General features: G+C 34.3%; 2 protein-coding genes across 2 annotated transcripts; both read left to right on the forward strand.

The window, feature by feature from the left end:
• Positions 1 to 35259: 35259 nt before the first annotated feature.
• LOC145247831 (uncharacterized) lies at positions 35260 to 35661 on the forward strand. The gene has a single exon (XM_080109458.1). It carries the CDS (start codon positions 35260 to 35262, stop codon positions 35659 to 35661), a length of 402 nt encoding a protein of 133 aa, XP_079965584.1.
• Positions 35662 to 46141: 10480 nt separating this feature from the next.
• On the forward strand, positions 46142 to 106136 carry LOC145248072 (mitochondrial-processing peptidase subunit alpha-like). The gene is made up of 12 exons (XM_080109845.1): positions 46142 to 46294; positions 52434 to 52636; positions 63015 to 63094; positions 69659 to 69741; positions 77656 to 77758; positions 81684 to 81776; positions 84235 to 84513; positions 88366 to 88577; positions 99106 to 99196; positions 99819 to 99881; positions 100455 to 100599; positions 105776 to 106136. Exons 1-12 carry the CDS (start codon positions 46230 to 46232, stop codon positions 105943 to 105945), a joined length of 1587 nt encoding a protein of 528 aa, XP_079965971.1. The 5' UTR covers positions 46142 to 46229; the 3' UTR covers positions 105946 to 106136.
• The last annotated feature ends 38043 nt before the right edge of the window (positions 106137 to 144179 follow it).

Below are 144179 nucleotides of genomic sequence, written 5' to 3' on the forward strand. Positions count from 1 at the left end.
AGGTCATAAGCAATGGCAAAATCATGACAGAACCTCCCCTCATCGTCTGTCTTATTTGAGTGGGTCAGCCATTCCACGTTATGGACGTTGAAGTCACCACAGATGTAAATGTTAGCCGAGAGATGTGCAGACAGGATGTGGTCTATTTTCTCAGATATACTCTTAAAGATAATAACTCCGCTGTTATTGGGCCGATAGAGGGTAAATATAAATGCAGTGGTGTTAGCAAGTGCCACCCGGAAGCACATATAAAGTAAATTAGGATCTCTCTAGAGATATCCCTACCACATGGAAAGCCATCTTTGATGTAGGCACATATTCCATGGCCATGGCGGTCTTGGGGTCAGATTTAGATGTTAAGTTAGAGTATCCTTTAATTATGAATTCATCTAGGGAAGTGGTCGGCCCTATTCCAGTTTCGCTTAGAAAGAATATGTCCGATTTCGTCTCCTGTAATTGGGTTTCAACCTCTGGAAGGTGGAACGTAGACTCCTGATGTTGGAGAAGGAAACATGGTAGTAGGAGTCTACGTTGGAAGATGGGGTTCTAGGTTTATTCGAGTTTTTTTCTTCTGGAGATATTTCATGTTGACGTTTGGGATTTGTGGAACAGGTCGACATACTTGGTTAGAGCAGGATAGAGAGGGAAAGTAAGAGAGAAGGGGACAGGAAATTTTTATGTAGCACATGATAAGGTAAAGCCGTAACAATTACCCACTAGTATGGCATCGAGAGGCCCCACCAAAGGCTACTGCATGGTCCATAATCCATTCACCAAATGGCAATACAGCAGCCCTAGTACTTTGCACCTGCTGATAGGACAGCCTCCTTAGTGATTAATCTAAGGTTCAGGTCCTTGACTATCAGGCAGATAACTTCAGCCCAGACGAAACGTCTACCTCCAGCACCCTTACTAGTGACATGGCCACAAGGATAGACATAGAGACAGAAAAATTTCCGACATCTCAGACTACTGTTCACCAAGTACTACCGACCTGGAAAGCAGTTTTTTCTTCACCCTTTGTCAGAAAAATCACTATTTGAATGAGGATTGTGGGACAAAAATGGAGAAGCGAGAGTTACTGCAGCTGTCGATAACATATCCACTGCATTATCTACTCTCCATTAAAAATTTTAAAAAAAAGGAAATAGGTACGAGGGACTTATTAATATTTACTTTCGGTGCTCAATTATCAATTCAGGACGCTGTTTGAAGATAATCTCCCCTCCCATATTAATGTGGGGATGTTTTGGCGTTATCTATCTCGAGTATATATATATATAGACGTTCACCAGAGATCCCCTTGTCTGAAAGCTAAGCTTTTGTGAACCGAGAAGCATGCCTTGGGGCATTGTCTTGTTGGATAATTAGATTCTGGTTGAGAGCATCATTTTGTGAATTCAACCAGGGCAATAAATTTGCTTCCAAAAACGTGCAGTAGTTCACAGAATTCATTTTGACACAGTCAGGGACAAGAAAAGGACCAACAATCTGACTTCCAATAATACCAGCCAAAATCACCACTCCTCCTCCTCCTCCCTGTTGACGTCTGAATCGCAAGCATGAGCTATTGCCTTTAAGAAGCCATCCCTTGGCCCAACCGTCGGGGCCGTTGAGGGTTGCTCAGGCTACGTCAGTCCAGAGAACATTTTGAAAATTGGTTTTCAAATATTTAGTGGCCCATGCTAGTCGCTTCTGACAGTTTATATTACTCAAAGGAGGATATTTTGTCTGTGTTCTCTGGTCGGCTATCTGTTTCAAAATCCAATTTCGGGTCCTTTTAGAGATGTCAGACACTCCTGCATGGTCGAAAATAGTTTTGCTTGTGCTGTGTGGACAAACTCCTCTTGATTTTTCTAATATCTGGTGGTGAAACACCTTTGGTCTGTCACTTTTATGCTTTTTTCTTCCATCTTTGCCGTCAATGACGAAACGTGTCACAGTTCGATGATCTCGTTTCAAAATGTTCAAAACGTTCAAAAATAGACTTCTTTGTAGCAAGAAATGTAACAATTTCACCCTTCTCCTTATCTGTCAACATCTTTCCTTTAGCCATTATCAATAAATTAAGATTACCTGCATAAATTTTGGCTCACCTGAAAAGTGGAAAATGTTGAACTATTATTAAATTCTGGCTTTTATCGTAAAATAGAGTAATGGAACGAACCAGAATGGCAACCAGCAAATGATGGAAGAGTCCAAAATGAAAAATAAAGCAAAATTAATAAAGAAATTGAGAAAAAATAGGTCTTCAAACTCTTTTAACCCTCACTGTATATATATGCTTATATAAAAACAAATGAAAAGTGTGTGCATATATATATATATATATATATATATATACATACATATATATATATATATATATATATATATATATATATATATATATATATATATATATATATATAACACATAAAAATGTTTATAGAAAGCAAACCGGTTTTTTAATAGGTTACTTGTTAGTCATGCTTACTAGTCAAGATGAAAAAGAAAAAAGTCCTTGAAAACTGCAATTCCAGACACTTCGAAAAAATCTCATCAAAACGAGTTCATCGATAAATTTTATGGACTTTATTATTATTAAATGATTGTAAACATTATGATATGCCTATTCCAATGTACGATGAACTTGATACTCCTAAGATGGAATACTGCTGCCAGATATGAGGAGTTACCACACAGAGTACTCTCTCCGGCCTACATAGACTACAAAATTGACTCCGAAATCTGCTGTAAAAATGATAATTTCTTTTCTCTACAGCCCCTTATTTACAAATGAGACGTTGCTAGTCTCTCTCTACTTTATTATTATTTTCATTGAAATCTTCTTTCTACCACAATGAAAATAAAACGATCCTTTCAAGTGCCTAGCGTAAAGCGAAACATCCATAGACAGATTTTTTTTCTTCTTTGTTGCAAAATTTTCATTACTCTGAAACACATTACCGCGGGAATGTTTCCCGGTTGTTTATAACTTCGTCATCTTTAAATTCAATGTAAACAAATTGTTATCATAATCTTAACCAAATTTAGTTTATGCCAGTTTGCTATTCTAATAGTGTTCCACATCTTTCTACTGAAAATCGTTCTGTCTCATTAGGCTTTATCCTTGAGTGATTTTCGGCCTTGATAAAACGACAAATGGTAAAATAATGCAGTTTAATGAAAAATTAGTGTGATACATCTATGAACTGTCCGACTGACGCACAAATCGTCTCATGTACCGCCAGTATTAGGTACGTGCAAAATGAATATGTATATATATATATATATATATATATATATATATATATATATATATATATATATATATATATATTAGGTACGTGCAAAATGAATGCCGATGCTCAAAATGTATAAACATTTTGACCCCTCCCTTTACTTAAAAAATCACCAAAAATAAGGAAATTAACCAATTTTAATAAAATTTACAGTATTTATCAAATAATGATCGCGAAATATAATGAACTAATTATTTTTATTTAAATCTTAGTGGATATGTATTATTTTGTTTAAACAAAAGATACCTTTACTAAAGTTATGGTTTTCAGTAGTAAAGAAAAACGCAAGAATTTATTTTTTTCTTTTTATATATGAATAAAGCATCGTAATTTGTAACAATAAAAATAAAATAAAATAATTTTTACAGGCACATTACGAAAAAAAAAAGCTCCTAAAGTTCGTATTAACGAAATCGATATAACTCGAAGAAAAATGAATTACTCGAACTATCGATACCATTGAATAAAGCATTGTTTATTCAATATTTTCACACAAAAAAATTATAATTGCAAAAAATATTTCTACTTTTTTTTATTAAATTACAGGTTTCGCATAATTTTTATATGCAAGATTTTAATAATTTCTTTGCTCGCAAGAACGTGAAACTTTCGGCGTAACATATTTTTTTATACAATATTGGACAATACTAAAAAAAAAATTAATTTATAAACAGGACATAGAAAATAATTAAATTAAAAAATGGAAAAATTCATACAAACGTTCAGAATAGGAATGTATAGATGAACTTCTGGGAAAAAAGAAAAATATCACACCCCTTCCTTCCTTTTAATTACATGACGTCATGTTCACAGTCTTTCGACTGTCTGAAATTTTGGGCCTTCGTATATTCCGTGTATACAAAATTTTAGTTTGTTGCGTTTTGCGAACAGCAGAATCACTTGGTTTGGGGGCTAATTAATTTATGTATTGTACAAACAAGGTGTTTTTTTTTTAATTCAATATCTTAGGACTTTACTTTACTGATTATCTTTGAAATAGACCCAGAAAACTAATATTTATCTTTTAAAGGGTTTTACAATGAATTCATTTAACTTCAAAATGTAGCTGAATTGTCCGCCCATTTTTGCCCGTACCTTGCCAGTATTAAATTACCGATCAAGGGGGATAACTCTGAATGTTACATAGTTATTTGCCCTTATCGTCTGCTCTGCTTTCCTTCTATTTATTACGTTTGTTTGTGTTTGTACACTCGGGAATAAAGTCTCTTCGTGTCTTCGAGCGGTTATTCGTTATTTACAGGCGTGCGAAGAAAAATCGAAAAATGTTATTTCGCACGTTAGCATGACAGGCAGATTAAAATGCTATTTAAGTTTTAAGCCTTGCATATGGATGAAGAGACCATCTTACATGTGGGGACGGCGAAAAAAATGTTATTACGAACATAAGTATGATGACAGACCTATAATCAGTCAGACGGTCTTATATGCGAGTACAGATCTAAAATTGTTATTTCCTTCTTCAGTTTGATAGACAGATGAAAATGCTATTTAAACTTCAGCGTGACAGACAAAATAACGAACCTCCTAATACACAGATCGTTTTATATGCGAAAGCAAATCTAAAATTGGTTATTCGGATTTAAGTTAGACACAAACAAAAATGTTATTTAAGGCTTGGGCATGACGAACAAGAAAACGGGTTGCCGGATGAACAAATCGTCTTTTATGTGAGAACAAAGCTCAAATTTATATCCGAACTTAATATCGAAAGAGGGATGGAAATGCTATTAAAGTCTTAATCCTGAGAGGTGGATGAAGAAACCATCTCATATGGGTGGAGAGCGATAAAGATGGTAATACAAAGATAAGCATTACAGACCTACAAAGAGTAAGATCGGTTGTATGCGAGTACGGGTGTAAACATATTACTTATCCATTCAGCTTGATAGACATACGAAAATACTGTTTAAAACTTAACCCTAGAAGATCAAAGAACGGATCGACTGATTAACAGATCATCTTATATGCGAGAACAAATTTAAGAAAATGATGTAAGAGTTACGAAGAGTTACGATAAATAGGTCGCCTTATATGCAACAACAAAGCTGAAAATGTTTAACCCAAATACTAATTACATTTAAAAGCTGCAGGTAAAAGAACGGATCGACTAATGAGTAGGTGGTTTTATAGGCTACAAACCAATCATAAAAACGTATTATTTGAATTCATCGGACTACTGTTCTCATCTTGAGTGTAATTTTCACAACGTTTCGGGTGGTGTAACCTCCGACCTTCTTCATGTGTATCTTGTCGATTTCGGGAATGTTCCTGTCGAAGTCGGGAATTTGGACGAAATTTCGAGCGGAATCCTTTATTTACTTCACGGGTGTAGCGTGCTCTTGTTCCGTCAGCTATGACTTGATGGAGGTGCTAAGTAATTCACAATTGTATTTTTTGGTCGCCTTTTAAACCTTCAGGAGAATATCACTTAAGAATATACTCTAACCCTTGCGCCACGGGTCATTGCGGACAATTCTTATACGGATTTTAGAAGCCTTAAACCTATTTTTATTCTATTTTAAGTGTCAGCATTTATTACTAATAATTTAAATTTTGAAGTCTATGGGGAGCAGCGAAATGAAAACAAAACAGAACCGAAACTAAAAGTCGCTGAGCGGCGCTAGGGGTCTCAAATAGTTTGATTTGGGGGGGCTACTTTTATGGGTCTTTAGCCACTTAAAATAATTTTAAGGGTTTAAAAATAGGTCAAAATTGAAAAGGTCGTTATACATTTTGTACATTCATCTTAGTTTCTTTGCTTAATTTTTAACTTTTAATCAATTGATATGCGTGCCACGTTGATACAGTGGTAACGCTACCCGTTTTGCTTTCGGTTTCGATTCTAGCTGATTCTACCCAGATACTTTTTTTATTACTTTTGAAATCATGACTATATCATAACATATACGAAATCTGGACACATTAAAATATCATATTTAAGCGTATTTTACGCACGGGCAAAGCAGAGCGCACCCTCCCTACTAGTATTAATAAGAAGAACTAGGGGACTCATTCATGTGTAATATGATGATGTTGGCATTCTGTAGATGTTTAGCGTAAATAGAGACGCCCTGGTATTATTGTAGCTCGTTTGTTAAAACTGCAAAAGTATTTATCTAAGCTAGGAGGGACGCCCGGCGTAGCCGGTCGTAAAGTAAGCTTAAATAATTGCAGATTCCGTATATATCTTGCAGATTTCGTATATATTATTATAGAGTTAATGTTCTATCGATTCTTATCTCCATATATAATATTTTGATTGCAGAAATTCCCCTTTGGACCAAAGTACGGTATGTTTGCAACAACAGATGTCACATACAAATTTATTATGTCTAGACTATCACTATCTTATGTAACTTTAGAACGACATTATAAACACATTTATTCGTTATAATAAAATCCTACATTTCATCCTGGTAGCAGCATCACAATCGTACCATCTTTAGACGAAGTAGTTCCTATTTTCCCCTCTAAATCTAAATTCCTCCTACCGCCCCTAGTCATCACCAGGAAGAAATATACACATTAACCTATATTGGCACTCTTCGTAACTGGATCATACACTCATAAATAGACCGTTGCCTTTCCATTTCCCGATTCAAAAATAATAATTTCTCCCTTCTAAAATTCCGGCATTTCTAATAGGCTAATGAGCTGACAAATCGATTATTCTGGAATACACATGTAATTACAAAAATGAACGCGCCAGATCTTTACAAATATGACAGCTCTGTCTACACGTTGCAATCATTAAAATAAAAATTAAACGAAATACAACCATAATAATCGATCATAATTAAAAATTTAAGTACTGATACACTTACAATTACCTATAAACACATTAACACCATAAAACTACCCTCCATGAAAAGAAAAACAACCCTGAAACAAAAAACATAACATTTACGGGTATCAGTGTTTACTTTTTCGCATTCATAGCGGATTATTTGATAATTGTACACTTTTGAAACCATGCTGAAATAATAACGTTATTATTTCGAAAGCCATTCTTAATATAGGGAGGGTGTTTTGTAACTATTCTGTGCTTTAACATCGTATATACGATTATTTACACTCGTGTTTCCGTTTTCGCGCGTGTGTCTGTGTGTGTTTGTGCGCGCGCATTTATTGCTATTTTTACAAGCAAATTTTACTTTTTTTGATAAAATACTGTACTTTCACCTAACAATTAACGGTTTGAATACATATTATTCATCTTTTATTATATATTAAAAAAAATATGTTTACACTAGAAAAAAAAACGTTTACGTTTTTCATAACTACCATTCATCCTTTCGTATCAAAACATATTTTGAATAGACAAAACGAGAACATAACTCGTTTACGGTTTACAGAAATATCATTCATGTTTTATTATGAAAAAAATGATTTACAATAGAAAAAAATTACTGCCAATTTTCTTTATTAAAACTACAAACAGATTTTAATTTGTCTTGACAAAATATTTTACTTTCACCTAAAACTTTATGGTTTTCACAAAAATCATTCATCTTATACTAGAAAAAAACTCTGTTTGCTGCCATTTTTCTTTAATAATGGTAAAAACATAATAATGTTAAAAACATAATAATGATAAAAACAAATTTCAATTATTCTTTAACTAATTATTCTTGAGTAAATATTGTAATTACACTTAACACTTTACGATTACAAAAAAAAAGAAGTTCAGCTTTCATTGAAAAACAAAACAAAAACCGTTTTATACCAGTATCCAGAGTAGTATAAACATCCTCAAAATACCCACAACATCCCCATGTTACGAACGGCTTTCGGAAATAAAAAACAACCCCAACTTAACCATGTTAAGAACGGCTTTCGAGATTGGGGTTATTTATTCCAAAATCAGTTCTTACCATGGGGATGTTGAAGGTAACTTTTCTTGACATAAGAATACAATATATATATATATATATATATATATATATATATATATATATATATATATATATATATATATATATATATATATATATATATATATATATATATATTCAGTAAATTTACGGTACATTTTTTGTTACTTGTGCACGTTCGCCACGGTGCTAAAATAATAACGTAATTATTTTGAAAACCATTCTTAATATGGGGAGGGGTGTTTTGCAACTATTTTGTTCTTTCACCAAACAATTTAATAAAAAAAAAAGATATCGTGAAGTTTAAATTTAACCTGGAAAAAAAAACTATTTAAAAGTAGCGCGGTGGCAAAAAGTGCACAAGCAATGATTTTATTTTTAATAATGTATTTATATACATATACTTTTTTCTGGTTTGTTTGTTTGTTTGTTTGAAAATTGGTCTGCGTCTGTTACTTTGGTCGGTTTTATCCGGTGACTGTCGGTCGATACCGAACGGTTTACGTAAATATCATTAATTTTTCATTTATAATATAAATCTCACCTGTCTGTTTAAATGTATGTATGTGTGTGTATATGTGTATGTGTGTATGTCTTCCTAAAACCTTCCAAAGCGGCGACAGATTTTCACGAGATTAGTATCGACACTTCGGACGACAAATATCGCAAAATTTGGCCAAAAACATTAATTCATTCACCCTCAACTGGGCACTTTTCTACAGGGAGGGGTCGCTTTTTTCGCTGATATTTTCGAAAGTTATCGCCTGTTTTCGATTGTCTAGCCTAAATTTTAACCTATGTCACTTCCGGTTTGGCGATGAGCGCAACAGCAAACACGTCACTTTTTTCATTTACTTTTCCTCCTTCGCGGTATGGGTTCGAGGCTGCTTACGACTCCTATTTCTTTTTATTTTTATTTATTTTTATTATTATTTATTTATTTATTTATTTATTTATTTTTGTCCAACAAACCCCCTTGCACACACCTCCACTTTTTTTTCCGCCTTCGCGTCACGGGTTCGAGCCTGCCTACTACAACTTTATTTATTTTTTTTTTTTTTTGCTCAACACGCACCTACAAACACCCGGGCAACGTCGTTGCGCACCCCTGCTAGTCTATAATATAAAGGGCAAAAATCTGTTTAAATGTATACATGTTTGTATCTCTGCCTAAAACTTTCCACAGAAGCGACGAGTTTTCACGACATGGGTATCATTTTGAAGCCCGATCTTTCAGACGATAAATATCGAAAAAATTGGCTAAAAACATTATTCCTTCACTCTCAACTGGGCACTTTTCTACAGGGAGGGGTAGGAAAACTCGTTCTTTCATGACAATTTAGCCAAACACGCATGCGCAAAATACGTTCTTTCTTGAATTAGTTTAAATATAAAAAAAACACTTAACTTCATTCACGCGACCATAGACCAGTCGTTATAGTGGCAGCGTCGTTATCTTAAGTTTCCACGTTCGGGCCTAGATAGCAGGTATAGATTTTTCGATTTTTAAAGTTTGAATATTGAAACAGGACTATTTATGTCATTTTTATGTTCGTTTTATTTTTCATTGCGTTCGCTGTTTTTTGTTTTGTTTTTCCGATTTTTTAAAGAAGTTTTTATATTTAAACAGTGTATTTCTTTTTTGTTCACTTATTCTTTATTTTGCATCAGGTTCCCTGTTTTGGGGGGGTGTTTTTTTTGGTTTTTTGTTTTTCAATTTAAAAAAATCATAATATTAAAACAGGGTTCTTACGTTCGCTTATTCTTTATTTTCCATTTTGTTTTGATTTACCCCACCCCCAAAAACCTCACCACATCCGGGAAAAGCCGTGTATCCCCGCTCGTTTGCAATAGAAACATAAAGCGTTTATTGCCATTTTTCTTCAATAAAACTAAAAACAGATTTACTTTCACCTAACAATTTACGGTTTTCATAAATATTTTCATCTTTTATTATATAAAAAAAAAGTTACAATAGAAAAAAACGTTTACACTTTTCATAAATATCATTTATCTTTTATTTAAAAAAAACAAATATGTCTAAAATAGAAATAAAACGTTTACTGACATTTTTCTTTAATAAAACTAAAAACCGATTTCATTTATTCTTGATTAAATACTGTGATTTCAACTAACAAATTACGATTAAAAAGCAAACGTTCATCTTGTATTGAATAACATTAAACAGTACTCGGCGTAGTATAAACACCCCTAAAACACCCCTAACAGCCTCATGTTACAAATATCTTCCGGGGGAAAACATAACCGAAACCTACACATGTTAAGAACGGCTTTCGAGTGTTTTTTTGTTTTTGTTTTTTTTTAAAGCCGCTCTTACAATGGAGATTTAACAGCTAAATTTGACACCCAAGATCGGCATGGAATATGTGCCTACATTAAGGATGGCTTTCTGTGTGTCAGGGATATATCTAGAGAAGACCCTAATTTACCCTATATGTGCTTCAGGGTTGCACTTGCTAACACCACTGCATTTATATTTGCCCTCTATAGGCCCCACAACAGCGGAGTTACTATCTTTAAGAGCATATCTGAGAAAATAGACAACATACTGTCTTCACATCCCTCGGCTAACATCCTCATCTGTGGTGACTTCAACGTCCATAACGTGGAATGGTCGACCCATTCAAATAAGACAGATGATGAGGGGAGGTTTTGTCATGATTTTGCCATTGCTTATGACCTCACTCAGATTGTTCGCGAACCCACCCGTGTGCCCGATACACCCGGTCAATATGCAAGCCTCCTAGACCTTTTTCTCTCAACTTCCCCTGAGCCATGTTCATGTTCCGTTCATTCTCCTCTAGGATCTTCCGACCACTCCGTCGTATCAGTTACGATAAAAATGAAATGTAAGAAGCCCCCAGACGTACCCCTCCACCGTACTGTATACCGATACTCTATGGCTGACTGGGATAGCTTCCGTACATTCATATCTGATTTACCTCTACACACCATGTTTAAAAAGAATGTGTCCTCTATAGTATCAGATGGTTAATTGTAGGCATAGACCAATTCATACCATCTAAAAAATTCCAACAAAAACCTAACAGCCAGCCATGGTTCTCCCCAGAATGTGCTGCTGCTATCGCGCACAGAAATCACTTTTTCCATAGCTACCAACGTAATAGATGCACTGAGACTAAAGCTGCTTTCATGAACGCCAGCAATCACTGTGAAAGAGTAATAAAAAATGCAAGAGAGCTATATGCCCAGTCTGTTAAATCCAAGGTAGCTGATCAGCGACTGGGTTCCCACCAGTTTTGGCAAATAATAAATAGGATCCTGAAGAGAAGTGTGCGTTCTATCCCAACCATTATCAATGGACCAGAGGTCATCTCGTCAGCGTCAGACAAGGCCAAACTATTTGCAAAGAACTTTGCAGCTAATTCTACGCTATGCGATGAAGGCCATCAACTCCCCATATTTCCTCCTATAACACACAACACGCTAGGTAACATACAAATATCCGTGCATGAGGTCGCCAAGCTAATCAAGAACCTAGATTCCAGTAAAGCAACTGGCCCTGATGGCATCCCAATTATAGTGTAAAAAAGCTTCAACCAGAACTTGCTCCAATACTTACGAAACTATTTAAGCGCTGCCTTAAGGAGAAGTGCTTTCCGACTCCCTGGAAGACCTCATCAGTTTGCCCTGTATTTAAAAATTCAGATGATAAGTCATCTCCCTCTCAGTACAGACCAATAAGTCTCCTGTGTGTTATGAGTAAGTTGCTGGAATCCATATTAAATAGAGAAATAGTCAACCACCTCAGCAGAAATAACCTTCTTAGTGACACGCAATATGGTTTCCGGTCTGCAAGATCTATCGCAGATGTGCTAACGGTTATATCTCATAGGATTAGCGAATATCTTAACAAAGGCTTCTTTTCTAGAACAAATGCTCTTGACATATTACAGGCCTTCGACAAGGTATGGCATAAAGGCCTACTTCACAAGATTTCCAGCTACGGTATAACTGGAAATGTTTTCTCTATCATTAAATCATTTCTCTCTGATAGGTTCATAAGAGTAGTGGTCGATGGACAAAAATCAGAGGCCTGCAGTATTAATGCTGGAGTTCCTCAGGGGTCCATTCTGGGCCCAACTCTCTTCCTGATCTACATCAATGATCTCCCTAAACACATACTTAAATTTGTTGACATCTATGCTGATGACACGACCATCTACGGCAACACATTAAAGGCTCTAAATGACAAAGTTCTCTCTGATTCTCTCTCCTCTGATCTCGAGCGCGTAGTTCAGTGGGGGAAGATGTGGCTGGTTACCTTTAATGCATCCAAAACCAAATTCCTATCCTTACATCATCAACGCTCTGATCCCCAGCTGGCATCAATTGTGATGGATGGCTCCCGTCTGGGTGAGGCCCCGTGTTTTGACAAGCTTCTGGGCTTGACCTTTACTCCTGATCTGAAATGGAACACGTACATCAAGTCTGTTGCCAAGGTCGCTGGAAAGATGGTGGGATCCTTATACCGCTCCAGAAGATATCTCACTACTGATGCAATTCTCTATCTATATAAAAGCCAAGTACGTCCAAGGATGGAATACTGTTGCCATATCTGGGCAGGAGCAGCCAAAAACAGCCTATCATGCCTTGACAGAGTACAAAATAGACTTCGTGGTTTAGTGGGGGATGCCCTTTTCTCTACCCTGCAACCACTCTCTCACAGAAGAGACGTTGCGAGCCTATCCTTGTTTTATCGTTATTTTCATGGCAGGTGCTCGTCTGAACTCCAATCTGTGCCCCCCCTCGCCAATCTTTCACGAAAAACACCCGTCTAGCTGAATCCACTGTGAAAAATTTCCCCCACTCTATATCTGTGCCTAAATCAAAACGTGGATTCCATGAACAAAGCTTCTTTCTTAGAACTGCACGCCTGTGGAACTCTGTTCCGTCTGCCTGCTTCCCTCCAGACTACAACTTGGATGTCTTCAAGTCCAATGTTAACAAATTCCTAATGAACCGCCCGCTTAATTAAACACTTTATCAAATCTCCACACTAACGTAATGTACTTGCAATAACCTTATCCCTGAGTGGCTTCCGGGCCTTGATAAGTGGTGATCACTGTGTAAAAAAAAAAAAAGATATTGGAGGGGGTAACTTTTCTTGACCTAACAAAAAATATACAGATTCAGTAAATTTACAGTAGATTTTTTTACATTTTTTTTATTGTATTTATACATTTTTTTATTATATTTATACTTTTTGAGGAAAAACTTGCACTGTTTTACGGTTGTTTTACAAATGGAACGGAAATTTAATTTTCTTTCTGTTTTAATCTTTTTTAATTGCACATCCGCCCCAAACAATCGAAAGTAATCAAAAGAATAACATTCAACAATCGTATTTTTTATATTAAAAAAATTTATCAACAAAAACGAAATAATTTCATTTTTAAACAGAAAAAATCAATTTGGTTTACCTTTTTGGCATTTTTTTTTTTTTTTTTTACATCAATCCAAGTCACTGTTCACATTGGAAATGTCGACTTTTATAGGTTTGCGGGTATGCTTAGAACGACTAAACACCCCAACCTCCCCATGTTAATCATGGCTTTCGGAATAGACACCCCCAACCTCCCCATGTTAAGAACGGATTTCGGAATAGACATCCCCAACCTCTCCATATTAAGAACGGCTTTCGGAATTTGACACTTCAGACATATGACCGTTTTAGACAATACACCGCAGAAACCTCTTACTTAAATATTGTTCCCAAAATTTTACTATTGCATAAAAATTCTTATATTTGCAAATTGTGTACATATCGATGGTCGTGCTATCAAATTTATTAACTTTTTTATTTTATCAATTACTTTCGATTTCTTGGAGCGTATGCGCAATTTAAAAAAAAAATTTAAACGGAACGAACTTTAAATTTCCTTCCATTTTTAAAACAACCGTAAAACAGAGTGTTCTCCGCAAGTTTTACCCTTTTTTTCCGACTGTCGATCGATACCGAACCATAATTGATGGAAAAACCTGATAATCTGGGTCAAATCCTGCTAGAGTTCCAAATTTTCCTTTTAACTAACATGAAACTAAAAATTGCTTGGTAACATGATTTTTTTTTTTTTTTTTTTTTTTTTTACAAATGGTACAGACAAAATCCGATAGATATCAGAGACGATAGTAGAAAATAAAAATCACATTTTTTAGAACACAGTTTCCCAAACTTCAGGACATGAACCATCCTGAAACTTTGAAACTTTTCATCTGTAGTTATGAATCATATCTCTTTCTGGCACAAAAAGATCAATAATTAAATGCCTGCAGTCATTAATTATTTCATCTAAAACATTTGGTTCTCTTTACGAAAGGGCTTCCGGACCCCTCAGTCTCACTCACGGAAACTTTTGGAAACCCTGCTATAGAACAAGGAAGTACAAACATATAAACTCGTACAAGCATGGTGACCGGGTTATCATAATAAGTATTAATAAGAAGAAGAAAAAGGTCCCAAATGACAGAACACGCGGTAAAGATCATAGCGAGAAACAAAACGGAGCTTTTCAGATATTTCAAAGGAATATGGCACATGAAGAAAGTCAATATAATAACAAAATAATCATAGGAACACCAGGAATAGTTGCTAAAAATATGGGAACAAAACTAGAAGTAAATAAAAATCAAAATGAAGATTGATACTTTACAACAGACGACAATAATGAAAATAGTTTAAATCTTAAGGAAAATAATCAAATGTGGAGATTATTCCGCATAAAATATGAATGCTAAACAATCAGATGAAAGGGCAATGGAATAAACCAAAAACAAAACAAAAAACGTCATGGGAACTGTAATGTGTAATTTTTTTAATATTATTATTGTTATTATTATTACTATTATTATTATTATTATTATTATTATTATTATTATTATTATTATTATCGTTATTGTTATTATTATTGTTATTATTATTATTATCACAATTGTTATTATCATTATTATTATTGTTATTATTATTATCATCATTATTGTTATTATCATTGTTATCATTATTGTTATTATTATTATTATCATTATTATTATTGTTATTATTATTATTATTATCATAATTGTTGTTGTTATAATCATTACTATTATTATTGTTATTATTATTGTTGTTATTATCATTATTGTTATTATTATTGTTATTATTATAATTATTATCATTATTGTTATTATTATTATCGTTATTGTTATTATTATTGTTATTATTATTATTATTATTTTATTATCATTATTATTATTATTATCATTATTATTATTGTTATTATCATTATTATCATTATTGTTATTATCATTATTATTATTATTGTTATTATTATTATCGTTATTGTCATTATTATTGTTATTATTATTATTGTTATTATTATTATTAGTAGTAGTAGTAGTAGTATCATAATTGTTGTTGTCATAATTATTACTATTATTATTGTTATTATTATTATTGTTGTTATTATCATTATTGTTATTATTATTGTTATTATTATTATAATTATTATCATTATTGTTATTATTATTATAATTATTATCATTATTGTTATTATCATTATTGCTATTATTATTATCGTTATTGTTATTATTATTATTGTTATTATTATTATTATTATTATCATTATTATTATTATTATTATTATCATTATTATTATTATTATCATTATTATTATTATTATTATTATTGGCTCACAAGAAGCTTTCACACAGGTCATAGCGATTTCTCTTTGAGAACAACTTGTGATGTTCCCAGGAAGTTGAGTGGCAACAAGTCTCCCCAGGTTTCCAGTACTCTCCACCTCTTTCGATAACATTTGCAAATGAATTTGCATTAACGCAACAGCCGCTTACCATTGATTTCTCGCTTGCAGTTGCCATTAGTCTCCACTGGAGTTTGAGTGGCAATAAGCCTCCCCAAGGTACCAGTTCTCTTGGCATTTGTTCAGCGGAGGTCTGGTCAGCGCTCTCTCCTCAGTCTTTCCATCCTCCTTGAGCCTTCTCGACTATTTGGCATCATTCTTTGGGGGCGGTGATTGGGTAAGGAGAATGGGGATAGAGAATTTATAGATATGCAACTTCAATGTTCTTGGTTCCGTGTAACGTTTTGTGTTTTGTCTCTGCAGTAGCTCGTCTGACCCGCGCATGTGGCTCATGTATTAGTTTCCGTACTCCAGGATTTTCCTTAATATTTCAGCTGTTTTCATTATTGCTATTCGTTGTATCTTTCCTGACATTCCTTTGCCTGCCATCCTGCATCCTGCCATCCTGCATCCTGCCTGCCATCCTGCCTGCCTTCCTTCCTTCCTTCCTTCCTTCCTTCCTTCCTTACTTACTTACTTACTTACTTACTTCCTTCCTTCCTTCCTTCCTTCCTTCCTTACTTACTTACTTACTTACTTACTTCCCTCTCCCCAAAGTAAAAAGACATCAGTCTCGGCTGTTGCTATGTGCTATGGCTCGCAAGTAGCCACAAAGAAGAACAGAGCAATGGAGAATAGTTAAAACATGTATTACATGAACAACTGAAAGGTTACAAACGAAAGATTACAAACGAAAGGTTATAAACGAAAAGTGCAGGTAATTCACCGAGCATGCGAGAGTCGCTCTGGAATTAAATCCCCGTCTGGGATCGTCATGCGTAAAGTTTATATAGACGATGGATTAGTCCATTTGGAGGGTGATTCCTCACAACACTATGTAAGATCAAGGAAGATGGAAGGGCCGAGGAGTGAGCATTAATCAAATCTTCACTGGAAGATTGGGGAGATTACTTGAACTATGGGAAAGCTTATAGCTACACAAATCCTAGTGAAGACCAATGGCTGTTGCCAACGGTGAACGGCTGTTCCAATAATGGAAAGTCATTTGCAAAGAGTACTGAAAATCTTGGAAGACGTGTTGTCACTCAGACCCAAGGGAATATCATCAGTTTTTATCATTATCCAATAATGATCTGTATGAGAACTGCTAGTGAATACACGCATTGCTACTACTACTACTACTACTACTACTATTATTATTATTATTATTATTATTATTATTGCTACTACAACTACTTTTTATCGGAAACTACTGAATAAATTTGGCTGAGATTTTCTATGGACATTTGTCATGATAAGGTGCAGTGAACCAAGTATTATGGTATTCGCTCGATGCACAGTTAGAGATTCATATGGACTAGTATTTACTGCAAAGGTTAGCACACATTTAATCATATTTGGCTAACAATTTGGCAGAAAGCACTCATTCTAAGTCAACGGACTATAATACAAATTAAGGTTATGAATTCAGGTTTGTTTTTGCACATTTTTATTTAATTCTAATTTATTCTAATTTTTTAGGTAATTCTAATTTATTTATTTTTTATTTCATTCTAATTTAATTTATATTTATTTAATTCTAATTTATTTATTTTTTATTTCATTCTAATTTAATTTATATTTATTTAATTCTAATTTATTCTATTTTTTTATTTAATTCTAAGTTATTTAATTTTTTATTTAATTCTAATTTAATTTATTTTTTATTTAATTTTCATTTATTCTAATTTTTTATTTAATTCTTATTTATTTAATTTTTGTTTAATTCTAATTTAATTTATTTTTTATTTAATTCATATTTATTATAATTTTTATTTAATTCTAATTTATTTAATTTTTTTATTATTGTTTCAGATTTTCACACAAAAAAAAAACAGTGAAATCCCTCATGGCGAAGTATTTTTTCTGGCTCTCTCTTTTTCTTGAAGTTCTTTCCAATCATCCAATAAAATTGCAAGTTTTCGAACATGCTAAATGTGTCGTCACAGTTCCAGAAACTACCAAACAACGTTTTCATAAGTTGCTGGCAGATGAGAAGAAAGTGTTCTACTTTAAAGTTTATTACACCTCGCAACTAGCCATGAATTTAACACGACCAATACCAGACGACTATTTTGCAAATCCCAACAAATTCATGTGGCTCTACGATGGTGAAAACGGTTTGCCAATTTTTATGAACGCGCCGTACGATTTTGACTTGTTTTCATTTTTTATTTTGCACACATACACAACAACGATAAAAGTTCACATGGATGTATCCGAATCATGTAAAGAGAGTAACGTGTCACGAGCGCAGTTCCTTCGACTCGTCTTCCAACAACTCATCCAAATTGTAGCTGAAGCACCTCTTCCAGACAAGAAATCATCCGCCTATATTTGCTATGATATAAACAAGAGTAAAAAACTATCGAATCGTTCCGTGCTTACTTATAGACATTTGGGTTTAAGCCGCGAGATTTTAACCCGCTTTTGTTGTCAGATGCAAAACATCCAAACGAAGATTCACAATGAATACGAATTATGCTTAGGGGATGAGAGGAATTCATCGAATACTCTTGACCTTCAGAATTACGCTGGAGCCTTATTGTTTGCTTTCCTGCCCTTGTTACTCGGTTTCATTGCCGATGCCAAAATGCCTTGGACTCATTCTAGCTTCTCTTACATCCGTTCGATCTCTGAGAGTTTTGACAAAAGCGAGCAATTTGTGCTGCCTTTCGGAACTGAAGCATCCTGGATAAGCGAATATAATAATTCCTATAAAATCAGCTCTTTCGTCAAGTGGGTGTTTCTCTTTCATAACCCAACGTTTAAAGCCTCAAGAATACGAAGATCTATGGCTGTCCTCTCTTCTCTTTCAATCCTCGTTATAACGCTGATAGCATATTTTTATAATTTCAAAGAACAACTGAAAACTTATCTAGACGACAAAATTCCTCTAGGATATATATCACTAATTTTCGGTTTTAATGCCAGTATCGAAAACACGGACAATTGTTTAGGCGGCCCTGTGGTTTGGTTTTCTGGTTTTGTAATCTTAGGACTGGTTCTTATAAATATCCCTGACCGACTCTCTGAAACCATAGCATATAGCTTCTTACACCAACCACGAACTTGCACGTTTCTCATCCAAGATATTAATTTATTAAAAAGTTATGGCAGTTTAAATGAGCCCCATTTACGTGACTATGAATTATTATATGCTATTCTGAAGGCCAGTCTATTGACGTCTTTGAATCCCTCGTTTTGGTACGCTATCATAAACCAGTGGTTTCACCGTTGCAAAAAGGTTTATAATTGTTTTGATAACGACCAAGTCTTTTACCAAGCGATAGGTGTATGTGTTATAATTCCTTGTGTTGTTATAAGTGGTTGCCTTTGTGTCACTGAATTGCTGCTCTGTATCATTTTTTATGGCTGTCCCATGCTTTTAATTTTGAAGGCTATTCCTCATAGCTATATTTGGCGTTTTATTTGGCCATTTTTCAAAAAGACAAACTTTGTTCAACAGATTTTAGGCTTTCTGCTTTTGTCCTTCTTTTTACCCGCCTTTCTCAGCTTATTTATTTTCAGCCTTTACATCTTTCTGGTAAGTTTCCTCTTGTTAAACTCTTACATAATGTACACCATGATTGCCCTGATTGCAAAACCAGACGCCATTGGTTACATACTTTTGACTTTAGTGTTTTTACGCTTGATAATCGCAATTATTCAGTCGATATCCGAAACCTATCAATCCCTATTGAAGGTTTCCATCACATTGACTGAAAATGTTTGTGAGAAGTTCGTTTACACAAGGTTAGGCGAACGTTTCATTTATGCTGACTTATTTGAACATATCGTCGAACAGCATCATCCAGTAAGATACGAAATCGCTAAAGCTTTAATCAAATTGCTTTTAGCGCTTTATGCTTACGTTTCTTGCTATTACTCTTTTCAAAATATTGAGCTGAATCTATCGACCTATATTAAATTCGCTCTCATTATCTTAACGACTGTATTCCCAATGGTCACAACTGTTATCAATAACACAGTTGTGGATTCGCGATGGAAAACTGCAATCTTATTAGAGAACATTCACTACTATAAACGGATGCATGATCGTCGTCTTGATAGCAATGACTTTTTAAATTGATAAAATCCAAGTTCTCATATCTGTTGTTATTTTCTTTGAATCCCTCGTTTTGGTACGCTATCATAAACCAGTGGTTTCACCGTTGCAAAAAGGTTTATAATTGTTTTGATAACGACCAAGTCTTTTACCAAGCGATAGGTGTATGTGTTATAATTCCTTGTGTTGTTATAAGTGGTTGCCTTTGTGTCACTGAATTGCTGCTCTGTATCATTTTTTATGGCTGTCCCATGCTTTTAATTTTGAAGGCTATTCCTCATAGCTATATTTGGCGTTTTATTTGGCCATTTTTCAAAAAGACAAACTTTGTTCAACAGATTTTAGGCTTTCTGCTTTTGTCCTTCTTTTTACCCGCCTTTCTCAGCTTATTTATTTTCAGCCTTTACATCTTTCTGGTAAGTTTCCTCTTGTTAAACTCTTACATAATGTACACCATGATTGCCCTGATTGCAAAACCAGACGCCATTGGTTACATACTTTTGACTTTAGTGTTTTTACGCTTGATAATCGCAATTATTCAGTCGATATCCGAAACCTATCAATCCCTATTGAAGGTTTCCATCACATTGACTGAAAATGTTTGTGAGAAGTTCGTTTACACAAGGTTAGGCGAACGTTTCATTTATGCTGACTTATTTGAACATATCGTCGAACAGCATCATCCAGTAAGATACGAAATCGCTAAAGCTTTAATCAAATTGCTTTTAGCGCTTTATGCTTACGTTTCTTGCTATTACTCTTTTCAAAATATTGAGCTGAATCTATCGACCTATATTAAATTCGCTCTCATTATCTTAACGACTGTATTCCCAATGGTCACAACTGTTATCAATAACACAGTTGTGGATTCGCGATGGAAAACTGCAATCTTATTAGAGAACATTCACTACTATAAACGGATGCATGATCGTCGTCTTGATAGCAATGACTTTTTAAATTGATAAAATCCAAGTTCTCATATCTGTTGTTATTTTCACAATGTTTCGGTCGATATAAGTGCCGACATTTTTCGGGAGCATTTTTTTTAAAGTTGGGGATTTTTATGTTTCATTTGGAGAGAAGCTGCTAAGAACACCCCTTTTATGTCTTAAATGAGTTCGGAATCTAATGGGATGCCCATTTCTCCTCCCTACCCCCTCTTTCTCACAGAAGAGATTTTGCGAGTCGGTCTCTGCTCTCCCCGTAGAACATTCAAAATAAACACTCGTCTAGCCGCAAAAACTGTCAATAATTTCCCTTAATCTTTATCTATGCCGAAAACTAAACGAAAATTACACGAGCAAAGTTTATTTCCTAGAGCCACCCGTCTATGATTATAAACGAGTGTTTAATTGTCCTCTTGTTAGCAGTGAATTTGAAATTTATAGAATTGTAACCTATGCATACTGGATAGACTCAGTCCAACCAACACAATCTCGGGATCAAGTTGTTCTCATGTATAAGGTCAAAAATAGGGGAAAACTGTTTTTAATTTTTTAAAGAAAAAAATGTTATCCTGCAATGAAGTTACTTAAAAAATACTAATTTGTTCTGCTTATAAAAAAACATGGCATTTGAATGTTCCTAAATATAGTTCCATTCAGATATCTTGAAATTTTGTACCGTTGTCCGGGAACGAACAGACGTTGTGTCCAGTTTTAATCGCAAATGAGACCAAGACAAAGAATAGGAAATAACTCCAACTGACTTGTTCTTTGTAGAAACAACATTTATTTCTTCATTCTCTCTTTGCTGCTGTGGCGACCCTCACGTAATCGTCTTTTTAGGCGTCATTCGCGCCTCGCACGTGATCACGAACGTTATCCACGTCTCTCTTTCTCTTTTTTATATTCTTTTTTCTTTCCCGGTGACATCATTTCTTAAGCATTTACATCCGCGCATCCGCGCTATGTTATAGTCTTACCTGAACCCTAATCCCTTTTAATGATGCTCTTAGACTTTTCATCTATGGAACCGAACATTAACCTTTTTCTCTTTCCTTTCTCATTCCTTTTCAGCATATTTAGTTACATAGACACAGCTGGTAGCATCATCCATAACTTTTCTATATCACATTCCTTGACACAGGCTGGAGCGTTTCCGAACCGTCTCCCAGATCGGCAGGACCAACAAGCCTCATTTCTGGACCTATTTCTGACAACAGTTCCTGAGGATTGTGTAACAAATGCCCATTGCCCAATGGGGAATGCTGATCATGCTGTGATAATGATAGACATCACTCTAAACTTTCTAACTTCAAGTTGAAGAACCATTGCTCAAAACAAGGTACTACAATAAGGCTGACAGGGACGCCATCAGAGATCACATCAGAGATAACTCATGAGAAAATATATTTTCTCTTCCTGCAGAACAGTGCGCAAATGAGACCACTGAATGTTTCAAAATGGTTCCACATGGAAGCAAACCCCTACTTTCCCCAATTATTTACGTCTACTTGTAAAGTTACCATTGCTCACAGGCAACATGCAAATCGCAGATTTATCCAGCATAAGTCCAGTACAAACAGACAAAGGTTTAAAGAAGTTAGAAGTAATTGTAAGAAAGAAATAGCGGCAGCTAAGAGCGAATATACCGAAACCAAAAGAAAACGCATTGAAGCACAGAAATTAGGAACTCGTGATTTCTGGAAAATCTACAACAGTAAATAATGGGCAATCAATAATTCCCTCACTATCCAACAATCATGAGGTTGTTTGCACGGCAACCGAGAAAACTAACATGCTTGCCCGTCAGTTTGCCTCAAACTCTACTTTGAGTCCACCAAACCACTTCCTCCCTGATTTTCCTTTGCGGACAGAAACCGCACTAGATGAGCTGAAAATCACCCCTTTTCAAGTGCATGATACCATTAAAAAAAATCTTGACACCTTAAAAGCATGTGGTCCTGATCTCATCCTGGCTATACTATTTGAAAAAATGCTCTGCTGAAGTTACTCTAGTTCTCTCCAAACTTTTCAACAAATTTCTTAATGAATCTTGCTTCCCTGACTGCTGGAAAACTGCTTCTGTGGTACTAGTTTACAAGAATTCTGTCGAAAGAACTGACCCATTAAATTATCATCTCCATTAGCCTCCTCCCACTTTTCGCCAAAGTCCATAATTAATTAAGCTCTAATTCGCCATCTTACAGTTGCTAAAACAACATGGATTTAGACAAGCCCTTTCTACTGCAGATATCCTAACTGTAATCTCTGAACGTATATCCCATGCATTGGATAAGACAGAAGAGAGGAGAGTAGTAGCCTTAGATATATCTAAGGCTATTGACGAGGTATGGCACGATGGTCTTTTTATGAAAATCAGATCATATGATATTATTGGACGAAGACAAACATAATTAAACCTTTTTTAAATAAGAGAAGTATCCAGGTTTTCCTCGATGGTCGTACATCTAAACAATATGATATAAAAGCAGGTGTACCTTAGGGGTCTATCCTTGGATGTTTATTATTCCTAATATTCATAAATGATCTTCCTGATAAAATTGTCTTTGAGATGGGCATATTTGTTGACGACACAACGCTCTATAACAGGCACTGTGTTTTGTTTGGGGTGAAAATGCAATAAAAATTTTAAAATAAAAAAATCCCGCTAAAATTTACTTTCAAAATCCAAGTAGGATTTGGCTGCAGTATCTAGGGAACATTTATCATATTCATGAGTGCCCATGTCTTATGAAAATCGTTCTCATGTAAAAACAATCTGGATTCTTAATCTCTTGAGTATAGTCATTTTTTAATAGAAATATATAGTTTCAAGAAAAAAAAATTGGCAGCATCATTCAAGTTAGAGAAGCTTTTTTTTTTCAGGCAAAGAATTAACCACAGCCATAATCATCAGAAACATAATCTATTCGTATTTAGATGGAAGCGTTGTGTTAGATTAAAAACATCCAGATGAGATTCGAACGAATGCTAAAACGCAAATGTTCTAATTGCTTATCCTCTTTCTTTCTCCAGCTGGTTTTGATACGCTTTCTTCGTCACTTCCTAAAGCAGACAACTTTTAACATGAAGGTGTTAATTCAAAGAATTTTCAACGGATGGAAACCTTTTCACTCCCCCCTCCAAAGTAACACCTATACGTAAATGAAGTAAGCTATCGTGAATTAGAAATTCCTATAAAACCTGGTCAATAGAATCAGTTTTATTGAGACTTCACCCGTCTACCAAACGAAAGGAACTCAAGAACTGATTCTCTACAAACTATCCCGTGCCCTTAGAGGCTTGAGTGGCAAAGGGAAGTAAATGGACTCACTCGCGACACACTAGCAAGAGTCAGGTGAAAAGAAATGAACTCCTCGCACATATGTATACACGCACTACAAAGAAAAAGGTAAACGCACATACATACATAATGCCACGCTGCCAAATACTTACATGCACATATTATTTACTCTATGAACATACTGACTTGTTCTACTATTTGCGCAACTTCTTTACCCAAACTATGAACATTTGCTAAGATGAAAATATCGTTATATTCTAATTTCGTTATAAATTTTATTTTTCTCGATTTTTTTATTTGCAAAAGTCTGTTTATGGTTTAGTTAGTGTTGCTATCAGGGGATTTTTTTCTTATTACAAGGTTTCATTCTATTTTCATATGTAAATGCATTTTCCATATATACACATTTTTACGCTCTTCCTTCATTAAAACATAATTTTTATGCCACAATTCATATTAAATGTCGGTGTGGTTGTTATTATGCACACACCCGCTCTAAGATGGCCTCTAGTAAAGCTAGGGCCAATGCCACAAGATATCACGGAATATTTTAAAATATGTTTTATAAAGCGGTTCTGGCATCTGATGTGTTCGTTCTTATCACAGATGGTTATAAATAGAATCATCCAAATCTTTGTTGTCATACTCTCTTTGGTATATCCTTTCCTATCGTTTTTTTTTTTATTGTTTTTTTTTTTTTTTTTTTTTTTTTTACTAATTTTTTCTGATTTAATTTGTAACAGATATCTTCATTTGCAGGAGATACGTATCTCCTTTCAAAGTTTCCGTAAGAAATGTTTGTTACATAAAGCGCTAGAAGCCGTATCACCTTTTCGACTGGCAAATCGGTATATCTGCCACAGTTTAATAATAGGGTGAGGGTTACTAACCAATTGTTTCGTATTGTAAATATCTATTTTTTTTTTTTACATTATTTTTTTTTTATTTCCCTACCTACTTTCTTTGAATATTGTTTAAAATATGGGTTTTGAGTAGGATAATCATGGTATGAGTTTATGGTGATCGATGAAGGATGTATACGGTGATGAATATATTGTGTAAGTGTGGTATTGTGGTGAAAGAAGAGTAAAAGTAGGAACTAATTAGGTTAACATAGTTAGCACTAGGTTGTCAAGACGGGCATTTATCACCATTTTTTACTTTGTGTCATTTTTTTTTTCAATTAAAACGCTGTTGTACTATTAAAGAAAATAAATACCTGTCGGCCTTAGTTTGCCAAAAAGTTATCACTATTATCGTATGAATTTTAATAAGCCCGTATATTGAGGCCAGCAACCATACTAACCCCTACATCGTTCTTGAAAAATTGTGCAAGTCCACAATTCAACCTAAATAAAGCAAAATACAGAATATACATTTTTAATTCTTTATGATATACGTACTCGTCACGAAACGAAGATGCCATATTCCAAAAAAATCATGAAAGTAATCAAGTAGTTTTATTTTCAACTAAGAAAATACCATTTAATGAGTAAGAAAATACGGAACCGTTCCGTGTCGTCATTTTGAAAAAACAAGGACAGATAACTCTACAATAGCTAGAACTTGCGAACTCAGCTTTATTATGGGAGGCAGTCTCGTACAGGCCCGCCATCCGTTTATGTTTTTTAAACATAAAAAATATATTTTTAAAAAATATATTGTTAATGATCGTTTTGGTAGAAAAATAAAAGTCAATTGATGTCGACCCGCTTCTACGAATTCGGAATAGGGGCATGTGAGTGCAAAAAAGCGAAAGTAGCTCTGGGAGACGTCTTCTACAGGAGAACCAGAACTTTAGACTATAATCTTTCAAGCACAATCAAAAGTAATCGAAAAAATTTTTAAAATATTATGATCAGCCTGCTTTCAAAACCATGCCTCCTACCGAGTCAGCCATTAAAATGCACGTACCTATAGAAACCACCCAATGATTTTAGGCCAAATTTCGTGAATTTGGGCTTTTTTTTAATAGTTTTTAGCCTTTTATAGAATTTCGCTTTTTAAAATAATCTTATAAATGGCGAAACTACTTTTAAAAAAACTTTAGCCGTTTTTTAATTTCACTTTTTAAATAATCTTTTGTTAAAACGGCTAAACTACTTTGAAAAAATCTAAATTCGCCAAATTTGGCCTAAAAACGACGAGGTGTCCTAAAATCGGTGATCGATTTACATTGTGTTAGAAACAGACCACCTCCTACAAATATTCACTGGAAATGTTTTCTCAATTATTAAATCATTTCTCTCCGATAGGTTCATAAGAGTAGTGGTTGATGGACAAAAATCAGAGGCCCAGAGTATTAATGCTGGAGTCCCTCAGGGGTCCATCCTGGGCCCAGGTCTCTTCCTGATCTACATCAATGATCTCCCAAAACACATACTTAAATCATTCGTTGACATCTATGCTGATGACACGACCATCTATGGCAACACATCAAAGGCCGTAAATGACAAAGTTCTCTTTGATTCTCCCTCCTCTGATCTTGAGCGCATGGTGCAGTGGGGGAAGAGGTGGCTGGTTACTTTTAATGTATCCAAAACCAAGCTTCTATCTTTACATCATCAATGCTCTGATCCCCATATGGCATCAATTGAAATGGATGGCTCTCGTCTTGGAGAGGCTCCATGTTTTGACAAGCTTCTTGGTTTGACCTTTACTCCTGATCTGAAATGGAACACGTACATCAGGTCTTTTGCCAAGGACGCTGGGAAAATTGTGGGATCCTTCTACCGCTTCAGAAGATATCTCACTACTGATGCAATTCTCTATCTGTATAAAAGCCAAGTACGTCCAATGATGGAATACTGTTGCCACATCTGGACAGGAGCTGCTAAAAGCAACCTATCCTGCCTTGACAGAGTACAAAATAGACTTCGTGGCTTCGTGGCTTTTCCCTTCTCTGCAGCCTCTCTCCCACAGAAGAGACATTGCGAACCTGTCTTTGTTTTATCGTTATTTCCATGGCAAGTGCTCGTCTGAGCTCCAATCTCTGGTCCTCCCTCGCCAATCTTTCACGAAAAACATGAGTCTAGCTGAAACTACTGTCATTAATTTTCCCCACTCTTTATCTGTGCCTTAATCGAAACGAAGATTCCATGAGCAGAGCTTATTTCTTAGAAGTTGAACTCTCTTCCGTTTGCCTGTTTCCCACCTGACTACAACTTGGATGTCTTCAAGTCCAACATAAACAAATTCCTGACAAATCGCTCTCTTAAGTAAGACACCCTATCAAATCTCCAATACTAATGATTACTACAATACTATCTCATTGATTACTGTACACGAAATAACCCTTATCCCCGAGTGACTTCCGGACCTTGATAAGTGGTGACCTCCATGTAAAAAAAAATTAAATATAGACTTTTTTACATTTTTTGTTTAATAATCTGGTAGAATAGTGTTCATTCGATAGTAATCGCTTTAAAAATTGAAAAAAGAATAGAGAGGGGGGGACATATTCTTCACGCCTGCCGTTTTCATATTTTTGTTGTTGTTGTTGTTGTTGTTATTGGTGTTATTGTAGTCTTTAAAATAAATATTTGAAAATAAATGTTTGCTTATAAATTATTCCGTGTCATGTCTGCTTTTCGTTGATTTGCTTATGCCTCTGATCACTTTGAGTGAATTTTGAGGAGGGATTCAATTTTTTTTTTTTCAGGACTTTCCGAATCTGTTGTTCGCTTAAACGCTGTCAAAAAATCATAACACTGCTGGTAATTGGACTATTCGGACTACTATCCTCATGCTCGTTTTTTTTTTGTTTTTTTTGTTTTTGTTTTTTGGTTTTTGTTTTGTTTTACTCTTATTATCTGCAAATAAGGCACAATGCCACTTGAACGTAAAGGGCTACTATGTAAGACGTTGAGCAGTGAGATAAAAAAGGAGCTTTCATTAAAACAAAAATATCTAATAATCTAATATCGGATACAGGAATAAACGATACTTTCGATATAAATGTTTTAATTATAAATTTATAATTTTTTAATTATAATTTATATCAAGAGGGTCGTTTTGTCTTTGTTTATTCCTGCACCCGATATTAGATAATGCAGCAATAGGTGTATCAGAATTTTGGGGCAAGTTGTCATTGCAAACATTTGATTAAATAGATTCTCCATGTCTACAAGCTTACAACAATATGAAAATGTCATTTCAAACCCTAATTTTTATTTCAATAAAATGAGCAAAGACCAAATTTTAAAATCATAAAAGTTTTGATGGAAAAATATACAATATTTTTTTCATCGATTTTCTTTAAAAAAGATTCTACGAAAATCAACAAATTTAACTTAATCGAAATCTAATAAATATATATAACTGTCAAAAAATCACTTACCTGTCCAAAATTACTAAGCTATGGGTGCTTCTATTCTTCATGTATAAGAGTTTGTCTATATTTATATATTATATTCTATGTATATTTTAAATAAAAGGATTTTTTTAAAAAAGAGCCCCGGAAAACCGTCTTTTCAAGAATTGTTATCCGCCATTAGCGAAACCGGATGTTCGTCGATCTGTCGATTTGTTATATACGAAAGCATCAAAGTGACAAAAATATTTATTTATGCCATGCAGCCTTATCTCACTTTTGTATTTTTGACATATTTCATTTCAACTACAAAGTGGTCAGTATGTGCTACCATATTTGCAAAATAATAACATTTCGTTCATGGATTTTAGCTGGTTACTATAAATTCGCTCTACCAAATTTCCATTGTTTTTTATTCTCTTAAAGAAATACATGAATTTTTAATTTAATATATTTTAATTCTTCTTTATCGAGAGATTTTTTTTTATATTTAAAAAAAAGAAAACATTGAATGAAATAGAAAAAATTGCCGTCAGCGTCTAATATTTACTTGACAATCTAAGCATAGCATAAGCTTCCACTTAAAAAAAATCAACGTGTTTTTTTTTTAAAAATGATGTTACACTTTGGACTTAACATGTAAATTTAAAAACAAACACTTCCTTTTTGTTTTTAATTAGAATATTTTATTTATTGATCTTTTATCTTCAATTTGTGATATATAAAACTTTTGTGAGTAAATTAATTATTTTCATTTTAATAGGCATTTCAAAATGGGGGGGTGAATTTAAAAAACGTTTGTCTAAAATATTATATTTGGTTTATTGGAAAGAGTATAAAATTTTACATTGACCCTGAAAATATCTTAAAAATTGAACCAATAGAAAAATTTTGATAGATTTTTAAAGTTTAAAAATTGAAAAAATTTAACTCGTAAAATTCAATTGATTTCATTACGTAAAAAAATGGCTGCATGGACGCGCGCAGGCACTTTGTAAGCACTGTTTTTTTTTAAATAAAAAAATAATATTTCTATTATTTTTTAAACAACTTTAATAGTTTATTTTGGAAGTATATTCCATAAAGAAAATAAACAACCCACTTTAAAAAGAGAAATTACGAGGGGTTTTTTATATTTTATTCGCAGTTTTGTGTTAGGAGTGTCAAAAATTCCCCAAAAATTCCGATACACCTAATATTGCAGAGAGTCGGGAGGCGGTAACACATCGCGATAATAGTTTTATTTTAATTAAAGCTCCTTTGTTTTTATTTGATTGTGAGTGGAATATATATTTTAGATCCATCTTACCCTCAATTTCTATATGCCTGGAGCTAACGAAACGGATCTGTAACATATATTCTTATGAGAAAATAAAAGAACGTACTTTCAAAAATTGTGAACTGAATTTTAATATATATATATATATATATATATATATATATATATATATATATATATATATATATATATATATATATATATATATATTGTTGGAGAGTTGCGTAAGTCTCCCGAAAAAAAAAAAATAAATACACTACGAAATAATGTAAAATTAACTTTTGTTTATTTTCGTTAAAAGAAAAGAAATTTCTGTATGAAAAAAGGAAGGGAGGAAGAAAGTGAAGACCTGAGAGCGTGAGAGAACGAGTTCGATTACGTGTTGTAGCGAAGTGAGAGAAAGAAAGAGTTAAGCAATGTTCCTTGGCGTGCGAGAAAAGCTGTCATTTCAGCTACTGAATTCACTTGGCGAGCGTTCCTGTTGGTGTCTGTTGTCTCTCTCTGACGAGAGAAGTTCTTCTTGCCTTTTTTTATATTTTTAGAGGCTCCCAGAAGCTTGCAAAAATTTAAATCGAGCCCTGATTGGTCAAAAATTCATATTTTTGACGAAGAGGTTTGGTGTGAGTGAGTGCTGTAATGCCCGCCTTAATGAATTTATAAATTTTAATGTGTGTGTGTGTGTGTGCCTTAGAAAAATAAAATAAGAAACAAAACAAATATCCCCCTAGATTGGAAATAATATGGAAGATGTATATATATTTAATATGTAATGTATTCTTTAAAATTGTTCGGCTAGTGGACTCTTCTGTCGGTTTTTGTCGTAGATGTTATGTCAGTATTTTGGTTTTCAGCTTCTTCATGTTCTGTATGAATTTGTTCTTGTGGAGGAATTGCATGAGGATGTTCCTCAATATACGCAGGTTTAATGCGATCAATAGTGATATTATCTTTCTGTTCTTTCCTCAAGATAGTAAAATATTTTTGATGCCTTTCCAAAACTAGGCACTGTCCTGAATAATTTGGACAGAGTGACTTTTTAACTGCATCGTTCCTGATAAATATATATTTGCAGGTGTACAGATCGTTTGGGATATAAGTTTGTTTATTTGCGTTCCTGATTGATGTAAAGTTGACAATAGACATTTTATGTTTCAATTTTGTCACAAACGATCTTGTAAGTGAAATGTCTGTCTTGGAATTGAAATGCTGTCCATATAGAGTCAATGCTTATCCGAAAACTACCTCTGCAGATGTGCTCTGTAAGTCTTCTTTCACCGTGTTTCTTATCTCTCGGAGAATTAATGGCAAATTATCTGCCCAGTCCGCATTGTTTAAATACATAGCCAAGGAGCTTTCAGGTGTCTATGGAATCGTCCCACCATCCCCTTGGCATAAGGGTGATATGCAGTTGTCTTAATATGATTCGTTCCTAATAATGGATTAAATTCGGCAAAAAGAGTTGATTGGAACTCTGAGCCCCTGTCTGTTATAATTACTGAAGGTACTCCAAAAATTGCTATCCAATCCTGCAGTATAACTCTGGCTATTGTTGTGGCTGAAGTGTCTTTCACTGCTATGGCTTTAGGCCATCTACTAAATCTATCAACTATAGTAAGAATGTGTGTATGTCGTTTTGGGGTGGGTAAGGGTCCTACTAAATTTATTTGAACATTGGTGAATCTAGCGTCAGGTGTGCTAAAAGGGCCAAGTGATGATTTTGTGTGTCTGTGAATTTTATTCTTTTGGCAAGGTATACAAGTTTTAGTCCAATTGCGAATATCCATGTTCATATTGGGCCAAACAAAGCATTCTGCTATTAATTTCACAGTTGCTCTTTTTCCTGGATGAGATAAGTTATAAATATGTTGAAAAACTTGTATCCTGATGTTAAGTGGTATATATGGGCGTGGGTGTGTTTTTGGTACATCACAATAAAATTTCGTTGTACCAAATGGTATAGGCATTTCTTTTAGTTGTAAGGGTGTTTTTTTTTTGTTTTTGTTTTTTTTTTTTTTGTTTTTTTGTTTGTTTTTGTTTTTGTTTTTTTGTTTTTTGTATAGCTGGAAGTGGTTTATCTCTTTCCTGTTCTTGTGCGATTAATTCCATATTTAAGGAACTGGAATTTAAAGAAGTAATTGTAGCTCGAGATAGCGCGTCCGCTATAATGTTCTCTTGTCCCTTAACATATCGGATGTCTGTAGAGAATTGAGCTATATAATCGAGATGTCTAATTTCTTGTGGACCGTATTTATCTACGTGTATATATAGAGCATATGTTAATGGTTTATGATCGGTGAAAATGCAAAAATTCCTTCCTTCCAGCAAGTGTTTAAAATGCTTAATTGCAAGGTAAATTGCTAGTAGTTCTCTTGAAAAAAGTACTGTATTTTGCTTGCGTCTTGCTTAAGTTAGAAGAAAAAACTAATATAGGAGTCATTGTGTTGTTGACCAGTTGCTCCTACAGCTGATGCATCTGTGGTAAGTGTAATTTTTGTGTTCTTGCAGTCTTTTATGTAATTAAATTTTGTAAAGTTGGCCAAAGCAGATTTAGTTTGTTTGATTTTTTTTTTTAACAGACTTGTCAACTGTACAAGTATTGTAGAACAGCTATGTAAGAATCGTCTGTAGTAGTTAATTACTAGTCCTGCCTATTACAAGAATTGTACAAATTGTGGAAAGAAGGGATATTTTGCTCGGATGTGCCGAACGAAAAAGAAAAAAATTGTACAATGTCGGAAAAACTGATGATTCAGACCACTTGGAGTCACTACAATACAATATGGACGCCATATTGAAAAAGAAAAATACATGTGTAACGGACAGATAAATATAAAATAAAATCTATGTATCTATAAAAGTGAAAATATCCGTGTGTGTGTGTGTGTGTGTATGTGTGTGTGTCTGTCTGTCTGTCTATACATTTCCCTACGCCATAACTCTCTAAATTTTTAGTCTACAGACTCGAAATTTGATATACAAGGTATGGAAATTTGTGAAAATCTTTGTAATCCGTTTTCGGCCAGAAATTTGGCTGTTATGGGCCAAAGTTCAACGATTTGACCTTTGAGAACTCTACCAAACTTCTCCGCCACTTTTGGGTTTAAACAATTGAAATTTTAGATATAGGTTCCTTGGACATGGATCTAACTTAATAACTTGATTTGAGCCCAAAACAATAAATGTTAGGGGGTCATAATAAGGGTCAAAGTTTTAAAATATTGACCTCTGCGGTCTCTATCAAATTACTCAGACAATTTCTGGTCTAAACATTTGAAATTTTACATAAAGGGTATTCAGAGATAGGACAAGCTTTTTAATTTGTTTGAGTCGAAAATTTGAGCTACTAATATATAAATGTATGTATGTATGTTTGCATGTTTGCCTAAAACTTTCGACAGAGGCGACGGATTTTCACAAGATCGGTATCGTTTTGAAGCTCGACCCTTCAGACGACAAATACCGAAAAATTGGCTAAAAACATTAATTTCTTCACCCTCAACTGGTCACTTTTCTATAGGGAGGGGTCGCTTTTTACGCCGATATTTTCGAAAGTTATCCCCTCTTTTCGATTGTCTAGCCTTAATTTAAACCTACGTCACCTCCGGTTTGACGGTGGACGTAATAGCAAAGACGTCAGGGTTTTTTTATTCCCGTTCTTTTCCTACTTCAAGGTACGGGTTCAAGCCTGCCTTCCTACTACCACTTTTATTTATTTATTTATATATTTTTTTTTTTTTGCTCAACACACACCTCCAAACACTCGGGCAACGCCGGGCACTCATGCTAGTTACAAATAAACGAAACATCAGTAGACTTTAAATTTGACACCGGGACGGAAATAAATGTATTACCAGTGAAAATATATAACAATATAAAGTCCAAGCCGAAATTAAGAAAGACACCAGTCACTGGACAAAGCGGTGAGGGTAGGCTTTTGACAGGGTATGGCATGAGGGTCTTCTCAAGAAAATCAGATCATACGGCATAACTGGAAGAATACATAACATAATTAGATCCTTCTTGGATAAGAGAAAAATCCAGGTTGCCCTTGACGGTCGTACATCTAAACAATAGGGTATAAATGCGGGAGTGCCTCAGAGGTCTATCCTTGGACCTCTTCTATTCTTAATATTCATAAATAACCTCCCTGACAAAATTGTCTGTGAGATGGGTATGTATGCTGACGACACCACGCTCTATAACAGACACGACAGGAAAACAAATGAACACATATCCATTTATTTAATAAATGGCAGAAACACTAGAGGATGACCTCCGATCCGTAGTGGAATAGGGACAAAAATGGATGGTCACCTTCGATGCTGTCAAGACTAAACTTGTTTCCTTCGATAATTATAAGAACCCTTCCCTACCGCCAATAGCAATGGGCAATGACTTTTTATCTGAAAGTACATCTTTTAAACTCCTTGGCCTAACGTTCACAGGAAACATGAGTTGGACCAATTACATTGAGAAAATTGCCAGGGCCGCTGCGAAGAAGGCAGGTTCTCTCTACCCTGCTAGAAAGCTACTAACGCCTGAAAGTATCCTATACCTCTATAAAGCAATCATTTGCCCATGTATAGAGTATTGTTGTCATATTTGGGCTGGTGCATCTGCCTCTAGACAAGGTTCAAAAGAGAGTCGCCAATCTGATAGGTCCTGAACTGTCATCTTCAGCCTCTGTCCCATCGACGAAATGTTGCATCCCTCTGCCTGTTCTACAAGTACTTTAACGGAGAATGCTCTGACGAACTGCAAGCACTTGTGCCCCCACGACGTAAATACCCCCGACAAACCCGACAATCAGCTAAATCCCACTCCTTCACAGTAGAGATCTCTAGATGCAAGAGAGCCTTCTATTCCAGTAGTTTCTTCCCCAGAACTGCTAGACTTTGGAATTCCCTTCCGGGTCCCTGCTTCCCCGACTGCACTGACATGCAAAAGTTCAAGTGCAACGTGGACCGACATCTTTCTGCCCAACTTCCTACACAGTACCCCTGATGCTTATGTCCCCAATAGTAGCCCCCTACAACAAAGTGGCAATGTGCCTTGTTTGGGGTGAAAATGTGATAAAAAAAAAATTTTTAATAAAATAAAAAATCACTAACTGCATATAATAGTACGAAAATTCCAGTAACTGGCATCTGCATCGTAAAATTACAAAATAAAAATGTAAAAATAAATTCGCACTTTATTGTAGCGGATACTAATGCAAATCCAGTCATGGACGCGGAAACATCAGAAAAAATAGGATTAATAGAAAGAATATACGAAATAATCAAAACGGACATGATAGAAAAATACGAAAACTGTTTTGGTGACATAGACAAATTAGTAGCTATTCGTCATATTACAGTGAACCCGGACGGGAACCCAGTTGTCAATCCTCCAAGGAATATACCATTTGGTATGATACCAAAATTAAAAAAGGAATTTTTAAAAATGACAGAAACGGGAATAATAACATTCATTCAGGAACCAACAGATTGCGTAAATTTTCTCGTAATTGTGGAGAAACAGAATGGCAGGCTAAGACTATGTTTAGACCTCAGAGATTTGAACAAAACTATAAAAAGGGAACATTTTAAGTTATCTACTGCCGAGGAAATGTTTGCAGAAAACCCGAAGTATTTCACAAAACTAGGCGCATCAAATGAATATTGGCGCATACATGTCGACGAAGAAAGCTGAAAACGTTTAACATTTAATTCGCCATTTTGTCGTTATCCATTTAATCGCTTACTCTATGGGATACATAGTGCATCGGAAGTTTTTCAAGTACAAATAGCGAAAATAATAGACGGTTTAAAAGGAACAAATAAGGATGATATAATAATATGGTGAGAAACTTTAGAAGAACATATAAACATTCTCAAAAACTATTCAAACAACTACGCAAAGCTGCTTTAAAATTAAAATAAATCGAAATGCAAATTTGTAACAAAGCAACTGATATAGTTAGGTCACCTAATCACTCATCAAGAAATAAAGCCAAACCTTTTTTAAAAATAATGACCATTATACAAATGTTTCTCATGGAGAATAAAAAAAGACGAATTTTTTGGAATGACGAACTACTTGTGTAAATTTATACCAAATTACTCAGAATTAACTACACCGTAAACACAACGAAACAATCTGGTCATTCAATAAAACTCAAATAAAGGTAGTGAAGAAATTGAAACAAATAATAACAAGTTCACCAATTTGACATTTTTTGATCCAAGAAGTGAAATAAAAATCACCACTGATGCTAGTAAAAAAAGGATTACGTTCAGTTTTACAACAAAAATATGGAGACATGTGGTCACCAGTATCATACGCATCAGGTTTGAGGATTCCAGCAGAACAGAATTATTGTCCCATTGAATTTGAAACACTCAGTATAATGTCTGGCTGTAAAAAATTTCACCAATTCGTGAGAGACATTTTCTCATTGAAAATGATCATAAACTGTTGAGGCAGATTTTTTAAAAAGTCAATATTCATGGTTATCCACTATATTTTAGAACTGTGTTGTAAATGTTGCTTGATTTCAATTTACACTTTAGTCGCTATAATGTTTGCTAAGTCTACTCTCGATAGAGTTAGGAATCTTTTTTTATTGATGAGGCCTGGTTGGACTTTATGTATATAGGATTGGCGTTCTCTTTTAACTATGACTTGTATGTATTTTTAAGTTTAGAGTGACATCTATCTAGGTATTCTTGTGTGTGTGTGTGTGTGTGTGTGTGTGTGTGTGTGTGTGTGTGTGTGTGTGTGTGTGTGTGTGTGTGTGTGTGTGCGCGTGTGTGCGCGTGTGTGTAGTACTCGTACAGCCTTTGAAGCTGACAAAAATGATTTTTGTTCGACATCTTCCAGGAGTTTGCGTAAACAGTTAAAAAATTCCGATGCACTTAACCAATAAAACTCAAGAAGCAGACAACTCTGAGTCTTTATAACTGTTTCTGTTGGGTACTGTCACCAGAAACCCCCTCCCCATTCTCTGCTAAGCTATACCACACAGACAAGGTGAAGTTCCTAGTGACAGTACCCAACAGGAACAATAAAACCCTCGTTCCCATTTCTGTGCAAATTCCAAAAGAAAATCTGCAAATGTTCAAAAATAACCCAAAAAATAAATTATCACACAAAATGGCGTGAAAGGCTTTGGAATCGAACCAAACCGAAATGTTTTATTATTCCTGAACTAACCGTAAAGTAACTCGAAACAGGTTTTTGTCTGGTTCAATGTTAAAAGAATTAAAGAATTTAACATTCTTTAATGTAAGGACCACATTACATGAAGATTATTTGGAACCGTTAGAAAGGTTTTACTAGGTTACATAAGATTATTTGGTGTCGTTAAGATGAGGCCTTTTGTACAAAAAAGATTCAAAATCTAAAAAACAAAGGCTATTACGGGAGAGAATGCAGTCACAAAGAAAGGAAGAAACAACGAACCAAGCTGAGAAGGAAAACTTGGAGAAAGAAAAAAATGAATTGCATCAGTCTGTGAGTAATCTTTTCTTTTTTCTTTTTTTCTTTTCTGCTTTACTTTCGATTTTTTCTACCGTTTTGTTAGTCATATCTTGTTATCGCAAGAGGATAAATTGTAGGAAAATAAGAAAAGGATGAGGATGATGGATGAGTTAAGTTATTGAGTGAGCCAGGAATGGTTCCTTACAGAAAATCTGGAGAATTTTGTGGGTAAATTCACGAAGACAGATTGTGATGTGGCTGTTTCAGTGCAGACTAGATCACACTTGAACAGCGTGCCTGCCATGATTGATAGAGACGGACACACGTATGAAAGGTAGACAAGTGATCTGAATTTTTTTTTCTTTTGATGGGTCATCTGAGCAAGATGTACCAACTTGCCCTGTTGACTAAAAGGGGGTTCGTTCATCATCAATATCATCTTTAATGTTAAAGACAAAAGTTCTAGTATTACGAAGTAGTTATACAATATTATAGGGGAAATAATTTCATGCACATTTGACGTATCAAATAGCATATTTGGTTTTAAATAGGAATTTAGAATTAAATATTCGACTTGAACATATTTATTATCTTGTAAATTTGTGTTTGGCTATTAAAATGATAGCCAATTCCCAACTGAGAATGCTAAATATCTCCATTTTTTTTTTTTTTTTGAGGGGGGGGGCATTTTACGGATTGCTAAAGATTTAAAATTAAAAAAGACTTGTCCAACTCTTAGCAAAAGGTGACTTTTTATATTTTATTTATTTTTTATTTATGTATTAAGTTTTTAAACTGTTACTGGTGCTTTTATTTTTCGCTATTTGGATTCTTATAAATCTAATACCAAACACAGAAATATTAATCTTTAAACTCATCTTTACTTTTTAAACTAATGGCAAGGAAAATTGCTTGACAGTCAAGTAAGACTTTTGACATTAACTGAACATTATTCTTTATAAGATACAGTGGGTACATCGCCACTATGATACAAAAAGCATTTAAGGTACTTAGAATACTTAGATACAGAAATGGAGAATGTGGATAATGGCGAATTTGTTTGTAGACAGTCCGAACATTGCTGAGAGAATTCAAATAATGAATCAGATTTCCCGGTGAAATATCACTTAGCCATGAAAAATGAAGGAGATATGGAAGTTAATGATGCGGGTTCTAAGGGTTCGGTTTATGAACAAAGTAGCTTAGAGAATAGCAGAAATTAGAGAAGCAATAAGAGAACAATCAGTGCTTGTGTTGAATAGGATGATTGCCGAAGATAGATAATAAAGACCGACCAACGTGGGGCAGAACTGGAATGTGACAAAATAGGACAATGTAATAATTGTTGGATAATATGTTGATATTTGATTAAGTCAGGGGCATGAATAATCTCGCTACAAAAGGGCTAAGCAATTAAGACACAAATTGACCACAAGACTAAACAAAAGGTTATATTAACTAGTGTTGTCTCGAATATTCTCGCCACAAGGGACTGTGTAACTAAGAGCCAAATGAGTCGTAGCAATAAGCAAGAGGTTATGCTAACTAGTTTGGTCAAGAATTTTGGAGAGGAAGTTTTAACCAAGTAAAAATAATTGGGTACTCAATGTCAAACATCTATCAAACGAGCACAAGGAGAAAAATATTAAAGTTATGATTGGTATGATAAGTAAGAAAAATCGAATTTTGTGGAGGAAAATGCAAAGAGAATACATAAGAAAAAACTTACACTGTCAAATAAAAAAGTAACAAATGAATCTACATCACATGAAGATTATTTGAAACCGTTAGAAAGGTTATACGTTACAATGAAAGTTGCAAATAAATATATTTTGGTGTTTGTCCAGATTCAATCTAATTATAAAACAAAGATTCAAAAAATTTTTATGAATGTACATACCTGTCACCGAATGAAAATGTCATATTCTAAAAATTACATAAATTAATCCAGTAGTTTTTTTTTAACTAAAAAAATAAAATTTTATGAGTAAGCGAAAATTTGTGTTTTGATTTGCTATATTGTTTAAATAAAGGGAGATGACTCAATTCGAATTATCGAGATAAAAATCAGCCTCATAATGAATACAATTTACTCGTAAAATTACTAAAAAAAACGTTAGAAAAATCATTTTCGATATAAAAAAAAAATACTTGTTCAATTTATGTAATTTTGGGGATATGACATTTTTGTTCCATGACGGGTATGTACATCATAAAGATGTTTCTGTTTTTATTTTTTTTAATTAGGTTGAATTCTAGACAACAACCTTATTTTCTTACAATAACTACATGGCAACAACTTTTAAAAATATATACTTGGGGAGAACAAAGGAAATTTAGTGGCTTAACAACTTATCTTGATTATTTGACCGATGGTCATTCTTGTTTGTGTTTGACCTTATTGATGTCTATCCTCGGCAGTTTTAGTATCGGTGTGCCTCCATGCATACATTTTTGGGGGATGGCATTCTGATTCACATGGAATCACAATTTTTACATTTTGTTTTTTTGGTTTTTTGCAATAAATTTTCTTTCTTGAGAGAAAGCTGCTATTGTACAAAGGCAGCATGCATACCGTAGATTTAACTGACATAACCCCAGTTCAAACAGATAAAAGTATATAGAGGCAAGAAGTAATTGTAAGAAAGAAATAGCGACAGATAAGAGAGACTATGCCGAAACCACTAGAAAATGCATCGAAGCACAGAAATTAGGAACCCGTGATTTCTAGAAAATCTACAACAGTGTAGTAAATAATGTGCAATCAACAATTCCACCACTATCCAACAATCATGAGGTTGTTTGCACGGCTGCCGAGAAGGCTAACATGCTTGCCAATCGGTTTGCCTCAAACTCCACATTGGACCCAGAAAACTACTCCCTCCCTGACTTTCCTTTGCAGACTGGCACCACACTGGATGATCTGAAAATTACTCCTTCTCAGGTGCATGATATCATAAAAAACCTAGACACCTCAAAAACATGTGGACCTGATCTCATCCTGGCTGTGCTATGAAAAAAAAAGCTCCACTGAGGTTGCTTCAGTCCTCTCCAAATTTTACAACAAATACCTTAACGAATCTTGCTTTTCTGACAGCTGGAAAATTGCTTCTGTGATATCAGTTTACAAGAATTCTGGTGAAAAAACTGACCCATTAAATTATCGCCCTATTAGCCTCCTCTCACTTTTTGCCAAAATATTTGCATCCATAATTAACCAAGCTCTAGTCCATCACCCTACAGCTGCTAAACTTCTAACTGACCAACAATATGGATTTAGGCAAACCCGTTCTACAGTAGATATTCTAACTGTAATCTCTGAACGTGCATACCATACACTGGACAAAGCAGGGGAGGGTAGAGCATTAGCCCTAGATATATCTAAGGCTTTTGACAGTGTATGTATAAGACACAGGAGAATTCAAAAGGGAGGTAATTTTGCGTTTTGGAAAGATAGGGGTGACTTAGCTAAGGGTCCTCATTAACAATAATATTCAAAAATTAATTATCTGGAAATTTGCAGTTGCATTATTATTTATATTCTAAATTCTAACATGAATTTAATTTTTGTGAAAACGTTTTAAATTCTCTAAATTAGGTGGTGATGCGGAGGAGGAGGAGGAGGAGGAGGAGGAGGAGGAGGATAAAAAGGCAATTTTTCATCAACACACAAAATTTGAATTTCTTTCATTGTTTCAAGTCCAAACTGCTCCAAAGGAAATATGACATTGTGATCCTACCTATGATCATATCATTAGTCATACTATGATGAAAGCAATATAAGATAAATCATAGGGATAAATTAGTTGTGCTCAGGTGTGTGTGTGTGTGTGTGTGTGTGTGTGTGTGTGTGTGTGTGTGTGTGTGTGTGTGTGTGTGTGTGCATGTGTGCGTGTGTGTGTCTGTATGTATGTGTGTGCATGTGTTTGTGTGATACCGTTGAGACTAGGGACCAAACACTATCTGTTGATTGTTATCTAGTTGTGTCAGCTCCAGTGACAAAGCTTATTTGTCCCACATTGAGACCATCCTCGTGTGGTTCATAGTCAAACTCCCTAATTTTATTCAAAAACTTGTTGAAAGATGAAGTCTGTGAAGAATGTGCATTCAAAAAATATTCCTGGATGAAATAGATGTTTGTGTGTGTGTGTGTGTGTGTGTGTGTGTGTGTGTGTGTGTGTGTGTGTGTGTGTGTAAGGAGAAATTGAGTACACATACATATATAAATGAATTAGCATGAAGATATGCATGTACGTTTGTTATTATTGTTTTGTTAATAAGAGAACGTCTGCATATATGAAGTTGTGTACTTATGCGATCGTCTGTGTATATGTATTGCTGGCTGCTGTGTTTAGAAGTTGTGAAAGATTTATTTATCTGTTGAAGCCTTTCACCAGAAGGCTGAAATTAGCTTTTAAGGATTTTGGAGGGCTCCTTTTAGGGATCCAATTTGGACAGAATATTTTTGGGATGTTTTAGGAAAATATTTGCAGCTAAAACTGTTTTCAAGTTTATAATTAAATGTGACAAAGCAAGGGAATTGTCATATAATAAAAACAAGCAAAATAACAAGTTCAGAGGCATAAATTCAAGAAAGAGATATTTTATATATGTTTAAAATGTTATTTTAATTAATTGGAATTCATTATTGAGATGAGTAATTTGTATTATTTATTCATTTATCACGGACCATTATCCTCATCTTTAAGTTGTTGTTTTCACAACATTTCAGCCAACTATTCCTCTGGCCTTCGTCAGGTGGTTACCAAGATGGGATAGGAACTCCCACTCTTCTAATTGCATCTTCAGCAATTACTGCCTTCCACAGTTGTTGTCATCTCACCACGTCTTAGGCAACTAAGCCTCTGGTCGGCTTTGGGTAGGATTAAAACTGCTATCTTCAGACAATGCTCACCTGGAACCATACAGATTCAATGTCTCTATCCACTGCACCCATAGGCCTCGTTGAATCTCTACAGTTCCAGGTGAGTATTGTCTGAAAATAGCAGTTTCAGTTCTACCCAAAGCTGGCCAGAGGCTTGGTTGGCCAAAATGTGGTGAGACGACAACAACTATGGAAGGCAGTAATTGCTGAGGATGCAGTTAGGAGATTCGGAGTTCCTATCCCGTCGTGGTAACCACCTGACAAAGGCCAGAGGAATAGTTGGCCGAAACGTCATGAAATAACAACTTAAAGATGAGGATAATAGTCCGCAATAAATGAATAAATAATGTTTAAAAAGTTTACATCAATGTGAAAAATGTTTGCCAATATTTTTAGAGTCCTTGTAACACAATGAGGATTCTTTAGCTGAGTTGATAATTTAATGGCTGTGTGTTACACGGGTCTGAAAATTGTGATAATTCAAATTATGTTTGATTAAAAATAAAGACTTAATGTTCATTTGTTTCCATAATAAAAAGAAAGTTCAGTGAGAAAGATTAGGAATATGTTAGTGAATTATTGCTGTTTATTTTCACCCAAGTTTTTCAGTATGTTTATATATAATAGCCTAGAAGTGATTTAGCTAAGAGTTCTCATTAACAACAGTAATATCAAAAAATGAATTAATTGTAAATGGAGCAAACGATAATGAAGCAGTTAATGATTTAGGTGTTGTGTATTTGTCAAAGTCTGCGTGCATAAGCTTATGATAGTGTGTGATTGAATGAATTGAGATGACAGAAGTTCTAGGCTCATCAGAGAGGTGGAAGGGAGCTGATGCAGCATTGATCTAGGATCTGTCATGGATTTCAGTTCAACTAGTTTATTGACGAAAAATCTGACCTTATATGAAGTTGATGTGGTTCCAAAAGGGTCATTTTGAATAAATTCAGAAAATCGTCTGATTGGTCCAAAATGTTTGTTTTTTGTTGGGTTTTTTTGCCCTTCTACACTATTGTGACGAAATGTCAGAAATCGTAATACTGAATTTCACATGAAAACAAAGGCATCTACGTAATCCACATATTTTTAAGATGATTATATCCAAAAATCATGAAAATCAATAAGATAGAAAACTATTTATTAAAGAAAATAAAATATATAATTTGATGAAAACGATCATAAGACATAGAAGAATTCAAAATGGAGGTAATTTCGCGTTTTGATTTAAACAAGATGGCGGAAATTTTTCACCTGCTAACATGATTAAAGTTGTTTTGTTTAATAATTGAGTAATATTCAGGTAATTTCGACAACATAATTTTGAAGCTACCATGGTAACTTATTAGAATTGACAAAAAAATCAGTTGAAACGATTGTCTTTTATGGAGTTTTCAAACTCCATTAATTGACTACAAAATCTCGTCCCAATTCTGTAGAAGGACCTTTTTTGAAATCTGTTTTTATTAATTCAGGCAAGTGTATGCACAGACATATACGGGCAGAAACCATTTTAAGTATTTTCATTTTGAACACCGAAGAGTAAACTTTGATTGCGACATGATTATCCACATGGAATCGGTAGAGACGAAATAAAGAGAGATCAGTCAGTAGTTTCAATATTGTTGAGACACTTTTGGACTTTAAAGGGTTCCAACTGGATTGTAACATATGCACACGTGTTCTCTCTGCGAGGAGATCAGGAAATATGGAGAAAGATGCTGAATTTAGTTTCTAGTACTACACACTAGAGTTTACTGATTAGTTGAAAAAAAACCCAGCTAATTCGAGATTTGATCCAATGGAGAGTTATTATGTAAATACCACATTTACTGTGCTGTTATTCTCAACAGTTTAAAATATTTAATTATAACATTTTTGTTAATAATTACTATCAAATAAATATATGTGTAAAATAGTAAAAGCCAAGATTTAAAAAGGACAACAAAAGGAACTTGGCTAGGAAATTTTATCCTCGGCCCTTAAAATCAACAGATTAAACCTGTGAAAACATGATGAGAATTAGCAGCGAACCGGATGTGAACGCATCCACCATGAGAGACAAAATGAAAAATCGTCTTTTGCACATGGCTCCACGCATCGCTTCCGCTTGGGAAGAAAAAAAATAAGATAACCACAAAATAATTATTGACCAATCGCAGAGCTCCACGCCTAAAATAAACACCTCAAATATCACAGTCACTGGGAGCCAGTTTGTGACTATAAAACGAGGGTTTTTAGGGAACCAGGAGGGAAGAGGAAATTCGCCCTGCTGCGTCAGTGAACGCATGGACAGATTCTCCCACCCGACCTAAAGAGATGAAGAGAAGAGAACTCGCCCCGCTGCGTCAGTGAACGTATGAGCGGATTCTGTCACCAAACCTGAAGAGACATAATGAAGAAGAAAAAAAATAAGGCATCAGTGAACTGAAGCCGATTACGCTCTCATGTTATGGGCCAAACGCCTTCAATTCTAAACACTGCCTAACTCTTACAAACCAAAGAAGAGAGGAGGAAAAGGAAGACAAAGACGCCGGGCTGCTAGCTGTTGATGAAAAAGTCACTCGCTTCCCAGTTACAAGCCAGGACACGCATCACTGACAGCAGGATGACCGGCCTACCCTACCCCTCTCCATCGTCGAAAAGATAAGTTACATTTTACGAACATTTATTCCTTGTCAATTCATACATACCTACAAACATTTTACGAACATTTATTCCTTGTCAATTCATACATACCTACAAACATTTTATGGATATTCATCTCCTTTGTTAAATCACATTCCATCCTACAAAAACTTTGCCTCTCCTAATACAAATTGTTGGTAGTAAATAAAGTCAGTTCTCAACCTTCAATATTCGTCTGTCTTTAATTATATGGAGTCAGAATCTACACACTTTCAATGTTATTCATTTCATGTATTCTTTGTTTTGGCCTCTATGGCATCCTTTCCCACTCCTAATCCTTTTTATAAAACCATGCGGCCATAAACCATTCCTGCAATGATTCGGTCCCTGTTGATTTTATAGTGAGAGTGTAGTTCTTTGCAGTTCTTAAGGGTCCACCTTCTTGGACTTTGCCTTCTCTGTTTGAGGAGGGGTTGATTTATTGTTTTCGCCTGAGGCGTCCTCACCGAGTAATGCCAATGCGGCTGCCCATGCACTTTTTGCAGGTCAGAGTGTTTCTTCTCGGGGGTGCTAACTTCTCAATCTCACTTTCTGACCCTGGTGTCTAAGTTTTTGCAATGGAAGAGAAATAAACAAAACAAAAAAAAGGGGGAGGGGGGGGGACAACACAATATTTGAAGTCCAAACTGCTTAAAAAAATAATTACAACATTCCCATTAATAATTACTATCAAATAGATATTCATGTAAAATAATAGCAATGCCAAAATAAATAAGCCATCGCAAATTCTAAAGTTAAAACGACTTAAAAATTACTTAATTATAACGTTTTCTTTAATGATTACTTAATATTATTTTATTATTATTTAATAATTACTTTATTACTATTAAATTAAATATTTTTAAGAAACCAGAATTTAAGCCAAATCATTAAAAAAAAAAAAAAAAAAAAAAAAAGAGCCAAATACAATTTTTGCCGGCTAGACCGCTTTTATAAAAGGCCAAATTTGTAAAATTTGACCGTAAAAAGTCCAATCTGGCAACTCTATACTTTAATAAACAGTCCTAAGTTTATGCGAATTCTTAAAATTAGAAAACATTGTTAGTGACCATGATTAGATTCGCATGAGTGTTTATAAATAATTTTTTGAATAGCTGAGCTAAATAAAATCGAAAAAATACTAATATTTTTTTTTTAATACGAAACACTCGTGTCACGTGATTGTCGTTAACCATAGACATACCACTTTACGGCGTTTTTTACTTTTTTAGCTGTAAAATCCAACATGTCTTTCAAGCAAGGTTTCGTCCTTGCCCGGAGGTTACCTTCAAAATGCAAATCTCAATTCAGGTAAGTAATTAATTAAATAATTATATGTATGAAAAGAAAGAAAACTTAAATGTCGACACTTATTCCTAATCGTTTCTTCTAAAGTTAATTTAAATTTGATTCCGAAAAACGTTTTCAACTTTGAACTTCGGTTCGGTTTTAATCAAACCAATATGATATGTTTTTTTCTTAATAATAAAGCTCGTTGTAATTATCTAGTTTAATGGCGTACAAACAAAACGGTTTCTATTGCAAACCTTCGCTTACATTTTAAGATTAGTTTAGGTAGATGATTTATCAGAATAAAACAATGGGTTTATTCTTATTTCAGTCACGTAAATTATCTCGAGCAAAACTGATGTCGGCATCATTTTTAGCCAACTTGGTTTTATTGAAACCATATTTTAATTAAATAGTAAATAAGTAAAGTATTAAGGATACTTTTGCATTTCTCAATCCGCTATTTGCACGTAGTTACTCGGATGTGCCCGGCGGATGACGGGAAGAACTGGAAACGATCGACAAGGAGTTTTCTGGGCAGACCTAAAAAAAAAAAAAATCTTGCCCCCATTCTATTTTTTTTTTTTTCCAATCTTCTTGGAATAAAAACCCCCAACCTTCCCATGTTACGAACGGCTTTCGGAATAAATATCCTTTGCAGATAAGTCTTCGGTGGGACAACCAGACCATATTGACCCAAAGTAGTTTAGCAATTTTTTTAATCGAAAAAGGAAAAAATTAAAAAGACTAAATCTTATACAGAAAAGCGCACACTGTTCACTTGTAAAATTAAAAACGTGAGTTTTCTGGATACGTTTTTTTCTTAAGTCACAACTTATCAAGGATAAAACACTCGAGGATAAGATTTTTGTGTTTGTATTACTGTACACAAAGATTCGAAAAAGTTGTCAAAACACAAATATATAACAAATAGTTACAAGATAAGTTACTTTTCTACCAAACTGGATACATTTTTCGTGTTTTTATTCAATCTAACATGTTTATTTAGCTCGAAAAAACATGCAATGTTTACCGATATGTATTGGAAACTTCAAAATGGCGCCCGACTCTCTCTTTAACATGGTAAGTTTGGGAAAAGGTGTTATAAATAATAAACTAGACAAAATACTATTTAAAAAAAAACACCGAATATATATCAACTTATGTCACGATACCATATATTGAGCGAATTTCTAACAGTATTTTGTCTAGTTTATTATTTATAACACCTTTTCCTGAACTTACCGTGTTAAAGAGAGATTTGGGCGCCATTTTGAATTTTCCAATACATCGGTAAACACTATGATTTTCGAGCTGAATAAACATGTTACATTGAATAAAAACACGAAAATATATCCAGTTTTCTCTACCCTGCAACCCCTCTCCCACAGAAGAGACGTTGCGAGCCTATCCTTGTTTTATCGTTATTTTCATGGCAGGTGCTCGTCTGAACTCCAATCTCTGGTCCCCCCTCGCCAAACTTTCACGAAAATCACCCGTCTAGCTGAATCCACTGTGAAAAATTTCCCCCACTCTATATCTGTGCCTAAATCAAAACGCGGATTTCATGAGCAAAGCTTCTTTCTTAGAACTGCACGCCTGTGGAACTCTGTTCCGTCTGCCTGCTTCCCTCCGGACTACAACTTGGATGTCTTTAAGTCTAATGTTAACAAATTCCTTATGAACCGCCCCCCCTAATTAAACACTTCATAAAATCTCCTCACTAACGTGATGTACTTGCAATAACCCTTATCCCTGAGTGGCTTCCGGGCCTTGATAAGTGGTGATCACTGTGTAAAAAAAAAAAAAAAAAAAAAAAAAAGTTTGGTAGAAAAGTAACTTGCCTTTGATTTTTCAAATTGATGATTGCCTGCTCTCTTGGGAACCCATCGTGGTGCACCTGGACGAAGGTCACATGCCTTGCCTCTCAGTGATTTAATTCTCAATACATTGTAGTCTACATTGCACTGTAGAGAACCTATTGTTTTTATGAAAATTTTTATATATAATGGCTTCAATTAAAGTTTAAAATGCAAAAGTCAAGTACCATACTTTAATTGTGCTCTAAGAAACATTGTGAATGCGCCCCTGCCATATCAAAGAACCTACTGTTATTTTAATATGCCTGGCCTTATTGGTTGTGTGGTGATAATGGCTGAATTTAAGTTTAACATGAAAAAGTCAAGGATCATAATTCACTTGTGCTTTAAACAGAAACATATATCAAAGAACCTACTGTTGATTTTATATGCTGGGCCTTTCGTTTTGTGTGATAATAAAACTTCTCAAATGCACTTATGATGTGTAAGGTGTTAACCTAAATTAAAATCGCCCTTTCCTTCTTCCATCGGATTATTTTGATTATCGACATTTATCGAAAACATTCCGATACAAAACCTATCTAAAAACACTGGTAAAACTATACAAACACCGTGACAGCGAATTAACCCTACCCCTAACCCTAACCCTAACCCTAATCCTAACCCTAACCCTAACGCTGTCACGGTGTTTGTATAATAATACCAAAACACTGCCAGGCACGTAAAGTAACCTTCGTGTAAAATTTCATGAAAATTAACCCAGCCACTTTTTGAGTCCATAGGGAAAGAATTCACACAGACAAAGTTCCTTTTATATAATAGTAGAGATGTATACACCACTTCAAGATCAAACACTAGTGAACGAAATAGATAGATTCCAACCCAGAAAACAGCAATTCTTCCCCCTTTGTCAAAAACATTGTTCTTGGAATGTGGAAACTAAAGGAAGGGAATATAGTTATGAGGCTGCCAAAAGTATACACAAAAAAAAAACAATTTATACTTTTGTAAAACTTTATGTCCGTTTCTTTTTTTTTACAATTTACAATTTTTTTCCTTTCTTAAAAATTATGATGATGAGTTTGAAAACTTTTTTTACCCATCTTTCTAAAAACTAAGTATGTTTAGATATTTGTATAGCATGCTGTATTCTGCGACAACTTTTTATAATAAACCAACGACTTGTTAAAAAAGGAAATGAAAATAATGAATCATTGATGTTTATCTGGTGTAATATGACCAGCTGTTCCTTTTAGTCATTCAGGGGGTTAGAGGTTCACTTTACAACCTAAACTGCATATTTACCTAGAATAGTTTACAAAATGCTCTTCCCTCCCCCATGTTAAGAATAGGTTTCTAAATAACGTTATTATTTCAGCATGGTACCTTCTCTGTGTAAGTATCTTAAGTTGTAGCAAGTTTCATCATACACATGAAATACTTAAATGAAAACTCGTTCAAAAAACATAGTCGCCATCTTAAGTAAATCAACTTAAAATTTAGAAATCAATTCTAGTACCTTGTAGAGGACTAGGATATATAAACCCTCATCCCGTTACAAAAGAACAATAATGAAACGAATGGAATGAAGGAAACAGACTCAATTGCTGGAATAGATAAACATGTTTATTTACTGTTGAAAGAATGAATGTTTTAGATATAACACGTGTTCATGTCCGCGCGGGTGTAACCATCGTTTGTTGCGGGATTGGTAGTATAGAAGGAAAAAGGAAATGTGTGTTCATCTCACGTTCTGGTCACTATCGTTTGTTCGCGCGTGGGAAGAGAAGTGAGTAATGTAGTGCTAATGAGAATGATAGTCCAGCGTGTAGACAAAGACAAAGGATAGAGGGTTGACATCAGTTAAACTGTGCGCCATGTTAGTCGTCAGCTACGCGGTGGTGTTCTCTGGCACAAGTTGTAGATAGAAAGAGAAAGAAAGTCAATCCAGGTTATGGAGATAGAAAGTGTATGTACTGTTTGTTGGCTTTTTGTCCCACATAGTAGCAAGTGGCGTGAGGCACGCACGTGCCAAAACGGTGGCGGCTGGTGTGGTGCGCCGACCACTCACCTCGGAAAGTGAGTTGGAAAAAGGGTTGGAAACAGCTTGTCTCTTGCTTTTATAGGTGTTTCCGGTGGTCTTTTACGCATGTGTGGATTTCCTTTGAAAGGGGAAATGACATTGTCCATGCGTGCGTGTATGTGAGTACATGTGTGTACGTTAGCGTGTGCGTATATATACACGTGAATATATGTACGTGTGTGGATGTGGGTGCGTATGTTTGTGTGCACGTATGTATATGACAAGTAATATAGCTTGAGATGTGAATGCGTGTTTTTGTGTGAGACTAGAAAAGGCTCACGCAACCTCTACAGAATTCGAACCGGAATATTTTGTTTTCATTAAAAGTTTGGTTCAAATTTTGTAGAAACACCCTAATTTTTTACATGAGCTTGATGGGAGACCTTTGCTAGCTATTCTGTTCGATCAGCATTTACCTCTATCTCTGTGTGCACGTCAATATCCTGGAAATGTTTGGATTTTTTTTTGTTTTTTTTAATGCAGGGCTCTACATTGCGAGTGAAACAGTCGCATTTGCAAGTGATTTTTCAAAGTGTCGACTAGAAACAATGAAACCTTTATCTTTTTGTGATTGCATTTCTTTCAGCGATAATCTTCCAAAGCTCACTACTGAGTGAAAAATATTAACTTTGTTCGTTTTATTAAAAACAAAAGTTAGATTATTTAAGCAATAAAAGTTTAATAGAACTATGTACTTTTTTTTTTTTTTTTTTTTTAAACAAAGCTTGCTTAAAAAACATCTGAAGAAATTAGAATGTTTATAGCTTCAAGAATCAACATAAAATTTGCTGTATATTTAGAATTACACTTATAAAAAGAGACAGAAAAATCTTTATGATGTACATACTCGTCACAGAATGAAGATGTCATATTCTAAAAATCATGTGGGTTTGGCTTGTAACTTTTCTATTTGGCTAGTAAACGAAAATATTTAATTATCAAAGGTCAACTAAAGGTAAATTTGTCCATAGAACCCTGTATAGTGAAAGGGGAGCCAGAACTCCAATTAACTCTGTTTAGAAGTAAGTTAGCAACAAACAGTGTTAATTCACATGTAGTCCCATTATTAAATTTGTTGGGGCGAGAGTTTCAGTTTCTCCATTTTATTAAATTGTTAGGTGAAAGTATATAATTGTGATAACTAGAAATTGTTGAACTTACCAAGGGTGGGTCTTGGATGGGAAGTAAAAGAACTGTCCTAACTGTCCTATCTATGGATGATGCCAGACCATTTTTGTTACTCAAAACTGGGTGCAGGGTCTTGACCTGTTATACAACACTCTAGGCTTGTCAAATTTTGCTGAACGAGAAGTTAGGTGTATAAGATGTGCTGCAGCTGCACTCGGTCTCTCTTGGGAAGTCTTCGGTTTTCAGACAGAATGCTGAACTTAGTCATTTTTTTTTTATGTCTCGTTCACTGTGCACTCACGGGGGACCATGCATGCTTCACTTATTATTATTTTGAAATTGGAATTTGTTCAAATCTCTTTCAATATCAGAAACAAAATGGCCGTTTATCCCTCTGTTGTTAATTAACATGCACCATTTTGTTTGTATTTCAATAAGAACTTAATAACAAATTCAGAGTTAAGTTTTATAATCAGTTTGCATGCTTTAAAAGTATACAATTGATGGAAAATTAAATTTTAATTTGTTTGGAAGTTATTAATTGTAGTTTCTCTGCTGTTAAATATATTGCAAGATTAATATATTTCCTCTGATTCTGACTTGCCTTTTTTTTTTTTTTTTTTTTTTTCTTTCTTTATTCAGTTTCACACCAAACAAGGCATATTGTCACTTAGACATAAAGGTCTACTATTTGAGATTGTGTTTAACAGGAACTGTGGGGAGTTGAGTAACAAGGTGTCTGTTCGCATTACATTTAAACATGCATGTTAATACAGTCCGGGAAGCAGGAAAAAAGAGTGAATTCCAAAGTTTAGCAGTCCAAGAAAAGAAACTATTAGAATAAAAGGCTTTCCGGCATCTAGGAACATCAACAGTGAAGAGGTGGGATTTTGCTGCATGTCGAGGGGGCACAAGTGCTAGGAGTTCACCAGAACTCGTTCCATTAAAGTACTTGTAGAACAGGTACAAGGATTCAATTTTGTAGCAAGGATACAGAGGTTGGATTTGGCCAATAGTACGGGCCCTATAAGATTTGAAACTTTGACTCAATAACTCTGCTGGTGAGTCAGTTTGATTATTAATAAATAATACAGTGTTCTATGGATTATATTTTTTTTTATTTTTCCAGATCTTTCTCCAGCAGTGGAGCGCATCTTTCCAGTTCTTCCCCCAGTATTCCCACCATTCCGCTTACATCACCGTTACCCCAGGTACCACCACCCCAATATGCCAAGATCAGCAGAGATAGACAAGAGACAAAAGTCACAGTTCTTTCGAATGGTCTTCGAGTTGCATCACAGAATAAATTTGGACAATTTTGTACAGTTGGAGGCAAGTATTGTTTACGTCAAAATAATGGGATTTCTAAAAAAATTAAACGTCGTTTTAATATCTATTGTGATTTTTAAAATAATTGGATTTCTAAAATTTGAAAACCTTTTAAATATTTCTTCCCTCATTGGTCATTTAACTACGAAAAATTCTAAAAAAAAAATTTGCTACAAAATTAGATTTTTATTTTTCTAATAGAATATATTTTTGAACAACTGTTAAAAATGATTCTAAGCTGATTTATTTTATGAATAAACTGGATGAATTCACAAATACTTTTTTTTTTTTTAATCAATTCACGGAACATTTGAAGGCAATTTGATGAGGGTGAAAATTACTACCAAAACAGCAGAAACTCGCCACGAAGCAAGCGAATAACGTTATTTTGAAAGAAACAGCTTACATTATGGGCTTATATATAATGATGATTATCAGCTGTTTTTCACTCGTGAAGTAATCCATTTCAGATAAAGATAATATCGGTTGTCAAGAGAGAAAATGAACCTTTCTAGGGCCTTCCCCTTAGTTATTTTTTTTTTTTTTTTTTTCTTTTACAGAATTGTGTTTATCATTTTTCTGGGGCATTTCATTGCATTTCTTCATTTATTCACTCACATGATCATGTTTTTCGGAGGGTGTATTTCATAGCATCTTACAGATAATATCGGTTCATCAGGAGAAAATATGCACCGTTTCAGGGCTTTCCTTTCTACAGCCTGTTTGTGTATCGCCCCCCCCCCCTCATTGATGTGAGGCCCAATTATTTGAGTTGCATACGAGTAAACTGCTCAATACAATAAAAAAAAGCAATTTGATAAGTGGTTTCTATTATGAGAAACGCCTTTGTGCATGTCATTCAATGTTGAAAAACTGTCTGACATCTTTAAGACGCGCTCATATCGAAGAAAGTCATAATAATAAAATAAATAAAAAAATTATGTATATATAAATAAAATAAATATATGTATATATTAAGAAAAAAATATATGTACATAAATGAATTTAATAAAATTATTAAATAAACGAATAAATCTGCTCACATATAACTACACTAGACACTTGCTATCATATCATGCGGTATCCCTTTTTGCCTAGAGCCATATCTTTGTTTTTCTACCCGGCTCTTATAAGGTATTGTAAATCCAATTAAGATAAGTTTTCCTTGTTACAGCTTGTTCGCATATCGGCCACCTTCGCTGTTGCAAGGCTTAATTATCCGAATTGCATTTGAATGAACTGCTCAATACAATAAAAAAAATGTTTAATGATTTAGAGTTTCCTGTAGTGAGCAACGGTTTTCACTTGATGTTTAAATTATCAAAGGCTGCATCTAACATATTCGCTAAGACGTGCTCGTATCGAAAAGAATAGAAAAGAGAAAAAAAACAGAAGAATTAAATAAAAATAATCCATTAAATAAATGGATAAATAAATCTTATCACAGAGATAACTGCATTGTGGACACTTGTTACCACTCATGCGGTATTCCTTTTTACCCGGAGCCATATTGCACATTGTTCAGTTACCTCTATGAGGCATTTACTAGCTACGATTCCTTTTCGGCCTTTAATTCCAAGCGGTCCTAAAAGTTGATATAAAGAGCCTGCAATGAAACCTCTAGCTCCAATCTCAGCAGCCTTAAGGATTGTAACATAACCTTCACGAGTTTGCTCTTTTTAGGTCTTCATATTTCTCTATCTGTTGTTTTTCTACCCGGCTCTCATAAAGTACTGTTAATTCAATCAAGATGAGGTTTTTCTTTGTTCTTGACGAGATAACAATGTCTGGCCATTGACCCTTTTCTTTTATAATTTTTGGATAATTACTTTGTCAGCCAGGGAGGACTGCAGCGACTATCCAATCATCAATTCCAAGAATATTTTGGCTATGTACCAGTAATGGGCCAGTTGTATGTTTTGATCCGATCCACATTTTTCCTCCTTCAACAAAAAAACTTGTGGCTTATGTTAGCTGCTTCAGGCTTCATGTTGTTCCTATTTACAATGTCTCCCCACGGGACAGAGTTAGACACCAGGGTCGTTTATTAATGTGGAGAAAAGGAACAAAAATAAAACTTGTCTCAGTCGTGATGGATTTCTCCTCCACTGACAGAACAAGAACTTGAAGTGCAGCATCTAAAGAACAGATACTACACTTTGATCTTGACTCGAAGGCCAAGGACAGGCTTCATGTTGTTACTTATTGCTGTGTCAGTTCTTCCAGTACCCTGTTGTGTTGCCACGTATATCGGCCATCAGCAAGGGCCACTCTGCAAGAACTAAGAGCATGTTCCATAGTCTGGGGTTTTCTTTGCATAAAGGACAGGTTGGATCATCCCCCTTCTTCCATTTAGTAAGGTTAGTCATTGATGGAAGCACATAAGTTGAGCATATTATGAAATTCAACCTTAGCGACAACATATGGCAAATGTCATTCCACATAATCAATTCACGGAACATTTGAAGTCAATTTGATGAAATATTTATTAGGTTGGGAAGAAAGTTTTTGCAGAATTTTTAAATTTTGCTTTCAAATGGTGTATTTTCAAACAATTTTTTGTTATAATACCTTCACTTTATACAGGGTGACCCCAAAAAAACAAAAGCTAAATGGAGGACATCTAGAACATATGCTGTAGAATGGAGAAAAAAAGGCCAAAGACCCTAGTGTTTTGATGTGATGTTTTGAATATAATAAACTAGTTATGACCAAAGTTTGATTTCATTCGGCCAAAACACTAAGAAACTGGGCCTAATTAGAGTTGGGGCCCACTTTTTGGGGGTCACCCTGTATATCATTTTTAAGTGTTTTTCGCTCTATCTAATCATTTAAATTACAATCGCTTTAAAACTATTGTTAAATATATGTTAAATACAAGATGGAAAAAAAAGCAAATTCACACAATTTTCTTATTTCAATACGAGCTAGGTCGAAAAACTGCTGAAACAGCCTGCAATATCAACGAAGCGTTTGGCCCAAGAACAACTACTGAACATACAACATAATGGTGGTTAAAGAAATTTTGTGGTGACGATGAGTCTTGAAAATAAGCATAGTAGTTGGCCATCGGATGTTGACAACGATCAATTAAGAGCCTTAATCAAAACCAATCAACGTACAACTGCGTTGAATTGGATGTAACAGATATGATTTCCAACCACTTGAGATATTCGAAAGACAACAAACCTTGATAAATGGGTGCTTCATGAATTGAACACCAACAAAAAGAAACGTCATTGTAAAGTGTCATTTCCCTTGTTTTACGCGGCAAGAATGGCCTGTTTCTCGACCGGGTTGTAACTTGCGATGAAAAGTGGGTTTTTTGCAACAACCGGTGACGCTCATCTCAATGGTTCGATGCTGAAGAAGGTCATGCTGACTGTTTGGTGGTCTGTGACCAGTCTCATCATATTAGTTTTTTGAAGACAGGTGAAACAATTACGGCAGAAGTACTGTCAACAAATGGATGAAATGTATCGGCATTAGTCAACAGAAAAGGCCCAATTCTCCTCCACTGCAATGCCCAACCACACGTTGCTAAACCAAGTCTGCAGAAGTTGAACAAGTTGGGCTACAAAATTCTGCCTCATCCGTCATACTCTCCAGACCTCTCTCCTATCGACTCCCCAACACATTTCTGCATAAGAAATGCTTCAAAAACCGTAGCAATATAAAAAAATGCCTTCAATGACTTTGTCACCAGAACCCAAAATGTTTATGTTACTGACATAAGTACACTTGTTTTGCTTGGCAAACGTGTTCATTCTGATGGTGCTTATTTCAGACGATAAATTTTTGTGTGAGCCAAGGTATGTTAATCTGTGTTTAAAAGTTAAAAACTGCAAGAACTTTGTCAACCTGATAGAATTAGGATTGGCTGTATTCTCATTTTGTTTATTTCAGCAATGTTTTGGCGAATATAACCTCTGATCTTCTTCAGATATATTTGTTCAGAACTTGAGAAAATTTTTAGTTCTGAATTTTTGAGACGAGGATTGATTATTCACATTTTTCTGCTGTTCTCATCTTAAGTGTTATTTGCACAATATTTCAACCTTCTTGGAGTGTGTCTTGTTGATCTCTGTAATTTGCATAGAATTTTCACGAGGGTAGTGTGCTCTTCTTCCATCCTCCATGATTGATTTATAATCATATTTTTGGATCACCTTTAATCTGAATTTGGTCAAGTCTTCTAACCACTGCATCACATGTTCTTGTGGACAATTCTAGAATGAATTTTAGGAGTCTTAAACCCATTTTTATTCTTAGATGTAAATATCACGATTTATTAGTACATATTTTTACTATGATATAAAAGGAACTTTGTATGTGGAAGTTTGTTCTCTATGGACTAGAAAATGGCTGGGCCAATTTTTATGAAATTTCACACAAATGTACCTTATGTATCTGGCAGTGTTCTTAGATAGGTTTTGTATCAGAATGTCTTTAATAAGTATTAATGATCAAAAAAATCTTACGAAAGAAAGAACAAGTGATTTTGACTAAAGTTAACACCTTTATACAACCTAACATCACAAATGCATCTGAGAAGTTTTATTACTACAAAAGCAGAAAGGCCCGGTATATAAAATCAACAGTAGGTTCTTTGATATGACAGGGGCATGTTCAAAATGAATGTTTTTGTTTAAATCACAATTGAACCACGATACTTGACTTTTGCATTTTAAACTTAAATTCAAACCATTATCACTGCACAAACAGAAAGGCCAGGCATATAAAATCAACAATAGGTTCTTTGATATGGCAGGGGTGTGTTCACAAATGAATGTTTCTGTTTAGAGCACAATTGAAGCATGATACTTGACTTTTGCAATTTAAGCTTTAATTTAAGTTATTATATATAAAAATAATTTTATAAAATCAGCAGTAGGTTCTCTACAGTGCAATGTAGACTACAATGTATTCTGAACTAAGTACTGCAGGAAAGCATGTGAAGCTTCCTTTCGATGTACCATGATGAGTCCCCAACCAGGTAATCCATCAATTTGATTAAAAATAAGATTTCACCAATTTCAATGACAATAAAAGTATTGGCAGGTGAAACATTTGTTAATCATAATTCAATCCCAGACAATGTTGGGTCTCCCTTCTAGTTATTACTATCTATCTATACATTATCTATTATTTATAATTAATAGTCCACATATTGAGTTAAATTCTATACCAGATCTGTCTAGTAGTTGATCATTACCCAGCATATGCGTTGCTTCTATGAGTCTTCTTGCTCTCCACCACTCTTCTCGGTCTATAACTTTTACTTCATAACATAAGGACAGATGGTTTCCCCTTTTCCATCTATAAGTGGTCACCCATAAAGTTTTTTTTAATTCTCCATGTATTATGACTTTTTGATGTTCTTCTAACCTTATTTTTATTGGACGACATATCTTACCTTTGTATAGTTTTATTGGACGACATGTCTTGCCTTTGTATAGTTTTATTGGACGACATGTCTTGCCTTTGTATAGTTTTATTGGACGACATGTCTTACCTTTGTATAGTTTTATTGGACGGCATGTCTTACCTTTGTATAGTTTTATTGGACGGCATGTCTTACCTTTGTATAGTTTTATTGGACGGCATGTCTTACCTTTGTATAGTTTTATTGGACGGCATGTCTTACCTTTGTATAGTTTTATTGGACGGCATGTCTTACCTTTGTATAGTTTTATTGGACGGCATGTCTTACCTTTGTATAGTTTTATTGGACGGCATGTCTTACCTTTGTATAGTTTTATTGGACGACATGTCTTACCTTTGTATAGTTTTATTGGACGACATGTCTTACCTTTGTATAGTTTTCCACATTTACGTTAAATCTCATACACACAATTCTTAGTTATGATTCTTTCTGTCAGGGGCTTGACTCGTACAAGATGTTTCTGGAGAGTCGAGTCATTCTTTAATACTGTTTTTATGTCGTATGGATTACATATTCTTTTAATTTTTTCAGGCAGGCCTTTCAATACAAACTGTGGTGAATTTTCGGGTGGTATTCTTTAGTGTTTGGTCCAGATTTCTTTAAGCTGATGTCATGCTCTCTAGATTGTCGTTTCAGTAAAGGGTTTCTCTTAAATTGTCCATCTCCTCTTGATATGTATTGCTGTTATTACATATTGCTTTTGCTCAGCGTTGTAGGCATTGGATGATTCTTCTCTTTATATTATATAGATGGTAGGAGTTGAAGTTTATCCAGTGAAAATTCAAATCATACAACTTTGTCAAACTCAGGAACCTAAAAATGATTTTTAAAGAATATTTTACCACTCTATTAATGTGGAACTGAAATGTATTATTTATTTCATTCACGCACATGAAGAATACTCATCCCAAGATGAGAATCTGTCTTGGTTAATAAAATTAATTTCCCAAACAGAACAGTTTTGCACCACTTTTATGTCCCCTTACGAAGATTAAAATCTGTATGTGCAACATTCCCATTTCTGGACATTGGATATTTTCTCTTTGACTGTTTACTGTGAATGTCAACATTTAATTTCCTTCCATTCATGTGTTAATTGCCATAAAAAAAAACTAACCTAGATTTAAAACAGATCAAGAAACTAGATATCCAGGCTAAATAGAGCACACACAAAGGAACATGTACACCAGAGGTCAAATAGGCCTTTGTCCGATAAGTGCATGCTCATTGGCTGATAGGAAGGGGCACGGTGGATACTAGAAAGCTGATTGGCTAATTAAAATCTCAATAGAAGATGCGCATATAAAAACGACAAACAACCACAAAATTCGCGCATAAGCCTGAAGAGTCCTAGAGTGGATGAAACACGGAATATTCAGTGTAGCTTAATCGCCATATATATATTTTATAACTTACTAACTAGCTCTACCTAAGTATTGAGCACTTTTGAAGTAAATACTTAAAGTTTACGCATAAATTTATACTTTTGTATATTAATTTTATGTGAGTAAATTAAGTAGTTATTTATATATATATATATATATATATATATATATATATATATATGTGTAGTAAGTTATGAAAATATATATGGCAATTAAGTTACACAGAATATTCTGCGTTTCATTCTTGTGAGAATTTGTCAGGCTGAATATTCTGTGTAGCTTAATTGCCATATATATTTTCATAACTTACTACCTAGCTCCACCTATGTATTGAGCACTGAAGTAAATACTGAAAAATTTATGCGTAAAATTATATCTTCGTATAATAATTTGTGATTAAATGAAGTAATCATATATGTATGTGAATATGTATGTTACTAAACTTTGACAAGAATTCTTATTTCAACTTTAATCAAAATTTATTAATTCAATTTCTTTTTCTTTTTTTTTTTTTTTGTTTTTATAAACATTTTGAACTTGGGTTAAATTCAGGAAATCTTGTCTGGTGTCTCCTAACTATCAATAAAATTCTATGCAAATTTGAAATATTTGAATTTTCAAATCAATTTGCACTTGTACTATTTATTATGCTTCTATAATGAACAAAGATGGCAAATCTCAAACCCTAACACGAGCTCTCTCTTAGCTGTTCAAAATTCAACTGATAATCTGTTCTCAAAAGTAGTTGATCTCCACATATGCAAATTAATTTCAACTATAAAGCTCACCAACTACAAACACATTTTCTTACACTGAAAAATAAGTTCAATGACTTTGTGAACGATTTTTGTTCACAAAGTCATTGAACTTATTTGAGTGACCATGAAGAGCGTGACCGAACCAACGAAGACGTCTCAAAAGGAGAGCTTTCTTTGGACTATTGTTCTTGAGTGTTATTTTCACAACGTTTCAGTCAATGTAACCTTCAAACTTCTTCAAGTTATCAAAGAGAGAATATGTTGCAGCAAACACAAACAGCATTTGCCATGAACTGTTGCCAGCGAACGCAAAGTAGCCAGTAGTGATCGAACAACTCAAACTTTCGTAGGTTGTTTGCTCTCATCAGCTAAGTTTCACGGCCGTGCAATAGAATTATACGAACAAGAGCTTGATATACACAGAATTTAGTCCAAGTTTGATTTAAAAGCACATAACAGATCATATGTGCAAGAATAGTCAAGATGAAAAAATAGCATGATAGTTTAATATTTGAGATTTATTATTCAAACATGCGGTTTGTGAATTTAATATTCCTTAAAAACTTGCTTCTTGCAGGAGGAAGCCGGCTCAACAAGTCTAACATGAATGCAAGACATGAATCGGTTTGTTTTCATGACTTGTTTTGGCACTTTCACTTAATGAATCTGTCTTTAGCTCTGATGACAATCTTGAAATGACTGCAGAATTGGCCACAGACTTTCATCAATTCTTGATTTAATTCAAAAGTCTCTGATGATCCTAGCTTTTAGCTCATTATTCATGTTGTAGCTAGATCAGTAAACGACCAAGTTCTCTCCAATTCTCTTTCCTCTGATCTTGAGCATGTAGTACAATGGGGAAAGGAGTGGCTGGTTACTTTTAATGCATCTAAAACCAAGCTTCTCTCTTTATCATCAACATTCTGATCCACATCTAGCATCAATTGAAATGAATGGCTCTCATCTTCAGGAGGCCTCAAGTTTTGACAAGCTTCTGGGCTTGACCTTTACTCCTGATCTTAAATGGAACACGTACATCAAATCTGTTGCCAAGGCCGCTGGAAAAATGGTGGGATCTTTCTATCGATCCGGTAAATATCTCGCTGCTGATGCTATTCTCTATCTATATAAGAGCCAGGTACGTACGTCCAAGGATGGAATATTGTTGCCACATCTGGGCAGGAGCTGCTAGAAAGGACTTGTCCTGCCTTGATAGAGTTCAAAATAGACTTCGTAGCCTCGTAGGAGATGTTCTTTTCTCTTCCTTGCAACCTCTATCTCACAGAAGAGATGTTGCGAGTTTGTCTCTGATGTATCGTTATTTTCATGGAAGGTGTTCAACTGAGCTTCAATCTATGGTCCCCCCTCGCCAAACTTTCACAAGAAACACTCGTCTAGCTGTACACACTATCAATAATTCCCCCCACTCTTTATCTGTGCCTAAACCTAAACGTGGATTCCATGAACAAAGCTTCTTTCTTGGAACTGCACGCCTGTGGAATTGTCTTCCGTTTTCCTGCTTTCCGGCTGACTACAATATGGTTGTGTTCAAGTCCAACGTGAACAAGTTTCTGATGAGCCGTTCCACTTAAGTTAACAAATTTACCGAACTTCCATTACTATCGATTACTATATTGTCCTTTTCACTACTCTACACTCTTTAACCCTTATCCTTGAGTGGCCTCTTGGCCTGTTAAGTGGTGATGCCTATGTATAAAAAAAAAAAAAAAAAAAGGATCTGTTGGTGACTTGGTCCACTGTACTATATACAAAGAGGTGGGGGGTGGGGGACAAGCTGAGAGACTTTTTCAATTTTCTTATTTTGTTTTAGCTGGGAATGGGGCATACTGGATACTAGACATTCACCCACTCTCGTTTATTCCAACTGAGAGATCTTAAGTGCAATTGTTTGTCTTGTGCTTGGTTTACCAGGTATATTTGCCAGGTAGTTTTTGAAAACAATTTTTATGGGTCCCGTTTTTTTTTTTTTTTTTTTTAATTGTCTTTTAAGCCAACATGATATAATTTGGTTAAAACAAAAGATGTTCTGCGAGGCATAAAAAAAATGACAAACATATGCACATATGTTAACTTATAAAAGAAATGTAAACACGAAAGCCCAGGACAATAGATAATTGTCTGTTTAAAATGAATTGCTTTCTTGTCTTCATGGGAAATGAAGTAAAGATATAATAGAGCTAGAAACTTCTGACGACTTTTGTGATCAGACGATCATGAAAGTCGTTCATTTGTATCGTGTTTCTGTTCCATATTTATGAATAGGATGCATTTGTTTATCAAGTAAATAAATATCGTGCCAAACCAGAATATTAAGTGCCTCAATTTAGAAGTTATTTTGGCTCCTTGTTATTAAACTTCCTTTGTAATATAACTTTTGTCTAGAACTTCAGTTTCTCAAATTTATTAATTTATTAAGTAAAAGTACAATATAGTTAAAGCTTCCCCCTTTCCCAATGTTAAGAATGGCTTTTTAAATAATGTTATTTTAGCCTGGTCTGTAAACTGTAGAAGTACAAAAATCATATTACCTATTTGAATAATTATTTTTTAAAAAGAAAGTATTTCAAATAAAAAAAACAAAGACATTTGATTATATTTTCCTAAAATTAAAAATTAGTACAAAATTTCCCTGATTTTCTTTATTCACAGCTGAGTATTTTTTTGCAATCACTGTCCAACATTGTAAGACTTCTTGTTTTGAGTCACTTAACATTCTAGTTTGCCAAAAATAGTATTTTCCTATTTAATGAGAAATTTGTTCTTATTTTTAGTGGTCGTTGATTCTGGTTCCCGATATGAAGTTGCTTACCCCAGTGGAATTTCTCATTTCTTGGAGAAATTGGCTTACATGGTATGAATTTCTTTACTTGAATATTTTGTTATTTTTCATATTATTCAGATTCTTTGGACTATTGTTCTGAAGTGTTACTTTCACAACGTTTCAGTCAATGTAACCTTCAAACTTTCCGCCATGACTTGATAAGAATTCTTAAGTTGCAATTATATTTTGAGTGTCACCAGCACTGACGATTGACACTTTAATCTCCAGAAGAGTCTAACTTATAACTGAATTTTACCAAGTACTTTATCCACTATGCCACAGGTAAGATGAGAACAACAGTCCGAAGAAAACGAATAATCAATCCTTATCTCAAAAATTTAGAAACTTGGTTATTTTTGTTTTTGTTTTTGTTATTTTTGGTAATGATGTCTCATATTATTTTGATTCTTCGGACTACTTATCTTGAGTTTAATTTTCACAACGTTTCGGTCGATGTAACCTCCAACCTTCTTTGGGTGTATCTTGTCGATCTTAAGAATGTTTCTGTCAAAATCGGGAATTTGGATGAAATTTCAAATTGAACCCTTTTACTTCACAGTAGTAGCATGCTCTCATTCCATCAGCCATGACTGGATAAATGGTTCCGTGCAAATTTTCAAGTTCGACAAGATACACTTGAAGATCGGAGGTTACATCGACCAAAACCTTGTGAAAATGACACTCAAGATAAGAACAGTAGCCCAAAGAATGTAAGTAATATAAATAATCTTCATCTCAAAAATTCAGAAAGGATGACGTCTGCTTTTAACCCCACACCACCATTTTAATGTGAATATCCAGAAATATTTCTACTTACAGGACCCTGTAGAAGGAAATTCTATGGTTGATTACTCGCCACCTTCTCTTCTTGCTATAAAAATTGTCAGCTAAAAAACTTTCTCATAAGTATTTGTCCATCTATCTCTCGGTCACAATTTTTTTTTTTTTTTTTTTTTTTTTTTTTTTTTTTAGTAATAAATACAGATCTAATTCCAAAATATCAGATCTTAACCCTTAAAAATGAAGAATATGTCATCTATAATATAAATCTCACCTGTCTGTTTAAATGTATGTTTGTATGTCTGCCTAAAAATTTCAACAGACACAACGGATTTTCACGAGATTGGTTTGGAAGCTTGACCGTTTGATCGAAAAATTGGCTAAGAACATTAATTCGTTCACCCTCAACTGGGCACTTTTCTACAGGGAGGGGTCGTTTTTTTTCTTTTTTTTTTTTTTTTTTGCCAATATTTTCAAAAGTCATCCCCTCTTTTCGATTGACTAGCCTTAATTTAAACCTATGTTACTTCCAGTTTGGCGATAGGTGCAACAGCAAAGACCTTTTTTTTCTCAACACACACCTCCAAACACTCGAACAATGCTGGGCGTCCAGGCTAGTAGATGATAAATAATAAATTCTCAACAAATGAACCCGATGCCATAATCGGAAATTGAAACCAAAACTTTGAAATTTTCTGAGGTTCTACCTACTTATTTAGACTCTCTTGTAAGCAGAGCTTAAAACATAGCCTTAACAAGTATAGCTTTGACGTGATGTCATAGTTTTATAATTGACATTCTGTTTTACAACATAAATTCACAAGTAATTGATAAAAACTAAATGAATGCGTAAACATTATCGATAGTATTGGAAATTATTTTAATAGCCCCAAACTTATTTTGCTTTAGATATGTATTAGTGTTAAAAAAACGATTTAATATATATATATATATATATATATATATATATATATATATATATAAATGTCAATTTTAATTTGAACTAGCAGTTCAGCCTGGCTTTGCTCGAGCCCTATATACTGTTCATAACTTTATGTGCATGCATATATATATATATATATATATATATATATATAATTACAAAGTTTGACTCCTGTCTAGGTAACCTACATCTAAAATTTCAAGTGTTTAGACCCAAAATTGGTAGAGGAGTTTGGTAGAGTCTGCAAAGGTCAACTGTTTCAACTTTGACACCTTGGCAGCCAAATTTTCAGCCAAAAACTGATTAAAAAGTTTACCCTATGTCTGAATACACTTAATGTAAAACTACCCTGGGTGCCCGGCGTTACCCAGGTGTTTGAAGATGTGTGAGTGAGCAAAAAAAAAAAATGAAGTGGCAGTAGGCAGGCAGGCTCGAAACCATACCGAAGGAGAACGCGAAAAAGAAAAGTGATGTCTTTGCTGTTGAGCCTATCGCCAAACCGGAAGTGACAAAGGTTTAAATTAAGGCTAGTTAATCAAAAAGAGGCGAAATAAGCAACCCCCCCGTCCTGTAGAAAAGTGTCCAGTTGAGGGTGAAGTAATTAATATTTTTAGCCAATTTTTCGATATTTGTTGTCCGAAGGGTCGAACTTCAAAACGATATCATCTCGTGAAAATCCGTTGTCTCTATCGAAAGTTTTAGGCAGACATACAAACATACATACATTTAAACAGACAGGTAAGATTTATATCATGGATTTCAAATGTTTAGACCAAAAATTGGCTGAGTAATTTGGTAGAGATTACTGAGGTCAAATTATTTTTAACTTTGACCCCAACTTTGACCCTAACTTTGACCCTTTAACATTTATTGTTTTGGGCTCAAGTCAAATTAAAACATTTGGTCCAAGTAATCTATATCTACAATTTCAAGTGTTTAGGCCCAAATAATTTAACTTTGACAGACAAATTTCTGGCCAAAAACCGATTAAAAAGATTTTCCCAAATCTCAATACCCCTTATGTCAAATCTCGAGTTTGTCGACTGAAAATTGACAGTAGTTTGGGAGGGAAATGTACATACACACACGCATGCAATCTCACTTTTATAGATACTAGCATTTCAGCCCGGCATTGTTGAGCAATAAAAAGAAGAAAAAAAAGTGATAGTAGGAAGGCAGGCTCAAACCCGTACCGCGAAGGAGGAAAAGAATGGTAAAAAAAAAGTGACGTCTTTGCTGTTATGACCACCGCCAAACCAGAAGTGACGTAGGTTTAAATTAAGGCTAGACAATCGAAAAGAGGGGATGATTTTCGACAATATCGGCTAAAAAAAGTGCCCCCCCCCTCTCTGTAGAAACTTACCCAGTTGAGGGTGAAGAAATTAATGTTTTTAGCCAATTTTCGATATTTGTCATCTGAAAGGTTGAGCTTAAAAACAATACTGATCTTGTGAAAATTCGTCGCCTCTATCAAAAGTTTAAGGCAGACATGCAAACATACATACATGCATTTATATATTGGTAGCTCAAATTTTCTACCCAAACCAATTAAAAAGCTTGTCCTATCTCTGAATATCCTTTATGTAAAATTTCAAATGTTTAGACCAGAAATTGTCAGAGTAATTTGGTAGACACAGCAGTGGTTAATTTTTTTTAACTTTGACCCCTATTATGATCCCTTAAGATTTACTGTTTTGGGCTCAAATCAAGTTAAGTTAGATCCATGTCCAAGAAACCTATATTTAAAATTTCAATTTTTTATACCCAAAATTGGCGGAGAAGTTTGGTAGAGTTCTCAAAGGTCAAATCATTGAATTTTGACCCTTTAACAACCAAATTTCTGACCGAAAACCAATTACAAAGATTTTCTCAAATCTCAGTACCCTGTATATTGAATTTCAAGTCTATAGACTGAAAATTGACAGTTATTGTGTAGGGAAATGTACGCAGACAGACACACATACACACTTTCACTTATATATATAGATCATTCAGATTACTATTTTCACCTTTGTTGTTATAATCATGTTTTGTCCAATGTAACCTCCAACCCTTTTCAAGTGCATCTTATCAAACTTGGGAATCTTTATTTCTATTCTTTCATCATATACTTCATCTTTCACACGACTTGCATTCCATTTTGTTAGCCCTTATCTTTGAGTGATTTTTAGCCTCGATAAGTGTTAACTTATTCGCTTTAATTCAACTCTAAGCAATTTCAAGTTACATGAGGAAGTAACTCTTTAAGTTTACTTTTGAAAAGACTATTTAGAAGTTAAAACATTCGATGGAAGAATTCAGTCTTGGGTAATAAGTAGACAACCTGATGAGTCAGTATTTGTTTCATATATCATAAAATATATAATTTCTTAATTTGTTTCATATATCATAAAATATATAATTTCTTAATTTGTTTCATATATCATAAAATATATAATTTCTTAATTTGTTTCAATTTCTTAATTTTTTAAATGATATTTCATATAATAAAGTATTTGCTTGAAAAAGTTCATGTCATAAAGAAAAAATCGTAACTTTTGGAAACTTTATCAAATTTCAAGTCTGTAGACTAAAAATTGACAAAGTTATTGCGTAGGGAAATGTACACACAGACACACACACGTTCACTTTTATAGATGTAGCATATAAGCATATTTTTAAAAAATCAACTTTGAACTCTAAGAGAAGATCATCTTTGTTTCTTACTCGTTCATTTCTAACTTTAATTTTTTTTATTTACTAACAAAGCTGACTCGCATTGCTTGAGACAAAAGTGTAAACATATTTCTATGGAAACTTCTATCTCCCTACTTCTCTATCCATCCCCCTTCTTCTCTGTTTAGTGCATTCTTTTCTCTGGACATTACACACAAACAACTCTTTTTATTTAGATTTCTCAAGAAATGAGTTGGCAGAAGAGAATAACTCATTGATTAAAAAATTAGTTACCTCCCTTTAGTACATTAAATTACTTTTAAAAAAAAACTGACTCTGTCCAGTATAAGGTCAAAGAATGAATGCTTTTTTTTTTTTTTTTTTTTTCTTCTAAATTTTAGATGTTAATGCATTCAGGGCAACACTGATCAAGAATATGCCAACTTTATGGATGTTAATTTTGTAGTTTTTTACTTTTAGCTGGGCATAAAAACACAATTTCCATTTACACAACAGACTAACTGGCATTGCTCGGGACAAAGGTGTAACATATTTCTATTAAAACTTCTATCTTTCTACCCCTTCTCTCTATTTGTCTCTCTTTCTCCTGTTTTATCCATCCCTCTCCTGAACACCCCTCTTTCTCCTCCATCCAACCCATTCTTGTCTCGCTGGACATACACACAGACAACTCTCTTTTACCTTGTGGGATGAATCTGCATTTTCTTTCTAAATTACTACATAATAACACTAAAAAACCAGCCCCTACCCCATCTTTATGAAAACCTGAACTAGTTGACCGCCAGAGAATGAATTTTTTTTTTCTAAATTTTAGATATTATTCATCTAAGACAATGCAGAAAAAGAATTATCTAACTTGATGGATCTTTTAGTAGTTTTTGATTTTTAGCTGGAGAACTATACTTTATATAATAGATTAATCTATATATTTATAAGTGAGAATGTGTATGTGTTGAGGACACTTCTCAACCTTACTCAACAAATTTTTTATCTACAAACTTGAAATTTGGTATATAGGGTATTCAGATATGTGAAAAGTTTTTAATCGGGTTTTCATCTAGAAAAAAAGGGCTGCTAAGGGGTAAAAATTGAAAAATTGATACGTGTAACTGATCAAATTTCTTTCTGTCAACTGTTTCACAAATGCACATGTGTGAATTATTCATATTACAGATTACTTATGTTAAGAATAAGTAGGCTTGAAAACACTTTTCAAAGATTGTGTCAAGCAGGCCTAATGGTTATTGTACTTGACTCGCTGTCTTTTGGTTTTGATCTCGGCTTGAGTATTTTTTTTTATTTACAAGTGAACTGTTTAGAAAAAACAATTTTTTTCAAGATTATAAAAAATATCTGGTGTTGGTGTTTACACATTCATGTGTACAAGGTGTTATATTTTTTAAATTTTTATTAAAGTCACATGAAATATTTTTTGTAATTATATTTTTGGGGGTGAAAATATTGAATAAACAATGCTTAATTCAATGATATTGTTAAAGAAATTAAATTTTCCTAGTTATATTGATTTCATTAACACTGACTTTGGGAGCTATTTTTCGTGATATTCCTAAAGTATTTCCTTTTAACTGTTAACATCTACTGTGCATTATTTTCATAAAAAAAATCAAAAGTAAATTTTTTTTAAATACTTTAAACTATATCTTTAGTGAAGGTTTTTTTGTTTTTTTTTTTACACAAACTAATATATTTTCACCAAGATTTTAAAAACATAATGGGTTCATTATATTCTGTGATTGATAATTAATAAATACTGAAAATTTCATTAAAATTGGTTGATTTCCTAAATTTTGGTGAATTTTGAAAGTGAAGGGAAAGGTCAAAATGTTGGGATCAGCCATTCATTTTGCACGTGCCTATTGTTTTTTAATAGTAACTGAAAAATGAAAAAAATGACAACGAAAAGTAAATATATCAACAAAGTATTTGTCGCCCAAATCTCAGCTCATCAGTCTGTAAAAAAAATTTTTAAAAAAACAAAAACTTTTCTTCTAAATTAAAATTGGTTGCTTTTTGTTCTTGACATAAGAATTCCTGATTGCTCAAATGATGTGCTCAATATCACACAAATAGGCAATCAGCAGGAGTAATTTGTCATCTAGTGTGCATATATATTTATTTTATTTATTTATATACATGTGTGTGTATATGTAATGCAATTTTTTTTTTTTTTATAGTCAACCACCAAATTTCGAAATCGGGATGAAATCCTTCAGGAATTGGAAAAACATGGTGGTATTAGTGATTGCCAAGGATCTCGGTAAGATTTTTGTTTCTATTTTGAAATTTATTGGTTTCTCAACGAGGGAAGGGCGCTTTTATATCTTTGTCAATGAAGAGAAATATTGGGATTCAGTGTTTGTTCTTTTCTCTAGATTATGTCTACAAAACTTGTCAGATGAGAACACAGATGTGATTAAAGTATATTTGAATGGCGAATACATTCCGGTTGTTCAGAAGCTTTGTTTCTTTTGGTGATATGATTGGAGCACAGGGAGGAGCAAGTGCCAGTCTAGTATGATGGCAAAAGTTAGGAGGAATAGAGTAAGTTCAGAAAGCTTCTGTTATTACTGCACAGCAAAGTATTATCACTTCGACTAGCCAATTTTTATTTTCTATTGTTGCTCAGATGTTTTTGACTTTCTCGACAGTCTGGCAGGAACTGGAGCATTTAGATCTGTCGGGCTATGGTCTTGGTCCTGGTTAATCTTAGAAAGTCCACCCTCCCAGGCCTTGCCTTCTCTCTTTGGAAAAGGGCGCTTATTGCTGATTGCCTGAGACACTCCAACAGAAGAGTGTTGTCCAAGCAATTTTGAGATTGATGAATCAAAACAGGGTGATAGAATAGTACATATCCAAGGCAGTACTTAAAAAATGATCTTAGAAAATAATGTCCAATCTGTAATTGAATAGAGGCATAAATGGATGGTAATATTCAATGCTACTAAGTTAAAGCTCCTTTCCTTTAACAACTACAAGAAACCTGTCAGCCACTGATTGCCATAGGTAATTACACTTAAGCTGAGAGTTTATTTAAACTTTTCTGCCTCATATTTACAGGTAACATGAATTGGAACAAATGCATACAAGACATTGCCAAGGCTGCTGCAAAGAGGAGGGTTCCTTTTACCATGCTAGAGAAATGCTCACATCTGACAGTTGATATCCTATATCTCTACAAAGTTACCATTCATCCATATGCAGAATATTGTTGCCACATCCACCAGTATTCTCTCTTTAGGAACAAAAAAGTCCAAAAAAGAGTCTGGGATCTAACAGATCCCACACTTTCAATCAAGCTCCAACTCCTGTCTCATCACCTTGTTGCATACTTCAGCTTGTTTTACAAGTACTTTAATAGAATGTGCTCAGCTAAACTCGTAGCATTAGTATATCCTTAATGTAAATATTTTTGACTAATCTGTCAAGTAGTAAAATCTTTCAATGCAGGAGAGTTTTTTTAATCTGAAATTTTCTTCCCCCAAACTGTTAGACTTTGGAATTCCCTTTCTATACTGTCATGCAGAAATTTAAGTGTAATGTGAACAGATATCCCACTACACAACCCCCCTCTTAGGATGTCCCTGTAGATATGGCCTCCTAATTCACAATTACGTCTCTCTGACAATTTGCCTTGTTTGTAATGAATATTAATTTAAAAAGAAAAAGGTACACTTTATTTCAAAAATTACTTAAAATAAAATTTCCTGCCAATATTATTTTAAATAATCACCTTAAAACTAAAAACCAGCAATGGAAATAACTCATTTTGAATTGAAGAGTATAATAGGAGTCATCTACCTCAAATTTAAAAATGTGCAAAGAAATAAAAATTAAAAACTAGAGTGACTTCACTGCATCTCGAGCAACGCCAAGTAAGTACAACTAATGATGTATAAACTAGAATAAGAATTGCAGATAAAATAAATTAGACATCTATGTTAAACATGTAACAAATTTAAAAAAAAAAAAAAAAAATGATTTGCGTTTCAAAGAAACGAGGTCAAGGGGAATAACTTGACGCAATTAGTTTGAAGAATTATTTCCCTTTGATTATGGGACTGGTTGGGGGAGGTAATAATACTCTTGTTACATTCAGCTGATCTTTTATGGTAGTCAGAATTAGCAATTGACCCATGTAATAATAATATTAGGTGTATGTGTCCACTAATTACTTTTAGGGTATTAAATATGGTATATGCAATTGTGTTTGAAATGTTTTAAGAACAATCCTTGGAGTAACTGTACATGATAAACGGGGAAAATATAGATATCATAAAGATACTTAATATTAACAGGTTCATCAATAACGTTATGATAAGAGATTACATAGTTTGATAAAGTTAGTGTTTAACAATGATAAACCTAAATGGCTCTTAACTCCACAAAATTAACTTTTTTTTTAACCGATAACATTACATTAACCATATTTTACCATGGGTTTTGACATAGTAACTGATTTGTTCTTTTTTTTTAATATTTGTGCTTTCTGGCCTAAAATGTACCAAACATTTTTTTTTTTTTTTTTTTTTTTTTTTTACCTTTGAAAACTCAATGTTCTGTGGAGTTGTCAACAATTTTTTTCTACAAACTAACCATCATGAATAAATATTTGAGGATATTATATCTTAGACTTTGAAGCATAAAAACTTTTACCAAAATGACCGGATCCGGCATTAAATAACTCAAATGGTTGATATACCATAAAACCAACCAATTTTGTTTTTAATCTCTATTTATAAAATTATTGCATGTAAATAGTTTCCAAAAATTTCAATTTTTTAAATTCAAGGGAAGAATCAATCAGGCGTGTGTATGCAGTGTGATGACACACGGAAGTGAAGGTTAAGGGTGTGCATTGCATGGAAAGAAATGATTTGAGAATTACACAGTTGACAAGCTTAGTTCTGATGACCTCAAGAAGATTAAATCTGGACGACGATATAGGGAGATGTGTGCAGAAGAGTAAACTTGTATAGTATGTTCACGTTGAAAGAATGGATGAGAATTCTTGGGTTAGTAGATGTAGAAAAGTTGCGATAGTATATTCGATTCAAGAAAAACAAGGGAGAAAGTGATAAATATGGACTCAAGAGATAAAGACTTGGCCAGAGGTAGATTACTTTGAAGTCCATTTCTTAAAGTCACACAGCATATGCCAACATGTAAAATGGACATTAAAGTAAATACGATACAATATGGTTGTCTTCAAGTCTAACGTAAATAAGTTCTTGATGAACCGTTCCATATAAGTTATCAAATTTACCAAATTTTCATTACTAATGATTACTATATTGTCCAATTCCTACTGTACACTCTTTAACCCTCATCCTTGAGTGGCCTCTTGGCCTTGATAATGTGGTGATGCCTATGTAAAAAAAGATAAGGATTTGATTTTAATTTTAAAGTCATTTTAAATGATTTTCTATTCAACAGTTTAAAGGCTTTCACATTCCTTTCAAATGTTGTGAGATATCAAAGTAATTTGTTTTTTATGGGGGTATTTTTAACGATTAACAAAAGATTAAAATGGCTGACTTGTTTATGAAGAAATTGAAACAAATTGTGATGAATTTAATGTAATGAGATATATATTTTTTTTATATAGGATTCTTTTTTCTTTTTCTTTTCGCTTTATTTAAACAAATTTTTCAAGAGTTATCCTTGGAGTAACTGTAAAATAAATAGAAAATGCATATCATAGAGGATGAATATTTACAGGCTTGTCAATGTTATTTGGATAAGATATTAATATTGTTTGGATATGTTAGTGTCAAGTGATAATAAACTGAAAAGACTCTTAAAACCACAAATTTCTTTTCTAAGCTGTATTAACATTATTTAGGGTTCTACTTATTATTGCTAATTATTGTTAGGGTTCTACAGATTACTATTACTTAGGGTCAAAACTTAGGGTTCTACCCTAAGTTTTGATATAGCGGATAATATTTTTTAAGTATTTAAAATATTTTGAGGACCTGATTTCTTGCATCTTATAAAAAACCCACTACATTTTTTCCCCCTCTTTTCACTTTCAAATGATATTTAAGCAGCCATACATAAGACACAAAATTATACAAATTCTAAATATTAGACCAAATCTCAATCATTTATAACTTCAAATTTTTTTTTTCAAAATATTTAAACCTCTAACTTTATTTATGTATGCACACTGAGTGACCAATAAATCGCATTTTTTTCTTGTGTGTGTCCAACAGAATTCAAACATGCTATGCAGAACACGCAATTCTATCAGATATCTACTGCATCCATGCCACCACCACCACTCTCCCATTTCTCTGGATTTTCAGTTGGAGACAAATTGCTAAAAGTGAAGAACCTACTTTTTGTCAGCCATTTGTTAGTTGAACTATACTGTATATTATTTGGGGAAAATTTACGAAAACTGACAAGTCTCTTGGTCCGAGATTTGACCTTAAAAGACGTTGAGTGTTGAGGTCCCAATTTGGGGCTATGGGCATATAGAGTTGCTCTTTAGTTGCCATTACTCTCAGGTTCACTTTGGCCTGGACTGGTAATACCTGTTATGGATTCCTTGTCAGTGGGGCCTAGAATTCACTAACTACAAAAATCTGGTATTACCAAATCAGGCTGTCTGCAGATACCGGCTTCCTGACCTAAAATGCACCAAACATTTTTTTTTTTCCTTTACAAAACTCAATTATGTTCTACAAAGTCAAAAATAAAAACTACAATTTTCTTCTACAAAACCATCACATCAAACACAGTGAATAAATATGTAAAGATATTAAAAAAAACTTGAAGTATAAAAACTTAAAAATTATTGGATTTGTCATTAAATAATCCAAAAAGGGTGGAAATACTGTAAAACAAAACAGCTAAACCAAACATCGGGAATAAATATTTAAAAATATAAAAAAATTTGAAACAAATCTTTTCAAAATTACTGAATTCAGCATTAAATCATCCAAAAATGGTTGATATGCCGCAAAAGAAAACAACCAACCAAAATATTTTAGTCTTGCTATACTGTGTACTCTCTGGAGTAAATTTATTAAAAAGTCCCTCAGTCAACCCCTCTTCTGCAGCTATTGCTACTAGCACAACATAAGCGCCATTTGAAATGAATGTACGTGCTCTCAGGCGTGAACATTGTATTACCTTCTTTGTTCTTATTGGTTTACTAGGGATGGGGGTGGGGGCTTGCCCGATCGTAAAATATGCTTAATATGATATTTTACTTTGTCCAGATTTTGTATTTATTATTATAGAATCATGATTTCAAAAGTCAAAAAAAATAAATATTTGGGTGCCATCAGTTTGAATCAAGACAGTAAAACTCTAGCATTCAAAGCTGGTGACATTACAACTGTACCAACGTGACACGCATATGAACTGATTAAAATAAACTAAGATGAATGTATGTTTTTTTTTAATTTTGACCCTTTAAAAACTATTTTAACCAGCTAAAGACCCATAAAAGAACAATAAAAAAATCCAATCATTTGAGGCCCATAGCACCACTCTGCAACTTTTAGTTTCAGAAGAGATAGTTTGAAAATATGGAAACAAAGTGAGTTTTATAAATTAGATTTGCTATAATTTTCAAGTTAATAAGTTTTTTTTATCATCATCATCAGTTTAACGTCCGTTTTACATGTCATGCATTCAACATTTTTTAGAAATTCTAAACTAATCTATCTCTGGTAATTGTCTGTATTTTTGAGATGAGGTGTTTTCATTGATTGAGATTGTCAGACTGACTTCCTCATCTTGGTTGTTATTGTCACAACGTTTCGGCCGTTTTGCCCTCCGGCCTTCGTCAGGTGTTTTGTATCGAACTGGGGAACCAGCTCACATGCTCGGACATAACAACCTACTGAGCAAACCAAGCATAGAGCTGAATGCAATTTGGACACCTCTGATAGAGGGAGAAAACCTTGAATAACAACATAGGTTTAACATTAACAAAAACCAACTAAGAATTGTCCTAGTGACATATTGCCGAGTGGTCCTAGACATTGTATCAAAGTTTACAGTTACCCAAAGGTGCTGAGTTCAATCCTGAACGAAGGCAGTGAAAAAGTAACATTCAAAACAGAATCAGCAACTATGTCCCAAAGCCTAGCTGGAGTCTGAACACGGTACCCCCGTAATAATAATAAAGGGTTGGGTTCGAGACTCCTAACAAACGGTTCCCCAGTTCGATACAAAACACCTGATGAAGGCCGGAGGGCAAAACGGCCGAAACGTTGTGACAATAACAACCAAGATGAGGAAGTCAGTCCGACAATCTTAATCTATCTCTGGTCAAGTTTTTATACATCCCTCTTTTCAGTCCATTTTTATCACTTGCTCCCATATATTCCTTGGTCTTCCCTTGCCAACTGACTTAGCTACCTCAGTTTTTTTTACATCTACTAACCAAAAACTCTCATTTTCTTAATGTGCACACCTCTCTATACTGTCCAGATTTAATCCTCCTTTGATCTAAGCCTGTTTTTACGACTTGCATTATATAACCATTATATTATTTCTTTCCATAAAATGCATTCCATTAACCCTTTGCTGTTTTTATAATGCCTGGCACAAACAAAGGGCAATATTGTAATAAAAGAAATTAATACTTCCATGAACAAAGTTTCTTTCCTAGAATATCCCATTTGTGGAACAAAATACTGTGTGGTTGCTTCCCAATCGACTACAGCATGATCAGTCTTCAAGTCTAATGTAAACAAATACTTGTTGAGCCATCCACTTATATTCGAGTACTCTAAGTGATCTTTTGCCCATTTCATTATCATTTCCAATATTCTTGTGGTAGTGGTCATCGTCCAACTGACAATTTTTTTTAATCCTTGTCATTGTGTGGCCACCAGGCTTTTGACGAGCAGTGACCAATCAGTTAAAAAAAATTGTAGTCTTCAAAAAAAAAACATCATTCCTCTTAGTCAGTGTTAGTGGTCATCGTCCAACTGACAATTTTTTTTTAATCCTTGTCTTTGTGTGGCCACCAGATTTTTGACAAGCAGTGACCCATCAGTTAAAAAAAAAGTCAGGGTCCAAAAATGTCTTCAATCTTATAGGTCTCACACTATCAACCAAGTTGCAACCACCATTCCATTATCGCAGTGTTGCATCCATACACTTGTTTTACAAGCATTTTAACGGAATGTGCTTATTGCGTTTGTACCCCCCTTGACATACATATTCCCAGCAAACCCTTTTAGGAACAAAGTCCTACCCCTTCGCCATGGAGGTTCCTAGATACCGAAACACCTTCTACTTTAATAATTTCTTCCCTGAAACTCTAACACTTATATTCAGTATATGTTATATCCTTATAATTTCCTTTTTACTTCCTGTTTCCCTAACTGTGCAGAAATTTAAATGTAATGTAAACAAACATCTCCCTCATCTCCTTACATAGTCCCCTGTAAGCATAATCCCAAACGGTATTATGCTTTGTTTAGGGTAAGCTAAAGTTAAAAAAAAAAAAAGTTTGATCTTGGTATAAGAGATTGTTTTTAATTGCATTCCTGGATACAGACGATAGTATATAGATATTCAAATTCATCCAAATCTGTGATATTTGTTCAGTTTACAAGAAAACCAAAATATTTTTCTTTTATTTCAGATATCCATTTGTCGTCTCTTTCATTTTTGACATACAATGCTTATATTCAACATATCCTTCGTCCAAATATTGCTGCTTTTCATTTTTTTATCGTAATTGTTAAAGATGGATTTTCAGGTGATCTAAAGTCATTTCTCTTTGAAAAATAAAAAATTTGTATGATGTATGTTTCCATGATGAAACGAAAATATCATATTACAAAAATCATGTAAATTGATCAAGTAGTCTTATTTTTAAATAAAATCAAATTTTATTAACAGAAAAGCTGCTATCTTTTCAGCTATTTTGAAACAAAAAACAACAGATAACTCAGTAATTCAGAAGATTTGTAATGCCTATGAATTCCCATTAATTGCTTAAAAATTATTTTCTTTATAAAAATAAAACTGATTACTTTAGATGATGTTTTGGAATATGATATTTTTGTTTTGCCACGGCTACCTAAATCATACAGACTTTTCTTTTTTTTTCTTTTAATGTAGAGGGAATTCTGGACAAGAACCTAACATTGTTATATGGTATTGTTTATTTTATCTAATTTTGTCTTTATTTCAGAGATACTTTGATCTATGCCATGTCAGCAAAAACAGCCAGTTTATCATCTGTGATTGAAATCTTATCTGAAGTTGTCTTGAAACCGAAACTTACATATGAAGAAGTAAGTCAGCTTTCCACTTTTTTTAATTCTTAAGAAATTCCATTGAAAATATTTTAAGACCAGAGTCTCTTTCTTGTAAGAAATTGTCGAAAGAAAAATAAGTGCTGTTTTCCGTAAAGACCACGTTATTCTATTTGACAATGACTGCCAATTCCAACGTTGTCATGGATTTTTTTTCTTTGTCTACTCTTCTGGCTCTCTCACATTAGCAGCCATTAAAGGGGGCTCGTGCATGGGTTCACAAGTAAAAAAAAAAATAAATAAAATGACTCTAAAGAAAACTCGGACTTTGACACTTCCTGTAAATATTTGTTGCACTTTGTGTGACCTCATCATCCATCTATATGTAATGTTCACATCTTCATCTCTTGTCGAGGCTGTCAGTCGGTTGATTAATTCATTTGCCCATCTCTTCCGAGCTTGCCTTTGACTATCTCCAACTTATAACTGTTGTCAACACAAAACTGTGCCCCACCTCCATACTTAACAATAAAGACTGTCACAAAATTCAAGGCTGGGGCTAACACCAACTCCAAATATATCTCCGGTCCTTTTGTTCACCATACCCTGACTAAAAATCTCATTTAGCTTCCTTTGTTTACCTTGATAAACAACTTCCTCTTCATTGTTCTGCTGGTAAACTCATTTCCGATACCTTTGTTAGCCCAATAAACTTATCTTTTGTCATACTTTTTCTTTTCCACTTGCCTTAAATATTTAGAATGACTTTTCTTTTCTTTTGAAACTTAATGTTTGCGTTTGCACTAAAAATGATATTTTCATCAAAGAAATTGAATTATTGTCAGAAAAATGATATTTTCATCAAAGAAATTATTTGAATTAATGTCAGAAAAATTATATTTTCATCATAGAAATTATTTGAATTATTGTCAGAAAAATGATATTTTCATCAAAGAAATTATTTGAATTAAGGTCAGAAAAATGATATTTTCATCAAAGAAATTATTTGAATTATTGTCAGAAAAATTATTTTTTCATCAAAGAAATTATTTGAATTATTGTCAGAAAAATTATTTTTTCATCAAAGAAATTATTTGAATTATTGTCAGAAAAATGATATTTTCATCAAAGAAATTATTTGAATTATTGTCAGAAAAATTATATTTTCATCAAAGAAATTATTTGAATTATTGTCAGAAAAATGATATTTTCATCAAAGAAATTATTTGAATTATTGTCAGAAAAATTATATTTTCATCAAAGAAATTATTTGAATTAATGTCAGAAAAATTATATTTTCATCAAAGAAATTATTTGAATTATTGTCAGAAAAATTATATTTTCATCAAAGAAATTATTTGAATTATTGTCAGAAAAATTATATTTTCATCAAAGAAATTATTTGAATTATTGTCAGAAAAATTATATTTTCATCAAAGAAATTATTTGAATTATTGTCAGAAAAATTATATTTTCATCAAAGAAATTATTTGAATAATTGTCAGAAAAATGATATTTTCATCAAAGAAATTATTTGAATTAATGTCAGAAAAATGATATTTTCATCAAAGAAATTATTTGAATTAATGTCAGAAAAATGATATTTTCATCAAAGAAATTATTTGAATTAATGTCAGAAAAATGATATTTTCATCAAAGAAATTATTTGAATTAATGTCAGAAAAATTATATTTTCATCAAAGAAATTATTTGAATTATTGTCAGAAAAATGATATTTTCATCAAAGAAATTATTTGAATTAATGTCAGAAAAATTATATTTTCATCAAAGAAATTATTTGAATTAATGTCAGAAAAATTATATTTTCATCAAAGAAATTATTTGAATTAATGTCAGAAAAATGATATTTTCATCAAAGAAATTATTTGAATTAATGTCAGAAAAATGATATTTTCATCAAAGAAATTATTTGAATTAATGTCAGAAAAATGATATTTTCATCAAAGAAATTATTTGAATTAATGTCAGAAAAATGATATTTTCATCAAAGAAATTATTTGAATTAATGTCAGAAAAATGATATTTTCATCAAAGAAATTATTTGAATTAATGTCAGAAAAATGATATTTTCATCAAAGAAATTATTTGAATTAATGTCAGAAAAATTATATTTTCATCAAAGAAATTATTTGAATTAATGTCAGAAAAATTATATTTTCATCAAAGAAATTATTTGAATTAATGTCAGAAAAATTATATTTTCATCAAAGAAATTATTTGAATTATTGTCAGAAAAATTATATTTTCATCAAAGAAATTATTTGAATTATTGTCAGAAAAATTATATTTTCATCAAAGAAATTATTTGAATTATTGTCAGAAAAATGATATTTTCATTAAAGAAATTATTTGAATTAATGTCAGAAAAATGATATTTTCATCAAAGAAATTTGAATTAATGTCAGAAAAATTATATTTTCATCAAAGAAATTATTTGAATTATTGTCAGAAAAATTATATTTTCATCAAAGAAATTATTTGAATTATTGTCAGAAAAATTATTTTTTCATCAAAGAAATTATTTGAATTATTGTCAGAAAAATTATTTTTTCATCAAAGAAATTATTTGAATTAATGTCAGAAAAATGATATTTTCATCAAAGAAATTATTTGAATTAATGTCAGAAAAATTATATTTTCATCAAAGAAATTATTTGAATTAATGTCAGAAAAATTATATTTTCATCAAAGAAATTATTTGAATTAATGTCAGAAAAATTATATTTTCATCAAAGAAATTATTTGAATTATTGTCAGAAAAATTATATTTTCATCAAAGAAATTATTTGAATTATTGTCAGAAAAATTATTTTTTCATCAAAGAAATTATTTGAATTATTGTCAGAAAAATTATTTTTTCATCAAAGAAATTATTTGAATTAATGTCAGAAAAATTATTTTTTCATCAAAGAAATTATTTGAATTATTGTCAGTTATTTATCAAAGAAACTATTGGAATTATTGTCAGAACATATTGGCATTTTTTTTTTTTTTTTTTAAATTTATTACTAGCCTGGGTGCCAAGCGTTGCCCACATGTTTGGGAGGGGGGGGGGGGTTGAGCAAAAAAAAAATAATAAATAAAAAGTGGTAGGAGGTAGGCAGGTTTAAACCTGTGACACAAAGGCGGAAAAGAAAGTTAAATAAAATTTGACGTTTTACTGCTACTCCATGGCGCAACCGGAAGTTCAGAACGTTAAAATTAGGCAAAGTCAATCCAACTGATATAATGACTCGCAAGAATAGCTCACAAAAAAATCGACCCCTCCTTGCAGAAAACTGTCCGGTTAAGGGTGAAGGAAGTCATGTTTTGGGCCAGTTTTTTTATATTTGTCGTCCGAGATGTCGAACTTCAAAATATCGATCTCATGAAAATCCATCGCCTCTGTCAAAAGTTTTAGGCAAACATACATATATACATACATTTAAACAGACAGATGAAATTTATATTATAGATGAAATAATGCATATGGGAAAAAAAAAGTTAATTTAATCCTTATGAAAACAGAGATATTGAAATTAGTATCAGTATTCAGATGTAAATGTGACAAGAAATTGTATGACTTGTTTCCTTTTTATTAGGAACTTTTACATGTATTTAAAAATAGATTTAAATGAATTATTATTTGGTGTGTTATTTTTTGTTAATGAATAGTTTACTTGAGCCATGTCAAACTCTGTATTCTCTGAGGACCACATGAATTTATATTATGAGCACCATACGTGACTAATTGAAGTCATCAGAAAAAATATTAAAATTCTAAATTCATGTTATATATTTTGCTTATACTCATCCTGAGATGGATATTCTCTGAAAGCAGTATATAATATTGACTATAACTGAAGTGTATTTTGTCGATTACAGTGCCCCACCCCTCCCAAAAATGATAATTTTTGTTAATTTGAATTCAATTTTTCTTTTTCTCTCTATTTTCCTCTCCCAGATTGAAGATGCTCGATGGATGATAAAATTTGAATTGGAATCTCTCAATATGAAGCCAGAACCAGAGCCATTATTAATGGAATACATACATGCTGTGAGTGAATTTTTTTTAGTTCAATGGTTTTGTTTCTTCTGGTGGTGATAACTATCCTTGTTTTGCAAATATGTTGTCTCCAGTGGAAGAATGACATTGTCTTTTCTAAACAAACTAGCGAGGGGTACCCGGCGTTGCCCGGGTGTTTGTAGGTGTGTGTGAAAAAAACCCAAAATGTGAAAAAAAACAGGTTCCCGTGGAAAAAAAAAACAAAGCCTTGACGACACGCAGTTGGAAAATAGTAAAGTGTGAAAAAAAAACAGGTTCGCGTTTTTGATTGACGTGACGGCGATAGCTATTCAGCAGTTAGCATTTTGTGCAGGACAGTTTTTAATGAGGTCAATAAATCGGTTTGTTTGTTTTTAAAAACCCGCTCCCTCATCTCAAAATGAAAGCTACCGTCTGATATGACGAAGTCGACATTGACCAAACGTTACTTAGCTCTCTAGAGACCACTGGCTCTGGGCCTGTGATTAGAGTTGAGTTTCACTTTTTGTTTATACCGAAAACCGAATGTAACGCGTGCCGATGCGGGAAATGTGGAATAATAAACGTTTGAAAGTCAATAAAATTAAATAGACAGGCAAGCTCCATGGTTAAGTGTGAGATATTACAACTTATAGATGATATAAAAAGTTTTAAGAAGTTGTGAAGCGAGCGAGCGCTTCTCTGAAAGAAGCCTTTTGTGGACATCGAGGAAAAGCGTACATACATACATTTTCGCTTTTATATTTATAGATGGCCACATAATTTTCATCATCCATTGCTATTTCTCGTCACCATCTGACATCAGCATATCTGCCGATGCACACACTATCTAATTATTTCAACTATGCACACACTATCTAATTATTTCAATTCCCATCTGTTACATAGTCATAGGGGCTTCATCGCAATGATTTTGTATTATAATTCGTCATTTTATGATTAATATGTTAGTTAACTAAAAATCATAGTTTTGTTGCTGACCACCAGCATTCCTTGCGCATTTGTCATTTTCTTCCAAGGAATGATGCCAATTCTGTCAACTGCAATCAAATCATTCAATATGTTTTCTTAATATAATCATTTGATTAATTCAACACTTTGATAAAAAAATAATGGATTTCTTTAACCTGACACATTTCTCCTGATTGAAAGGTTATTTATTGGGCAAGTGCATAAATTAACATTTTGCTAAATCATGTTCAAAATGCGTCTCCACTGCGATCCTCACCCAAACGGACTATATTCTAGAATTCCTGTCAGCCTGAAAACAGGTGAACGCATTTCTATCCACTTAATCTGCTTCCACCTCTCACGATTTAGCAGGATCAATTGCTTAACCATTTTTTAACCCTTTGTCTAAAACATTTCCTGTTTGCCAACTTCACCTACCATATCTATCTCAGAAATGTACACTGGCTAATAGATCTCGTCTAATAGTTTACTAGTATAGCAGTCCTTATGAAGATGTAGGGATATTTCAACAAAGGCATGTATTTACCAAGCTGTCATCCAGTTGATTCTTCTATATAGAGCTACAAGATACGGCCAATTAGAGTGGCTGTTCAGCAGAAACTGGAAGTCTTTGACAATGACTATCTTTGTTGCATCTTGTGTTGTTAACAAGCTGACTATGTCCGAACTACTGTTCTCTACCAACGCCTTAATCTTAAATCTTTGCCATATGTCCTGTTGCAGTGACATCTTCGATGGCTGTGACATGTGGTTCGTTGCTTAGAGGAAAAGCTAATTGCTGATGTAATCTTCCTAACCTCTTTTTCTGGGTTGCAAAAGTGTATTGATAGATAGCTAAGGATCTACACAACTCATTAAATAGAACTGGTAGTCAGCTTTAGATAGTGGAATCTCAATCGGCTTATCTTGTGTGACCTTGCTCAGGTCGGCCATGTGTGAGCTGTTTATGATGTAGTCCAGGCCAAGGAATTAGCCAAGTTAACCTGACCAAGATGAACACTGTTAAAACAAGAGATGTATGCTCCCACATCAATATATAACGCATCTTCGGTACAACCAACCAATTTTACAGCTGTCATGCACCGACACACACACACACACACACATCACTGTATACACACACTTCAAAACTCTCAGCCTCCATCCAGCTGCTTATACATGCCTTCATTCTTCTCTTTAATATCATGCCTCCAGGTATTTTCTGACTGTCGTTTCTTTCCTTTTCTCCTGTTGGTTGTTTCAAATCATATTTTAATGGCTGGGAAAATACTGGATGGTGGTTTCTTTAAAGATTACCCAATTCAATCACACTTCCACCCTAAGATCTGTTTTTATATTCGAATTGTATGCCTTTTCTATTCATAACAATTCTGTGTTGGCAATTCTGTTTTGTCATTCAATGTTTAAGATCCACCTATTTTTTTCTCTGATTGTTTTAGAAATCATTTCTTGTTCATCTTTCTCGGTATGATTCTTAAAAATTTGTTTTCTTTTCTAGGCCGCTTTTAGAGACAACACACTTGGTTTGGCCAAGATTTGTCCTGCTGAGAATGTTTCCGTCATAGACAAACGTTTGCTTCACACCTACTTGCACAACTACCATACTCCAGAGCGCATGGTGTTGGCTGGTGTCGGAATGGAACATGATGCCCTTGTCTCAGTGGCTGAAAAGTATTTTGGAAGTGCAAAACCAACGTGGGATGAAGATAGTCGGTTGATTGCACAAACAAAAGGACCAGATCAATCATTGGCTCAATACACAGGTGGCATTGTCAAAGTAAGTATGGTCTTTTTAAACAATATTGAAATATTTTTATTCATATTCAGTTTAACGTTATGTTTTGGGGAATTAATCCATTTCTGCCCAGTTCTTATCACTTTCTTTCAAATCAATACTCATCACTTTCTTCTATGTTTTTCTTTTCCTTCCCCTACCAACTGATCCTCCCACCTCAACTGTTCTATATCTGCTAACCCAAGAACTCTCACCCAATCTTTCAATGTGACTGTGACCAAACCAATGAAGTCTCCTGCCCCTGTACTGTCCAAATTTAAGCTTGTCTTAAAAACTCACATCTGTCATAAAATTCTCATTTCTTTTGATGCAACACATGTCCTCAACCCTTACTGGTCAGATTTCACTTGCACATATCACACAATGTACACATGCCTAATAGGTTCTTCCCTTGATTTACATTGATAAGACTGTTGGTTACTTATCACAATATAATATTCAAATTTATTTTCTTCATATAATTACTGCCATTCACAATTTTTTGACTGCTGTACTCTCCTGCCTTGCTTAGGTACCAAATCTGTTTTGGCTTTTGTGTCATAGTTTCACTGGGCAACACTAGTACACAGGTTATGCTAGTATAATATATATATATATATATATATATATATATATTACTGTGAGGAAAACATTTTTTTAAACATTTTAGAATTTTACAAGATGACTTTTTTGCCTATTGACTTTAAGTATTTAAGTTTTAGTTCTGTATAAGTTGATTCACCAAAAAGTTAAATAAAAATCCAACTATAATAATATATCCCTCCTCGTCCGAGGGCCGGGCCGCATCCGTCGCTATCCTGGTTCACGGGAGCATACTTGTGATGTACTTCTGGCCGTGTTCATCGCTCCCAGCTCACAGGACCATAGATGCAACCCAGCAGGGCTACATTCTTACTTGTCTAGTGGTGGACCCCTTAAGGGTGATCAGACTCTCACTGGTCACTGGAAAATATCTTTCTGCTGCTCAGGGCACGCGAAATGTGCATGACCCTAAGTCCGTGTGGCAACATTGTCGATTTCGGTCGTCACTCTGGCTTCGTGCTGGATCCAATCTGTCTCCTTCATCATCCGGCGTCAGGGGGGGTATCTGAAACTGTATCTTCATTCAGGCCGGCAAGCGAGAAACAAGGAAAAACTCTGGGACATTTTTATATAACGAAACAAATTAATTATTCATAAATCATTTTACACTTGTTTAGTCGAGTTCTTTGATTCAAGCTTCATGATGCAGGTTGCATACTTAAGTTCCACTAATCAATTTCCCAGCTAAGAACAAGAGCTTTTCAACTTAGCTCTTATGAGGGTTTCGCCCCCCCCCCCTTCTAGGCGGGGTGAGAGCGATGTGGACGTCTCGATGCCAGTCAGTAAAAAGGACTCTGGACCCTATTCTAAAAAAGACAATCGTTTTTATCAAATCAGAAATTCCTCCCTCCACCTTTTTGGAGTTATTCTTCTCTTTTCCATTCTCTTATTCTTTTTCTTCTCTCGTGTACTCATTATTTTATTCTTTTCATTTTCTTTTTCTTTTCTTTCTTCTTCGTCTTTCATGACCATATCTCTCCCAAGGTTCAATTTATTTATTTATTTATCTGTCCAACCAACCCATCACAGGTGGGCCCAAACGACAACACCTCCCAGACACCAGAGCAGACCTCCTGAACCCAAGTCATTGTACCTGTCTCACTCAATTAGTAGTTAAAATTCATTTTTTTTTTTTTTTTACCAAATCCAACTAGAAAACCAATCTCTTGTTCCACGAATCATATCAGCTCTTATATTTTCTTTTCTCATTGAAATATTTACTCTTTTCTGGTAGACAGGAATCTCATAAACATCTGTTTTTCCTCTCCCATTTTCTCTTCCTCTATTTGAAAAGCAAGATCATCTGGTGTCGCCAGGGATCTCGTCATACAACCAATATGAGGGGAAAACCATCTAAAGTATGTCAAAAAAAGGGCAATTTGTTCTTTCGCTTTGTTTCATGTTGGAGTTTTAACAGGCGTTCTATTTTCTTTTTATATATATAATTCAAATTATTTTTATAATTGAAATTAGTCATTTAACTAACCTTCAGGTGTCAAAAGTTGTTTACAAAGTGGATATGTACTAAACCCTTTCTTATTTTTAACACTTTAAGCTCAATGGATTACAATCACCAAGTAAAGAGCATTTTTTTCTTCTTTTTTCTTCTTAAAAAAATTCTTAAGGCGAATTTAATATTGTGATTTGTCCCCTCCCTTCTACATCCAGGATAATTTATTGTAAACATGTTCTGGAGAATCATATTATATAACAGCAAATGCTGCCCCCCCCCATCTCTCTCTCTCTCTCACCATGTAACATTACACACATTTACACACAGTCTACATCGCAAGGAACATAGAACAAGTAATAACTCAACTTTTTTTTTTTTGTAAAGACATTAATTACCTCGTTCTCCTGCCACGCGGTGACTTCTCGTTACAGCTGTGACATCACCCACATTTCCAACATGATCTCGAATGTGCTGCTCTGTTGCATGCATTCTTTTTTATAGTCTTTTTCTTTGTCCTTACAGTGGCGTAATTTCTCATTTTGTATGCATTTGCACACACACATGTACCCATTCTGTTACAACCAGACTGCAGTGCAATAACGGATCATGATTAGATATATTTGCAATGTGAAATCTTGCCAAACTCGACACATTAGTGAAGTTAACTGCTTTCATTTCTTATTCCATACTGTTATATATAAAGTTTGAGTCTGAAAATTATTTTGAGAAAAAAAATGATACATGAGAAAAGATTTTAAAGACGTTGCATAGCAGCGAATGCTGGTCCCTCATACCAAATCCTTTCTCACTCAGCTACGGCACAATGACAGATCATGGTTAGATGGATCTGCAGCGTGAAATCTGACCAAACAGGGCATTAAGTTGAAAGATTTGCTGAAAGTTCTACAATTATCTATCATTAATGTTGTCATAATAATGAATTAAAAATTTGAGTTGATTGCAAATTAGAACGATTAAAATGAAAGCGTTTATGTTTCTAAAATTTTGAAATGAGGCTTGATGATTATTTTTTGGATTATTTGGAATATTGTCCTTTTTTGGGGGGGGGGTTTTTTCCACAATATTTCAGCCGATATAATTCCTGACCATCTTTATGAATGCATGCGAAACATGAAAAAAACGGAATGGATATTGATTTATTAAAAAAAGAAATAGACTTGGCACTATTTTTCACAATGCACCTGAAGATGGTCAGAGGTTCCATCGGCCAAAACGTTGTGGAAAAAACAACCAAAATGAGAACAATTATTACTATTTTCATCTTAAATGCTATTTTCAAAACATTTTGGTCGATGTAACCTTTAACCATTTTTATCTGTATCTTGTCAAACTCTAGAACTTTGAATCGAACACTTTTAATCTAAAGGGATAGCATGCTCTTGTTTCATCAACCGTGACTGGGTAGAAGTCCGAATAATTTGCAGTTGTATTTTGATTGCCAACTGCACTGAAGATTGAACTTTCAACCTCCAGGAGAGTGTAACTTACAACTGAATGTCACTATGTATTTTATCCATTAAATCAAGGGTCTTTCGGATGGATGTTGTGAAAATAACAGGGTGAGGATAGTAGTCTGAATAATCGAAATAATGCAAAGGGTTGGGGATTTTTCCCCAAACATAACTCAAACCCAAAAACTGAGGACTGTTTTAGCACGTATTTTGTGTGATTAACATATATAACAAAACTTTGGAGAAATCCGCATTTAATTGCTTTAATTTTATGTTTCGTGTTAAAAATGCAGTCAGCTGTATTCTGTAATTCAATCTGTTTTTCAGGTGGAGAAGGATTTGTCGAATGTAAGCATGGGTCCAACTCCTATGCCCGAATTGGCTCATTTTGTTATTGGTCTTGAGAGTTGCTCACACAAAGACGATGATTTCATTGCGTTTTGTGTACTCAACATGCTGATGGGTGGAGGCGGCTCTTTTTCTGCTGGGGGACCTGGCAAAGGCATGTACACACGCCTCTACTTGAACGTATTGAATAAGTAAGTGGATATGTCCTCTCTCTCTCTCTTTCTATGAAAACGTAACTATTTGTTTTAAAATTTTAATACATTGAGAGTGATGTTTATTTGAAGCATTGTGTGTATTGTATAAAGTATTGTAAAGATAAAACGCACAATATCTCATCAAATGAAATGTGGGGACAGAATATATGAAAGACTAAGTGGGGAAAAAACACAACTTAGCTGGTTTCATTTGGATTAAGAACATCTTCAGAAAAAAAACTCATTTCAGATGTTCATTAATCTGAATGTGACTGGTCAATCTCGCATTTATTTTTCTTAATTATTGTTTGTTTTTGTTTTTTTCATTTTGCCTTTCATATATAAAGTAAATGGTTATCCAGAATTCCCTTTATATTAAAAACACAAAATTAAAGAAAAATCTCTATGATCTACATACCTGTGACACAACAAAAATATCATCTTCCAAAAATCACCAAGATTAAGTAGTTTTATTTTTTTAAATAAGAAAATCAAATTTTATTAGTAACCAAAGAAGGTGGTCTTATCTACCATTTTAAAAACAATCTAAAAATGGAAAATAATTCAACAATAATTCAAACTTGTGACATTTATGTTGTAATGTCTACAAATTCCCATTAATCACTTTTATCGATCCGGTAAATATCTCACTGCTGATGCTATTCTCTATCTATATAAGAGCCAGGTACGTCCAAAGATGGAATACTGTTGCCACATCTGGGCAGGAGCTGCTAGAAAGGACTTGTCCTGCCTTGATAGAGTTCAAAATAGACTTCGTAGCCTCGTAGGAGATGTCCTTTTCTCTTCGCTGCAATCTATGGTCCCCCCTCGCCAAACTTTCACAAGAAACACTCGTCTAGCTGTAAACACTATCAATAATTCCCCCCACTCTTTATCTGTGCCTAAACCTAAACGTAGATTCCATGAACAAAGCTTCTTTCTTAGAACTGCACGCCTGTGGAATTGTCTTCCGTTTTCCTGCTTTCCAGCTGACTGCAATATGGTTGTGTTCAAGTCTAAAGTAAATAAGTTCTTGATGAGCCGTTCCATATAAGTTATCAAATTTACCAAATTTTCGTTACTAATGATTACTATATTGTCCAATTTCTACTGTACACTCTTTAACCCTTATCCTTGAGTGGCCTCTTGGCCTTGATAATGTGGTGATGCCTATGTAAAAAAAAAAAAAAAATGATTTTCTTTGTAAAAATAAAACTACTTGATTAATTTACAATTCTTTTTAGAACAGATTTTTATTTCACCACTAGTAAGTCCATCATACAGATTTCTTTTTTATGGTTCTTTGATATCGGGGAAATTCTTTGATATCATGGAAATTTTGGACAAGAATGCAATCTTTTCACCATTTTAATTTCATCTTAAACACTTTTACAAGCATTATTAAGATACGTCAAAAAATGAAATTTGGCTTCAAAAATTTCTTTACAGTATTATTTGTTCTGTAAGATATGCATTTGCACAAAGAAAAAAAAACTCCCCACTCCTTACCCACCCCCTTATGGGGGAAGAGAAAGCAGTTATCAAAAAACTCATCAGCCATTAGTTGTTCAGATGAAATATTCTCTCAACCAATTTGCCACATCCACGTACTGTGCCAGTAACATCATTCGACTGGTGCTACCAGATCAGGCTGTCTACTGACTTCCTGAGATGAAACGCACCTACATAGATGTCTTTGTTTTTTTTATTCCCTTTTGCAAAACTTAGTCATGTTCTGCGAAAACAAAAACAAAAACAACATTCTCCTCCCCTTCCCCTCCCTCGTTTTCTTTTTCCTTCACCTTCTCACCCCTTTTTTTTTTTTGCCTAGTTGGTAGGGCGATAGAACATACCAACTGCCCCCCTGCAGAGGGTAAAAATCCTTCAATGGGACCACCAGTTGACCGTTGGTGGCAACCCGTAATGCATTAAGAACGGGATCCTGGTGGTTGAGTGGAACATGCCTAGGAAATAATAACATGATACTACAACACACCACTTTGGCCCTTACTAGGCTAGACGGGAGGTTGGATAGGCCCGATCCAATCAATCGGTTGGTCATGACAAGCACTAATTCAGACAATCCAAACAAAAACACACTAACACTCAACATAAACAATAAACTGAGTTAATAAGCGATGGCTGAAGGGTCAATCAAGCTGGGAAAAAGGTAACCATCAGGAATAATAAAAATACAGGGAAATCCCATACTTGGGTGGGCATAACCATATATTGTGAATGCTTGGAAACCTCCCCATGTTTGAGTATACCAGCTATGTAGCCCTGGAGAACCGAGGCGAATGGGATTTACCCCCTCATAGTTCTTCCCCATAAGGGGCTCCGAGGAGGGTGGGGAGCATGGCTGATGAATTTTTCAAAAATTATTATGAATGCCAAAAAATCCAAGAGACCACACACAGAAATAGACTCTGACAGCGACAATGAAGATACAAACTTTCCAAGATTCATCGTGCTAGAAGCAACGTCTAATATACCGTTAACTAAAATGTCACCCTTCATTATCCAAAAGGTAATATCAAGCAAAATAACACCTAAAAATGTCAAAAAATTAAGGAATGGTACCATATTGGTAGAAGTACAAAATAAAAAACAGGCCAAAACTCTACTTCAACTACAAAAATTGCATGAAACAAACATCAAAGCTTATCCACACCAAACACTAAACTACTCCAAAGGAGTCATAAAAAACCAGGAAATCTCCGTCTGCACAACAGAAGAAATCAAAACAGAACTAAAAAACCAAGGGGTCACAGATGTAAAAAGAATCACATTTAAAAAAAAAGGAGAGGTAATATATACAAACACTTATATATTAACTTTCAATTATCCTCAAATACCAGAGACCATCAATATAGGTTATGAAAGAACGAAAATAGAACAATACATTCCAAAACCTTTACAATGCTACAACTGCCAAAAGTTTGGACATAATAAAGACCAATGTCTAAGATTCTTCACATGTGGAAACTGCAGTGAAAAAAACCCAGACCACGATGAAGAAGACTGTCCAAATAAAACCAAATGCACAAACTGTCAAGAAGAGCACCACTCTCACTCAAAACAGTGCAAAATATATAAGCAAGAGAAGGAAATAATAACAATCAAATATCAAAAAAATATAACCTTCCAAGAAGCCCGCAAAGAAGTCACAAATCGCACCAAAAACTCATATGCCACAATAACCCAACAAGCAAACAAAATGTACAACTACAATGAACTAAACCTTGCTCCAGAAATTGCAAACCTAGCAAAAGAACTAAAGAACATACTTGAAGAATTAAAATCTTTTTTATCAGAACTGAAAATAAATTCTAACAGCCAAATAAAAGTCAGAAACGAACAACCCAGTATAAAAGAAAACGAAACAAAGGAAATCAGAAAAACTTCCATCAATATTGAGGAATCAATCTCTAAAGAAATGAAACCTCCTCAATTATCAAAACGTGAAAGATCCAAGTCACTAACAAGGACAAAAACAGATGTTAAAAATAAACACACAACAACAGAAAAAATGGAAATAGAACAGAACAACAAAAAAACTACCCCCCAAAAACAAAATGACAAACAAAAAACAGAATTAGTATTAATTGAAAATGAAAATAAATTTGAACTAGTTGAAACTGGTAGCCAAAAAAGACAGTCAAGACAAAGTAAATCTAAAAGTCCCAGACCAAAACCCAAAAAAAGCCTCTCACCAGAAACAAGAAACAGACCATCCACTTCCAAAAGAAACACCCAAACTAACATCGAAACTATGGACGTAGACATAAACACCAACAGTCCAAAACCAAAAGAAAATATAAACCATGACTAACAAAATCCTACAGTGGAACATAAGAGGATTAAAAATTAATATCGAAGAAATGCAAATACTTATCAAATCCTTATGTCCTGCAATAATTTGCCTACAGGAAACACACTTAAAAGAAAATGACAAAATTAACATAAAACACTACTCAATATACAACCACATAAACAAATTATCATGCAAAGCCACCGGTGGATCATCAATACTGATAAACGAAAACATTCCACACAGCAAAGTGAACTTAAAAACAAATATGCAAGCTGTTGCAATAACTGCAACACTACACAAAACAGTAACCCTATGCTCACTCTATATACCACCAAATGAAACAATAAACGAAACAGAATTAAACAATATAATCAAACAACTACCTAAACCTTTTCTACTGTTGGGAGACTTCAATAGTCACAATATATGGTGGGGCAGTAAAAAAAACAACAAAAGAGGCCAAACCATAGAAAAAATAATTAACCAAAATGATCTATGCCTACTCAACAACAAAGAGAATACATATATGCACCCACCAACGGGAACCCTATCAGCAATCGATATAACACTATGTGACCCAACTATATACATGGATTATAGCTGGAGAACACATAAGGATACATGCGGAAGTGACCACTTCCCAATCATAATAGAAAACGAGAATCCCAAGCCAGAAGACAAAACACCCCGCTGGAATTTACAAAAGGCAAATTGGGAAAATTTCCAAAATACATGTCAATACAGATTAATACCTGAAGCGAATCCTGACTTAGAACACATCACATATTTCAGCAACACCCTACTCACAATAGCCGAGGAGAACATACCAAAAAGTTCCACTACTACAAAATATAACAAACCCTGGTACAATAAAGAATGCAAAGAAGCTATAAGAGCCAGACGTGCAAACCTAAGGAAATTCAAAAACAGTCCAACGAAAGAAAATTTGGACACCTATAAAAACAGCAAAGCCAAAGCACGGAAAACTATCAAAGAATCAAAACGGAACTCGTGGAAAGACTATGTAACAAAAATTAATCAAAACACAAAACCCAAAAAAGTATGGGAGATGGTCAGAAAAATAGCAGGAAAAAATACAAAGAACCCTATTAAACACCTTATATGCGACAACACAAAGATTACCGACAAACAAAATATCGCAAATAAATTAGCAGAACAATTCTCAATGAACTCATCATCAAAAAACCAAAATAAAAAATTCCAAGCTATAAAGAAAAATGAAGAAAAAATAAAAATAAACTTCAAATCAAAAAATGAAGAAAACTACAATCAATTATTCAACAGTGCAGAACTAGAGGAGGCAATAAACAAATCTCCCGATACAGCAGTCGGCCCCGACGAGATCCATTATCAATTCCTCAAAAAACTACCAAAACCATCACTGGACTACTTATTACAAATTTACAATGAGATATGGATAACTAACAACATTCCAAAAAACTGGAAGCAGGCAACAGTAATCCCAATACCCAAACCAAAAAAAGACCATACAAACCCAACAAACTACCGACCCATTGCACTAACTAGTTGTTTGTGCAAAACTTTTGAGAGAATGATTAACGAAAGGTTAAATTGGTACTTGGAAAGCAAAAATCTAATTACAGAAAGCCAGTCGGGTTTCAGGAAAAATAGAAGCCCCACCGATCACTTAATAAAACTGGAAACACGCATAAGAGAAGCATTTGCAAAAAAAGAACATCTAATAGCAATTTTTTTTGACATGCAAAAGGCGTATGACACCGCTTGGAAATACGGAATCCAAAAAGACCTGTATGAACTAGGACTTAGGGGTAGAATGCCAGAAATTATCAGAAATTTCTTAACAAATAGAAACTTCCAAGTACGGATGGACAACACTTATTCAGTCCAAAAAGATCAAGAAATGGGGGTCCCCCAAGGCAGTATCCTGTCTGTCACCCTCTTCAACATTAAAATAAACAATATCATAAAAAACATAGACCCAGGAATTGAAAACGCCCTATACGTGGACGACCTACTTATATACTACCAATCTAAATATATACAAACAGCCGAACGCAAACTACAACTCTGTCTGAATAAAATAAACAAATGGGCCATAGAAAATGGATTTACATTCTCAGAGGAAAAAACTAAATGCATCCACTTTTGCAAATTACGAAAATTCCACCACGACCCCAACCTGAAACTGGATAACAAGAACATCCCACTCACCGACCAACATAAATATTTAGGTATTATATTCGATAAAAAATTGAACTTTATACCGCATATAAAATATTTAAAAGCAAAATGCCAAAAGACAATGCAATTGATCAAAGTCCTAGCACACACCGATTGGGGTGCAGACAAAGTCACATTATTGAAATTATACCAAACTCTAATCAGATCTAAAATGGACTATGGATGCTTCATCTATGGAGCAGCAAGGAAGTCCTACATAAAAGAACTAAATACAATCCATCATCAAGGATTAAGATTAGCCTTGGGAGCATTTAGAACCTCTCCAGTAGAAAGCCTCTATATAGAGGCCCATGAGCCTCCACTGATTCTAAGACGACAGAAGTTAGCGCTACAATATTACCTAAAGCTGGTATCGTGTCCAACAAATCCTGCATACCAATGTACCCTCCACCCACAATACACACATCTCTTCAACAAGAAAGAAAATATCATCAAGCCCTACAGCCTCCGGATAAAAAACCTTCTCACAGAAGCCCAAATGGACATTACAAAAATACATAAATATAACAAATCAAAAACTCCACCCTGGATGATCAAACAACCACACATAATATTAAAATTAAATAAATATCCCAAAACGAAAACCCACCCATCAACCTTCCATGAAGAACTACTTATCATCCAGAATACATACAAAGAATATACACAAATTTACACTGACGGATCAAAAGATGGAGATAAAGTAGGATGCGCAGCCATCCACAAAAAAATAAAACTAAAGAAAAGGCTCCCAAACGAATCTTCTATTTTCAGCGCAGAAGCAACAGCCATAGATTCGGCACTGAATATAATAACCAATGATGACCATCAAAAATATATCATATTTACTGACTCACTTTCAATACTCATATCTCTAAAAGAAAAAAAAATGACAAACCCACTTATTACAAAATTGCTAAACAAAATAGATGCCATAACCATGAAAAAAAACATTATCTTTTGCTGGATACCAAGCCATATCGGCATATACATGAATGAACAAGCAGATAAGGCAGCAAAGGAAACTCTGCAACAAAACCACATAAGTGGAAAAATCCCCTATACAGACCTAAAGACTAAAATAAACACATTTTTGAAGAGAAAATGGCAAGAAAACTGGAGCTCATGCACCAAAAACAAACTATTCCAAATAACACCAAATATTGGAACGAGAAACACCAAAAAGTTAACAAGAAAGGAAGAGGTAGTAATGACCAGACTGCGAATAGGTCACACTCACATCACCCACTCACATCTACTAAAAGGGGAGGAGACACCAAACTGTATAACGTGTCAAGAACCCTACACAATACACCATATACTGACAAACTGCATTGACCTTGAACAAATCCGAACAAAGTATTACCAAGAAAAAAATCTGAAAACAATATTAAACAAGATTGATCCCCAAAAAATTATCAATTTTCTGAAAGAAACTAAAATATACTCAAAAATATAAGGAAAGACCCCCCCCCCCAAAAAAAAAGAAAAACCTTAAGAAGAACAAACCAATATTTAACACAACATAACGAACCTTTCGGCATTAAATGACCCCAAAGTGGTTGATATGCCGTAAAACAGAACAAACAAACAAACAAACAAACATCATTCGAATGTGAATTGGAAACTATTTGCTAATATTAATGTCTCTCATGCATCATCGTATTTGGTTTAACATCCATTTTGCATGCTAGCATTTAAAATAGACATTAAACCAAATATGCATGAGAGACATTAAGAAATATTATTGAATTTTTAATCCTACATGGAAAGTTAACATGAAACCTGTTCTGCTTGTCCCTAATATTGCTATAAATATGCTCTTAAAACTGAATAGTTTTAAAAAAACAAAAAAAAACTAAGGTTGTTTTGTTCAGTATGAAGAAGCTTTTGAGGTTTTTTAGTAACAGATTCCACGCTTGAGTCATCAACATGATTTTGTCAAGTTAAGTTTTTCAACCCCATACCTACTAGATGATCAGATCACGACATGCAATAATTAGATAATAATCAATAATAATAATAATAATAATAATAGAAGGAACACTCTTCATCTATGATAAAGACTAGTGTGTGTGTGTGTGTGTGTGTATATAAAGTGACCTTGTCTGTCTGAGGAACAGTCTCTACCAAACTACTGTCAATTTTTGGTCTACAGACTTGAAACTTAATATATAGGAGATTTCGACCTGTGGAATTGATTATATAATGTTAAATTGAATTTTTTTTTTTTTTTTTTTTTTTTTTTTTTTTATTCCTAATATTGCAATATTTAAAGTTATAAATTTATTATATTTTTGCTAGAACATCTTGTCTTTCTCTTTTCCAGTTTTAACTAGTCCTTTTACTTTTCTAAGTTTAATCTTAACCATATTACTTTCCATGCTTGCATTTTTCTATGTAATCCATTTATATCTTTAACAACGTTATTTTTGTTTTCAGTTCTCATATGCTTATGGATTTGGGTCAGACGGTAACAAATAAGGCTGGAGAAGTATATGTTGATTCAACTATTCAATATTTCTTAATGTCTCTCACGAATATTTGGTTTAACGTCTATTTTACATGCTAGCATGTAAAATAGACGTTTAACGAAATATGATGCATGAGATACATTAATATTAGCGAATAGTTGAATGAACATGGAGGGGAGAAAAACATTGATAGCTAAGAGATTGGTGAATTTCACTTAATTACAAATTAATTAGAACAATTAAAACATTGTCTCGAAATTGTTTTAGATGAGGATTGAAATTCAGATCATTTGGATAATTGTTTTTTAGTGTTATTTTCACAAATGTTTTTGATGTAACCTCTGACTTTCTTCAGGTGTATCAGCAAGAACTTGTGGTATAACAGATAAAGGACTTCTGGATGTTCAATGTGGGTGATACTTAAAATACAATTGCGAATTACAACTTCTACTCGGTCATGGCTGATGGGGCAAGAGCATGCTATTACTGTGGATTAAATAAAGGGTTTCATTCGAAATTCTGAACAGATTTCCAAGTTTGACAAAGATTATAGAGCTTGATAAGATACACCTGGAAAAGGTTGGAGGTTACATTGGCCGAAAAGTTGTGAAAATAACAATCAAGATGAGATCAGCAACCAATACAAATTAAAACACTTCAGTAGTGTTTAAATTTGAATTTATTAGAAAGTTAATACTATGCAGAATTTTTTTTTTTTCAAATAAGTATTTAAAATCTCACTGTGCAAACTTCACTTTTCGAGTGACAACAGAAGGAAAAATGAAGAGATAAAACAAAAACTGATTCCACTCCTGAAGGAGGCACTGTATCACCAAAAAATTAATCATAAACAAAAAAAAAAAAATCTGTATCATATTAATTTTCTAAATTTACAGGTTTTAATAGAATTTTTTTCTCAACTATAACTCAGTCACAGAACTGTGGTCTATTTTAACATGTACTTTGTATGATTAAAATACATAGCGAATAGGTCCGAGGGAAGCTAACATTCATGAACTCTATTTTTGTCTAATAATAGATATATTAAGTGGATTTCTTTTTGTCTAATAATAGATATATTACGTGGATTTCTTTTTGTCTAATAATAGATATATGAAGTGGATTTCTTTTTGTCTAATAATAGATATATGAAGTGGATCTATTTTTGTCTGATAATAGATATATTAAGTGGATTTCTTTTTGTCTAATAATAGATATATTAAGTGGATTTATTTTTGTCTAATAAAAGATATATTACGTGGATTTATTTTTGTCTAATAATAGATATATTAAGTGGATTTATTTTTGTCTAATAATAGATATATTAAGTGGATTTCTTTTTGTCTAATAATAGATATATTAAGTGGATTTATTTTTGTCTAATAAAAGATATATTACGTGGATTTATTTTTGTCTAATAATAGATATATTAAGTGGATCTATTTTTGTCTAATAATAGATATATTACGTGGATCTATTTTTGTCTAATAATAGATATATTACGTGGATCTATTTTTGTCTAATAAAAGATATATTAAGTGGATTTCTTTTTGTCTAATAATAGATATATTAAGTGGATTTATTTTTGTCTAATAAAAGATATATTACGTGGATTTCTTTTTGTCTAATAATAGATATATTAAGTGGATTTCTTTTTGTCTAATAATAGATATATTACGTGGATTTATTTTTGTCTAATAATAGATATATTATGTGGATTTATTTTTGTCTAATAATAGATATATTAAGTGGATTTCTTTTTGTCTAATAATAGATATATGAAGTGGATCTATTTTTGTCTAATAATATATTATGTGGATTTATCCGTCCGTTTCATCATCCTGTACAACTTATCTGGCCGCATAAAATTCTTTCCATTTTGAAGTTTTAATCAGATACTTAACATCAGCAAAACCCACTTTTTTTTTCTCTCATTATTTGTTTGTTTTTTAATTGACAACACTTGAACGATTTTAACTTTCTTTCTCTTACCTCTCTGTGTTTTGTATAGGCATCATTGGATGTACAACGCGACCGCATACAATCATGCATATGATGATAGTGGACTCTTTTGTATTCATGCAAGTTCCCATCCATCACAGGTAAGTTAAGAATAAGTGTACCAACCATTTTGTTCCTTGGACAAGGAAAATCTGGAAGTGGTAATAATTTGAGAGTATGTAAAACGGAGGTAAGCAGTAAAGTGCTTAATCATAGGTTCTGAAAGAGCCAGTATTTTATTTAAAAATTATACAGTGTCTGTTGGGTATCAGTTTTTAAATAAAATACTTTGTTTATGCATATTGAGTAATTCAACGCCATAAGTTACAGTTGGAAATTTTCTGATGTTCAAATTTCGGGGTCTAGCCATACTAATGAGTTATCTCACAACAAAACATACATCTGTGGATTACAATATTTTCTTTATCAAACAGTCTGTGACTGGGTCAACATTTCTACATTAGTGTTGTTAGTCAATTGTGAAAATATATCGTTTATAAGCACACCCCAAGTGTTGGAGAAAAAAAACTTACCATCTCCTTGCAACGACATTGGCTTAGTTTCACAAATAACGTTAGTAAAATATTAATTTCTTCTTTATTTACATCATTTATTTATTTCTGTCATCCGCTTAGATTCTTCCTGTTATCTCTCCCTATATTCCCTTTTTCCCACCACTTGTCATTTGTGACTAAGATTAATAAAATTTAATTTCATTTGCAGCTTCGACATGTTGTAGAAGTAATTATTCGAGAACTTGTCAACACCGCGGGAGTTGTATATGAGGTAAATTAGCAGTTTGTTTTTTGTTTTGTTTTTATTATCATTGATATTTTTATCTCTTTTCTTTTTTATCTCTTTTCTGTAAAGAAAAAATTTCTTATTTTCTCTGATATGATGCTACCTGCTTCCTGACCTAAAATGCACCAAACATTGATAGTTTTTTTTTCTTTTCTCCTTTGCAAAACTCAATGTTCTGCAAAGTCAAAAAAAAAAAGAATTTCCTCTACAAAACAAACCAAATGTCATGAATAAATATTTGAAGATATAAAGAATTTGAAGCATAAAAACTTTTTTTTTTTTTCAAAATTACTGGATAGTTGATATCTTGTAAAACAACTATTTTCTCTGAAAAAAAATTTTTTTTTTTTTTTTTTCAAATTAGTGACTTTTCTTTTTTTTCTTTTTCAAATTGCACAAAACGTATAAAAGCAAGAAAATCAAAATGAAAAGTTTTACAGAATTTAATTGCAATTTCAAAATTTTCTTTCATCATTTCTTTAACCTCAGTTAATGGCAGTTTCACGTTGACATTTTGGTACTTTCATTCCATTCTCATTTGTTTCATTTTTTTGTCAGGATGAACTCAACCGAGCCAAAACCCAGCTTCAGTCGATGCTGATGATGAACCTTGAAGCGAGACCAGTTGTGTTTGAAGATGTCGCACGACAAGTGCTTGCAAATCATCATCGAAAACCACCTCAATATTTCTACGATCAAATTTGTAAGCCTCATTTTTTTTTTTAATTTTTATTTATTTTTGCAATTTTTATGTTAACTAAATTATTAATGTTGGTTACTGCGGTTTCTGAATTTTTGAAATTCATATTATTTGAATTCTACAGCCTACTGTTCTCAGCTTTAGTTTCGTTTTCACAACTTTTTGGTCAATGTAACCTCTGATCTTCAGTTGTATCTTGTCCAACTCTGGAACCTTTCTGTTAAATTCAGGAACCTGCACAGAATTTTGAAAAAAAAAAAGCTTACGAATTCCTGAGTTTGACAGAAAAAGTTCCTGAAGAAAGTCAAAGGTTACATTAGTTGAAATGTGAAAAATTGAAGATGAGGACAGTAGTCTGAGGAATTCAAATAATATGAATTATTTAGTGCTGTGTTTTTGTTTTTTTTTTTAATTGCATTTCTAAAACTAAATTTACTGATAAAATAAAATATTGTTTCAAGAATTTTTCAGATGAGTGTTAATAATTTATATTATTCAAATTATAGTTATGAAAATGTGACAATATATTCATAACTTACTACCTAGCTCTACCTATGTAGTGTTGAAGTAAATACTGTAAATTTACATACAAAATTATATCTTCGTATAATAATTTATGTGATTAAATGAAGTAATATATATATATAACGTTTTCAACAATGTAACCTCCAAACTTAAGTTGCAGTTTGTTTTTTTTCAAACTTATGGATTCCTCTACTTGAACTTTGGGACCTGTAAAGAATTTTGAGCTCAACTATTTAATCCATGGATACAGATCATGGCTGATGGCATGAGAACCATCTACCAGCTGGACTGGTCCTGGATATGACCTTAAACTATATCTGATGGTGAGACCCCAGCTTGCGGGCTTTGGGGAGTGTGGCGCCACCCCTTAATTGCCATTGCTCCTAGGTTCACTCTGACCCTGAGTGGTACTACGAGGGGTGTGCAATAAGTAATGCCCCTGACCCACTTCCCATAGCAGTAGAGCAACAAAACTTGGCACAGTTATTAGTCTTTCTCTACATAGGAACCACCCAGAGTTATGCATTTCTCCCATCGTTTGATACGTCTCTGGAGACCGTTTCTGTAGAACACCCCAGGTTGGTCCTCCAACCACAACGTGACTTCAGAAATGAAGGCTGCATCATCTGGGAAATGCTTTCCTTTCAAAAACAACTTCATGACTGGGAAAAGGTGAAATTCAGAGGGTGCAAGGTCAAGATAGTAGGGAGGATGGGGAAGGATTTCATAACCACACGCCCATACTTCTGATCTGGTGACATGCAAGTTGTGGATCAGAGCGTTGTCCTGCAGGAGGAGGGTACCTTTGCTGATCTTGCCCCGCCTTTTGATTTTGATAGCTTCCCTTAATTTCCTCAAAAATGAAGCATAATAGGCTCCTGTAATTGTGGTACCCTTTACCAGGAAATCTGTCATCACTACTCCGTCCTGGTCCCAGAAGACTGTGAGCATGACCTTGCCAGCGGAGGGCTGCACCCTTGCCTTCTTTGGAGGTGGTGAGTCCAAGTGCTTCCACTGCATTGACTGGGCTTTGGTCTCTGTATAGTGATGGACCCACGTTTCATCCTGTGTAATCAGTCTTTTGAAAAACTTTGACTCATTTTTTTGACACATCTCCAAATTCATCCTCGAGCACTCAACGCGTTCTCGCTTCTGGAATGGTGTGAGCAACCTGGGAATCCATCTGGCAGATAAAGGTATGCAAATGGTCATGAATGATTTTTTTTACATTTTCACCCCAAACAAGGCACATTGCCACTTTGGTGTAGGGGGCTACTATCAGGGGAAACATCTACTGGGGTACTATGTAGGGATTTGGGCAGCGAGATGTTGGTTCACGTTGCACTTGAACTTATGCATGTCAGTACAGTTGGGGAAGCAGTGACCTGGAATGGAATTCCAAAGTCTAGCAGTTCTGGGGAAGAAACTACTGGAGTAGAAAGATCTTTTACATCTAGGGATCTCTACAGTGTGGGGGTGGGATTTTGTAGCTTGTCGGGTCTGTCGAGGGTGTTTACGTCGTGGGGGCACAAGTGCTTGCAGTTCATCAGAGCATTCACCATTATAATACTTGTAGAACAGGCAGAGGGGTGCAACGTTTCGACGATGGGACAGAGGCTGAAGCTTAGATGCCAGTTTAGGGCCTATCAGATTTGCGACTCTCTTTTGAACCCTGTCAAGGAGCGAGAGACTAGTAGCCGATGCACCAGCCCAAATATGACAGCAATACTCCATACATGGGCGAATGGTGGCCTTGTAGAGGTACAGGATACTTTCGGGTGTTAGAAGTTTTCTAGCACGGTAGAGAGAGCCCACCTTCCTTGCAGCGGCCCTGGCAATGCTCTCGATGTAATTGTTCCAGCTCATGTTTCCTGTGAACGTTAGGCCAAGGAGCTTGAGACGTACTCTCAGATAAAGAGTCGTTGGCCATTGCTATAGGTGGTAGAGATGGTTTCTTGTAATTATTGAATGAAACCAGTTTAGTCTTGGCGGCATTGAACGTGACCATCCATTTTTGTCCCCATTCCACTACTGATTGGAGGTCATCCTCTAGTGTTTCTGCCATTACTTTAGATATATGTTCATTTGTTTTCCTGTCGTGCCTGCTATAGAGTGTGGTGTCATCAGCATATATACCCATCTCAGAGGCAATTTTGTCGGGGAGGTCATTTATGAATATCAGGAACAGCAGAGGTCCAAGGATAGATCCCTGGGGCACTCCCGCATTTATATCATATTGTTTAGATGTACGACTGTCGAGGACAACCTGGATTTTTCTCTTATCTAAGAAGGATTTAATTATGTTAAGTATTCTACCAGTGATACCGTATGATCTAATCTTCCTGAGGAGACCCTCATGCCATACCCTGTCAAAAGCCTTAGATATATCTAGAGCTACCGCTCTGCCCTCTCCCGCTTTGTCCAGTGAATGGTATATGCGTTCAGAGATTACAGTGAGGATGTCTGCCGTGGAACGGGCTTGTCTAAATCCATATTGTTGGTCGGTCAGAAGTTTAGCATCTGTAAGGTGCTGGACTAGAGCATGGTTAATTAAGGTCTCAAATATTTTGGCAAAAAGTGGGAGGAGGCTAATAGGGCGATAATTTAATGGGTCAGTTCTTTCGCCAGAATTCTTGAATACAGACCCTGTACTAATCTTGACATCTTGGGCTATTTGGCGAATAGTAATGCGCCGATCTTCCAAAATGGCAGCCTCAACTTGACGGACAGATGCCTCATCAATGGCAGAAGGAGGGGGGGGGGACCAGGTCTGGGAGCTGTTTCCACAGACTTCCGGCCATGTTTGAATTCACGATGCCAGCGTTTTACAAGATCATATGATGGGGCATTATCACCATAAGTTTCTTTCATTTCATCAAGTCTCCTGTGGTGTGCGTCCTTTCAAATACAAAAAACGGATCACTGCTCGACATTCAACAGGCTCCATTTCACACCTGACTCTGTTCAAACACCTGTAAAACAGAAACCACAATTATTTCAGAGCTGTAATTTGCCACATAACCCATAGAGATAGAAACCATTGCACATGCAAAATTTCAGCTAGATCAGACAACTGGAAGTGGGTCAGGGGCATTACTTATTGCACGCCGCTTGTACCTGTTAGGGTCCCAACTATGGGTTAAATAGACACTGACTTAAAAAGAAAAAAAACAATATATTCTATTAAAAAATTTTTCTTCAAAATCACTGGATTCTGCATTAAATAACCTGAAAAGGGTTGATATGCCGTAAACCAACCAACCAACCAACCAGGTGGACTAAATAAAGGATTCAGTTCAAAATTCTGTACTGGTTCCCGAGTTTGACTCTCAGATTTCCAAGTTTGAAAAAAATGCATCTGAATAAGATGCTTGACTATTTGGGAAATAGCTCACAGCTGAGTTGCTCTGATGTGGTCTTGTTAGCCCTGTTAGAGATTTTTGTTGGACATAAGTGTTTTAAATATGAACATTTCTGGCAAAATTCTTTCGAACTGTTTGGCCCTTTCACAACTATGTCTGCAAACCCTGATTGCCATCTCTATAATAATACACTTTATATTTGTATGTGCCTCTTCACCTTTCACATGCATGAAAAAAATAAGATCATCCAATCTGCAAAGATGATGATTGGTAAATAATCTAAGTGAAATCGCTCTGATTAATCCCCCCAACAAAGAAAGGATTGGATCTAGTAAATCACTCCTGTTCATCCGTTACTTCGTTTGCACTTTTCTCAATAACTACGCCTTGAATTAAAAAAAAATTTGCACAAACAGTAGTCAGAGTAAAAGTAACATTTTTGCCAGAGCGGATTATCCAGGATAACTGTAGTTGCCCCTATATATATAATCTCCGTCTCTTTTTATAGCCTTTGCAAATGAATTATCACAACAGTTGCTTGCCATTGACCTCACTAACAGTGATCATTGGCCTTTACTGGAATTTGCGTGACAACAAGTCTCTCCAAGTTCCCCGTTCAAATTAGCACTTATCCAGTGAAGGTTTGGTTAATGATTTCCCTCTTCTTGACCCTTCACAACTTGATGTTGACTCCATTTTTTTTTTTTTTTTTTTTTTTTTTCTCTTTTGGCTGGGGAGGGGGAATTTATTTGCGGTTTTAGTTTTCTTGGTACCATTTATTGTTCCTTTCCATCTTTTTGTTTTACTTTTGTTGCAGTTTCTGTAGAGCCAGTTCGTGTTTGTAGCTCATGTGTGTTAGTTTCCGCATTTAAGGGTTTGCCTTATTTCAGTTGTTGTATAATCGCAATCTTCCCCTTGATTCTGATTTCTCCTAGGCTTTTTTCCACGTTTTTTGGGGACTGTTCCGATTGTTGTTGTTGCTATTATTATTAAACAACAATGAAGTATACAGATTGATGTATAAAACACAACAAAATTTCAACAGGGTCTCACTAGTTAATGTTAACATAGTTTACAGCTTTCATTAAAAAAAAGTTTGCTTGTTTTAGTTTGTCATAAAATAAGATTTAAAAATTTTATAGTAATGCTTGTATCATTTTTAAGTGTTGAAAGATTTTGCATAGAAAAACAATGCATTATTCTTGATATTTTTTGCTTTCTATAAAATGTTCATTTTTTTTTTTTTTTTTTTTTTTTCTGGTTTTTATTTTTTTTTTTTTTTATATCCCCAGCTGAAATTACAGTTGATGACATCCGACGTGTGGCCAATCGAATGCTGAGTAGTAAACCAGCTATTGCAGCTTATGGGTCACTTTCCAAACTGCCACGATACGAAGACATTCAGTCGGCATTACTGAACAAAGCTGGTAAAATGCCGCAGAGGTTCTCTTTATTTCGATGAGGCTGGATGATTTTTTTTCCCTTATAACAAAAACTCTTTGTTGGTCGATTATTTGATCAAAGACTAAAAGCAAGAAGTTACTGCAACAACAACCACCTCTTCTGAAAAAGAATCTGGTGCTTCTTTGCAATTAAATAACTATGAAAAAATAAAACAAAAGATTTTTTTTGTTGTTTGCTTAAATAATTACATCATTGGTCTCGGGAACTTTTAGAATCTCTCTACATTCTGATAACAAATGTACAGATTTTATTAATGAAATCCTTTGAGATCAGAAATTTGTATAGTTATTTGTTTGTGGACTGTTATCCTCATCTTCATAATTGTTTCATGTTGTTTCGGCCAACTATTCCTCTGGCCTTCGTCAGGTAGTTAACCGCGACCGAATAGAAATGCTGAGTCTCTTAATTATATCCTCAGTAATTACTTCCTTCCATACTTTTCGTCTCATCACGTTTTGGCCAACTAATCTTCTGGCCAGCTTTTGGTAGAATTGAAACACAGACAATGCTCACCTGGAACCAGAGGATTAGTTGAGCAAAAACGTGGTGAAACAACAACTATGGAAGGCAGTAATTACTGAGGATACAGTTAAGACTCTGCATTCTTATCCCAGTGGTTAATCACCTGAAGATGGCTGGCGGAATAGTTGGGCAAAACGTTTGTGAAAGAACTACTATGAAGTTGAGAATAACAGTCCGCAGATAAATAAATATGCAGATTTTAATTTAAATTTTTGTTAGCATTCAATGTTTGAGTCATGTTATTTGTGTTTGTGATTTTAAACATACTGAGCCATGTGTGCTATTTAGGTTGTTTAAGATATTTGTTTTTTAAATTCATTTTTATTTTTTTTTTTTTTAATTTCATTTACAAATCATTTGACTAAATGTTTTTAATTTTTCAGTTGGTTTGCTATCTTATTACTAGGGCTATGACAAGAGAATATTCTTTTCATTATTTTGACTCTCGAGTATATATCAGTTAATATCTTATATGTTTTTAGATAATGATGTGGTTCTTGATTGATTAACTGTGTCTGTGTTTGATATATACATGAGGATCAAAACAATAAGAATATTCTCTTATCACAGCCGTATTTTTATATATATATATATATATATATATATATATCTTGAATTAAAAAAAAGCAAAATCACAGTTTATGAAAAGTCAAATTAAAAAAACTTCTTCACAACGAAGAAACTTTGTAAAAACTGTGATTCAGAAAGACAAAACAATTCGCGTTTGACCTGGGATGATCTTATAATAGTTAGAATGTTTTTGAACCGCCAACAAACAGACCTCCGTTAAACTCTTAAAATTCAACTAAAGATACCCTGACAACATCACTCTCCTTTTTTTTACTTATGATTTGTACCGCCATCATTCGTTCAAATGTAAACAACCATCAAACAAAATAGTAAATCCGTTATCAACAAAATAACATCTGACAAGAAATAAAAATTGCATAGAAATGTTACTCTTGTCACCAAGCAAACAATTTGAAAAACTCTCTTCAAAAGAATGGCCAAAATAATATCTTAAACAACCTAAAAAATATACGAAAATCTAAAATAGAATCTAACAAAATCACTCACACATTATAAATAGTCAAATCCCATACTGTAAAAACATACTTTCATTAAAAATATTGAAAACAAAAAATGATTCTGAAAAAAAAAAAAAAAAAATGATTTTTTTTTTTTTTTTTTTTTTTTTTAATGATTAGAAGCTAATGTCAACAAAAATTTCTTTTTATTCAAATATATTTTTATTTCTAAATTTATAGAAGATTGAAAAATAGCTTCTTAGTATTTCCAAAATAGTGACATTTTATTTTTATTAATAAATCACCACTTCTTAGAAGTAAGTCACATTTATGAGAATGATAAATTGACAGTTACATGATGAAGAATATTATGAGAGGATTAAAAATAATGTATAACATTTAAGGTTAGTTTATGACAAGTGTTTGACATTAGATTTGATGATGACAATGTTGTAGCCCCCAGGAAAGAAGTTTTTCACGGATTAGAAATTTTTGGAAAAAAAAAATTCTGTCTATAAAAATCCTGACTGATGTTAGCACATCGCATTAATCCAGTTCTGTATTCTATTGTTAATTTTGTTATCGAAATGCATGAAAATTCTGAAGAGTTTTCTGATTATTAGAATTTTTAAAAAATCTAAAAGGCCATAATTTTCTTTTCATTGTACAAAATTTGTTAACAGCTGAAAAAATATGCCAAAAAATTTTTAGTTTTAAAAAACCAAACAAATGTTGAGACTTTTTGTTTATTTAAATAAATGTAATGAACAGTTTTAGACTTTGATTTTTCTTTGTCTGATACAAAAAAAAAAAAAAAAAACATCTTTCATTCAAGTAAAATATTAGTTCTTGTACGGAATTCTCCCTATATTAAAAACTGAGGATAAAGAAAAACTGTATGATATACATACCTGTGATGAAACGAAACTATCCTATTCCAAAAAATCATGTAAACTGATCAAGTAGTTTTATTTTTATAAAGAAAATCATTTTTAAGTGATTAATTGGAATTTGTATGCAAAAGTCTTACAATTTATTTATTTGTGGACTATTATCCTCATCTTCATAGTTGTTTTTCAACGTTTCGACCCACTATTTCTCTGATCTTCATCAGGTGGTTAACTGCGACGGGATAGGAATGCTGAGTCTTTTAACTGTATCTTCAGTAATTACTGCCTTCCATAGTTGTTGTCACCATGTTTTTGTCAACTAATCCTTTGGCTGGATTTTGGTAGTATTGAAACTGCTATCTTCAGATAACGCTCACCTGGAACTGTAGAGATTCAACACCTCTATCCCCAAGGATACAGTTAAGACTCAGCATTCCTATCCCGTTACAGTTAACCACCTGACGAAGGCCGAAGGAATAATTAGCCGAAATGTCGTGAGGCAACATTCCTCTGTCAAAGGAGGAGAAACCCTTTATGACTGAGACAATTTTTTTATTTTTGTTCCTATCCAGAGTGCCCTTTCATGGGGAACTGGATTTTCCCCACATTAAAACCCGACCTTGTGTCTAACTCTACCCTTGTGGGGAAGCAAGTAAATAAAAACAGCAATTATGAAGATGAGGATAACTGTCTATAAATAAATATAGACATTACTCATCTCAAAAGAATTCCAGTAATAAAAGGTTCAAGTTTGAATTATTATCTCCCTTTGTTTCTTGCAATTGTTTTCAAAACAGTTGTTCATAAATTTTTTTTTTTTTTTTAAATAAAATTAATTGATCAATTTGCATGATTTTTTTTTTAAATATTATATTCATTCCGTCATGGGTATGTACATATTACAGATTTTTCTTTATTTTTGTTTTTTATATAGTGGGAATTCTGGACAAGAACCAAAATATTTTATTAACTGGATATTTCTGCTTTTGTGTGTTCTTGTATATTTTGTCGACATTTTGTCAATTGGTCTGTCGTGTTTCAGTTTGCAATAGCATCTTCATCATTAAACATGCAGACTGAATGGACACATCTTATTTTAGATTTATCCAAACATCTGAATAAAAGGCTCCATCCATCTTTCATGCTAAACTTTAATAATTGTCTTTATTATGATTATTCAGACTACTGTTCTCGTCTAGAATATTGTTCTAACATTTTAGACAATGTAACCTCTGACCTCGGGAATCTAAAGAATTTTAGACAGATTCCTTTATTCAATTCACAAAGGCAGATTGCTCTCGTTTCATCAATTATGAACAGATAGAATTCTGAAGAAATTCTATGAAGTAGCTTAAGCTAACTTATCCTGTATTTCAGTCAATAACATCCATGGATAACTTTATGAACAAATTTACTGCATCAAAACTCATCTGGTTAGAATGAATGGGAACATTATTGATTTTTTTTTTTTTTTTTTTTTTTTTTCCCCTCTTCCCCCCCCCCCCAAATGAAGTGGGCACAATTCTTGACATACAATGGACACTTGCCTATAATTGGGGTGATTGTATCTATCAAGAATTTGCTCAACGGATGGCATACTGAACGTCAGGTATTGACAATGAGACTAAATTGAATACCATATTGACGTGAACACTAGGATATTTCAATTAAAAGTCAAATATGAACAGGTAAAATTATAGAGGAATAAAAGGCGAATCAAATGAGATATAGGTTGTTTAAACAGTTACATTCAATTTAGCTTAAATTTGCAATATTTTAAAAAAATTACAAGTGCGGACTCTCTTTTTGCCGTCACTGTAGATATAATTTCCTTTTTAATTCAGCAAAACTTTAGAATGTTTTCCCTTTATCAAAATCTTGGATAAAATACATAAACTCAGAGCCAGATTTTAGTCTATATTTTCCACTTTTGTTCAAAAAGGAAAAAAGAACCATAAAACCATTATTTCAGAAGAAGCGAATGACAGATGCAGTGCACCAACGAATTTGCTCCCTCACTCCATCCAACAAGCAAAAGGTAACATACAGGAAAAGTTGGAAATTAGTTACAAAACGTCTAACCTCAACTAGTATCAGATCTGACCGAATGGTTAATTGCAGGCATAGACCAATTCATACCATCTAAAAAATTCCAACAAAAACCTAACAGCCAGCCATGGTTCTCCCCAGAATGTGCTGCTGCTATCGCGCACAGAAATCACTTTTTCCATAGCTACCAACGTAATAGATGCACTGAGACTAAAGCTGCTTTTAGGTCTGCCAGCAACCACTGTAAAAGAGTAATAAAAAATGCAAGAGAGCTATATGCCCAGTCTGTTAAATCCAAGGTAGCTGATCAGCGGCTTGGATCCCACCAGTTTTGGCAAATAACAAATAGGATCCTGAACAGAAGTGTGCGTTCTATCCCAACCATTATCAATGGACCAGAGGTCATCTCATCAGCGTCAGATAAGGCCAAACTATTTGCAAAGAACTTTGCAGCTAATTCTACCCTATGCGACGAAGGCAATCAACTCCCCATATTTCCTCCTATAACACAGAACAAGCTAGGTAACATACAAATATCCGTGCATGAGGTCGCCAAGCTAATAAAGAACCTAGATTCCAGTAAAGCAACTGGCTCTGATGGCATCCCAATTATAGTGTTAAAAAAGCTTCAACCAGAACTTGCTCCCATACTTACGAAACTATTTAAGCGCTGCCTTAAGGAGAAGTGCTTTCCGACTCCCTGGAAGACCTCATCAGTTTGCCCTGTATTTAAGAATTCAGGTGATAAGTCATCTCCCTCTCAATACAGACCAATAAGTCTCCTCTGTGTTATGAGTAAGTTGCTGGAATCCATATTAAATAGAGAAATAGTCAACCACCTCAGCAGGAATAACCTTCTTAGTGACACACAATATGGTTTCCGCTCTGCAAGATCTACCGCAGATGTGCTGACGGTTATATCCCACAGGATTAGTGAATCTCTTGACAAAGGCTTCCTTTCTAGGGCAATTGCTCTCGACATATCAAAGGCCTTCGACAAGGTATGGCATAAGGGTCTACTTCACAAGATTTCCAGCTACGGTATAACTGGAAATGTTTTCTCAATCATTAAATCATTTCTCTCCGATAGGCTCATAAGAATAGTGGTAGATGGACAAAAATCGGAGGCCTGCAATATAAATGCTGGAGTCCCTCAGGGGTCAATCCTGGGCCCAACTCTCTTCCTGATCTACATCAATGACCTCCCTAAACACATACTTAAATCATTCGTTGACATCTATGCTGATGACACGACCATCTACGGCAACACATCAAACGCTGTAAATGACAAAGTTCTCTCTCCTCTGATCTCGAGCGCGTGGTTCAGTGGGGGAAGAAGTGGCTGGTTACCTTTAATGCATCCAAAACCAAACTGCTATCCTTACATCATCAACGCTCTGATCCCCATCTGGCATCAATTGTGATGGATGGCTCTCGTCTGGGTGAGGCCCCGTGTTTTGACAAGCTTCTGGGTTTGACCTTTACTCCTGATCTGAAATGGAACACGTACATCAAGTCTGTTGCCAAGGTCGCTGGAAAGATGGTGGGATCCTTCTACCGCTCCAGAAGATATCTCACTACGGATGCAATTCTCTATCTATATAAAAGCCAAGTACGTCCAAGGATGGAATACTGTTGCCATATCTGGGCAGGAGCTGCTAAAAAAAGCCTATCCTGCCTTGAAAGAGTACAAAATAGACTTCATGGCTTAGTGGGGGATGCCCTTTTCTCTACCCTGCAACCTCTCTCCCACAGAAGAGACGTTGCGAGCCTGTCCTTGTTTTATCGTTATTTCCATGGCAGATGCTCGTCTGAACTCCAATCTCTGGTCCCCCCTCGCCAATCTTTCACGAAAAACACCCGTCTAGCTGAATCCACTGTGAAAAATTTCCCCCAATCTATATCTGTGCCTAAATCAAAACGCAGATTCCATGAACAAAGCTTCTTTCTTAGAACTGCACGCCTGTGGAACTCTGTTCCGTCTGCCTGCTTCCCTCCGGACTACAACTTGGATGTCTTCAAGTCCAATGTTAACAAATTCCTAATGAACCGCCCCCTTAAGTAAACATTTCAGCAAATCTCCTCACTAACGTAATGTACTTGCAATAACCCATATCCCTGAGTGGCTTCCGGGCCTTGATAAGTGGTGATCACTGTGTAAAAAAAAAAAAAAAAAAAAAAAAAAAAAAAAACAGATGCCAATTCCATACTTAAAATTCTGTCTTAAAGGGACAGAACTCTTATTGAACAAATTCTACAATTATCTCCCTTGCTATATTTATTTTGCTTATTGAGTAAATAATAAAATACATTTTAATAGATGCTTTCTTATAAACTATTTTTAATGGTTAACGTCAATGTTTTTATTTCTTTGTGTTAGACCTGGCGATGGTGAATGATGCAAGCAACGACTTCACCGAGCTTGTTGCTGAGCATTGAGCCGAAATACTTGAAAGCGTGCGTAAAAAGAAGACGATGTCTATTGATTTGATTAACGATTGAATCAAGTTCAATATTATTAATCACTATCCAAATAGTAACTTTTTTTTACGAAGTTGTCGGCCTAAATAAAAGCAGAAATTCTATAGAATTCAAGGAAAATTTTATTAGAATTTATTGCTATCGTGATACGACGAAGAACTATTGGTGCCATTTTAATTAATTAAATAAATTAGTTCTATCCATACATGTGTGAAACGTGGACCTTATACAGAAGCAACATAAAAACTAGAATACTTCCCACAACAAAAACTTTGGCAAATCTTAAAAATCCATAGGGAGAGCCACACACCTGACACGCATGGTTTACACTGAGCCTCACTGACCAGTGTTGAGACCACCATTATCCACCACCTCCTCTACTGGGCAGACAATGTCCACAGAATGGATCCATTTAAGCTCCCTAAGAAAATGTTCTATGGTGAACTTGGCAACAAAATTAGACCACAAGGAACCCTGAAAATACGCTATGAAGATCAGCCGAAGTGCACCCTGGCCTTAACCAACATAGACCTGTCCTTATGGGAACAAAGTGGCAGAACCGCGCAAACATCAGTTGTAAATCGATTTAGAGCACCAAATGTATAAAGTAACGTATCAATGTTTCTGAATTTTTGAGATGAGGATTGATTATTCATATTATTTAGATTCTTCAGACTACTGTTCTCATAAACTTCTGGTTGATGTAACTCTTGCAAAGGGGAGCAACCGGTTATTAAACCAGTTGACCATACAACTAAAATATTGAACACAAAGGCAAAAAGAAAACAGCAAAGTAAAAAGAAGAATGACAAAAGGCTGAAGTAAGTTTGAAGACGATGAATCGTCTTTTATTTACGAAAAGCAAATAAATAAAAATGATCAAATTTGAAAAACCTGGAGATTTGCAGTCCATCGACTGGCACTGAAAAGCTGCTGATGGCTGCAAGTCATGCTCAAAGGGTGTAAGAAACTGCTGGAGTGTGCTGGTTGAAGGAGGGGTAGTCTCCCGGAGCATGCAGGCAGTAGAAATGAATTGCAGAAGAGTAGTTTGTGAATCGCATAATTAATGCGAAAAAGGTAAGGCTGTTTGAACTAATGCTGCTGAGACCCTTTGGCTTTTGGGCTCATCGACTTGCATTCCTGCTCCCTAGCTGGTTTAAGAGTGGTGGGCTACAGACGCACTGTATTTATGAAATAGCATGGTTACAACACGTGCTCTCCTTCAATAGATAAACAAATGAACAGAATTAATATCTCACTGAACCAATCATAATAAAGGATTTCCAATGTAAATTTATTGTGTTTATGTTTGATTCGGCTCGGAATCAAAGTCTCTCCTATTCTGTTTAATGGAGAAGCGGTTGAATTTAGGTTTCTTCTTAGTTCATAACGAGAAAAGTGTTGTTTGCCAACAGGTGGTGTACATGAGATTGTTTACTAATAAAAAAAATGACTGTCATAATAGAAATACGAAATATGGTATAAATGCACCACGGCATAACATCCAACCTTTTTTCAGGTGTATCTTGTCAAAATCAGCTTTTTGTTGAATTCAAGAATTTGCATGAAATTTCAAGCAGAACCCTTTATTTAATCCAAAGAGGTAACATTCTTGCATTCCCTCAGTTCTAGGTGACACCCAAAATACAATTGCAAATGACTTTGGACTTCTATCCAGTCATGACTGATGGAATGAGAGCATGCTACCTCTATGGATAAAATGAAGGGTCCCATTCGAAATTCTGCACAGATTCCCAAGTTCGACAAGATACACGTGAAGAAGGTTAAAGCTTACATTGACTAAAACATTGTGAAAATAACACTCAAGAACGATCGTCTGAAGAATCCAAATATGAATTATGTATTAATATTGACTTTCACAAATCACTCATGACTACTTTTGTAAATTCTGACTTTTTGGCAAGGAGCAAAGTGTAGTATTTGTTCTGGTACTGCACGTCATCTTTTCTGTCCTCAGTCGGTCTAGGAGGATTTCTCCGTCACTGAAGCAATTTTCATTTATGTCTCAATCTGGAGTTTCTCTTTTTGAACAGCTGTATTTTTTCACACATTAAAAAAACAAACTAAACTCGTGGGAAAGCAAACTAATCTAGAAAATATGAATACTTATTAATATTTTCCAATATCAATATATATTCAAATATTAATACGTTTCAATATATATATATTCAAATATTAATATTTTTCAATATATATATATTCAAATATTAATATTTTTCTATATCAATATATATATATTAAAATATTAATATTTTTCAATATATATATATATATATATATATATATATATATATATATATTCAAATATTAATATTTTTCAATATATACACTTGTGCCCGATATTATTCATACCCCTCGGATCTTTGAGATTTCTATAAGAATATTACTCAAGCCAGAAGGTAGACAATATTAAAGGGATTTCAAACAATAAATCAAGCATAAGCATTTAATTTAAACTCAACGAATAAATAAATTATGCAAGTTTGAAGCATTATACTAAGAAAAACAATAATGGCACTAGTTCAAAATTATTCATACCTCTCTTACTAATAGTCAATAGCATGCCCTTTATTCTTAATAACTGCCTGTAACCGTTTTGGATATTTATCAACAAGGTTTTTACAAGCATCAACACTGATTTTTGACCATTCTTCAATGCAGTAGTTCTCTTAATCCCTCAAATTTCTAGGTTTCCGCTTTTTAACCTCAGTTTTCAATATGTGCCAGAGGTTTTCGATAGGGTTCAGGTCAGGACTCTGGCTAGGCCATTCCAAAACATTAATGTGATTATCCTCAAACCATTTCTTGACTATTTTGGCAGTATGTTTTGGATCATTATCCTGTTGAAGGACCCAGTTTGGTCCTAAATGGAGCTTCTCCGCATCCTGTCTAATGTTTTTCTGGAGTATCTCCTAATATTGCTCCTTCTTCATGGTTCCATCTATCTTGACCAAACTACCTGGACCACTAGCCGAAAAGGAGCCCCAAAACATTAGGCTACCACCACCATGTTTCACCGTGGGTATGGTGTTCTTTGGGTTGTAAGCTTCTCCTTTCTTCCTCCAAACGTAAGAAGCATCCATATGGCCAAACAATTCAATTTTTGTTTCGTCAGTCCACAAAATACTTGAGAAAACGGACTCTGGAGAATTCACATGGGTCCTAGCAAACTTTAGACGTGCTGCAAGGCGTTTTCCGGTGTGCAATGGAGTCCTTCCTGGTCTTCTTCCTTTCAGACCATTTTCATGCAGAGTCCTTTGCAATGTTTGCCTTGATATTTTCATGCCAGAAGACTCCAGATTTTCTAAAATGTCCTTAGTAGTGGTGGTTGGATTTGCATTAACACTTCTTACAATATTCCTGGTGGCTCTAGCAGACAGTTTCCTTTTCCTTCCTCTACCAATCAAGTTGTTTGTTGTGTGGTGGCTCTGGAATTTTTTGATGATGCTCTGTACTGTTGCTGTAGGGACCTCAAATTTCTTGGAAATTGACTTGTAACCTAAACCATCCTTATGTGAATTCACAATTTTAGTCCTAAGATCATTACTAAGCTCTTTTTTCTTCCCCATTCTAATAATTTTTATTCTTTTTTTGGTTTTCAGTTGATATCATTTTAATTTCTGAAAAATGCACAAAACGAAATGAAATTAATCAAAGGTTGTATAAAAGCATTCAAAATAAGAATCAAACAGGAAACAAACAGTCAGAAACTCGATTAATACTGAAAAAATAAGGGGGTATGATTATTTTTGAACATTGCAGATTTTATAAATAGCTGTATATTTCTTTTATTACAAGTATCCCGAGATTTTAAAATGACGAAAATGATCAGAAGAGGTTTATTAAGAATATGTATCAATATGGGCGTAAACAATAAATTCTTACAAAGTTACACCTAATAAACTCAATTTTCAAGAGGGGGTATGAATAATATCGGGCACATGTGTATATATTCAAATATTAATATTTTTCAATATCATATATTCAAATATTAATATTTTTCGATATCAATATATATATCCAAATATTAATACTTTACAACATCAATATATATTCAAATATTAATATTTTTCGATATATATATATTCAAATATTAATATTTTTCGATATATATATATATTCAAATATTGATATTTTTCAATATCCATATATAGTCAAATGTTGAGGTAAAACTTTGATGACTATTGATATGTTAAAAGTGAAAATATCTCTGAACATTTATTGACATTTAGAATTCGATGAAGAATTTTGAAGTTATTTAAATTCTTCAAACTGCTTTTGGAATCTTTCTGTTGAACGTTGGAATTTGAATGGTATTTCGAATTTATGAAAGTAGCATGCTCTCATTCCTTCAGCCATGACTTAGTAGAAACTTTAAGTAATTTGCGATTGTATTTTGTCCCCCATACTGAGGATTGAACCTTCAACCCCCAGAAGATTGCAATTTTCAACTTGATTTTACTAAGTAGTTTATCCCTTATGCTACAAGTCCTTTCAGGCAAGATGCACCTTAATAAGATTGGATATTACATTGACCGAAACGTTGTGCAAATAACACTTGCGATGAGAACAGCAGTCCAAAGGATCCAAATAATATGAATTAATGGTATAAGGGGAAAGAAAGGGAAATAACTCTAAAAGAATAAGGTTGTCCGCCTGGTTTAAAGACACTTTCCAACATGGATTCGGTGGGAGAAATAAAAACTGGAAATTACATTTGTTACTTTGAAAACTTGGTACAAAGGAACACTAATGCTATACAAATTTTATTTTACCCAAAAGACCAGGAGATTTCACATTTTAATGAAACGGTTGTACAGCTCATGGACATTTTTGGTGAGTTGTCATTATTTATTTAACATTCACTATAATTGTTTGAAATTAAAGTAGTGTTAATGATTTTGTTAATGCTGAAATCGTAAATGTACAATGCGAAAATTTTCGGCTGAAATCGCTGACAGATGAGCAATTCAAATGCCTCATTTTTTATCACAGAATGGCAATCTCCAGTTTATACAGCAAACCACTTACAAAAATGGGCAACTATTCTTTTAGATTATGACTTTTTGTATCTTCTTATCAAAAAGCAGTGGAAGACACCATTATTGCTGCTATATCTGTGGAATATGAAGTTGTCTGATTGAACTTCTTTCCACAGTGAGATCACTACCTGTTACTTCGGAGATGATCGAATAGGCTACAGCTGCTGATCCATTTTTATAGAAACTCTCCTTTTTGCTGAAGGTATTATTGTCCGATTGAAACTTTAGAACAGTTCTCAAGCAATTTCATTATGGACATCAGATGAAAACCTTGGCTCGTGAATATGTGTATTGGCCAAGCAGTTAGAGGAACTTATAAAGTGTTGTACTAAATGTCAACTGGTTGCAAAGTCTCCTCAGAAAACAATATTGCATCTATGGCTTATCCCAGAAATTTCATGGTTATGACTACATGCTACTTTTGCAGGACCAATAAATAGACAACATTAATATTAGTTGATGCTTACAGTAAATGGCTAGAAGTCTTTTAAATGAACCATACTACCTCAAATGAATCTGTAAAGAAACTACAAAAAATTTGCAGCAGGTTTGTCATCCCTGAAATATCAGTTTTTGGTAATAGTACTGTATTTACCTGAGTAGATATTTCCGATTTCTGTAAACACAACAGTATTCAGCACTTCAAATTTCCACCCTCCAAGCGACAATTAAATCGACAAACTGAACGGTTTGTCAATACATTTAAGAGAGCACTTAAAGTTAAAAGGAAGGAACACTATACAAGAGATCATGGAGATATTTCTAGGTAGCTACAGAGCTATCTAAATCCAAATGAAATGTCCTTCTGAAGCACAGATGAACAAAAAAATGGATGCTATTCGTCCATCATAAAATAATTTTTACAAGAGAAACAGAACGATGGAAAATTATTTTAATCGTCATCATGAGCAGAGTGCCGTCAATTCCTATCTGGACAACATGTATTGGCAAAAGACTAAAAATGAACACAAGGTCGTATAGTACATTGTTCTGGTTATATTATTTCTAAGTGAAACTGGCATTGGACAGACTGTTCCCCTAGATGAGTTCGTAATTAAAGGATACTCTAATTTAACATTCAAATCTGACCCCCAAGATCGCCATGAGCATGGAATATGTGCCTATATAAAAGATGGCTTTCCATGTGGTAGGGACATCTCCAGAGAAGATCCTAACTTACCCTATATGTGCTTTCGCGTTGCATTAGCTCACACTACTGCATTTATATTTACTCTCTATCGCCCCACAACAGTGGAATTACTATCTTTAAAAGCATATCTGAGAAAATTGACCAAGTCCTATCTGATTATCCTTCAGCAAATATTCATGTCTGTGGAGACTTCAATGTTCACAATGTGGAATGGTAAACTCACTCAAACAAGACCGATGATGAGGGGAGGTTCTGTCATGATTTCTCCATTGCTTATGACCTCACTCAGATTGTTCACAAACCAACCCATGTGCCCGATACTGATGGCCAGTATGCAAGTCTCCTAGACCTTTTTCTCACAACTTGCCCTGAACTGTGTTCAGCTTCCGTTCTGTCTCCACTTGGATCTTCTGACCACTCTGTTGTATCAGTTAAGATAAAAATGAATTGTAATAAGTCCTCAGATGTACCTTTCCATTGTACAGTATATCGATACTCTATGGCTGACTGGGATAGATTCTGTACATTTAAATCAGATCTACCTTTGTTTTCAATGTTTAAAAAGGATATGTCCTCTATAGTATCAGACCTGACAGAATGGTTAATTGTAGGTATAGACCGTTTCATACCCTCGAAAAAATTCCAGCAAAAACCTAACGGGAAGCTGTGGTTCTCTCCAGAATGTGCTTCTGCCATTGGGCACAGAAATCACTTTTTCCATTGCTTCCAATGTAATAGATGTACTGAGACTAAAGCCACTTTCAGAACTGCCGGCAACCACTGTAAAAAAGTAATAAAAAACGCAAGATAGTTGTGTGCTCAGTCCGTCAAGTCCAAAATAACTGAGTAGTGGCTTGGCTCCCACCAGTTTTGGCAAACAGAATCCTGAACAGAAGCGTGTGCTCTATCCCAACTATCATAAATGGACCTGAGGTAATCTCGTCAGCATCAGACAAAGCCAAACTCTTTGCCAAGAACTTTGCGGCTAATTCTACCCTTTGCGACTAAGGCTGCCAACCCCCAATATTTCCTCCTATATCAGAAAACACGCTATGTGATATACAAATATCTGTACGTGATGTTGCCAAGCTAATAAAAAACCTTGATTCCAGTAAAGCAACCGGCCCTGATGGTACTCCAATTATAGTACTCAAAAGACTTCAACCAGAACTAGTGCCCATCCTTACAAAACTGTTTAAATATTGTCTTAAGGAGAATTACTTCCCATCACCCTGGAAAATCTTATCAGTATGCCCTGTATTTAAGAATTCAGGTGATCGCTCATCTCCCTTTCAGTACAGACCAATAAGTCTCCTGTGCGTCATGAGTAAGTTGCTGGAGTGTGTCAAATAGAGAAGTAATCAACCATCTCAGCAAAAATAACCTTCTTAGTGACACGCAATATGGTTTCCATTCTGCTAGATCTACACCAAATGTGCTTATAGTTATATCTCATAGGATTAGCGAATCTCTTGACGGAGGCTACCTTTCTCGGGCAGTTGCTCTTGACATATCAAAGGCCTTTGATAGAGTATGGCATAAAGGTTTACTTTACAAGATCTCTAGCTATGGTATAGCTGGAAATGTCTTCTCAATTATTAAATCATTTCTCTCTGATAGGTTCATAAGATTAGTGGTTGATTGGCAGAAATCAGAAGCTCTCAGTATTAATGCTGGAGTCCCTCAGGGGTCCATCCTGGACCCAACTCTCTTCCTGATCTACATCAATGATCTTCCAAATCACATCCTTACATCATTCGTAAACATTTACGCTAATGACACTACTATCTATGGTAGCACATCTAAAACCATAAACGACCAAGTTCTCTCTGATTCTCTCTCCTCTGATCTTGAGCAAGTGGTACAATGGGGAAAGAGGTAACTCATTACTTTTAATGCATCTAAAACCAAACTTTTATCTTTACATCATCAACGTTCTGATCCCCATCTGGCATCAATTGAAATGAACGGCTCTCGTCTTCGGCAGGCCTCTTGTTTTGACAAGCTTCTGGGCTTGACCATTACTTCTGATCTTAAATGAAACACATACATTAAATCCATTGCCAAGGCCGCTAGAAAAATAATGGGATCCTTCTATCAATCCAATAGATATCTCACTGCTGATGCAATTTTCTATCTATATAAGAGCCAGGTACGTCCTAGGAGGGAGTACTGTTGCTACATTTGGGTAGGAGCTGCTAGAAAGGATTTATCCTGCCTTGATAGAGTTCAAAATAGACTTTGTAGCCTCGTAGGGGATGTCCTTGTTGGTACGGGTTTAGGTTCTTCCAAGTCCCAAAACTACCGACCAGCTTTAATAATTACTAAACGTACAACAAGTATAAACGACAAGAATTTATTAACAAACATGAAAACATGACAACACTGCAATTCAGAACATTAAGGTAAAAAGATTACTCACTTCAATAGTGGGGTTTACGGGAGGAGTGAGGACTGTATTCTAGAGTTGTACTCTGCCTGTCCAACATTGTCTTTTAGGAGAAGAACTTTTTGCGTCCGTGCCTCATGTGTACGGACTCTCCTCTTCTTTTTTCAAGGGACCTCACTCCTTACCCTACACCGGTAATCCGGTGCTCTTATTTATTCCCCTACAGTACTCCCCCCCCAAAATACGGAGTACCTGAAATAAATGGGCAACATTTTTAATTTTATTTAAACCGTCACAAAATTTTTTAAATGTGCTGGCCATCTGACATGTCTACCTGACCGTGTCTTTTTCTTTTCTACTTTCTGAAGCGTCATATCTACCGGCATGGCGTTTGGGGGTGATACTTTCAGATATGTCTCTTCCAGTGCTGCGGGTTTTAACCTGTCTACCGAAATGTTTTGTTCCTCATTCTTGATAAGCACCTTGAAAAACTTATTTTGTCTCTCCACAACCTTAAAGGGGCCACGATACGGCGGTTGCAGGGAATACCTCCTTTCCGTATCATGGATAAAGACGTGCGTGCAAGTCTCTAAAGTCTTAGGTACATATGGGACCATGTTCCTATTCGAGCCTGAGGGAGAATATGCCATCTTGGCCATTTTTGTTGTTAGCCGGTCGACAAACGCTGTCATGTCCATAACTTTTTTTGGTGCTTCAAAAAAATATTGTGCTGGCAACCGCAATGTGGTTCCATATAGAGCCTCTGCTGCTGAGCACTCCATATCTCTTTTCACCGTTGTCCGCAGTCCCACGCTCTTGTATCAGCTTTTATTCGCGGCCAGACATATCGGTCTGTTAGTAGCCTTACAGAGGCATTGGCCCCTGGATGCGATAGACCGTGTACTGCCTTAAATATGTCTTTGCGTAGCGATGCTGGAACGTATGGTCGCAGTTTGTTTGTGCTTGTGTCACACACAACTTTGTGTGGCTGGTAGGGTTGGTAATTGTCACTAGGTTCAATGAAGTTGGATTATTCTGCAGGAGATTTTGTAAATGTTCATCCTTCTGTTGTTCTTAAGACAAGGTGTCGACGTCAATTGCCGGCTGCAACAGGAAGGAATTAATTCCCCGCGATAAGGTGTCTGCTGGGATGTTGTCTGCTCCCTTGATGTGCCGGATATCCGATGTCAATTGAAGGATATAATCCATCTGGCGAATCTCTCTGGAAGAATATTTGTTCGAGGAAGACTGTAAAGCGCCTAACAGGGGTTTGTGGTCCGTGAGGATATGGAACTGCTGACCTTCCAAGAGCTGCCGGAAATGGCGTATCGCGGAGAATGCAGCTAACAGATCTCTGGAAAATGTACTATCGCGTTTCTCAGTCTCTGTTAATTTTTTTGAGAAAAAGGAAATGGGTTTCCAGTCCGCATCACATTTTTGTTGTAGGACCGCTCCAATTCCAATTGCGGATGCATCCACTGCTAGGCACAGCTCCTGGTTGGGTTGGATGTGAGACAATTTTGCAGTCTCCTGCAACATAGCCTTGATCTTGTTGAATGCTTCTACCGCGTGCTCTGAAAATACAATGTCACACTTCCTCACATTTGTCAACAAACTTGTCAATGGTAAAAGTACTTGTGCACAGTGAGGTAAGAATCTACGATAAAAGTTTATCAGCCCCAAGAATTGACGCAGCTGCCTCATTGTGGCAGGGATAGGGAAATTTTGAATGGACTTGACCATCTCTGGTGATGGGGATATTCCCCCCTCTGAAATATGGTGTCCTAAAAAAATTACTTCGGATTGACCAAAAGCACATTTTAATGGGTTTAGGACTACCCCATATTGCTTCAAACGTTCGAAGACCTGTCGCACATGACCGATGTGTTCCTTTCTAGTTTGGCTAGCAATAAGTACATCGTCAATATATGCACAGACGAATGGCAAATCTGACAACACCTGGTCTATGAACCGTTGGAATGTTTGTGCTGCATTCTGCAACCTAAAAGGAACTCGCATGAACTCGAACATCCCGAATGGGGTGATGATAGCCATTTTAGGAATGTGTTCGGGCTCCACCGGTATTTGATGATATGCTCGAATTAAATCCAATTTTGTAAAAAAAACGGTTATTTTGAGCCACTGCTGTCACGTCCTGGACATGTGGTACTGGGTATCTATCTGGTTTAGTGACTGCATTCAGTGCTCTGTAGTCCCCACATGCCCGCCATGTGTTAACACCTTTGTTGACAAGATGAAGAGGTGAAGCCCATTCGCTCTTTGAAGGGCAAACTATGCCTAACTTCATCATTTGCTGAAATTCAGCCTTGGTCGCTGTTACCTTTTCTGGTGCTAAGCGCCTAGCTTTGCTATGAACGGGCGGACCATTTGTTTTGATATAGTGTGTGGTGGAGTGTGGCGGAGTGTGGCAAAACGTCCCTATGGAAAGAAGGCACTGAAATTGAAGGGTATTCCTTCAAGAGACTCAGAAAATCGTTATCCTGGTTTGCATGTGCCACTGCTGGACACAATGGAGTACCAGTCCTAACTACCCCACACGCTGTGAGATGCGTTTCTGGATCTTTCAGACACTGGCTTGTTATATCCACCACCAAACCGAACGCCTGTAAAAAATCGGTACCTAAAATAGCACTGTCTACATCCGCTACTATAAAAATGTGGGTAAATGTTCTATGCAGGCCTAAATTAAGGTCCATACACTTCTCCCCATATGTGTGTATTAACGAGCCATTCACAGCTCGTAGTGTGAATTTACAGGGAGGGGATTTCTTGTCGGCTGCAGTCGCAGGAATGAGAGACACCTGTGCCCCGCTGTCCACCAAAAAGGACGTACCTGAGTTTTTGTCCACCACATACAATAGGCGGCCTGAACAAGATGCACCGACAGTTGATGCCGCATTCTTCTGTCGGTTTAAGCTTTTCCCCGAACTCTTGTAACTACAAGGTGGGATACAGGAATTTGCCTTCTCCCCAAATCTCTTGTGCTTCCAGCAAATGGTCCTATCCTGCCTCCGTTCTCTGGAGTGGCTGCGCGCCCCCCCCCCGCCTTTGCTTATTCTTGAGGGTAAGTCTCGCGATGTCCTTCGCCATTTTGTTCATGCGAGCTTCCAATCTGGTCTGTCCCTCCATTAGTTTGGAGAGTAGCTCGTCTTTCTCCGATGTCTGAACACCAGCCACCGTTGATGACCGTGTCGACATTATATCGGCAATATGGTCGGCTATCTCAGCCACTCGTTCCACTGGCATAGATTCATCTTGTGCAGCTATTACCACCTTATACTCGGTTGGTATGCGCTGTAGGAAGATGTGTTTGACAATATTATTGTCCATTGTCCCTTCAGCCAACTTCTGCAGGCGCTTTAGAAACTGTGACGGCGTGCTATCCCCCAATCGTTTCCTGTTCTAATAATTGTGAGATTCGCCTGTGTGCTGAAACTGACACAGCAGTTGTCACTCTTTCTCGTAGGGTGTCGTATGGTTTCTCCGTGGGAGGAGATATAATTAGGTCTCTCACCTCGACGATAACATCCTGAGGTAATATAGTCGCCACATGGCAAAACTTTTCAGTCTGTCCTGATATCGTTTTCTGCCGAAAATATAAATCTAGCTGTGCAAAAAACAAAGCAGGGTCATTTCGTACATCCGTTGGAATCAGACTGAATATGGGCGACACCATTTCACATTTATTTATGATTTTTATTATTATTATTTATTTTTATCTTATTTATTTATTTATAGCGACAGTTAGCTAGATGACACCGTATAGTAGTAATAGTAGGGACAGAGCAAGAGGAAGACGAAGTGTGACGTAATGTTCACATCAGCCAATCACGAGGCTGGCGCCGCGTGCAAATTGAAGAAGACACGATCGGCCATATTTGTTGTGCGAAAAAAATGTGAATATCCCGATGAAAGGGTAACGATACTTGTATAAAATAAATCTCGGCACAAAAACGTAACTAGTCATTATTTTTTTATTTTTTTATTTTTAACTTGCGTACGTAAATGTTTTGTTTGTTTATTTATTTTTAACTACTCTGACGCCGTGATTCATGTTATGGATTATTTTTATTTAAAAATAAACTTTAATTTTACGCATTTTCCTTTTGTTATTAAAACATAAAAAAAACGTTGCTTTGCGTATTCTATGTTGCTAGTTGGGGTCACCACTGTTGGTACGGGTTTAGGTTCTTCCAAGTCCCAAAACTACCGACCAGCTTTAATAATTACTAAACGTACAACAAGTATAAACGACAAGAATTTATTAACAAACATGAAAACATGACAACACTGCAATTCAGAACATTAAGGTAAAAAGATTACTCACTTCAATAGTGGGGGTTTACAGGAGGAGTGAGGACTGTATTCTAGAGTTGTACTCTGCCTGTCCAACATTGTCTTTTAGGAGAAGAACTTTTTGCGTCCGTGCCTCATGTGTACGGACTCTCCTCTTCTTTTTTCAAGGGACCTCACTCCTTACCCTACACCGGTAATCCGGTGCTCTTATTTATTCCCCTACATCCTTTTCTCTTCTCTGCAACCTCTTTCTCACAGAAGAGATGTTGCGAGTTTGTCTCTGCTTTATCGTTATTTTGATGGAAAGTGTTCGGCTGAGCTCCAATCTATGGGCCCCCTCGCCAAACTTTCGCAAGAAACACTCGTCTAGCAGAAAACACTATCAATAATTTCCTCCACTCTTTATCTGTGCCTAAACTTAAACGTAGATTCCATGAACAAAGCTTCTTTCTTAGAACTGCACGCCTGTGGAATTGTCTTCCGTGTTCCTGCTTTCCAGCTAACTACAATATGGTTGTCTTCAAGTCTAATGTAAACAAGTTTTTGGTGAGCTGCTCCATATAAGTAAATAAATTTACCGAATTTCCATTACTAGCGATTACTATATTGTCCAATTTCTACTGTACATGCATTAACCCTTATCCTCGAGTGGCCTCTTGGCCTTGATAAGTGGTGATGCCTATGTAAAAAAAAAAAAAAAAAAAAAAAAATTGTAATCTATGATGTAGATGTACAATCATCTATTTGGGTCAGACATGCAAATCAACTTCGTCGCACATATCTTCCAAAGAAACAATCGACACAACCATTCCGATAAATATTTTACTGGACAAATTTGAATTATCTTCAAATGTTCAAGCAACATGCAGTAAAGAAAGCAAGTCCCATAAGAAACTTCCAACCAAAAGGACACAACTTCAACCCTACATGTAGATCCACATCAAACATCCTCCTACAAGCATCATATTTCAAAGGGCACGTGTTATAAGAGGAGAAAGCGGGCAAATAACTCTAAAATAATAAGGTTGTCTCCTCTGGCAGACAGGACAGGGAGAAGAAAGCAAGATGGCAGACTGACATTAAAAACAATATCATTCTTGTAGAGTTATCATTTTTTTTTTTTTCTATTGTTAATAGTTTCATTTCCATACGAAGTGTTCTTGTGAATTCTTATGACCAGCAACAAATGCTGTCATACTCACGAACACAACAAATAATCACTCCTTATCTAAAAAATTCCGAAACAAATGTTTTTTTGGGGTTTTTTTAAACACGGGGGTTACCACTTATCAAGGCTCAAATGCCACTCGAGGATAAGAGTTAATGGGTGTACAGTAATGGAAATTAGGTAGAAATTGACTGTTTAAGAGGACAGTTCAACAAGAATTTGTTTACATTGGACTTGAAGACGACCATGTTGTAGTCAGCTGGAAAGCAGTCTAGCGGAACAGTTCCACAGCCGGGCAGTTCTAGGAAGGAAGCTTCGTCCATGTCTTGAAGTCATTTTTTTTTTATGCAACTCGCCATCAGTTTATCAGACTTCAGTTTGGAATCTTCAGCGTTAAAAGTGTAGTTTGAATAAACGCATCATAAGAATGGATGTTCTTGACGGCTTTGTGTTTGCAGTTTGATAATCACAGACATGGATTAAAATGAATCTGTTTAATCCAAACAAAATGATCCGGATTGTAAATATGGAATCCATTTGCTGAGGCATTTGTATCAACTTGTCCAAACGAATCAATAAAACGCCTGACTCGATCCTTTCGATGATAATTAAATGCTTCTAAAAAGGCTTAAAGTCCATCTAATCACTTTCTGTGTGTCAAAATGACACAGAGTTCAGCGTGTGAAGAATTAGACTATTATCCTTATCTTTCCACTCGATACATCCTCCAGCCTTCTTGGGAGTTTTCTGAAGTCGCATATGTTATGAGGATTATACCATCTATTATTCATGTAAGTATCTTCACCATTGTTGTCTTGATAATATTTCAGCCGATACATTCTGCAACCTTCTTGCTTTTTATACTTTATTTAAATAAGTACACATAAAATGGACACTGACTAAATTATGTGATATAATTTGACCTGCTCTTTTTTTAAAATATTTTTTTTATTTTGTTCTAGCTAGGGATGCCAGACATTCTACCTAAGAGATTTTCTTTTAAAAATCCTAACCGTAGCATTTAAGTGTAATTATTTGTATCTCTCTTGCACTTGGTTCATCAGGTATATTTGAAATTCTTTTTCATGAGTTAATTACTGAAATGATGACGATCTTCCTAAGATTCCAGTTTCTTTTCATGTCATACATAAAACCTTGGTATTTCGTTATCTTTTTTCTTTCAGCTCTGTTTAACCCAGCATCATGGGAGGGGGCACTAACTTCTACTAAGGTTACTACTTTCTCCATCTTATCCCATATCATTATGTCAGATTTAATTGTTCCGTTTTCAAGGAACGTAGCTGTAGTTGTTGCATAGTCATATTGGATGGTGTATGACTTATTTTCAACTTTCTGGCATATGTTCCCAGGACGTGATGTTACATTCCATATTCAACTTTTCATAGATGATCCAGTAGAAATATTTACACACTTTATTGTGTTGGGTTGTAACTTGCATCTCTTTATGAAAATCATATTTTTAGTAATGGAAGAACCTAACAACCTTTAATCTTGCACATTTTCTTCAGCTCTCCTGAATCCTATCCCAATCTAATTATACTAAACCAGGTATGACAATGGTTTACATGTGCACACTCTCAATGTCATATCCATGTCTTTTTCACTCATTTCTTTATTTGTTATTCCTTTTGTTTTATTTTTCTTGACATTTTTTATTTGATTTTTTTGAATATCAAATTATTTTTTTATTTGATTTTTTTAATATAAAATTATTTTTTATTTAATTTTTTTGAATATCAAATTATTTTTTTATTTGATTTTTTTGAATATCATATTTTTTTTATTTGATTTTTTAATATAAAATTATTTTTTATTTGATTTTTTTGAATATCAAATTATTTTTTTATTTGATTTTTTTGAATATCATATTTTTTTTATTTGATTTTTTTAATATCAAATTATTTTTTATTTGATTTTTTTGAATATCAAATTATTTTTTTATTTGATTTTTTTGAATATCATATTTTTTTTATTTGATTTTTTTAATATAAAATTATTTTTTATTTGATTTTTTTGAATATCAAATTATTTTTTTATTTGATTTTTTTGAATATCATATTTTTTTTATTTGATTTTTTTAATATAAAATTATTTTTTATTTGATTTTTTTGAATATCAAATTATTTTTTTATTTGATTTTTTTGAATATCATATTTTTTTTATTTGATTTTTTTAATATAAAATTATTTTTTATTTGATTTTTTTGAATATCAAATTATTTTTTTATTTGATTTTTTTGAATATCATATTTTTTTTATTTGATTTTTTTAATATAAAATTATTTTTTATTTGATTTTTTTGAATATCAAATTATTTTTTTATTTGATTTTTTTGAATATCATATTTTTTTATTTGATTTTTTTAATATAAAATTATTTTTTATTTGATTTTTTTGAATATCAAATTATTTTTTTATTTGATTTTTTTGAATATCATATTTTTTTTATTTGATTTTTTTAATATAAAATTATTTTTTATTTGATTTTTTTGAATATCAAATTATTTTTTATTTGATTTTTTTGAATATCATATTTTTTTTATTTGATTTTTTTAATATAAAATTATTTTTTATTTGATTTTTTTGAATATCAAATTATTTTTTTATTTGATTTTTTTGAATATCATATTTTTTTATTTGATTTTTTTAATATAAAATTATTTTTTATTTGATTTTTTTGAATATCAAATTATTTTTTTATTTGATTTTTTTGAATATCATATTTTTTTTATTTGATTTTTTTAATATAAAATTATTTTTTATTTGATTTTTTGAATATCAAATTATTTTTTTATTTGATTTTTTTGAATATCATATTTTTTTTATTTGATTTTTTTAATATAAAATTATTTTTTATTTGATTTTTTTGAATATCAAATTTTTTTATTTGATTTTTTTGAATATCATATTTTTTTTATTTGATTTTTTTAATATAAAATTATTTTTTATTTGATTTTTTTGAATATCAAATTATTTACTGCTCTGCCTCTATTCCCAGTACCATGTCTTGGACAAAAACCTTTTTTTTCTTATTTTTTCTTTTACCTACTTTTCACAATTACTCATAAAATAAACACCTGCTAAATTATGGTAAATATAAATTAATCCCATCAAATGTTACCTAGTACCTCGATTCTGTTGTTTGCATTGGTTTTCTCAGTTCTTTTTGTCTTTTTTTTTAACTTATCACGGCCTTTGATGTGTTGCCATAGATGGTCGTGTCATCAGCATAGATGTCAACGAATGATTTAAGTATGTGTTTTGGGAGATCATTGATGTAGATCAGGAAGCGAGTTGGACCCAGGATGGACCCCTGAGGGACTCCAGCATTAATACTGTGGGCCTCTGATTTCTGCCCATCAACCACTACTCTTATGAATCTATCGGAGCGAAATGATTTAATGACTGAGAAAACATTTTCAGTAATACCGTCGCTGGAAATCTTGTAAAGTAGGCCCTTATGCCATACCTTATCGAAGGCCTTCAATATGTCAAGAGCAATTGCCCTGGAAAGGAAGCCTTTGTCAAGAGATTCACTAATCCTGTGTGATATAACCGTTAGCACATCTGCTGTAGATCTTGCAGAGCGGAAACCATATTGCGGGTCACTAAGAAGGTTGTTTCTGTTGAGGTGGTTGACTACTTCTTTATTTAATATGGATTCAAACAACTTACTCATGACACACAGGAGACTTATTGGTCTGTACTGAGAGGGAGATGACTTTTCACCTGAATTCTTAAATACAGGGCATACTGATGAGGTTTTATAGGGTGTTGGAAAGCACTTCTCCTTAAGGCAATGCTTAAACAGTTTTGTAAGTATAGGGGCAAGTTCTGGTTGGAGCTTTTTCAGCACTATAACTGGAATGCCATCAGGGCCAGTTGCTTTACTGGAATCTAGGTTCTTGATTAGCTTGGTGACCTCACACACAGATATTTGTATGTTGCATAGCGTGTTGTCTGTTACAGGAGGAAATACAGGGAGTTGATGGTTATTGTCGCATAGGATAGAATTAGCTGCAAAGTTCTTGGCAAATAGTCTGGCCTTATCTAATACTGACGAGATGACCTCAGGTCCATTGATGATAGTTGGGATAGAACGCACACTTCTGTTCAGGATCCTGTTTGCTATTTGCCAAAACTGGTGGGAATCAAGCCGCTGATCAGCTACTTTGGATTTAACAGATTGGGCATATAGCTCTCTTGCATTTTTTATTACTCTTTTACAATGGTTGCTGGCAGTCCTGAAAGCAGCTTTAGTCTCATTGCATCTATTACGTTGGTAGCTATGGAAAAAGTGATTTCTGTGCCCAATGGCAGCAGCACATTCAGGGGAGAACCATGGCTGGCTGTTAGGTTTTTGTTGGAATTTTTTTCGATGGTATGAATCGGTCTATGCCTATAATTAACCATTCGGTCAGGTCTGATACTATAGAGGACACATCCTTTTTAAACATGGAATGTAAAGGTAGGTCAGATATGAATGTACGGAAGCTATCCCAGTCAGCCATAGAGTATCGATATACAGTATGGTGGAGAGGTACGTCTGAAGATTTATTACATTTCATTTTTATCTTAACTGCTACAGCAGAGTGGTTAGAGGATCCCAGAGGAGATAGAACGGAACATGAACACAGCTTAGGGGAAGTTATGAGGAAAAGGTCTAGAAGGCTTGCATATTGACCGGGTGTATCGGGCACACGGGTGGGTTCATGAACAATCTGAGTGAGGTCGTAGGCAATGGCAAAATCGTGACAAAACCTCTCCTTGTCATCGGTTTTATTTGAATGGGTCAGCCATTCCACATTATGGACATTGAAGTCACCACAAATGTGAATGTTAGCCGAAGGATGAGCAGACAGGATGTGATCAATTTTCTCAGATATGCTCTTAAAGATAGTAACTCCACTGTTGTGGGGGCGATAGAAGGCAAATATAAATGCAGTGGTGTAAGCTAGTGCAACCCGAAAGCACATATAAGGTAAATTAGGGTCTTCTCTGGAGATATCCCTACCACATGGAAAGCCATCTTTGATGTAGGCACATATTCCATGCCCATGGCGATCTTGGGGGTCAGATTTAGATGTTAAGTTGGAGTAACCTTTAATTATGAATTCGTCTAGAGAAGTGGTTGGCCCTATGCCAGTTTCACTTACAAAGAATATGTCCGGTTTCTTCTCCTGAAATTGTGTTTCAACCTCTGGAAGGTTGGAACGTAAACCCCTGGTGTTGAAGAAGGAAACCTGTAGGAGACCTAGTAGTGGTCTACGTTGGTGGATGGGGTTCTAGGTTTATTTGTGTTTCTTTTTTGGAGATTTGTCATGATTGAGGTTTTGGGGTTTGTGGAGCAGATCGGTAGACTTGGTTGGAGCAGGACAGAGAGGGAAAATAAGAGAGAAAAAGACAAGAATTTTTTTTTTTTAATTCTTTTTTTATTTGTGGCACATGATAAGGTAAAGCCGTAACAATTACCCACTAGTATGGCTTCAAGAGGCCCTACCAGAAACTACTGTATGGTCCAGATTCACCAAATGGCAATACAGCAGCCCCGGTACTTTGCACCTGCTGATAGGACAGCCTCCTTAGTGGTTAATCCAAGGTTCGGGTCCCTGACTATCAGGCGGGTAACGTCAGCCCAGATGAAACGTTTACCTCCAGCACCCTTACTAGTGACATGCCCACAAGAATAGACATAGAAATAGAAATTTTCCGACATCTCAGGCTACTCTTTACAAAGTACTACCAACCTGGAAAACAGCTTTTTCTTTGTCAGAAAAATCACTCATTGGAAATGGGGGCTGAAGGACAAAAAAGGAGAAGTGAGAGTTACTTGAGCTGCCGATAACACATCCACATGCCTAAAACTAAGTGAAAATTCTATGAACAAAGATTTAGCCCAGAACTGCACATCTGTACAACATGAAATTGCTTCCCAACTGACTATACCACGGTCGTCATTTTCAAGTCCAACATAAACAAGTTCTTTTTTCGTTAGTCAGTCATGCTTAAGTTTGAAATAGCATTTTTGTTAATCTGTTATGCTTAAGTTTGAAATAGTATTTTTGTTAATCTGTTGTGTAATTTTAAAATAATATTTTTGTTAATCTGTCATGCCTTAGTTTGAAATAACACCTTTGTTAGTCTGTCATGCCTAAGTTTGATATAACCGTTTAGTTAGTCTGTCATGCTTAAGTTCGAAATAGTATTTTTATTGATATGTTTGAAATAGTATTTTGCATAGGTCTCTTTAGACTTATGGGCTGATGCCGATTCCTGCTGTCACACCCAGGGTCAGCTAGTGGCCACCTGATTACACCAGGGAATCACCACACTTTTAGCACATCCAGGTACACTTTGGTGTTGACTTTCAAGCCGAATTCGAAAATGTGTGGTGCCATGATGTGGCCCTCACCATAAACCACACCAAAGACCATAACCATCGCCAGAAACTTCATTGAACTGTGCCCTCAAGCATTGAACCGTCTAGATTTGCATTTTCAGGATACTGGAAATGGTCTGTTTATGGTTTCAAATATTTAGGTTGACAAAGGTTTGCATATGTAATTTTTATTTATTTTTCATGAATAATCTTCGTCCGGTATGTGACCTGTAATTATAACATGATCCAGTCCATGGGATTGAATGAATTGTCGATCCCTGCTATAGAGTAATGTCTAATATGAAAATCATTATCAAAGCTGAATGAGAATTAAATGATTAAAATTATAAATAAATATATTTGTGTTAGATAATAGCAGGGTTAAAAGTGTTAATTAGCTATTATCTATCTATCTATCTATCTATCTAGTGATAAGTGAACAATAGCAGTGACCTTGCTAGGTTAAGAATAGAAATATCGTTCTGGTAAAATAAGTTTTGTTGAAAGTTAATTACATAAATAGTTAAGTGATATGTTTATAGATTTAGCTGTAGTTCGCGATAAACATAATAATTTAGAAATCCAAAACAATAATTTATGTGACATTAATCAAGCCACATTTAGATAGGTGACCGGAAGTTACGTTAAGGAGACGTGTCCTTTAATCGGCTACGTCACCGGAACTGACAGATCAAAAAGATTAGAGCAGGGAGTTTGGATTTTGTCACCAAGGTGACCAGAGGTGCTTCAAAAAGGTCAGGAAGCGAGGCTAGACAAAAGAAAAAAAACACGTAGACACTTAGCAGACTCTTGAAACACTGAGACATCTGAAATAAATTTATATTTTTAAAATATAAAGTTATTGTCCTGTGTTTTACAAAGAAGAAAAGTCGGGTATGTCTCGATCGTCTTATTGTGTCAGTATGGTGGGCATTTCTCACAGCGCCTAGCAGCAAGAAAACAAAGGACCTCCGGACAGAAAAGATATGAAGCATCTTCTTCTTCTTCTTCTTCTTCTTCTATATACCCCCCCCCCGCCGCTATGTAATATTTGGTCTTGCTTCAAGATTAAAGGATGCCTAAGATATTTGAGGACATTTTTACTATATGGATATCAATATCAGTGTCAACAGGAGCGAATTAAAATAAAATCTAACACAGTGATTCATATCCAGTGTTCAACACGTGAAATCCATATAGAATGCAATATTCAACAGAAGGATTAAAACATACTGACTCGGTGTTCCACACGTGTGGGGGGGGTCCAGATAACAGATAAAGTTACTATAACGAACGATGGAAAAAATGAATCTCCAATCAGGGCAGCTCATAATGAACAGTGGAGAGTTTAACAAGTCACTGAAAGTTCCCTGTCTGTTCGTAGATTAGTTTGGTGATGACATAATTTAATTTCCATTGCTCGGACACTGTGCGTCTCAGTTACATTTAAATCCGGCCAGGATTTATGGTTGCTAATTCAGAAAAGTTGTCAGGAAAATCTTGAACATGAAGACTTGCTCAGACACGAACGAATCGGACATGACATAATCAAGTAAAAGCGAATCAAGTTGAAGTAATTAAAGGAGAAAATGAATTGGCGTTGATTTGAGCGACAAAGGAAATAAAGCTTACGTCGACAGATGCGTAAGCAGGTTTTTAAGGTAACAGGAAGATGGAACAGCATATGAAAAAAAATATTTCAAACTTAAGCATAACCAAACTGTTATATCAAACTTAAACATTACAAATCGAAAAAATGATATTTCAAAATTAAGCATGACAGACTGTCAAAATCCAGCATGATAGACAGACAAAAATATTATTTGAAACTTAAGCATGACAGATTAATAAAAACACTATTTGAAACTTAAGCATGACAGATTAACAAAAAAGGCTATTTAAAATCATGACAGATTGATAAAATACTATTTCAAACTTAAGCATGACAGATTAACATAAATGTTATTTCAGACTTAAGCATGACACATCAATGAAATACTATTTTAAATCAAATCAAAAATGTGTGTGATCCAAATCTGTAGAGAGATCTCGTTTGCAAGCAGTCAAAGAAAGATTATTTCGAAGCGTTAAAGATTTTTTTTTTTTTTTTTTTCATTTAGGATAGCGAGACTGGCGTAACGATCCTTTCATTGATTTTTGATTTGGATCTATTTGTTAACCTTATAAATCCTACTACTTTGTGATCTGCAGATGAAAATTTTGTGGCAAGAGTTGCACAATCTGCATCCACACCTTTAGTCGGTAATATACCAGTTGCAAATATAAATTTTAGGATGACTGGAAACTGCCGATATAAACAGAGAGCACATAGCAACTGCTATTTCCAAATAAGTCACCCATCTGGTACTGGCCAAATTTATCGTTGCTTAACTTCGGTGATCTAATGTGAACGAGTATGCCAATGCCGTATACATACATGTGTGTGTGTGTATATCTATATATATATATGTATATATATATATATATATTAGTTGAATTAAAGTAGGTCAATTTAGCTCTTATGCATAGATCATCGTATAACGATTAGATCACTCTCTGGCTGACGTAAATGAACATTTAAAATTAAAAATGTTTAAATTCGACGTTATTTCACGCGGTTAATGGTAGCCGAATGGATTAGGTCTTCGCTAATCGAGCCAGAGATGTCTCGTGATGCGGGGTTCGAATCGTTCGACTGGTATTAATCGTGACACCCTGCACTGAAGATTCCTGAAAGGATGAAACACTAGTGTCTGTAGGTATTTAATAATTATTATAGTAAAAAAATAATTATATATATATATATATATATATATATATATATATATTTAATTATTCTAGTAAAAAAATAATTATATATATATATATATATATATATATATTTAATTATTCTAGTAAAAAAATAATTATATATATATATACATATATATTTAATTATTCTAGTAAAAAAATAATTATATATATATATACATATATATTTAATTATTCTAGTAAAAAAATAATTATATATATATATATACATATATATTTAATTATTCTAGTAAAAAAATAATTATATATATATATACATATATATTTAATTATTCTAGTAAAAAAATAATTATATATATATATACATATATATTTAATTATTCTAGTAAAAAAATAATTATATATATATATACATATATATTTAATTATTCTAGTAAAAAAATAATTATATATATATATATACATATATATTTAATTATTCTAGTAAAAAAATAATTATATATATATATACATATATATTTAATTATTCTAGTAAAAAAATAATTATATATATATATACATATATATTTAATTATTCTAGTAAAAAAATAATTATATATATATACATATATATTTAATTATTCTAGTAAAAAAATAATTATATATATATCAATGGGGTGACCAACAATTATGTTTTTTTGCTTGATTATTTGATTTTTTTTCATTTTTCAAATTATTGAAATAATTTTAACGCGTTTTGGACGATCTTGTGTCTTTTAAAGCGTCCTCTTTAGAGAATTTGTAAAAATAGATGCCATTCTGATGGTAAATGACTTTCTCAAACTTGAGTGCATTTCATCCTCCTCTTGATTTATTGGGGCCAGTTCAGGGTTATTGAGTGTTCACTTTCCATTTTTTTTTCATTTTATTTATTTTCTTTTTACTTGTGTGGAGATGTAGAGTGTATTGGTACTTCATCCCATAAGCGTGTGTGTGTGTGTGTGCGTGTTTTCTTGTATGGCTTGTGAAATATAAGTTATATCTGATAGTTTGAATAAGCTATGTTTAGTCTCCGTTTTCTGCTAAGGGAACTGTTATTTAATTTTGGGTTTTTGATTTTAATTTGGTTTTCTATTGTGATTTTCGTTTTAGTCTGTTATGATGTCCATAATATTTTATATTAGAAATAATTATAATGATTATAATTAAATAACTAATTATATGACTAATTTTAACAATCCGGATATTGTTATTTCCTTGTGATGCTTAAGTTAGAATTTTCTGGGTCGTTCTCGGTTCATGCTCTCATATCTATGTAAGAGCATGGACCAATAACAATCCAGAACACCTAATGTTTTTATTCGTATTATATTGTATTGATTCAAAGAATTTCTTGATGAAAAAGAGCGATAATCATGAATAAAGATAAGGTATTTCTTAATGTACCTTTTTACTTGTCTCCCCACGAGGGCAGAGTTAGACACAAGGTCGGTTTTTAATGTGGGAAAAATCCAACTCCCTAAAAGGGGGCACACTGGGTAGGCATAAAAATAAAAATTGTCTCAGTCATGAAGGATTTCTCTTCCACTCACCGAGGACAGAAAGGGTGAAGTGTAGCATCAGAACAGATACTACACTGTGATCTTATGTATTTCTTAGTGTTGTTAGTCTAATAGTAAAGGCCGATATTGTTCAATGTGTTACACTAGAGATGAAGGGAATTTTGTACTTGTGTGTGTGGACGTGTATGTGTGTGTTTTAATACGTCTGTTCTGATTTATGTGTGAAAGTGTATACATACACGTGTATGTATGCGTGAGTGTGTTTTATGTCTTGTTTATTTGCGTGTTGATATTAATTCTGGAGTTAATTTTGTTCTGAAATTCTTTTCCTGTGTGAGTAAGTAGAAGTAATTGTCGGTTTGGAAGATTGGCATTATTTTGAAGTTATTTTCACTGCATGAATGCGTAAAGTCCAGTAGATGTGGCCTCTGACCCCGTCGAAGTTGCAATAGTCATGATCAGCCTTCTCCTGGGAGTTCTTTACAAGATTCTTCCACGTCACAGGCCGCAGAGTTTTTGAATGTTTGTTTCTATTGTTATGTCACAAACTCCACATTGCTGTTTGTTGCATTTTGTAATCCCTTTTGTCGCGTGTTGATTGAGTTTACAGGAGGTTAGGGTGTGTTTTAAGTTTTTAGTTGGCGTTTGCTTTTTATTATTTTTGTTGTTTTAAGTATGTTGTTTAGTTTATCGTTCTGACTGAGAATAAGCGTTTCTGTTATCTTTATAAATAGTTATGGGTTGCTTGTGTTGTGTGGAGACGTATGCTAGAATTTGTTCTTTGTTACGTTTTTTTTTTTTAGTTTCTTAGTTGGTCTACTGATATTTTTTCTGCCAGTTCGGTATCTTTAAATACTAGTTGTGGTGGGTATCCTCTTTTCTTCAGGGTTATTTGTAATTCCTTTAGTCGGGTCAACTGGAAGTGTTTGCCTGTGACTGTGGTGCAGATTCTGTGTGCCAGGTAGTAGGGCATGTATTTCAGACAGCTTTTGAGGTGATGGCTTTTAAAGTGGAGATATTGTTGGGTGTCTGTGGGCTTTTGGTAAATGTCTGTGATAATGTTGTTGTTTTTAATTTTAACTAGAATGTCGAAAAAAGATAATTCTATTTAATTTTTACTAGTATGTCTAGGAAGGGTAATTCTATAGAGTTTTGTTCTAGAGTGAAGTTGATTTTAAGATGCAGATTTTGGAGTATATTGTGGACGTCTTTAATGTTCCCCATGTGGTTTTCCAAAGGATAAAGCAATCGTCTTGGTATCTCTTCAAGGATACTCTATGAAAAGTGTCTTGGCATTGTGTCGATATTTCTGTTCTATCTTTTCATAAAGGGTCTCTTTCAGGTAGGCTAGTGTAAGGGTGGCATATGCCGGTGCCATTTTATTGCCATTGCTGCCATTTAGATGTAGTTATTATTAAATTCAAAGCAATTGCTGCGAGGATTATATCTATGCTGTCAATCACGAATTGTTTAGTGAATCTGGGGTGTAGTATTGGTGTATGTTTATCGATCCAATATATGAATTGTTTTGGCATTTGAAAATATGTGAAAATTTACCTGATTCTGATATTCCCAAAAGTTCCGATTTTGATTAATCATTTCAACACTACTGTTCATGTTCGAAACGTTTGTTTTTTTGTTTGTTTGTTTGTTTTTTTTTTTTTTTTTTTTTTTGTTTTTTTTTTGTTTGTTTTTTTTTTTTGTTTTTTTTTTTTTCCTTTTCTGGTAGGCTTTTCTGGTAGGCTTTTCAGACAGCTTATTTTTCATACGATAATTTTTCTGGATGTTTCCTCTCTGCATTCAGACTTCCAGAGTCCAAAAAGAAATTGGTGGGTCTCCTTTAGGGCATAAGTTCCCTGATGTCAGTTAATATTTTGTTGTTGATATCAATGTATTCTTCTGTGAGGTATTTTCCTGTCCTCCCGTATGTCGACTTTGGCCTGTAGTTTCAACATGTTAAGGGATTTTTTTACTTTCTTTGGTTCCTCCGTGTCTTCTCTCTCTCTCTCTCTCTCTCTCTCTCTCTCTCTCTCTCTCTCTCTCTCTCTCTCTCTCTCTGATTCTGTTCTAAAATCATGATTCGAACACAATAACCGATTTCGATTCTTTTAATATTTCTTAATTGAAATAAAGATTAGATGCTTTTTAAAAGGTTCAAATGATTTAAACCCCATCCCCCTGCTGTGATGTCCGTATGTATTTTTCAAAACTTAAAAATACATTTGAGGAGGGAGTGGAGACATTACAAGAGTAATTCTTTCCAGATATTTTTCTTATACGTTTTCCTTGTAATTGATTGAAAATTTTGAGACATGTATCATTTACAAACACACACATATGTATATGTATGTATATATATATATATATATATATATATATATATATATATATATATAAGAAAAAAAGGGCTTCCTTCAGTCTTGACAGACTATGGATACCCACTGTAATGGTGCTTGTGCATGAAATTATTGTGACAACAATTACGCAATCTCCAACCACACCTCTCCTGAGTCGACATTGTTGAATACCAGTGGCAAATGGCGGTTCTGGACGACTGGAAACAATGCCGAGATAAGCGGAGAGCGCATACAGCGCCTAGAATTTCCAAATGGTCACCCATCTGGTACCAGCCGGACTCAACGTTGCTTAACTTCGGTGATCTGACGAGAACCGGTGTGTCAATATGATTATGCTATATATATATATATATATATATATATATATATATATATATATATATATACACACACACACTTGCATACATATATATATATACATACATATAAATATATATATATGCATGTTAATGTGTATATATGTGTATACTTATGTATATATATTTATATATATATGTATATACATATCTATGTATGCATACATATATGCATATATATACATATATACACACATATTTAAATATACATATATCTTTTCATATACATATATGTATATATAAGTAGATAGAAAGTGATATTAATTTACTTTCAGCAACCGCATAACTCTCGCTTCACTTATTTTGTCTTTTAGTCCTCACATTCCATGAGAAATGTTTCTGACAAAAAAGGATTAATGGATGTTTTCTAGGTCAGAATCTTTTCTCATCATCTAACACTTATTCTTTCCAAGTTTTTGAATGGACTCTGATTTATGAAAGTATGATAGGTTATGAAAAGGAAGGGTTGTAAAGCAATAGCTTCGAATTTGGGGGTATCAAAACCAAAGCAAAATTGATGAAAGTAAAAATAAAATAGATAAACTCCATAATTTATTATACCATACCTGTTCACACTGAAACACTCATCACAATATTCTGTGAATCTATATTAAAAAACCTTGTTAAACTTTGTGACATATTTCCATCCTATGGGCTCAGGCACGAACGAACACCCCATAATTTTATTATACCATATTTCTTCAAACTGAAACATAATTATCAAAGTATACTTACGCAGATTGATATAAAAAGTCTTTATTAAAGTTTGTGCATATTTCCATTCTATGGAGGCCAGGCGCGAACGCAGACTCCACACTTTTATTATACCATCCCTATTTAAGTTAAAACATACTTATCAAAGTGTTCTTATGTACATCTATATCAAAGACACTTGTAAACGGTTTTTTTTTTTAAATTTTTTATTTCCATACTTTGTGGACCAGGCGCGAACGCAGACCCCACAATTTTTATGAACCACTGTTCTGCCAGATCAAACATACCCATTCCTGTGTCTCGATACATCTTCTATTATAATATGTAATCAGTTTTTTTAAAATAGTCAACCATATAGGAGCCTATTCGTGACCACACACACACACACACACACACACACACACACACGCACACACGTTCAGCTTTATATTATAGAAGATATATAAACTAGTAATTTATTGTAGAAATAACTCTCACCATTAATTACCCTGAAATGGGCCAACATAGAAACGGTTGAATTAGAATGGATTAATTATGTAAATTTATGTTTTTGTTACGAGAGGTAATCCAGTTCGGAGAGCTCAAACCAATCGACCAACGCCATGGAAGCAACTGAAAGGACAACAGTCGTCACTCTCGGTTGTTACTGGGCACAAAAGAACATCTTCGTGTGGGGGTCTGCTATGATCATTTTTATTATTTATTTATTGGTGAATTGTTTTGTTGTTATTTTTATCACGTTTGTTTTGGTAATTTTTTTTTTTTTTTTCGCATACGTATTCTTTGCAATTTGGTAAATATGTTTTCCTATTGCATTATAAATGTAACATTATCAACGAGGCGCATTCAACGATTTGGTGGTGGAAAAAATATCCTTTTTGGTTTCTGAATTTTTGAGATGAGGATTTATTATTTGTACTCTTTGGTCTACAGTTCGCATCTTGAATGTTATTTTCACACGGTTTCGGTCAATGTAACCTCCGACTTTCTTCAGATATATTTTATCGAGTTTGTGAATCTATCTTTCCAACTTGTGAATCTTTCTTTCAAACACAGGAATCTGCACGGAATTTCAAATGGAACCGTTTATTTAATCTATGATGATAACATGCTCTTGTTTATGACTGGGCAAAAGTCATAAGTAATTCGCAATTGTATTTTTGAGTTTCGTTTATACTGAGGATTGACCCTTCAGCCCCCAGAAGAGTGTAACTTACAACTGAATTTTACCAAGTACTTTATCCACTACGCCATGGATCCTTGCGATAAATATGTAGTTTAAAACAAAAGGTAAGTAATATTTTTCATAGATTCACTTTATTAACCTTAACATTAATCCTAACCCCGTACCACAGTCGTCCTAGGTCGGCCCATAAGCACGTGGACACTAAAAATTGTACCTCCACTTGTTTGTCACTGAACTTACTTGTCAGAGAGCACAAAACACGCATGACGCTCAGTCCATGTGGCAATACGTTTAGCACACTGGCTGGCCGTTCATCAACAGATGCTGTAGTTTGAATTCTTCTCGTAGGTGCTTTGGTGAATGGCTGGTATATTGCTTCTCTAAGTGTAGTGTGAGCTAGCTGTGGTGTCGGCACTGTGAATAACTTGGTTTTGAAATCAAAGCAATTCAATAATAACTCAAAAATCATTTTCTTATAAACGCGAATAATTATTCATTATATATTTCAGGCTAAACTTTGTGCAAAGGAAAGTTAATTCTTCCGGTTCTTAACGGTTTCAAGATGCAGGATGTTTTCATTTAGATTCGTTTAGACAGTTTCTTAGTCAGATGAGGAAGAGATTTTCAACTTAGTTCTTCTGGGGAGGTTATCTAGCCCTGGGTGAGAGCCCAAAGCTGAGGTGTGTACTCTTTGACTGCCAGCAGGCAAGTTCTCTCTCACAATGTTTTTTTTTTTTTTTTATAAACCCTAATACTGACCATCATCTCTTTGACATTAGCATTTCCTTCAATATTGTATGGAGGTTACCCTTTCCCTTCTATTGTCTTTTTTTCTCTTTTCTTTCTTCTTCTGCATCTCTTTTCTTCCTTTCTCTCTTTTAATTTATATCTCTCTTTAATTCTCCTTTTCCTTTTTCTTTCTTTCTCTCTCTCAAACCCTTTTTCTTTCTCTTTCTCCTCCTTTGCTCCAAAGCAACATTATTATCAAACTATGCGGGGGGGGGGGGTCTTTCCATCTTTTAAGTTAATTCTTATCACCTACAAGGTGGTCTGTCATTTAACATAAAACACATGGTCTACTGCCGATACTTCATGGATGTCAAGTTAGACTCCATGCTGCCAGTGTCGACTTTATTTTGGCTGAGAAATTACTTTTTATATTCTCCCATAAACACATTCATTCTTTTCTCAACAATTTGGTCTATCTTAAACCTCACCCAACCCTTAGCCCATAAACAAGATGAATTGGTCTCTGCTTTATCATTATTTTCATGGGAAATGTTCAGCCAAGCTTCAATCTATGGTCCCCCCTTGCCAAACTTTCACGAAAAATACTCCGTTTAGCCAAAACCATCCCCTAAGTAATCCAATTTACAAAATTTCCACTACTTATGTTTACTACACTATAATCACATTGACTAATGGATACCCATTAACCCTTATCACATTGACTAATGGATGCCCATTAACCCTTATCACATTGACTAATGGATGCCCATTAACCCTTATCACATTGACTAATGGATACCCATTAACCCTTATCTCATTGACTAATGGATACCCATTAACCCTTATCTCATTGACTAATGGATACCCATTAACCCTTATCACATTGACTAATGGATACCCATTAACCCTTATCTCATTGACTAATGGATACCCATTAACCCTTATCTCATTGACTAATGGATACCCATTAACCCTTATCTCATTGACTAATGGATACCCATTAACCCTTATCTCATTGACTAATGGATACCCATTAACCCTTATCACATTGACTAATGGATGCCCATTAACCCTTATCACATTGACTAATGGATACCCATTAACCCTTATCTCATTGACTAATGGATACCCATTAACCCTTAT

Source organism: Euprymna scolopes, chromosome 26 (genome assembly GCF_053919585.1).
Source record: "Euprymna scolopes isolate OS-2025 chromosome 26, ASM5391958v1, whole genome shotgun sequence".
NCBI classification, from domain to species: Eukaryota; Metazoa; Mollusca; class Cephalopoda; order Sepiida; family Sepiolidae; genus Euprymna; species Euprymna scolopes.

Coding starts and splice junctions, on each gene's coding strand:
- LOC145247831 (XM_080109458.1), top strand. CDS start 35,260: ATGATAGAAAAATACGAAAACTGTTTTGGTGACATAGACAAATTAGTA.
- LOC145248072 (XM_080109845.1), top strand. CDS start 46,230: ATGTCTTTCAAGCAAGGTTTCGTCCTTGCCCGGAGGTTACCTTCAAAA. Junction 81,777..84,234: donor TAATGGAATACATACATGCT/GTGAGTGAATTT, acceptor TTTCTTTTCTAG/GCCGCTTTTAGAGACAACAC. Junction 100,600..105,775: donor ATATTTCTACGATCAAATTT/GTAAGCCTCATT, acceptor TTATATCCCCAG/CTGAAATTACAGTTGATGAC.